Below are 143,405 nucleotides of genomic sequence, written 5' to 3'. Positions count from 1 at the left end.
GTGCAGCAAAAAAACCCAAAACAAAACAGAAATGGCTTGGAGTTCAGAGGGTTAATTTGGATTAAATTTTGCAACTATGGTGCGGTATTTGGATACAACTGCATCTCTGCCTGGCTCCTTCTTGATAGCAATGGTAGCTCAGGATGGTGAAGGACAAAATTTTACAGCCATCCACCTCACCAAACTGATGGAAGAAATGTAATTTCTCTGGAGTTAAAGAATAATGTCCACCCAAGGTCAGCAAAAAATAAGATTTTCACAGGGTGTTAAGTTACTCTTTAAAAAAGGTCAAACCAACATCTTTTTAAATTTGAATTTCAGGGGTAGAAATACGTCAGAAATGAATGGCTGTTTCCACATCAACAGAGAAAAATACAAACAGCGAGAAGAGGTAGGAAATATATTGGCTTTTTTAAAGATTGTATTATAAGCCTCATTGCTGAAACACAGACTTATGAATGATGCCACAGTGCATCATACCTTTCTTCTTTCTCATTCTTACTCAACTTCTCATTTACTTCTGTGAATTTCCTTCCCTCACACTTTCTCTCTAGCATTTTTTTCCGAACTTTGTTTTCTTGAATCTTGCTCACATACTTTCTCTTGATCTCCCCCCACCTATCTCGCCTCAGTCTGTAACCTCTACAGACAGCTCTCTCCCCGTCTCCCGCTTTCCACTCTCTTTCATCCCTGTAGTCACCCCAACACGAAGGTCCGGGATGGAGTGTAGGATCAATTACCCAATGGAGAAAAACATTCACCTCCACTGGAGCAGAGAGACAGCTGAGCCAAATGGAACAAATTGAATTAAGCCATAACTCCTGGCTTCAAAACCAATACCTTTCCCCGTTCCTCCGTTGATCCCTATTTTCTCCACTTTTCTTCTCCCTTTGCTGTTTCTATCTCTCCACTCCCCACCTCTCCAACCTTCCTGCTTGACTGCCTTTTCTGTGAGTTTATCTTAACACTTTTTCCCCCCTATCAGTCTCACCTTTCTGTACTCCAATCATGTCAACTCTACACAGAAACTGCTTTCTCTTCTCTATCCTCAACTTTTGAGGAAGTGAAAGCCTGAGGCCAGAGCTGTCCTTCCCTGTTGGACCTAAGAAAGTGCAGGCTCATGTTTAAGTAAAATGGTGTTAGATGAAAGCCTGCGAGACTTCTTGCACTCAAAGGTGCACTCTGAGCCTTCAAGTACAAAACCTAATCAGAACAAAGATTGAATTAAACCCAAACATAAATTGATCTCTCCCACAAGGCTAATACAACATGGTTTTAAGGTCATATTTAACATGGGCAAATGGAAAATGTAGATAAGAAATGCATACATTTTGTAAAAACAATCATAGTGAAAGACAAATAAGCCACAAGTGATACTCACACAATAGCCTTCACCTCCAGGCGCTGCTGTTGATCACGGTGATGAGAACTGTTGTCATCCACCTCCTCACTCTTACAAGGGCAGCTTCTGTAACAATAACAAGGCAGATAAACAGAACTATGAGGTCCAAAACAACCAAACAGATATTTGTCAACACAGCACATGACAACTTTGTAGTATATGAAACAGTATTCCATTTGGAGTAAGACCTTGCTCGAATTTCTGTGCCAGAGTACGGAGTTCCCATTGAAAAATAAAGCAAGAGAATGCTATTGTTAGAGTGTTATCGCTTACTTTTACTGTAAATGTTGGTACATTTCTGTCTTACCTCTCCACCTTTTGAACTGCTTGCCCTCCACTGTGGTTGCAGTAGCGATGATACCTCTTCACTTCTTCCTGCACAGTAGAAAACACCAGCATGTCAGCAAGGTTTTTCATTCTCTATGCCAAGGATGCGAGGCAGCAGGAGCAGCACTTTAATAGCATACAATAACAAATCTGCAGCATTTCGTGCATGTGTAATTGCTCCTCCACCTACGCATATTGTCTGTCTGGCAATAGCTGCATAACTGAGCCAAAACAAAGGATTTTTCTCCTTTTAACAATCAGCTCATTAACCTCAAGAGAGGTTGCATGTCTGGGTCAATTAGCATAGCGATAAATAACCATAAACACAGAGTTGGAGGGCAGAGTATTGTTTGGTACATAACAGCACGTGTGGTTTGCAGGTGCAAAGCAGCCGGATACCAGCTACAGAGCAGAGGCCCATTTTAGGCAGCTCTGGGGCCATAAAGCTGAATGGAACTGGCCAGATGAGCGAAGCTTCCAAAGCAGCAAAGCAGCCCTTCTCCATCTCTAGTGTTCACCCATCTCTGGTGAGCAGAGTGCAAGTATTTTTCTATGGTTGTGTTCACATGTTTATGTCTCCGTCTGGGGTATAAGGATACAGTCAATGCACAGATCATTACAATACAGGATCTAATAATTACAATACTCATACATTTTAGCATCTTACAGCTCATCCATTTTGTTCTGTACAGTGCACAACTTTGCTATTTTGGATCAGTCTTAACCCTCTTATCACTGGCATTTGCAGCTGCAACCAACAGCTGGTTCATGTATGAGCTTATGTTGTCTAGCTTTGGATACATGTAATCCAGACACTGCTGCTGTATTAGCTGCACTGTTCTGAACGTTCTTGCTTCTCCACTAACCATTTCCAGTGTGGATTAAGTGTTCAAGATGCCAGGCAAAATGCCAATCAGGGTTTAAACCAGGGGTGTACACGCTTTTTCAGCATGCGAGCTACTTATAAAATGACCAAGCCAAAATGATCTATAAAATTGCAAAACATGTATTTATTCATAAATATATTGAGAATTCTTTATATGAACTATCTTTGTTGGTGTACCTTGCATAACTACGTGAATCCATATTGCTCCATACAACTCTGTACATTTTTTGTCACTACCTTACTCTGATGGTTTGCACTGAATGGAATCAGCCAGGGATGCATAGTCCGGACAGTAGCTGATGACAGCCAGCCTCAAGCACACTTTCAAATGATCATCAGTCATGGCAGAATGGTACTTGGACTTAATGGTCTTCATGTGGGAAAAGGCTGATTCACATAAATAAGTGGAGCCGAATAATGCAGTCAAGGAGGTTGCACATTTCCTCATGTTCGGGTACTTTTCCTCTGTAAGTTCCAGAACTGTCCAAGAGCTCTGGACTTCAGCTCAATGTCAGTTTGTAGCGTCAAAATCTCATCCTCCACTCTAGAAGAGTTCAGGTGAAACAGCGTTGCCATTTTTGATGCGAGTGAAACAACCTCAGCATCTTCCCGAAAAGGGTAGCACACGAATGTAGCGATTGGCTCGAGTAAAGCCAAGTCTTGAAATCATTTGTCAAACTCTGACAGACAACTGTCAGTCTGTTATGTGTAGCGTACACCTTCAAGCTGCACACATGACTTCCCTTGCGCCTCCAGCTCTGTCGGGGTTCTGGAAGTTTGTCAAATCATGGTGCTGGAGCTTTGAGCAGAGATGTCGCATTTTTCGTTTTAAAGCATTAACTGAGCTTATCATATTGATCACAGTTTTGTCTTTTCCTTCCAGCTATAGATTAAGGCCATTCAACATGTTGGTCAGATTGGTTAAAAATGCCGAGTCTAGCAGCCACTGGTCATCATTCAGTTGGTTATATTCTGCATGTTTAGCTTCACGGGAAAAAAAAACCCTTAATCTCCAGACAGAGGTCTGCAAACTTTGCAGGGATTTCTCTCTACTAAGCCATCTGACATCAGTGTGCAACAATAACTCAGAGTGGTCATTGTCAGTGTCATCCAGATGTGCCCGGAATAGATCTGGCACGAATGGAACAGGCGGTCCTCGTTGCCACATCCATTATTCCTTTCATGTTGAGCATTTTTGCGTATAACGCTTGTTGGTGTATTATTCTGTGGTAATTAAGGAAGTCTGGGAAAGCATCGCCCTCCTTGCACTTGGCAATCAACCCATTCGAGCGGCCAACCATCGCGGGGCTCCATCCGTGGTGATGGAAACCGTTTTATACACTGGGAGCCGGGTTTTCTCAATGAAGTTTTTAAAAGACTGAAATATGTCTTCTCCTCGCGTGTGTTCCTTCATGTGCAGGACTAGCTGCAAGGCCTTATAGAACATTAAGGTGAAAGTTTCATTAAAGAACTGTTACTGTTCCTTTGAGTTCTCAAAGGCTCCAACACTCGCTCGACATAACTAGTGTTGGTCATTTTCTGCTACTGCTTTTCTTTCTTTTCTTTTTTTTTTTTTTTTTTTTTACAGCAACTACCTTTTACAACCAGCCATAATATCCTGGATGTTTGGACCAGATAAAATGCACTAAAGTTACATAAGAAATACCAAGGGAGCATTATGACTGCAGCTGGTGACAGGAGAAACGCATTTCTTGTAGCCTATAGGGTACTCTATTAAATCAATAGCTGAATGCATGATTGCTTAGAAACAGGGATATTAACAGAACCTCTTCTGCTGGGTATGTAAGCAAGTTAATCGCATTATTTTCAATATCAAAATAAGGGCAATCAATAGAGTGAAAGGTGAGGTGAGGCGAGGGGAGACAGTAATAAGCTTTATGTCGCTGAAAAATGGGAGACGGATGGAAAAGAGGAAGGAAGGAGGGAGAAAAACAGCAGCAGAAAGTCTGCTTCCTTTTAATTGATGGGATATTAAAATCATAATTTCTCAGAGTCCTAGTTCTATCACAGAGATCGATGGCAGACAAAGCTGGATGTCCACACAAAAACACACATACACACAAGACACATTCATTCCCTGGACTGTCTGAAAGAGATGCTCAGGCCTTTGTGCCCTTCAGTGGTCTCCCAGCCAGATAAACACCCCCACACATAGACACACATGCGCACAATCGCACATGGTGCACTGAAAGAACAAACACACCTGCACACACACACACACACACACACACACACATCAGTCTGATCTCAGAGGATTTGATTGCAGCGAGGTGATGCGCTCAAACAACTATTGGCTGTTTAGCTGCAGCTTCCACTTGCCGATCAGCCCGAGGAAATGCCCAATCAGAAGAGCTGTAACGGTGGAGATGTTCATTAATCGTGACATCGGAAATCAATTTACATGCGCAGTGCGTGCAAGGAGTAATATGGAAGTCAACATTTACTCTTTCACCCGAGTCCCTGAGTAGAAAAAAAAGAGCCTGCTGAGAGATGTACAACTGGTGTTACAGATGTGTTCATGTGATTAGATGATTTGAAATGTTATTTTCTGCTTGTGTTATAGCTATGGGGTAAAGCAATGGAAATGGATGTGTTTTCATATAGTTATGCAGGAGAACATAGCTGAAGTGAGAGGAGGGTGACAATGTAAAAGAAGAAAAGAGAAAAAAGAGAAAGGCACTCAGGTTTGGTAAACTGACATGAAATCTAAACGACAAACTGCTACTGAATGAAACTGCAGTGAAAGAACTGTTTTATACCGATCGGTTAACAACATGTAGAGCCCTGTAGTATACATTCACACAATACCCAGGCTGCTGCTCTCACACAGCCATCAATACCTGGATAGAGAGGGTGCAGGAAAGTGGCCTATAAGGCAGAGATAAGAAACTGCAACAACAAGGACGCTGCATATGACAAACCCGGGGGTTAATTTCATATCTATAATCAAGCAGTTCATAAAAACAGATAAACTCAATTATTTCAGGTTCATACACAGATCCCATATCTAGAAATAGCTCCCATATGAGACCCATTTTAAAGGCATGTACACTAGGGTTGCACTAGTAAGTATTTTAATTAACAGTCAATCTTTTGATTCAATCCTCTTTCCTCAAATCCTCAAATTTGAGAAGCTTCAAAAAGCTAAAGCCTGGAAATTCTGCATGATATGCAATGACTGATGTTCTATCACAACTGATTGTCTATTAATTTTCTGCTGGCCAACTTGATTTAAGGAAGCTGATTAACCCCTGCACAGAACAAAAACAATACAAGTCTTCATTCAGAACTACACGTGTTGCGCCGGCGGTACTGCAGTGAAGAATGCTGAACATTCGAGAGGTTGGAAAGAGGGAAGATGAGATGTACAATGAGGGATGAAAGAGCGCATCAATAAGGGAGAAGAAGTGGGCACGAGATTTTTTTGAAAATGAGAACGAAGAAGACATGCCAAGAAGTGTGTGGAGGTGGATGGGGTGTGATGAGTAGAGATGAAGGAGGTGTGAGGGTGAGAAAATGATCATACAGACTATCAAAATGCAAAACGGAGCACTTGGGACTATTCCCCCTGCTACTATTGACCAGGGGAGGGCTGTCCCAGTTAACATATGGTGGGAAAGGGAGTGAGAGCACACATGCACACCCATTATCTGTAAGGGGGCTTCTTCCAGTGATCAAAGACTAAAGCTCACACTTAGAGACCAAACCAGTCTTCCAAGACACAGTGAAGGGATGGAAATGACTACAAATCTGGCATATGTGCATGTCTGCATTTGTTCATCCATCCATGCATCTTTGAAAATGTGTTGGAGGAGTTATGTTGCATATCAATGCAGAAAAATTATGCTTTTTATTTTTTTCCTGTGGCATTGAACCAGAGCACGAATGCACACACACAGAGGATACACATTTCTTCATCATATGACCGTGGCGTCCAAAAGACGCCTATCTGTCAGCATGCAGGCTCATCCAGCTCCTGTGCAGGTTATTACGACTCAATCGTGAGCTAGCGCAAACAGCACTGAGCACAGATCTTCCCCACCGGGAGAGAGACGATAATGCACTTCTGAAATATGACACCCTTCCCTGGCACCACACTCCCACTATGTACATCCTTCTATATATTACAGATGGCCACATCTGTGCATGTCTCAGAAGGTTTGTGCTGGCAAACTGATGCTGGCTTGTAAAGGTGATTGAGGGTTTACGTGTATGTTGGGCTCCTGTTGAGCAAAAATTCAGGTTCATTAAAAAAGGGTGCCATACTTGTGCATTATATTTTCATGTTTAGTTAAATAGTAGCAACAAGGGCTTTCATGCGTGATACTGATGGATGATTTCAAGATTCCAGTTGTATGTGTTATGTCAAATATTTCACCTGTTCTGTTTATTTCATGCTAAACCCCATTAAACGTGACCCCTTTGGCAGGATGTTTAAATAAGCTCTCTGTAAAATGGTTAACAACACAAGTCCATGGCTGTAAAATTCAGCTGTCCCATTGATTATGGGGTAATAGCTAGATGGATGAATGTGTTTCTCAGGGGGGTTCCCGCCTCAGCAATGAATCTGAATCACTCACACAAACACAGCAAGTGGAGCAGCCTCAATAACCAATAACCTGCATTTGTATCCTCACACATATTTCACACGCCAATTACTGATCAGTCCTTCACCAGGCTTCTTTGTGTCCTTCTCCGCAAATCTTACACAAAACTCTCCCTGACGTGAGTCTTCACAGAGCTAAGCCGGATCAATTTAGAAATATCATTTTGGGAAAAGTGATAATGAAATTCTGCTGTCAGGTGAGGCAGTGGCAGACAGAGTGGAACAAATCTGGAGGCAGAATGAGAAAGTTTAGGGGAACATGCAATAAACAAGAGTAAGTGTGTGACAGTGTGTGAGTGCGTGTGTGTGTGTGTGTTGCACCTTCGTAATATATTGCAGCGTAAGTCGAAAGCTGTGATGGAACAGTGCTTTCAGATCTCACAGGCTCAATATCCCCAGCTGCCGATAATGCGCAACACTACATCACTGGCATTAAATATTCAGAGGCTCAATCCGCCCAGGTGAACTTGTGCACCTACACTCACCCGAGCACACAAAGGAAACATCACGAAACCTCTGTTAAAGATGACTCAAGCAAAGCAGAATTACAATTGCGAAGCCAATTACAACAACTCCGCCACTTCCAACCAGCTGCCTGAGTTTCAAAACATATATTAAACCCTCCATACGTGACATGAGCTCTGGTGTCACCTCCACTCAGCTGAGCAGTTCAGCGATGCCATCACTGCTGAAAATGAAGTCATTTATAACGCAGGCTACAATATGTAGTATTAATGAGACCTTTTCTGCTGCTGCCATGACGAAAAATCTTTAAGTGGCCTCAAGCCAACATAAAAAAGCAATTTCCCAAACCAAATTGAATTCAGCCGATTGTGCCATTTGAATGGGTGAATAAAGGAAGCAAAAAAAAAGAAAATTCAAAGCAGTTGTGAAAAGAAGGAAAAGGAAGGGAGAGATTTACTGTAGTTTGGGAGAGATCTTTCTCTGTTCATGTTTTTGGTGTCTCTCCAGCTGTGCACCGCTGGGGAATAGATGCATGAATGTTGCTCTTTTGCAGAGGAGGATCTTTTTTAGAATATTTGCATGCCACACCGTGTTCTATTTCTCTTTTAAGTGCTGCTGAGCAGGATATGCATCAACTTACTGCTCCAAAAATACCAGAAAGTGCATTACATCATTCCCTGACCAGAAAAAAATAGAAGGTAGTCTACCATCATTCACCCACAGATAGAGGAATATATACAGTGCAGTTTGCAAAGGTGACATAAGCACAAATAGACAGTGTGTTACCTGGTTATTGATGCACAGAGCAAGGTGTTTCCTCTCCCGAGCCTGATTCCCGCTGCGCAGCCTCACCTCCTGTCCCTGGTACATGCTTCTGGAAGGACATCACTCAAGTTGAGACATAAAAACTCTCCACATAAGACAATGATGCTACATGCTGTCGGTATACGAGCAGCATGAGCTCCTGTCCGAGCTGCAGAGAGAGGCACCGTTGTGCAGGATTCTGTCACTCATCGTCGAAGCAGCCTGTTCTGGAGGATTTTTTAAAAAATACAAATAACGCATCTTGTCTTCCATTTATCAGCAGCTGCATGTGATACTAACCTGTACGTGTTGTTCCTCAGCATGACGAGCTGTCTCTCTCTCCGCAGTCAGAGATGAAGTGAACACTTTGAGTCGGGAGCAGCCGGCGAGAGACCAGACTTGGAGAATTCTCGCAGCCAATGGGACGCTGAGCGCGTTTTTTCTCCCCTCTTTTATACAGCGTCCCCCCGTGCGTGCCTTGACGGCGTCATTTAACTCGGCAATCAGCTTTAATCGCAGCGTTAATTATTCTTCGCTGTCTTCTCTCTTGGGGCAAAGGGGCAACGGCATACTACTGTATCTCTGCCTGGTTTGCCAGGGCTTTTTAAAAATGTCATCGCCACTGTGCCAGTCTGTTTGCGCATAGCCGAGATATGGCGTTTCTGGTTTACTTTTGTAAAGGTGTGGGCTAGGAACAATAGGGAAGTTGAACAAACACTTTAAGTGGTAGTTTTTACTAAAGCACACGTCTCTCACTCATTTGAGCTGCACACAGGTGAGGTGGAAAGGCTGTCAGATTGCTTTTTACAAAGGTTGGACTTGTACGCACTGGCTTTTCTGTCAACCTATTCGAGTTGACCCCTTTGAATGGAGGAACCCAAAATCTGTCCTGTGAACAGCTTCTACCAAAGAATCCTTCTGCCAGCCTCCTACAGCCTCGTGTTTCTGCTGGGTCTGGCGTTAAACGGCGCCCTGCTGTGGTGCCTGCGTTTCCGGGCGCGCCGCGCTTGCAGCACGGTGATCTACATGAGCAACCTCGCCGTGGCTGATCTGTTCTACGTCCTGGCCCTGCCTCCGCTCATCATCAGCAACGCAATGGGAGACATGTGGCCGTTCGGCAACATCATCTGCAAAACCGTCAGATTCTTCTTCCTGGGCAACCTCCACTGTAGCGTGATGTTTCTCACCTGCGTCAGCGTTCACCGGTTCCTTGGAGTGTGCCACCCCATCGTCTCCGTGCGTCTCAGGACCAAAAAACTCGCCCTCTATACGTCAGGGTCCGTTTGGATACTGGCCAATGCAGAGGTTATACCCACACTTGTGTTTACGCACACGGGTGTGATCAATAACATGACTGTGTGCTTTGAAATGACAAATCCGGGGGGGTTTAAGGCGTATTTTCCATATGGGCTGTTTTTATCACTAGCGTTTCTGATCCAATTCTTAGTCACCGTCACCTGTTACTGCGCCATGATCAGGACGCTCGGGGTCGCGAACTGCATCGCCAATGTCAGGGCGGCGCGTATGCGTAAAAGGTCTCTCCACACTCTCTTAGTCGTGTCTTTGGTGTTTGTAGTGTGTTTTGTGCCTTATCACATTGCGCGCACTGTCTACTTGTTTGTGAGAGTTTACAGGCCACTAAACTGTTCTCTGCTGAACGTTGCCATGATCTGCTACAAAGTCTGGAAACCGGTAGTCAGTTTCAACTGCTGCGCAAATCCCCTCCTCTACTTTTGCGGCTCTGGTCGGCACCGTCAGAGGCTCCGGGCCTGGCTGTGGAGGAGAAAGAGGAGAGTACATCCCAGCGTGTGTCCGGTGGATATAGACAGCACAAAGAGGTCCGCAGACTAGAGAACATCCAGCAGAGGATTCGCTTGTCTGCAGGCTACGGTGACTTTTATCACGGATCAGTGGGCCACAATGATACGGATTCCACTGACAATGTCTATAAGCTGTGTTTTATAACGGATTTTATTATATTTATATTTATATATATTATTAAATATATTAAAAAGCATGTCAACATTCAACAAGCCAGAAGACGTCACCACTCGTGCCCCCTTTTTGAACACTATAACCTGTTCTAGTAACTTATCGGTTAAGCAAAAGTGAGGAACAGATAACTGAGGAGGTTTAAGGCTTTAACTAAAAAGCAATGATGCTGAGGCAAGAGGTGGCATTAAACATTTGAGGGAAGTGGTGCCATCTGTTGTTTGCAGAGGGTTGCACCTCTAAAACAAACCCTAAAAAAAAATCATGCACCATGAAAAAGATCTGTCCAACTTTATGATGCAAATTCCTGAGGAAAAAAAAAATTCTGATGTTTTTTAGGCATCTTTCCCTGATGATTGATCCAAAAATAATCTATAATGTTAACAAGTAAACAGATACACCTATAAATACCCAGAACAGGTGAAGGTTAAAAACACCGTGAAGTGCTATAACTTTTTTTTTTTTTTTTTTTTAAAGGGTGTCCTCTTTTTTTGTTGTTGTTTTTTTTGTTTTAGTGCATTCCTGTCTGGAGCCACAAAGTTACCAAGCAGACCACTGAATGAAAGGGCATCATTTCAGAACACTCCTGTGGGAAAGTGATGACAGATGGGTAGAGTAGTGGTCTGGGAGCTGAGAGGACAAAGGCAGATTAAATAAAGAGGGGGAGAGAAAAAGAGGAAAAAAAGACCACAGTTGAAGTGGCAGCACTACAGCTGTAAAATCTTTAAATAAAACCATTTCCAGTGTCAAGATTATACAAGTTCACTGAATTAATAAATGGATTTCTGTTTGAGCCATGTCTGATCCTAAAGGTTGTGTGTGTGTGTGTGTACGTCTGTTTACCTGTGTGCCCAGTCTGGACAGGTACCGGTTGCGTAAACCAAAAGCAGACATGGGCGTCAGTCTAGCAAGCTCACCGTGTGTCATCATACTGGGCTGCCTTCTAATCCTGCAGGAAAAATAACGTGACTACCTTGAACATCTCTACAGCCAACATGAGCACAATTATGCAAATATTTTCAGTGGGATTAATGACCCAATCTGCTGCGAAAAAGCAGAGAAAATAACTTACCAGCAAAGAAATCGTCGAGAAAAGCTACTGCAGCAATAAAATGAGAATTCAAATGTTTTTTTAAAAAAAACAACAAAACAATGTTTAATTGGTTGTCATAGTTCTTGGTATCAAAAGTGACTTGGTTCTACAAAAAGACTTCTAAGTGACTTTTGTTCATGTCTGCTGTCAGCTGTACAATCATATCATTTTGTACAGAGATCAATAACATTTCATAGTTGAACACAACTATTTATAGTGAAACAAAGACCACACTGCTGTCCAATACCTCAAAGTGCAAATGACTGACAGGTGAGTAGAGCAGCACGCTTCTAAATGTTTGACACAGTGGTCATTTTCATGTACAATTCCTACATTGTACCTTTACATACTGACCATCTTCCTACATCTGTTGAATGTTCTGTTAAGAATTTCATTGGGACTCATTTGCCCCACTGAGGTAGTGAATGTTAATCATCCACAGTCTGCAACTCAGAAATCAGCACAGCGACACAAATTTGCTTCTACATTACTGGAACAATGAGAACTAAGCAGAGTGCTTGAAACAATGAGAACTAAGCAGAGTGCTTGAGTATTTTGCTGCATCATTCGAGTAATAATTTGGCTAACAAGAAGTTAATTACCTGAGCTTGATGTATGAGCAAAATGCAATATTCAAAATATAATTCAAATGTGGAACTGATTCTTTATAAAGGTCACAATAATGAAAGAGTTCATAAAACTTGAAACTGGGAATATCATTACTCGGAAAAATGCATTCAAAAGTGCCCCTTTCTATTTTTCTTATCTTTACAGTAATGTACTATTTGATGATGCGACAGAAAGTAAACTTTTATGAACCTCGCAAATCAGCCAACAGCAGATAAAGAAATTAAGAAATAAAAGAACTGAGCAATAAAGATTGAAACAATAAAGAGCTATGTTCTTTTTGAGATTATCCATCATAAAAGGTCAATGACGCATATGATTAAAATTGAAGATGAACCCATTGTGCCTAAGGAGAGTCCAATATGGACGATTTTGGTTGGTAATTATTGTGAATGCTGAAAGATGATATGCACATAAGTGAGCTGCTGAGTGGTCTGCAATAAGGCAAATAACAGTAAGAGAATAAAATGCATTTAAAAACACCCAAAGTCACCCCAATATACCTATAAAAACTGACTTATTATAGGAATTCTATATCATGAGTTGCAATAGTATGTAATAAAATCAAGAAATATTTATCAGGAATTCTACCTTCCCACTAGACACACCTTCTGATTAATAGTTCTGACATTTAAAATGTTTGAAAACACTTTTTAAGCATCTTAACTTTCTTCTATAACTGAAGAAGAAACTTCATGCTGAAGTTAGACACACTGAGGAGTCAGGAGTTGAGTGAATATGGACAGAAATAAAGTCAGTGTGAGTGTGGTGTCCGGTGTCATTTGTCAGTGTCCTGATATGGATGCAATCAGCTGTTTACACGGAGTTGTGCAATAGCTGATGCCAGACAGTCAGTTTTTGTGTGAAGAACCACAGATGAGATCACTGGGTGGAGTCAGAACCGCAGTCCTGCCCCATGGCAGTAGATTGAAAGCTGTGGGGTGGACAGTGCAGCTTGCTGGCTCTGCAGCCCAGGACCATGTGTGTTGGCTCATCATCATCATCATCATCTGGAAAATATCATGACAGCATGGACCAGAAAACATTGGTCAGTCTAAATATAAAATCCAACAAAGTACAAATCAGATAGATTAGATAGAGTTTTTGGAGGCAGAGAGAGACAGATGTAACTTCCATTCCCACCCATTGTGACTAATATCATGCAAAGAATGAGAACAGAAAGTAGTCGTGACCACCATGACAGCTAGTGCGGTTAATTTTAATGTTGCCAGTGCAAAATAAGCCAACCACAGGCGGTGTGCTAATGACACGCAGCAGTCAAGATAGATGAATTTGTAAACCAAGGCCTAAATAAATGTTCCTAGATTGGTCAGCTAATACAGAAAACCTCTACCATGTTACAGTAAACAAGTTAAACATGTCATGTTTGTCTTTCGCTCACTATTAACGTTATATGTTGTGTAGTTAGAAAAAATAAAAATAGAAAAAGAGGTCACCACCTTTGAAAACATGGAAAACTCTGAAGTAAGACAGTGAAATACAGTGTGCATGTTTCACTCACAAAATTACAATTTCTTTTGATTTTCACCTGCTGATACTCTAAAATAGGGAAAATGTTCTATTAGTGATGTAATAAACGATTCTCAAACGTGGATGGTGAGTGCACCACTGTTTGAAGACATATTTTATTTGTAAGATATCATTTGTACCCAAAGGAGATCTTATTGATTGAAATGTCACACAGCAATTATCAATAAAATATTGTTTGAGAGCAGCTGGGAGTGGATCCTCACTCTTTTCTGCATAAAGATTTCATTCTGGTGCAGAATTTGCTACAAAGTTTTTGCATGTGCACATCTGTTTCCAATAAGATAGATATTAAAATGTTTATTTTCTGTGAACGTTTGGCTAAAAAACTGCCAACACTGACAATTAACACATTAAACCAGCAAGTTTTCTAGACCAATGACTCAAATATTTTGTTCAATTAAAGCCCAATCAACCAACACATCAGTGACAGCGTGATTTGTACCCTCTTTACACTCCCGAACAGAGTAAATTATTTTGCATTTATTTTTAAAAACTAGGAGTTGTAAATACACAGTGAATTGATTTCATTTCTCTGCGTGTGACTCATGCAGCTTCAGGGCAGAATATGATCAAAAAACAAATCCATAAAAACCTCAGCTTGAGTTACTTAATGACAAAACCACTGACATTGACCAACTATCATATTGAAAATCATGCTCAGTTTGTTAAATCTTTTATATTTGCCTCCCTGCACACTGGAGTAATTTCAACAGATTTATATTACACCAACTGCAACAGGTTCAGCTAAAGACGCATCCAGAATAAATTAGTATAAGAGCTCTTTCTAAGCTCTCAAGTCTTCCTATCGGCATTACGTCTGTGCCACTTGATTATGTGTGTGACTTGCTCAATATGTTTCTGAGATGCTCATCTAATTATTGGGTAAGTGGGTGGAAAAGCAGTGATGGAGGGTCAAAGCTACTCACTCTGCAGCCGAAGTGGCTTCTTTCTGGAGTTTGGCTCTGGCTGACGCTGACCGGTTCAAATCTCCTCCTGGAGCGAGAGAGCAAGATGGAGAAGATTAGGAAGTGAGTGAGTCTGGTGCTGAAGAGTGGCAGAGTAAAGCCAAGAGATGGCACATGAGAAAAGGAAGATGAGCAGGGCTGGATTGGGGAGGGGGGGCAATGAAGAGAGAGTGAAAGTGGAGACGAGAGAGAATTCAAAGCTCCATTCTTCTGTTACCTCTGAGATAATCCACAAAGTACAGCATCACCACTGCCATCAGAGCAACTGCAAGAAAACAGAGCGAAAACCAATGTGAAAAATCTCTGACAGCATCACTCAAAAGTGTCTAGCAGGACTTTAAAAGACTAGACTTCCATAAACACACATAAAAAGACTAGAAATACTGACGGCAAATGCAGGCGCAAAAAAACACTTCCAACACCAGGTATCCTCTGGTGTCTAGGAGGGCTCCAGCTGCAATGGCAATAACAGCGAGTCCCAGGTTTTGGATCGACTGCATGCTGGTGGACAAAGGCAGAAAATACACAACAGTGTCAATAAAAAAAGAACAGCTATAATTATCTGCTGGTGGATTGTCTAATAGAGCAGAATATGCACAATGTGAGACATAATAACATAGATGAGGGTACATACAAGCCATAGGCCGTCCCCAGTTGATGCTCAGGCACCACAAAGGCCACCATGGGCCACAGTGCACAGGCCAGTAAGGAGTATGAGACACCAAGCAGCGACTGGAAGACAAAGGAAGGACATACATGCTCCAAAATTGCTTATATGTTCCTTTGATTTCCACAAAATCTCTTGGTAAGATGTAGCAAAAACACAATTTACATATTGTATGATTATATACACAAGAATATACAGTCTGTATAACAGTATATCAGTATCAGGACAGTTTTTGGGTTGTTAGACCACTATCAGTCAAATCTAGGATAAACACAGTCCTGAAGAAGCAGATAAAATTCAACAGTATTTATAATTTTACCAAACTACTCGAGATCCGATGCCAAGTTTTCAAGAGCTTTAAACAAAACTCTGTATTCTACTGCATATTCAGTTCCAGCTGCTATCCAGCCATCCATGTGACTTAGCCACACATAGCTTTCTTTGTTAAAAAGAGAAACACAATCAATGTTTTAATTTCTGCCTACGCAAACTTCTATTATTCCTTCTAACAAAGGCTTCAGATTACAACACGGTGGCTGCACAGCAAATCGATGGGTGTGCAAGTACAAGTAGGACAGAAATGTAAGTAACTTTAAATTTACTTTGTGTTTTGGAAACTTCTGCAACCACTGGGACTCTACCTAGCATGCACACTCCTAAGATAACACACCTAGATTAATGATTGGTAGACACCTTTTGCTAACACTGAGATTCATTCGTCCTACGACTGTTGAGAAGTGTATCGTGCAATAGGTTGCCGGGGGCATTACCATGGCGATCCATGGGTTCCAGAAAGTGAAGGCCAGCATCATGTGGGCACAGAGTGTTGCAACCACAGCAATTATTACCCAAATTACATTCCTCCCAGTCTTATCAACTATAAAGCCCAGGACTGGAGATGCAGGGGCGGAGATGATGTACACAATGCTGGGGAATACAAAGAATGACATGAGAGGTCTATGCTTAAGAGATAGGTGATGAATATAAATCTTTTAAGAATCAAAATCCACAAAACAATGCTGACAAAAATATAAATACTATATATGTTACTGTATAAAAATGAAAATCTGACTGTCATTCTGCAGTTTGAGCTAATAAATGACAATAATCTTACTAGAAAAACTGGAGAAATCTGATTATATGCAAGGTGAAAATGAGACGTTTTTGTGTTTTACTATGTCCTGCAAAAAAGTACAAGATACATGAAACACAGCAGACTATAATGATGTTAGAGCCTTCAGGCAGCTTGGTGTCAGTGGCCTGTTACACCTGACCTGAGTTACCTGTTGACAGCTCTGGCTTCCGCTGGGGAGAAGTTGAATTTTTCAATGAAGAACACCCTGCAAATAAAAAAAAACAAAACAAAAAAACACACAAGATACTGAGCTCACAGCACTGCTTGGCCTTTGTGCTGATGCCGATATGACGACAAATGGAGGAGAAGTTCCATCTACTCCTGCAGCGGGTATCTCAATCTTCTTTACATTGTTTTCTGTCCCCACTTTGCGCAGCAGCTATCTGCTCTGTAAGCACTGACCCTCAGTGGAAAACCAACGTCAGTTGCTAAGTGATTTGAAAGTGCCTTTCAGTGAAGAGAATTCAGATTGAGATAACTGCAACTGGTTTCTTTCACTGCAAAGCCATTTTTTCCATTTCTGACTCCCTCTGCCTCCCTTTGGTGGTTTGATCACAACACAGCATGGCTAGGATGCTCATCCTCAGATACAGGCATTGTACTAATTTAATGGAGGTTCTCTATTTAATTCATACCACACAATTTGACTACAATGGCATCTTGTTTAGGATGCAACCTCTTTTCTTCCCTCACCCAAGGTTAAGTGACAATTGAAATATTGTTATTGGGCTCAAAACCTGGCCTCGCCTTAGCAGAGGAATAAGCTCCATTTTTGCTTCAATAAGAAAAATCTACCAAAAAATAGAGCATTGATATTCCTAACAAAGTAAAGAAGCACATCCATCCATCCATCCATCCATCCTCCATACACCACTTAATCCTCTGTCGGGTCATGAAAGGACTGGAGTTTATCCCAGCTGACTTAAGGTGATGGCAAGGTTCACCCTGGACAGGTCACCAGTCTATCACAGGGCTACACAAAGAGACAAACAAGCACACACATTTATGGACAATTTAGAATCACCAGTTAACATCAGCATGTCTTTGGACTCTGGGAGGAAGCTGGAGAACCCTTTGAAAACCCACACTGCATTTGCAAACAGCATAAAGAAGTATAGTTAAATATTTGGATGATGTTCATCAAGAACGCACTCATACTCTGCCAATACCCGACATGGGCCATCAACAAAGGAAAACAACAAGCTAAAAACAAAGTAAAGAAACTAAAGGAAACACAAACAAAACGCACACAACAACCAGGCAATAAAAACAAAGACATAAACACCATCCCATATATCCATGGGATAACAGAACCCATACAAGCGCATAATGAAGAAACACAACATCAATACAGCAGTAAAACCACATACAAAACTCCAGCAGGTATTAGTCCATCCCAAAGACAAAATAGAACCGGACAATAAATGCAACATCATATATGAGATTCCGTGCAAATCTTGCGAGAAAACATACATTGGAGAAACAGGCAGATCATTCAACACAAGACGAAAAGAACAAAAGACAGAATGCGAAAACGAAACAACTGGACGACTCACAAGAACACAAAAAGAAAAAGCCGAACAAGAAAACAAAAAATCAGCCATCATGGATCATTGCAAAAGAAACAATCATATCATGGACTGGGACAGGGGGAGGATTGTAACATCGGAGACCAACAAGCATAAACGATGGATCAAGGAGACCATCGAGGTCAGGAAGCAGGCGAGCTGCTCCATGAACCGGGACGAGGAGCTACACCCTCTAATACCTGGGACTCCATCCTCCAGAGACCACCGGACGGCGGGGGGCGTGGCCTATCTGACAGATTCTTTTTTTTTTTTTGTCTGCATTTGTTCTCATTGTTTAACTCCACAAAAGGGGAGTCAACATTGTATGAGATCGATGCATATTTTAGTCTTGCAGCCAAATATTTTAATATTTAGTGCATGTGTGTGACCATCACCGGCCCTCCCCGAAAGCTAAGCAGATATTCTTTATTAGAATTCCCTATTATAAGCCAGGGAGGGCAGTGCTACACCTCAGTGATGTGCAGGGAAACAAAGACTGGACAGGACGAACAGGACAAACAGGATGAACAGGGATAGAAATTAACAGGCGGTGCTATTGCAATTAAAGATTGTAAGGTGGTGTGTTATTCCCAACTACTAACTATCCATCAATGAATAAAAAAATAAATAAAAATTTGAAAAAAAGAAAAGAAAACCAAACCAGCACAAAAGAAAAAGAAAATCAATAAATAAATAATTAAACAAACGGTACTGAGCACCATAATTGTGGATGTCTTGATAGTATAGAATAGAATAGAATAGAATAGGCCAGAAGAGGATACTAGTGCAAGAGAGAATGAGTTTAGGGTAGAGAGACTGGAGAGATTCTCAGCACATTCTGGTGGGTCCCATCATTCACTGAAATGGGACTCGACAGTAGCTGGCGAGACCTGGTCAAACATGCAAGTGTGAAGGACCCCGAAGCCCAGAACAGAAATCACGGCAAGGCAGGGCCAAGCCAACAGGGCACCCCTCCCCCCGGGCCGTAGGAGCCACAGGGCGGCACCCCCAGAGAGCCACCGGGGCCACTGTGAACGACGTGAACCCGGAGAACAAGAGGGAGCAGCTACCAACACCCCCAGCGCGCCAAGACCGACCCAGGCGGCCCGGGGCACGAGGACCCACCCGCCACCCAAACCCCAACCCCGCCCACCCCAGTCCCCACCAAACCCCCCACCCCACTACCCAACCACCCCCCCCCTCCCCCCCCCCGAGGGGGCCAACGGCCCCACGCAGCCAGGAAGCCAGACACAGGGGCCGAGCGGCCCACCGAAGGGGCGGCAACCAGCCCATCACAAGGCAGGCCGCCACCGGGAGCCGGTCAGAGGAAATCGGAGCCGGGACCCGATGCGAGTCCAGAGGGTAGAAATGGACAGTGTGGTGGGGCCCGGCGACGCCAACAAGGAGGCACCCCGCATACCCCCCGCACCAGGCCCCAGGTGAGCGCAGTACACCCAGGGCCCCCACTCCCCGCAATGCGCCCTGACAACCCACCAGGACAGAGCCACCACATGCCACCAGCCCACAGTACAGCCACAGCGCCCACCAGGACGGCCAATCCAGCCCCCGCAGCCCACCAAGAGCCATCGCACCAGCCTGGACCCGTCGGGCATGCAGGAGAACCCCCCCCGACCACAGCCCCCAGGTCCCGGGGACCCCCCAGCCACAGCAACACGGATGATGGTCCACCCCCGCCACCCCATAGCCATAAGGGGGCCGGGTCCCACCAGCGAGGCCATATTAGTGAAATCTCCCCCATTACTCACTATTAACATGTCTCCCGATCCCAGACTGGAGACATTATCCCTGCACCGTGATATTGTAACCCTGAGTGTCATGTGGTGCATTAAAAGTGGGGAGGCTGGGCGAGGCGTCCAGGGGGCAGGCCAGAGGACCACAGAGGATGGCTACTCTGCAGCCTACCCTGGCCCAAGTTCCCCGAGCCGTCCCAGACCTACCCCCAAGCTGTGAGTGTGTGTAGTGCATTAAAAACAAATTAGAGAGCAGGGGAGGCAAGCAAGAGGGTGATGGGGAAGAGACAAGGCCGTAGAGCCCTGCCATCCGCCCCACCACAGAGCCCATCATTCCTGCCCCCACCTGCTCTCAGGGCCCTAACTGTCATGTCCCTATATGTGCCTAAGAGTAACTATATACAGTGACGTGCGAAGTATGTGAAGTGCACAGTAAGAGGCAGTCTGGTGTGGATCCGGCCCATGAGGACAGAGCAGCGGGGGAGACAGGTAGTAAGACCACCGGTACTGATGCAGAGGGCCCCCAGAGCCCAGAGGCAAGAGGCCGAGGTGGGCCCACCCGAACCCGACCGGCCCAGCCAGCACCAAAACCCCCAGTAGTCGCAGCGCTAGACCAGCGCCCCGGCAGACGCCGTAGCCCCACCACGGGCCAGCCGCATGCAGCACCCTGCCCTGGAGGGAGGACCAGGCCGCATCACCAGGGAGCGAGGGCCATGAGCCCCCACGCCCACCCCGGAGCCGGCACGTCCAGGATGCAGGGTGCCCACCCCGCAGCACCACCGAGACCCCACCCACCCCACCACTCCCCAGGACAGCACCGGGCCCGGACAGAAGCCCCCAGCCAGCAGAAACTAATCTCCAGTGGCGGCACACAGGCAAGTACCAAGGCCTGTGCCCGGATGAGCCAGAGCCACCCCCCCAGAGAGACCACCCGGCCCCCATGCCAGACCCCCAGGCAGCGAGGGCCCCCAGCCCCCCCAGGGGAGGGAGAGGGACGAGGACGAGCGGCCAGGCAGGAGAGGAGGGAGGAGGAGGGGAGCAGAGCAGGAAGGGACAGGGGAGCGACCGGAGGGCCGACCCACCCCAAACCCCAGGGCCAGCCAGGGCGCCCCAGAAGAGACCAGCCGCCGCCACCCCCAAGGCCCCGGGAGAGCGCACAGACCCAGCAGACCCAGGGCTCAAAGGGAGAGACACCGGGGACACCCACCCCCAGGCAGAGGGGCCCGAGCCACGCCGGCCCCGCAGAGCCAGAGAGCAACCCCAAGAGCAATAGGGAAAGGACACCACCAGTGCATGCACACAGCCTTGAAGTCCATGGTGCCATCCTACTTAAAAAGGTAGAGGGTTAATAAACTGAAATAAAGCAGAGAATAGTCAGACCATACACACAGACAGAATAATAATTACAATTTTATGAGGGAAATGGCATACGCCCACATTCTTTACCTGTAGGTACTGAAGAAAATTTCCATTTCTTATTTCAAATGTTTGGAATAAGTTTATATGTGTCCTAAATGTGTTGTCATCCAGAAGGTGATGGAGGTGAGTGACTCCTCTCTCTGCCCATGTGCTGAAATAAAGAGCTATTTTGTATCTGACAGATTCTGACAGATCTGTCAGACCGGTCACATGATAAAAAGGACACGTCAGCACACGTCAGATGACGCTCTGAAGAAGACTGCAGTTGCAGTTGAAACATGTCAGCTAAGGTAAAACCATCTTATCTTTGATTTGTCGGTGTAAAAGAAATAACGTTATCCTATGATAAGTATAGTTAAAATAAATAAAATCTATAAATTAATATAATGCATTTGAATGGCCTAGTGATGCATGTCGGGCTTCCTGTACTTTATGAGAAACACAGGAGCACAGACGGGACAATGCTTTACTGCTGAGCGATATATAGACATGTGAAAACCACTGGAGAGAGAGCAGGGACGTATTACTCACTGTCCCAGTCCAATAAAGGGGAAAACTGCGACGTAGTAGCAAACACAGATGATGAAGATGAGCCACAGGGGGAAGGGGAAATCTTTCACATCTGTCAGCTTGATCACCTCGCCTAAAATGCAGAATTAAAACACACACAGGGCTGGTTTAATCCCACCGTTCGCTTTCAATAACTCTACAAGAAGAACAATGACTTCTCTGTATAAGAATAAAAAATATATACAACATTGAACTTCACTGTCCCTGTCATCAGAAAACCTAGTATTATAACCTCATGACTGTATTCCTCTGACAAAAAGTCAAGTTGTAGTTTATAACCATATCTGTCTAGACTCCTGATATAGTCAGTGAACAAACAGAATCAAATCTATGTATATGTATTTATATGCATAGATAATAACATGGCTAATTCTGTCAGAACATAAAGTTGTAGGCATGACAGGAGAATGCTTCAAATATGGAAGTTGCTGCAAAAAAAGCTACAAATTCTAAAATAAGGATATTCAATACATTTTCAGTCCAGCAGTAATGAAGATCTGTATAATTAGCTTCAAGGTGGACACTCAATATGCCCACCTTATAAATTATTGTTTTTTTTTTTGTTATTATACATATAAGTGTTAGAAATTCAATGTTGGGCCAAATGTGACATCTGATCACAATCTGTGGCTTTGAGTAATGTCCAGAAAAGTGTTTTACAGAACACTATGATGCCATAATGAAGGCGACCAATTTGGACATTAAATACCATCAATTTATCATTATTTGATTTGTGTAAAATTTTATCACATTTAGGTTAAGAATTCTCAAGTTATAGGCAGAAATATGCTTTGTGAGATCCTCAATTTCTGCTCATTTCATCCTTTAGTCTAAGTGAACATTTGTTCCAGATGTAATGGAAATCGCTCCAAGTGTTCCTGAGAAATCTCATTCACAAGACCACCCAAAAACATAATACTTCTGGCACACGTCTGTCACCGGTGCGACAGAAAAGTACACAACAGACAAAGGGGGGAAGCCGAGGTGAAATGTCAATTTTAGATAACAACACAAACAAAACATGGCCTTAAACTCTCTCCTGATTGTGGAGTTCCTTCTAGGAGTTATTGACGGATGTGGGTTAAAGAGGAAGACACAAGATAAAAAAGACACTATCTTAGAATACATTACCTGTGTTTCCTTGTTCCTTTTGAAGGATCCTCTCGGCTCTTTTGTCAAGGAAGGCCAACACCAAGGCGCACGATAGTGAAAACAGGCAGGTTACTGCAGCTGAAGAGAGAAAAAGCACAAAATAAGTTGCCTAAACCGGGGTGACTGATGACTGCTGGCTGATTGTACTGTTATTATGTCAAAAGGTCAGATTAAAGTTTAACCAACAGTGGGAACAGTCTGTACAAGACAACTGCAAGGTGAGCAAAACTGGAATCGCTTTTACATCAGTAAGAAGTAGCTGCTGAAATTACAAGAAGTGACACTTCTGACTCTAGTGAGTCATCTGAGGCAGCCAGGAGCACTTTTAGTTCTCTATACCACTTCTCTTTCCCTCTGCTTCTGCCCGCTGTGTTATCTGAGATCATTAGTTACAGAGAAAGGATCTGGTATCGCCCACGCTGACTTAGATAGAGCAAATGTAACCAAATCTCAATATTTAACACTTGGAAGTCTATTCTGCTCGACTGAAGCAAGAAATTTAATCACACGTGTATAATATTTACCGATCATGAGTGATGCACCGAGCGTAGTGTGCCCAGGAGAACCAACAAGGTCTTCAACTTTCCCGTACACCCAGCCCATGATGTTCATGTTCACTGTGCTGCCCTTGAGACGAGCAGAGAGGAAGGAGAATGGACTTCACAGTATCGATAACACGTATGTTGTATAGTCCAAGAAAACAACAACATTTCATTTCAAGGCATGTTTAAGTACATGCTCTCCGGGCAGTGTCCTTACCAGTCGAGCCATGCTCAGCTGAAGGCCAAACACCAGGTTTAGCTCCTTGCCTTTGAACCAGCTGACTGCATACGTGTTCTGGGCCACAGCCAAGGACTCTCCGCCAATACTAGACAAGAAAAGAAAACAAGGAAAAGGTGCATGTCGTGACTGAACAACACCAACCTGAATCTCAGACTTTAAAGTCCTTGTGCGGTTAAAAGCCTGTGAAATAAAGACACGCTGGGCTCAGTTTTGGAGATTTGAGAGGTGAATATTATAGAATTTCTTGTTGAAAGCAAAAAGGTACAATATGTGTTGCTGTGTGCGTATTATTATTAGTTCTATTTTCACATTGTACCTTTCTAATACTATCTATCTATCTATCTATCTCATATATAATACTGTGTATTGGCTAGGGGTTGTTTAAGGTTAGGGAGGTAATATTTGCCACTTGTATGTCTAAAGTAAAATGAAAGAATCTAATTTTTTACCCAAACACAAAACGTCCAACTTCCATCAGCCAGAAGCGATTCAGCAAAGCTCCTGAGGCAAATATAACCTGTGCAGAGGTGGAAAAGTAAAAAAAAACAAAGTCAGTTTTGGTATATCACATTCTCTTTCTCATATCTAGATTTTCAAATTAACCCACCTGTCCAACGCAAACAAAGAGAGAAAAGATAATAGTCCCCAGCCTGGAAAGAAAAAAGATTGTAAAATGACCCAGATGATGTCACCAAAAACAACACAACTCTTTCACTTTCATTTTTGGTGAAAATATGTAACAAAACACACACACGGAATGCAAAATTACAGTGAACCAGTGGTCTTTCTACCTGACGCCAAAGACCCTGTCGAGCAGAAATCCTCCAAAGAAGCAGAGAACCACATTTGGCCAAGAGTACCAGGCATACAGCTGCATGAATGTGGCAGTGTTCAGCTTCATATCCTGGGAGGACAGACATCAGAGTCCTGTTTAACTATCTTCAATATGCTTCTGAAACAGAGTCTTAACCAAGAGGTGAATCTGATTATTCTGGCTGTACTTCATGTTGATTTTGCTCTTCAGAGTCAGATTATTGTCTTTACACAATGTATAATGAAATTGCACTTGACTTCTCTCCTTACATACACATGACACACATAAATATATATGAAAACAAGGAGAATCTATAAAATATGATAGAAAAAACTACATATAGACATAGAGGATGTGTATAAGATACACACATGAAGTTTGGTGTCTCAGCCCTAAATTAATCTATGAGAATCATTGCTTTTGTGGTACAATGACCTGGTGTGTGAGTTTGCATTTCTAGAGACTGAATCACCTGGATGACTTGAGTTTGAAGTGCAGCTGGATTGTCATAACAGAAGTAGCTTCCTGGAACAAAGGACCAACATTAGAACACACTACAGGAATAATAATAATGATAATAACAATAACAGCAACAATAACAACACCACATTCTTCCAACCTGACATCACCGCAAGCTTTCTTTGTACACAAAATGATTTATTTCGTTTAAGTTAGTCCAAAATCTCCACAAAAAAAAAACCGTCAGGACGCCTTGAAAACTGCTCACCGAAGCCCAGGAAGCACATGAAGACCAGGACGACCACCCGGTGCAGCAGGTGACTGGGGTCGCAGATGGGCAGCATCGGTCTGCCGGGTCCTCTGGGGGTCTGCCGGTCCTCGTCCTCATCTTCCAGCAGGTTCTGCCGCTCTTCCAAGTCCGCCATATTCGTTTATTTGGGAGCCGCTCAGTGTAAAAGTTGGCCAGACAGGAAGAAGACGGATCATATGACCCGGCAGGCGGATCACGTGGCAGCTGCGTGGGCGCGTTCCTGCCGAGAAGTTGAGGCAGTGGCGGGAGCGCGCACATCGTCATCCGCAAGTATGACATATATAACTAAATTAATAAATAATAAATAAAAATGTTTTAAAATGCCTATCTTTTAATGTGGATATCATGTCTCCAAATAGATGAATTAATTTATTGATTGGCTGATATTCTAAACCCAAATGAGAGCAATTCTGATGTCCTAAAATGATTATGCAAATATATAAAAGTCGAATCAACCTTTAACATACATATTATGTAAGGACAAAACTGACCCATCAAGAATATGAAAAAGCAGCTAGGACTTTTAAAGTTAAAAAATTTGTAGAATCTTCAAAAATCCTGAAGAATTTTTCATCTTTGAGGAGTTTTTTTTCCCACTTCCATATTCATAAATGGGATCTCGAAGGATGTTTTAATCATGCAAGTGGGTACATTAGCCCATATTTCAAAGTTTCAAATGCGATAGTAGATTCCATAATAATTCATTTAGAATTGCTTTTAAAATGAAAGAAAAACACAGTTTTCCACCTTCAAGTTGTGAGTAATGGCCACACTACCTTCACAGAGTCATAGAGTAGGCTCTGCAATCGTCATCTAATGAATTTAAATAGCAGAAATTACTTTAAGGTGATTTTGGCCTTAGCCCTGAAATATTTTTTTGACTTCTTGGATGGAGAAAACAAATATCTATATCAAAAATAATGTAGGACTAATGTGTCAGATTTATTAGCATCTAGCACTGAGGCTGCAGATCGTGACCCTCACTTCATCCTCCCCTTCCAAGTGTATAGGTAAACCTCTACAGTAGTGGTGTGCGATACTGCCAGATTTGGTATCGATCCGATACCAAGTAAATAGAGGGCCACTGTCGCTGATACTGATATTGATATCGACACTCCAGACTAACTTTTTCAGTAGTTGGTACGTTTAGAACAAAGGTTAGGTGCTGTATATGGTCGTCCATATCTGGAATGAAGATGGGGCTGCAAATGCTTACAGTCTCAGGATCAGACTAATTCCTGGGTAGGTTTTCTGTGGGTCAGATGAGGAAGAATCTGGGTTGCCGATGAAATCACAATATGAGGGATAGCCTCCTTAAACAGTGCTCATTTTTTATTGTCATTGATAATAAAGCGTGACAGACATTGTCAGTTCGTCACGCCCACCTGGTCCCACCTGGTTACAGGTGAAACATTTCACGTGCTGAACATTTGCTTATCGACAGACACTACATTTACCGATGTTCCCTAAATGCCTCACAATGCAGACTGATGCTGCTCAGACGACGTTAGTCTTTGTAATACAGGAGATAAGCTTTAACTAAAGTATTGATCTTATTTCACTGGTATCGTTCAATATATTATATTATAGTATATTAGTGTTTTTTGGATCGAACCACCCACCTCTACAGCCTATAGACCATTTCCCTCTGCAGGACCCTGGCAGGCCAGTCTAGGGCTTCCTGAGCTTTTGTGCGTGTTACAACCACAAGAACTCTAGTTCGGCTGTTTTCAGTGGAGAAGAAAGTGCTGACTTGAGTCTAGGTACTTGTGAGCAGCCTTGATGTGTCTCGACACTGATTGGTTGAACTCAGGGAAATGCCTAATGATTAACTTGTCTATTTTGAGCCACTGTGCAATGTGGTGCTGCAGTATGACGGTCTCCAAGGCAAAGGACCCACTCCTTCTGTAGATATAAATAACTCATTTACAAAAACACAGCGACTTGTACTTTCAGGTGATTATACACAACTAAAAACAAAGTTGGTGTCAAAAAAAAAGACGTGAAGAAGATTAACAGAAAGCTGTAAAGATATTTTCTTTTGTTCTTCAGTAAAACCATGAAGCTGAATATTGGACTGGATATGTCAGGTGGCCTGAAAGATGATTTCCATAAGGTGGTGATAATTTCCGTAGTGTTTCTGAATGAGTAAGAAGGCATTTTTTTCCAGCATTAGAGCTTTATTGGCCCCATGCCGTCTGACCATTTATTGTTTGTCTCATTTCCAGTTTTAACTTCTGATCACTGTTGCTTATTATGTTAAACTCAACTTCAAATTCTTGGCATGGGTCACTGCGCAGTCTTCTTTAAATTATTCTCAATGCTGGGAACACACATCAGCATTTATGAGGCAGCACAAAATCCACAGCAGACCTTTTTATTTTTGTCTGGAATCTGATTCATGAATATTAATTTAGGCACCAGTTTCCATCCGACTATGTTACACAACAATAAGCACATGACAAAGTAAGTCATGACTGTGTGTCACTGTTTATCTCAAACCAAATGACTTCCGTCTGCGGATGTTCAGTCCATGTACCGTTTACCATAATGCAAATGTTTGAACAGCCACACTCAGGTGTATTCTGCTACAACATCAGATTGCTTTAAACACACAATAAAACACAATTACAACATTCTGATCAGTGAGCCTGAACTATTGTACCATGCAGCGGTGGGCCGTCAGGGCCTGCAAGGCCTTCTCTGCTGGCCTAAAAAACATTTTGTCCATGAATACTTGCTAAATAATACAAGAAAAATGTCTGGCATGCAGCCTTCTCCAGCTTAACACAGAGCACGGAACACTTTCCGATCTGTCTCGGCTGAAAACAGAAGTGACTGTAATGTATACCATAGATGATTTTACAGGAAAATCTCCCACTGATCTCCTTGACTTCCTCCTTTGTGTGTTTGGCGGAGACCATCCCCGTGTCCACTCCTTCTGTCCAGCGGACATTTTCAGCCCTGAAGTGAATTAAAACTTATGCCAGAAATACCACAGGGTAGGCTCGACTTGCAGCATTAGCTTCGATGGCGATAGAAAAGGATTTCTGGATGGAACTGAAGCGCACAGATAATCTGTATGACAGAAGAGTTGAACTCTTTTTGAGTAAAGAAAGGAGGATGGATTTTGTGTACAAATAATCAAAATTTTTGGTGAATAAAATGTTGCTATTTTCCTACATAGTATCGCAGTTTTATGAGGTTATTATTGATGTTTTTTATGTGTGTCGCAGCTGTAGTTGCATTAGAAGGAGACTTGTGCACCCTGGGTCTGTTTCTTCAGTAAAGGCATTTATTATGGCTACACGAGTTATCTATCCGCGATTCAATGGCTCTTTATACTGCATTTCTGCATAATAAGATGGTTTTTATAGCCATAACATAGTTAGTGTGGGGTGGATTGATTCTGACAGAGCATTATTGAAGGCCTAGGTGTGAAATGCACTGCCGCCACTGGTAACATGGAACATTTGAGAGCTGATCCCTCTAATGAACACCACTGTGCAAAATGCCAGCGTGTGTTTGGGCGTGGGTCTTGTGCTGTTTAGTTCCTGTTTTATTTTGACATTTCCTGCCCTCGTGTGTCTCTTGTTTTATTTACTTCCTGCCTCTGTCTAGGGCCTTCCCTTTTGGTTCGCTTGATTGGTTTTACCTGTGGCTTGTCACCCAATTAGTTTCCTGTGTATACATGGTCCTGTGTTTCCCTTTGTTCTCCTTTTGTCACCCTGATGAATACCACCTGTTTAGTCTCCTGTTCAATATCCTGTTTTCCAACCTGTTCCAGCCTGACTCCCTGTGTATGCTCCATATGCTCCTCATGTTTACCAGGTTTGTGACTTAGATTTTTGGTTCTGTCACCAGTTTTGCGTTTTTGGATCAGTTACTTTTTAAAGGTTCACATGGACTTTATAGTTTGAGGTTTTCCTGAACCCTCAGCCACTTTCTGTTTGTTCCCCTGCCTTTGTGACCCTGCTAAGTCTGTTTATATTAAAGTTTATTTTGTACTTTTGCCTGCCAGTGTTTTGTGTCTGTATTTGGATTCTTCCTGACTGTATATTATATTACAAAAATAATCAGAAATTGGCTCAGATGTATGTAGAAGGTGGTCAGAAACAGCAGCTATCAACCAGCGCAGCATGACAGATTTTAACTTCTGGTGTAGTCAGATTACTTCTTAGTTTGTAAGCTCTTAAGGTCAGTAGGCATTGCATTTTTGTGAATATTTATTTGCCACCTTATGGAAGTTATTTTGCCCTCTAGTGGCCAAGATGGATTATTGCAGATTTTAAGGAGACGTCGTTAGTATGGGATTAGTTTTGTGTCTTAAAAACAAAATCTCATGAATCAAACAAAAAGGGTAAATTGAAAGCTAAAAGAAATGAGCTTGTAGTGAGAACTTCAATAAAATTATGAAAGAGTGCTACATTTGATTACATAAATACATTTCACCTTCCTTCACTCTTCATTTCTGTCTTACAGTCACTGCTTCCAGTTTCACTTCTTAATTCACCTGTTTTATTTTAGGTCTTAGTTTTTCAGTTAGACTTCTGATACCGAAAAACAGTACATGTCTATTTCTGAAATAAAAGTTGCACTTCTGATCCATTGACTTGTCAATTCAAAATGTTGGCTGATCAAAATACAGTGCTGTATAATCTGCCCACATGACAGCATTTTGTGAGTATTGAAAAATGAAGTATCAAAATTGGAAAAAATAACTGAAGGTCAATCAGTGATTGAGTCAAAGGTAGCACAATATAATTTTATAGGAAATTTATTGTAAATTATAAAATTCGCTTTGTTACCTTTAAAGTGAGTCCAAAGTATTGTGACACAATTTTAATCTCATAAGTCTGGCTTTTCATTTTATGTCACCCACATGGATGAGACAATCAAGGTTACCTTTGTTCTTGCATGTTACTGAAATCAAGCTCTATTTGTGTGTTACACCATACAGGCTGCACTTATGTACTTTTTTACTTGAGGTATTTATAATGTTTCCCTCTTATTATTCACAGATACTGATATGGTGGAGTTGCCAGGAAAGTTGGTCATCTGCCTTTGGGAGCAACTTGGAGGTCAAATCTATTGCCTCTGCTATTGATGAACAACCGGCTCTAACACCGGAGTCAAAACCACCCACTGAAGTCCGTCTTGAGGATAGAATGAAGTAAGTCATTTCAGTTTTATCCTATTTTCATTCAGGGAAAGTTTCAACAGTTGAACAATGTGTCAGAATGACTTCTCTGACTCACAGCTTAAGTCTAAAGCTCTAATAAGCTGCCATCTCTCTGGGGCATCTTGACATGAAAACCTTTTTAAACCAGCTGATTGGTATCTCTGATGTGCAGACATGACAGGTTTCTCTTACATTAAAGCTGCACCGCCATGCAACCAGTTATGGGAAACTGTCAATCCCATGCCTCTACCTAGTCCCTATTATTTGTCTCTTTTTGTCCCCAACTTGTGTCTGTGCAGACGGCTTGGCTACACTATCTTCAGGGTTTATTTAATTTCCATGAATGTCATTTAGAATTTCTCATAATTCACTACTGCAGGGTCATCTGTCAGAGGATTTAATCTGAGGGTGACGAACGGTCCTTCTCCCGGCTGCAGTCAGCACTCTGACCGCACTGTAGCTCATTAATTTCCTGCCCAAATATCAGCCTCTGTCATAAGCGACAGAGGGTGGGATGAGGAAAGATCATACTTCATTATTACATTAATCAAACCCACATGCAGACATGATTATAAATCAGGTGGGTGGTGACGTTAATCCTGCAGAACCAGTTTGTGAATGTCCTGAAACCCATCTTGGGGGTGTTGCAGTGTTTGGAAAAAAGTCAATTTATTCCAGTTCTGTGTTTTTTCTCTTCTCTTGTTCGGTTCAAAAATTAACCAGATGCTGCTGCAGTATTGTTAAAGGCTACATATCTGTGCTGTGGATGTCTACAAAGCTTGCAGCCTTGCAGAGATTTATCAGACATCTAATCTCCAGCAGAGCAGTCTAGTGAAAAAGTTCCTGCTGGTCTCGTTGCTCAACAAGTACCAAGAGTACCTCAGATACTGATCACATTTAGGGTTAAAGAAAATAGAAGTAAAGATAATCATCTGTAGTTGAGGTGAACAAGTTAATGTGATGTTTTTAAAGGCAAACTGAAGACTACCCTTTTAGTCAAGCTTTTGTTTAGATAAATTTCCTTTATTACTGCTCTTTTAACTAATTTTATTGATTTCTCTATTCATTCACATCTTTTTATATTTTAGTCTAGAGTATTCAGTGTACAGTTTTTTACTTCATTTTTAAATTTCCTAATTCCGTTTTGATCATTTTTGATTTCTATCTCTGTTTTAATAGTAGGTATTTTGTTTCATTCTTATTTACTTATTTATCTTACTGTATTTCATTTCATCTGGTGTTTCCTTATTGCTGGGTGTCATATATATAGGATAGCGTTTCCCCATTTGTGCTGTTGTATTGCATTTTTACTTCTGTTATTTGTAAAACACTTTGTGTTGCATTTTAGTTGTATGAAAAATGCTACATAAATGATTATAGAAATGTCTGAAGTTTAAAGTGGCGAATATGAAACATGTACAGTAATACAGCATCTGCACAGATATGAACATTAAGTAATAGTAGTAGAGGTGTGAAGAGAAGGTCAGTAAGCATGTTTTTGATTAGCATGTCACTATCAATGTCTGCTTCATTACCTGGTTTCCAGTTTTTCACATAAAATACAGACTGTTGTTATAGTGACACCTTTTGTCAAATACACCACATGTGACAGAGTCGTAGTTCAGGTCAAACTTGTCTCCAAGACCTTCTACTCTTCCGCTCTGTAACATACCACTAAGAGATACTGTCATGTCGTATCACCATCACACTGCTTTCAGGACATTTTTTCGTGGTTACACAACAGGTCAGTGAAACCACAGCTCTCACAGGTTGTCTGCCAACAGAAATATGCCACCAAACCTCACAGATTGCTTTAGAAAATTTTAATCATCTCTAATCTTGTGTAATCAGTGCTCACCAAAGGAAAAGCAACCACAAAAAGCAAACATGAAAAAAAAAAATCTTCTTATTTGGATTATATACTTTGTAGTAATGTGAGTATGATGCTAGCTATGAATCTTTTCATCACCACAGCATCACTTTTTCAGGTGGTTTTTATCCTTAATATGCCACTTTGCTACCTATGTTACACTAAACCTCAGCTCTGCATACAAACAGTGATTACTCCTTTTTTGATTTGATGAAATCAGTCTAATTTTGAACCTAATCAACGTGTAAATAAACTCTGTCATGTGGGCTTTATAGTACTGTGTATTAAAATTTGCATTAAGCACAAAAATAAACACTATTCACTTGTAGTAAGAAAATATAAAATTTATTAATGTTATTATTGATATACATATTTGTAGAAGAGGCTGCTCTCTTAGTCTTTTGTTCCCAATTCGCTTTCAGTCCCTGTACACTTGGTGGCAATCACTTGAAAAATTGTGCTGTCAAGTTGTTTACCATTTAGCCAACGTTTTGCGAAGGGAAAGTGCAGTTTGAGCGAGATTAGATAGAAGGAAGCAGAAAATGACAGCAGGCACAACAAAGGAAGTGTGTTGGATGACTTGGCAAATACAGAAGTGCTTGGTTAGTACTGTATCAAACACAGTGTTAACTGATGACATGAAACTTTATGACCACTCCCAGAAATGTTAGACTTTTTACTCTTGCACAACAATTATAACTATTTACAAGAAAAACATCTCATCTTACCCCGAGCTATAACGGTTATTAATTGTGCTCCATTGTGTATTGTTCGCTGTGCTGCAGCATGCCATTATATGAGAGTCTGTTACTGTGGTTTATTTGTGACATCTCCAGTTGAGTTGACGTTGCTGTGGCAGACTCCATGGTACCTTTGTGAAGCGGCTTCCAGCAGAGTGCGGCCGTCAGTTTCTTTCTGAACACCTTGCACAGGAACACGTAGATGAGCGGGTCCAGGCACACATTAGTGGTCGACAGCCACAGGGTGGTTTCCTTGGCAATGTAGAGTGCGTTCTGTGCCTGGCAATGACTGGCCATGCTGCGGGTCTGGGTCAGGGTGTAGGGGACGCGTGCGAAGTGAAAGGGGGCGAAGCAGATGAAAAACACCCCCACCACCACGAAGACCTTTGCCTTGGTTCTGCGACTGGCTGCCTGAGATCTGCTCTTTGAGGCTTTGTATGACTCGTAGACCTTCTTGCTGATGAATGTGTAGCAAACCACCATGAGGGCAAGCGTACCCCAGAAAACCACCTGGAGGAACATATTGCAAGCACATAAAGCAAGACAGGGACTTCTCATGGCTTTTCTCACAGCTTGTGATGTTGAGGAATTGAAAGGTCAACTGGTGTGTTAACATTTTAAAAACTACATTGCGAATATTGCACTGTATTTAAATTCACTGATTTTACAATGCTGACGATGGCAAATTAAAGGAAAAAACACACTGACCGTCCCAATAAGGTTCCATGCACAGTGGAGCTGATTCTCAAAGTCTCAACAGCTTTATCGGAGCATCGTTTTTCCAAAATATTTTCCCTCATTTGGTGTTTTGAAGATGTTGGTTGACAGCGCTGTCTAACACATTGGTCTAGCATTTCTCACAGATGTTCAATTGGGTTGTGACTTGTCATATGATTTTATTTCTAGTTTAAGCGTTCTTGTGCCCAATGGATGGGGGTACTGTCATCCTAGAAAAGACTACTCGAAATGTTTCTTCATAAGATAAAGATGATCACTTGAAACAGCATTTATCTTGATTTGTCTAAGCAAAATGTCGTCCACAGCATAACAAAGCCACATCTCCTCACTGTAAAAGTCAAAATTTAATCTTTTTTTCCTTTAATTTCTCACCCATTTGCATTTTAAAGGTAGAACATTTTGTAAGATGCATTTATTTGGTTTCTTTTGGAGAGTTACATGAGAAGATTGAAACCAGTCATCTGTACACTAAATAAGAAACCACTATTGGTATTACCACCATATAAACCACTATATAATAGTGGTTTAAAACAGAATTGAAACAGCTGACTCTGACTTCATACTGAATAAACAGATGTGCTTGGAAATAATCTTTCCATTTGACTCATCTGAAATATATTTTTTCACCAAAAAAGCAAAAAATTACCCAAAATGTCAAGCTAGTCCTTTAATGAGTAGTTACCTGACAGAAGTAGTTGAACCCTTCATGCCACAGCAGGCCAGCTTTGCTCTTCATGGAGGTGCACTTCAGTCTGCCTACAGGGACATGTGGCATCTGGTCACTGAGAATTACGTTGGGCAGCGCTAAACATAACATGACCACCCAAACTGCAGCACTCAGCAGCTGACCAACACGGACCCGCTGCAGGATACACTTCCCAAAGGGCTTCACGATCTTCAGGTAGCGGTCCAAACTAATGAGGCCCAGCAGGAGGATGCTGATGTACATGGTGATGTAGAAGAGAACCGCGGAGTATCTGCAGTGGAAAGCACGAAGACGCCAGGAACCGATGCCGGCGTCGCTTAAGACTCTCAGAGGGATGGTCAGGGTCATCAGCAAGTCGGCCACCACCTGGTAGGGAAGGATCAAAAGTTTCTTTTTTTGTGTGTGTATTTGTAATGACAGTGACACTTATGAAGCAAAGGACTTACCACATTTTTGAGAAAGACCACAAATGTTGAGGTGCTGGGGATATTGAAGAAGATCCATGCAGCCAGGGAGTTCAGTATTAGGGCAACTATAAAGAGGATGCTGTACAGACAGGGGAAAACCACAGCTGTTACACTGGTATCCCGAACACACTTGATGGAGGTGTTGGAGAAGGTGTTGTTCATCTTCAGATCTTCAGCGGACCCTTCATGGATGAGAGAAAGAGGAGACGTAAGAAGGACATCAAATAGAGATACTGCAAAAAAAGGAACACAGTCTGTTTCCAGAACCTGAACAAATGCAACAAATATAGCATTTTTTCTGCTCTAATTATTTTCTAGAGAACTTAGAGAACACTATAGCTGAGTTACTTTATTCATTCATGCAACTGCTGTTAAGAATTAAGTCTGTTCTGTCTTAAATCAGCAAGTAAAGGCCACTTTCTGCCACTGTCAGTAGCATATAAATACTAAAGACAGTGTAACCACACAGTCAGATATAAAAATAGTCTTAATATTCAGTTTTAGATGTGGCGATTTGCTAATTCTGTGTGTAAACCTAAACTTAGAATGCCACTGGGGCTGAAAGCAGGTGCTGGAGCAACCAAAGTATATATTTCTCTCAATCTTTTGTCTGTTTTAGTGCCCATACTAATGTTAATTAGATTGTTCCCAACTGTTGTTACACAAAACCTCTCTTTTTGCCCAGTTTCTGCTGGTGTTTTTATCTAAAAGATGTAGTTATAGAGCCATTAATTGAGACTTACCTTGTTTTGTGTCTCTATCGTCTGCGACTGTGGGGCATGGGGGAGAACAATGAGCAAAGCAAATGAAAAAAACCACAATATTTCACAAAAAGGAAGACGTGAAAGCCCAATTCCTCTTTCTCCTTCTACCCCACAGGCAGAAAATGAAATGAAAGAAAATCCAAAATTGAAAACCTCTTGGTGTTACTAAAGTTTTTTTAAATTAGTCAAGAAATACTAGTGCTGACCTGAGGTTTGAGTCTCTCCCCTCTCTCTCCTTCTCACTCTCTCTCTCTTTAAGTGTGTGTGTGTGTGTGTGTGTGTGTGTGTGTGTTTGATGCTCTTACAATGGGTGGTCTCTGGAGCTACTGTGTGGCTGTCTTGTCACAATCCCAATGAGTTTGCCAGTCTTCCTCCGGGTGAAAGACCCTTTCCTTCCTTGCTTCCTGTTCCAATTGTCTGCTGAGAGGCTTGTTCTGCTCCGTGCCAGTCCCTCTGCCTCCGCTGGCTTGCGTCAGTCTTAGTAGCTGTTGACAAGCGAACACCAAAGCCATGGGCTCATTTTTTGACCCACATTGAGAGACCTCCTGCAGCCTACCGCTCCTCCCTCCTGCCGCATATTTACCCCACATCTAGCTGTCTTATCTTTTCTCATCAGTCTCGGCCCCTACCACAGGGACATACAAAGTTTCAGTGTTCAAGAATGTCATGTATACTGCGCTGTGGTTTTCAAAGTTCCCCTTTATAAATGCACGATATTCCGTGACAAGAGAAGCACTTTATGTGACAGTATTTTGTGCAAAATGTTATTTTATGTGATGTATTTCTATATATTATATTTAAAATCCTGTCCAGTCTGTCAACTCTGTGTGTTTTTACAATAGCATGTATACTCTCTAACTGCTGCCACAAGCAACAAAGAATTTATTTCATTCCCCTCACATCTGATCAAGTGTTGTTTTTCTACAGTCGTATTCCCTTTTGAGCTTTCTGGATACAAATAGTGCATTCTGAGAGCAACTTGACTTCCTGTGTGATTTCGTTTGGATTTGAACCAGGAATTAGGACGTATAGGAAGGAAGTTGCATGTGTTTACTACATGAACGTTGTTCTTTCGTGAGAATGCATTTCATTGCAAATGACATGGAGATTTGTGGTTTCCAGAGAGAAAGAGACAGAAAGGTTTAGGTAACCACAACCTCATTTTTAATTTGAAATACATCACGACCACATTAACCAGTGATCAAGTTGACAAAAACAAATCATGAAATGCACAGTTAGCTCAGCTGGACTATACAAGCAGTGTTTACAGAAAATGTGTTGACTAAAAGTTGTTTTTGTGTAACACTGCAGAATAGTGGCTCTTTTTTATTATTATTTACAGTTCGTCGGAGTCTTGATAGACGGAAGATATATGTGCAGTACAAGTAGTCTGGTCTTGTTGCATGCATCCTTTATTGTTTGCAGTAAACCCTCCATGGCAAGCAGTGGTAAGCATGCTGCAAACTGATGAAACTGGCACACAGACGCACATCACATCTGCAGAGCTTCATAAAGACATGACCTATTTTTACAGTGACCACAAACATAAAAGACTTCATTGTGAAATGCATGTATAACGAAGCATGGAAGTCTTCATTTCACCTATGATTTTGAGCTTTCAGAGCTACTTTGACATAAAAAAAACAACAGCAGAAAAAAACAGTCTTTCCTCGTACTGTTTATTTCCTACATCCTAACTGTATTTCCTCTTAGTGGTTTCCGAGCTATTTAAAGCCACACTTTGACAAGACACACAGAACAATTTCAGTATCTGTTTGAAAAGTAAATGCATTAAAAAGTGAAATGTTCATGTGACATGCAGTTTACAAAATCTGCAGTAACATCTGAGCTCACACTGTGGCATAACATTCTAATGACTTCTATCAGAATCTGCGCTGTGGTGCAGTGCTTTCTGTATTGCCTGCTAAAGCTGATTTAAATGAGACTGAAAAGTTTTCCGTCATGGAAAGCAGTTTCTCCTTGAACTCTCGACACAGAAAGACGTAGAGAAGTGGGTTCATGCAGATGTTTGTGGTAGCAAGCCAGAGGCTGAGGTCCTTGGCAAATTTGCTTATTACATAAGAGCAGTTGGTATGTGAGGAAAAGTTAACTTGTAGAAAAGTGTATGGGATCCTGACAATGTGGTATGGCCCAAAGGACACAAAAAACACAATGACAACCAGAAAAACACGTAGTTTGATTTTCTGCTTTCCCTGGTTGTTGTTGCTGCCAGAGTTTCTAAAAGACTGGATAACTTTGTTTGCGATGCAAATGTAGCAGACTACAATGACCACAGTGACAAACCAGAAGAAAACATTGACAAAAATCACTGCGTTTTCATGGAATTCAAGTCCTGCTGGTGCTTTCAGCTGCATGCAACTGTCGATCTTTGTCATATTTGTCATTGATTTGTGACTTAAAATGATATTTGGTAAAGCTGTACCTCCAAACTGAATTACCCACACTGCACCTGATATCAGTTTGCCTAAGGTTAGATTCTGACCTAACTTGCTGCGGGGCATCACGATCTTGAAGAAACGGTCGACACCGATGATGCCCAACAAAGAGATGCATGTGTACAGTGTGCTGTAGAAAAAGACACTGAAGTAACGACATGAAAGTACGTATAATTGGTTTGAAGCATCCAGCAAGTCACTTGCAGCTTTGACTGGGATGAGCAAGGTCATGATCAGGTCAGCAACTACCAGATTTTTTAGATACACCACAAAGGTGGACGTGGATTTAAGGTACAGGGACACCCAGGCAGCAACACCGTTCAGCAACAAAGCAACAGGGAACATCAAAAAGTAAAGAACTTGGACAGGGACTACGGTGTAAACAAAAGCACAAGGTGCATCATTGTGAGATGTTTGATTCAATGGTGTCGCTGCACCTGCAGAAAAGAGAAACGGATTTTACAACTCACGGTTTGGCTGTTTTCAAGATAATTTCTACTTAGACCTTACAGTAAAGTATATATTTGAAACAAATTGTCTCACTGAATATGTGCAGTGTCGGCTGAATAATTAAGTTGAGTTCACTCACTCTGGCTGCCTTCAAAGAGTGGATCCAACCATTTAACCATTATTCTTCTTGTTTCTGGGCCCAAGCTGCAGTGAAGTAAAGTAAGCAGTGTGCCGTTTATTATGCTGTTGGCTGCATAGTAGTTTAAATACATTTATTATCAGTAATTTATTATAGTTTTTCCATTACATGCTAACTTCCAGTGTCTGATTCAGTGCTTTATACACCTGAGACTTTCTAATTTTCTAGTCCTCACCAAAAAGTAAATAAAAACATTTGAATGCAAATTCATAATTAATAAGGGGAGATTATAGGCTTCCTTGTCTTTGCTGGGCAGCTAATTTTTCTTAGAGTTTACAAAGTAAAGTGGATGAAGAAGCAAGTAATGCACCTCATTCCACACATGGAAAGCTTCCACTGGCTGTTAGCAAAAAGAAATAAAGACATTTTAACTGTTTGTCATTTCATAAACTTGATAAAACACAGAGCTCACAAAAATCTCACTTCTAATAATGATTTCTTTTAAATGTTTCTCCATTGTGTAAAGAGTCCAGATTTAGTATAGTTTCAAATGAAAAACAAAACCTATGCAACATTATTAGACACATATTGATTCTGACCCATCAGATTATTACAGTTCTTCTTTCAGTGTGCAACATCTTAACTTAAATATTCAGAATTGTTGTGACACTGTTTAAAACTACTTTCCTTTTTTGTATCATAGTCCAGTGCAAAGGTGTTTTAAAAGGACTCATCAGAAGAAGGCAAGCAGTTAGTTGATTGGCTGTCTCTGTCATTTATCTATTACGGCACAAACACTGTATTGTGAAGTAATAATGAGAAATAAAAATATAGTATGATAATAACTTACAGTTGTTGACTTGTTTCGCTCCTCTCAAACGCAAAGTTATCAAATGGATCCGTGTGACTGTTATGGACATTTGTAGGTGCTTAAGAAACACTGTTGATTTCCCTAGCAAACAAATTAATGTTTCAGCTGCAATAAGAAATGCAATTTACCAGAGCATATGCAAAAATAGGAAAAACTTACTGGCCTTTACCAAAAGCAAAACAGACGTCACACATCCGCTCAGATTGGCCGGAGTGAAGGTTTGGATTAAGGGTACTTGATACTTTCCTTGTCCTTTCAATGAACTCCAGACGTCACTATTTCTGCCTCCACTTTAAAATCATCAAAATAAGCATTTATGGTTGTTTACAGACAAGAATACTCGACCCCAGCTCTTCGGCATCTTTTTGGCTTATCATCCAAGAGTTTTTAGCTCAACAAATGTGCCCAATATTGATGTGCCATTAGCTTTGAGCATCATTTAGAAGACTAAATATATAGCATTTACCCATTTCCACTCTTCATTAATGTGATGTTTATTGCTGACAGAGTAGATTAAGTTTCCTTTGAGAAATATTGTAATTCAAAAGCTAAACAGGCAAGCAGTTCTCTCTGTTTTTGTTCTATTTATTTGCTGTCATATGTGACCGATTCATTGCACCAGCTTTTGTATGAAATTAAGTTTAGAATTCTACAGCATGTGGTGCAGTAGAATCATCTGACCAAAGTATCGGTGCTATCGGTTAACAACAACTAGAGAGACCTGCAGCCCTCACTGGGCCTTATTGTCTCCCAAAACAAAGGAAGTGCAATAGCTGCCAAGAAAATTTACTGTTTATTGACTAGAATATTGCAGTGAGTAACAATGCTGGCGTGCTGGTATTTACTTCTTATTTTACTGTTTGGCACAGAGGAGGACGCTCTGCCACACACAGATAGTTTAGAGAGTGATTGAAGATAATGAAATCATTTAATGGGGCCATGAAAAACTCAATATACACTCAAATTAAAGAAATACAATTTTGGCAACTGAGCACTTTTGCGAGGAAAGTTATTACATTTGAATACAGGATTCATGAGAAATGTTGTTACTATTTATTTAAGCACTGTTAATACTAAACAAAAGCATTGTAGGATGCATTCATACTTTAAATTTCTATATTAGAGAGAAATCTATAAACTGAATCCCTGTTTCCTATGTTTTTTTATAGTTTAAAATCAATTTAAAAAGTGATTTGGTAACTTTATCCCCCCTATATTTTATTATTGTATTAATTTTATTATCCCAACTTAGAAAAACAACACAATAGATGGCTTAAAAATTTTATTTATTAACATAGGTCTCAAAATAACAGCCATGTGTGGGATTATAACAGTGTTGACTTATGTAAAGAGATTTTATATAAATACAGTACAGAAGCATACAGTACACAGTGTTAATGCATAGAGACAGTGTTTTCAAGCATAACTACATGAACTGACATGAATTTGTGCATTGAAATAGTTGAACCCACTCTAATTAGAACAGAGCGATGATTTTGCATGTTGCACTTTCACAAGGAAATAACATGTATAAAGTTGCTCATTCATCTTATATTGTGGACCTTGAAGCTGAATAGAGGCTAATCCTCCTTTGGTCACTAGAGGGCGGTACAACACTAAATTTAAATATCAACTGTTCATCTGCTGAGGTGTTCCTGCTTCTTAAAATTATTTCTGTATTTCCCCAAAATGAAGCACCCAACACCTCAAGGACATCTGATCTATCACATACTTTAAGGTTTTTATTCTGACAACTCTAAATTGACTATTTTCCCACTGTGAAATCTAATCTCTTTCGTCAGAATAGAAGTGAACACAGATACCCTTAGCTTTCATCATGTCAACCAGTTTGTCTCTGTACTCCCTGCACAGGTAGATGTAGAGCAGAGGGTCGAGGCAGGCGTTAGTTGCAGCCACCCAACGGGCAACTTTATGCACAATCACTACCCACATTTCTCTGCAGCCATCAGTGTCAACGTTTTTCACATGTGAGACAGAAATACGTACCAAGTGCAGAGGCACAAAACACACACAAAAGACAAGAAGAATCAGGAAGACTCGCAGTTTGGTTTTCTTCTTTCCTTTAGCGTTGTTGCTCCCAGAGTTTCTGAAGGACTTCAGGACTTTGGCGGTGATGCAGATGTAGCAAAACACAATCAGTACGCTGGCAAGCCAGAAAAGAGTCTCCATAAATACAACCACATATTTGTGAAGACTGACACCGGCTGGGCTTTTCATGGACATACAGAAATCTGCAGTTAGATTATCAGGAGGAGGTTCCTGATCAGTTAGAATCATAGTTGGGATTGCTGTACCTCCAAATATCACAACCCAAACCAAGCTGGACATGACTATGCTGAACATCACATTTTGCCCCAATGCTTTTCCACATGGTCTCACGATTTTGAAGAAGCGGTCCAGGCTGATGACACCCATTAATAAAATGCTTGTGTACATACAGCAGTAGAAAACAACATCGATGTACCGGCAGGCCAGAGCCCTTAATTCAACTGTTGCTTGGGGAAGCATGCTAGCTGCTAATGGAGGGAGTGCCAGTGTCATGAGGAGGTCAGCAGCCACCAGGCTTTTAAGATAGACTATGAAGGTGGAGGTGGAGCGCAGATGAAAAGACACCCACACTGCCACCCCATTGAGCAGTAATGCAGCGGGGAACAAGAGGAAGAAGAGGGATGAAACAACCTCATTTATGATCACAAGGCTGGGAGATGCACATTCAGTGGAGAGGGATGATGCGTTGTTGGACATTTTCAGGCTCTAGAAAAACAAAAAGAATCAAGGCGATTTTAGCTGGGTTGTTTTTGATGGGGGGAATTCCATTCTCTTCAGCTAACAAAGCAGAAACTGGTAGAGAAAGCAAAATAGGTTCTGTAACATGTGCATCAGTCATGTTTGTTTATCCTGCTTCAGTGAAAATTTGCTAAAAAATAAATAAAATTGGCGCCATATAATAATAATTTGATTGTTGCAACATGTTGTGATGTGTCAAGTCAACATGCAAAATATTAGGGCTTTGACAAATTGGAAATCAGCTAGAATGGGCTTCTGCTGGGGACTTGTTTGACACTGAAACTTACTTATGCCCTATTTTTTTCCAGCTTGCCCAGCTGGACCTGATTTGCATTTGTCATTACTTTAGATGACATTTGTTACTATGATTTGTTTGTGAATGCTCAACCACAGCATTTGAATGTATCCTGAGTGTTGAACCCGATACTTCCACTTTTGTCACTCAGTGATGGAAATTATGCAATCGTTGGTTTTGTTTTGACCTTACTGAACACACAAACATTTTGCCAATACAGACGCATTGAAATACTACTTAGAATCTGACAAATATCACCAGCATCTTGAAGTGCAAATCATTTTGCACAATTTTATCTCAGTGGCATGTCTGTCTATATTCATCTGCTTTATAATTGTTTAAGTGAAATAGTTAAGTGTTTTCCTTGAACTTAGATAATCAGTATATTCACTATCAATGATAAATGTCTCAGAAATGTTATTGTCCATGTCATCACAGACATCTAGACTGATATTGTCAATATGTAAAAGGAGACTGTGCTGTGACAGTAAAGCCAAGTACGTAAATTAAATTCTCCTAAGTAATGCACTTTTATTTTAGCACGAAATTAAATCAGATTGTGAGTTTTCATATCCTAAAATCCCATCCCTAATTCAATGTAAATGGTTACAATACCTCTTCCCCTCAACAGATGGATCACTTTGTGTGTTTTTGACCATTATAATGACCAGACCTGATTCTTGCTTTTAACCACAAACATGCACAGAAAACGTTAACCAGATTTGAGCCATGCTGATGTGTTTTTGACATATAACAGATTCAGTGCAATTACAGTCTATATACTTTTTCTTCAAAGCAAGTAAAATTTGTTTGACTGCTTCAATGAGTGTTTTGTTTTTAGTTATTAAAAAAATAAATAAATGTTTAGTCACTCACCGGTGGGAATGGTTATTGTCTCAGTGCCACGCTGTGCAACCAGGGAGATGAACACCTTAAAAAGATAAATCACGAGTGTTTGTCAGCCTCTCTGTTACAGGGATGCAAATTGTTGCTGCTGTGTGTTCGTTACCTTTTGGGTAGGAGGTAGATTCAAATGACATGCGTTGTGGGAAGCTTTGGGTTTTCAGGTGACAGTGAAACAATTTCTGCCTTTGACCAGCAAACAAAAGTTTCTTTATTTCTACAGTTCACTTTTAGGGCATAATGCATTTCTTATCTACCAAATGTGCTGAAAGATTTTAAGAGATGCATCATTAATGTTTTGAAATGTGATAAATGTGGTTACATTACCAGCAAGAAATAATTGAATTCAGAGGACTGAGCTGTATATTGCGGCTGAGACAGCCATACAGAATTTAATATTTGGTCATGTGAGAGGTCAGTGCACACCTCGGGGCCAAAAAAGCAATAAAACTGCCATTACAGTTGTACTTCCTTTATTGCAGTTTCATTTTAAATTTCTCTAAAACTTATAGGATCAAGTCTTTTGGCTTTGCAGTTGATTTTGCAAGCACTAAGCACATTTGGAAATCTCCAGTTCTGTAGTTACTGACATTGACTACTTTCTAATTCTGTTCAGCCAGAGTTTTTAATTCTGTATCCATTGACTTAATAGGTTAGCATTACTGTTAATGCAACAAGAAAAAAAAAACAAATGAAAACAGGCATTAGTGTATATTTTGTCATATTAACTGGCTGTATAGTCTGTTTGATGTATCGCATGTACTTTCAGGAAATCACAGGAGAATATGCATGAAGCTTGTTTGACATGACTATATATCTATGTGTGAGGTTCATTATACAGATAGATTATTTTAAAGTAGTACTGTGGATGTCCTTAAAATGGGATTTATTTTCAGATTGCTTCACATTTCAAAATTAGTGAGTATAAAAATGTAGAAGAGAAACTTAATGTTGTTATGAACTTCAACAGAGAACAGGAAGAAGAACCAAGAAAGTTTCCCAGTGGGTACACAAGTACGAAAACATCAGCAAAACAGTGTGTGCACTTCTCTTCATTACACCGTTTTCCATAGACAATATAAAAAAAAAACTGTAAGGTACAATGGCAAATCTGTGTGTTTTTAAAATGCTTGTATTATTGTAATTATATTTGTGATTATATGGGTTCTGGCATATATGTTTCATTTTTAGCAATCCCACTGAACATTATGGGAAATTACAGGAAATTGATCACTGTGTGTGTTGCCAGGTAACTGGCATTCACAAAAAGCCATGTCTTCTGAGAACAGAAAGTGCACACTCAGATACCACATTTCAAAAGTCTTTCTCATGTCCAGTGGTTTTATGTGCAGGCAGAGGAGTTTCTCAGAGCGGTGCTGCCTGAGTCTGTATCTGAGCCTTTCCCTGTTATCCAGCTGCAGGTACCAGGAGGAAGCTTCAGGGTCTTGAACAGAGTGTTCCTGAAGGACTTGCAGAGGAAGAAGTAGATGAGAGGGTCCAGAACTGAATTCAGGGATGAGAGGAAAAGTGTGCTTTCCTTCAACTGAAAGAAGAAGAGCTTGAGTTTACAATCAAAGAGAACTCCTCGAGTCTGACTCATCGTGTATGGCACTCGGGCAAAGTGAAATGGCACAAAGCACACAAAGAAGACAGCCAGAACCAGGAACACATTTGCATTCATTTGTCTTTTGGCCTGCTGGGGCTTCCGAGTTGTTCCCCCACTTGGTGCTTGAGATGTATTCCCTCCAGTGCTGTGAGACTTGGTGCGGGAGTAGGATTTGTACAGCTCTTTGGTGATTAGAGTGTAGCAAACTATCACAGTCACCAGGTTGCCCCAGAAAATCACTTGACAGACATGATTTACCACCTCATGCCAGTAAAGCCCAGCCTCTGTCTTCAGGTCGCTGCACTTGAAATAGGGAGAAGTTGGGGTTTTGCGTGTTAGGATCACATTGGGCAGACAGAGAATCAGCAGAAAGGTCCAGATGGTTCCTGAAAGGATTTTCCGACGGGTCAACCGGGCAGAGTTGGTTCCCCGAAATGGCTTCAGGGTCTTTCTGCAGCGGTCGATGCTGATAAGGCCAAAAAAGAGGATGCTGATGTACATGGTGAGGTAAAAAAGCACTGAGGAAACTCGACACACGAATATCCGCAGGCTGGTGGACGCCATGTTGGAGTCTGACAATACCTACAAAGACACAGCGATTAGCTCAACACTCATTTCACATTCAAACCACATATTTTATTTATAAGGTACGCATTTCTAATACTCTTTATAAAGGGCTTATAAAGTGTCACTATGGAGTTGTGAAAAATCTTCTGAGAGGTTTCTTTTTCACTATTTATTAGTGTAAGTATTAATTTCCGACTAGACATCACATTAATAAACTGCAATGATGATTTGGAGATGGCTCATTAGAAACTGAAATAGTTGTGATCTTTTAATAATTACATTACTAACGTGCTGCAAAATTGATGTTTATAACCTGAAATTAATGTTGTTTACATTTTAATAACTTCAATATAAAAGACTCACCAGCAAGAGAGATTTTTCACAACATAAACGCCAACAAAATAAGAAAATAATGTTATTGTTAATAGCCTACAGCTACACAATAAAATATTAGTTACTTATTAGTCATCAGTTACAATTCACAAATTATTTCAATTTGAACCCGTAAGAGTTGCAAACCTTGAAAGGGAACGTGAAGGTCATGATGACATCTGCAACCACAATATTCTTCAGGTATATAATGAAGTGAGACCGCGAGGGGATGCGAAAGAACACCCACACAGCCACGCCGTTCAGAGACATCCCCACCAGGAAAAGAAAGGAGTAGAGGACAGGAAAAACCACCGTCTTCAAAACATTGTCTCTGGAGCAAGTGATGTTGGTGTGGCTGTAATTGGCAAGGACCAAAGGGAAAGTTGAGTTTCTCTCCATTTGTTGTCTAAAAAAATCAAGAGAAAGTTGTTCTCAGTTTGATGTTTCATGTAGCATAGAAAAGCACTGAACAGGATTCCTCAATGCTGCATTTGTTGATGCTTTTTAAATATCATTATTGTCTCTAGCAAACTCTGCAACAGGCCTGAAATGAAAAAAAAAATGTCATTGCTCAGTCTCTGAGTACATTGTCAATTTTATTTTGATTTATTGCAATACGTTTAAGGTTTAGTAGCTGACCTGATAATTTTGCTGATGTGTGTCAGTGGATCCCCGTCAAAGTCCCAGTGCAGTTCTCTGAGTTTAATGATCCTTCTGTCTTCAGTCTTCGCTATAAATGCTATCTAAAACTAACTGTCTGATCAAGTCACTTTCAGTCAGAACGCATGTGGGCTGGTTGATGTGTAAGCCACAGGAAGACTTTCTTGTTGTCTTCTCCTTTCTCGTTTCCTGTCATGAGGACAGGCTTCAGAGGATAGCTGTAGATCTATTTTTATACTTCCAAAGACCATTTCACTTCAGTTTATCTGTCCCCAAAGGACAATCATTTGCAACAGGCAGCCACTGAGCTAAACACAAAATACAATTAGTGAAACAGCATGTAAAAGGCACAAAATTACAGCACATGTCAAACAAAACATCTAAAGATCATCAAGCTGTTGTTGCACATTTTTAATGTGAACTCACTAATACCGTTAAATGATTTAGATTAAGTTGCAAGATGCTTTCAATACATGAACGCTCGTTGCTCTTTCAGAATATGATATGTGCTAATGTGTTTCCTCTTTCTTACTTTTTCCACTTCTGGTATAAATGATTGTGTAATTCCCACTGCTTCTTCTCTATGTGTGGTTTCATGCACTGTTGCTGCTATTTTTTTCATCAGTGTACTATTAACACTTGCTATAAATATGTACAGAAATGCCCTACATGAATGGAATTATTTGGTCAACTGTAAAGCTTCCTCTTTTTTGGAAAATCCATTGCAATCACTTAATAAAACGGAAGTGACTGAATTGGACTAGTTAAACCTGCTTTTTTCTGTGATATAATGTGTCTAAGTATTTCAAAACAGAGCTGAACGATAAACAGTATTATGCAGGGCCAAAATGAGAAGTCATATTATTTGTCATCAAATACATCCGCCTCTCCTTTCTTTAGAGTGTCATAGAACAGCAGCCTTTTAGAACATGCACTGGGCTAAAGGCAATAAAGTACTATGAATACAGTGCCTATGAAAAGCGTTCAGCCCACTGGAAGTCTTCCCCTTTTATTGCTTCTCAATATGAAATCATAGTCAATCTAATATGACATTTTCATGAGGAATTAACAAAAAAGACTCTTTCGTGTCAAAGCAAAAAAAAAGATTTCTACAAAGTACTTATTAATAGAAAGTGGGTCTCAAGTGATTGTAGAATAAAGACACCTGTATTTGCAACCTTAAGTCACTGCTGAGTCAGCACTTCTGGCTCTAACTACACTATAAAGACAACAGAAAACCAAACAACTCTGTGAAAAGGTCATCGAAAAGCACAAGCTGCGAAATGGAATACAAGAAAATGTCAGAGTAACTGAATATTCCCTGGCAATACATTTAAATCCACCATCAAGAAGTGGCAGAAATATGGCACTTGTGTAGAGCAGATTGTCCTCAAAAATGGAGTGATCGTGCAAGACAGAGACTATTGAGGGAGGCCACCAAGACAATTATGACTCCTCTGAAGGAGTTGCAAGCTTTAGCAGCTGAGATGGGAAAAGACTGCTAACAACTGTTGCCCACATACTTTACTAGTCAAAGCTAGAAAGGACAGTGGCAAAGACACTGCACAAAATCACAAACACACAATCTCCTCCAGAAAGCATGGTGGTGGCAGCATCATGACCACAAAATGACCCAAAGCATTCCCCCGAAGCTACACATAAACAGTTTAAAGAAAATAAGGTGAATGTTCTGGAGCGACCTTAACAATTTGTGGCTGGATTTGAAAGGACTGTTTACTCGTCCTCTCCATGCAACCTAACAGAACTTGTGCAGCTTTGCAAAGAAGAATGGGTTAAAATTGTAGTGTCTCAATGTGCTAGACTCATTGAGGCCTATCCACACAAGCTTAATGCTGTAGCATTATATATTTTCAATTAATTGACATTATGTTGCAGAAATCTGTTTTCACTTTGACAGGAAAGTTGTGGGTTTTTTGCAAATTCTCGTCAAAGTCAATAATGAAGAGCAAAAAAAAAAAAAAAAAAAAGGGTGAAATTTCCCTGGGGAGTGAATACTTTTTCTAGGCATTGTATATTCATAGTCAAGTACAACAGGTAAAGCATTTAACACTTTAACACCCATTCCACTGAGACAGGTATAACTGCTGATAATGCATTTGCAAATAATGTTAATATGGTGGCACAATTAGACTTTTATTACAATCTAATTGCAGTCTCCTTAAAAACAAACTGCTTGGACACATATGGCAGCAATACTGTATCTACTGTTCCATGGTGAAGAAATATCAAGCTGTTTTTTGGCAGACGCTTCACTGATATAAAACTTTCCCATTGCTCATAGTTCCATTCAGAATTTGAACTCAGTGCCTTCCCAGGTGATTTTTTTTTTGCAACATCTTACCATGGGGTAGGTAAGCCACGTTCCATGATGTGAAATAGATGTTTCCATTTCAATGTTTTCTCCCTCCAGCCTCAGTCTTCTGGAGACAAAGCATGAAGAAACTTCCCATCTGTTATAATGTAGGAATTTGACCCAAATTTCTTCAAGAAAATATAATGATAACTGACAAGAAACACAACAAAACTGATGTTAAAATAAACAACTGTTGTTACTTTCAGTATCTGGCATGAAGACATAAAGACTCACAATGGAGAATGACTGTATGAAACTGATATTCCAGTTTGGAGTCTGAAATGTGTCACAGGAACAATAATGGCCATTTGTACTGATTAAAGCATTTCATTAATACATAAAGTTAGAACTCTACAATATGGTCTATGAAATTATGTAAAATACAAATATATATACCAGATAAAAGGAAATTATATTGTTAAGACCCTCCAGAGTGACTTATAAGTTACAATACAACATTGTGTTGTGACTGTACTGTGCTGGTTATCAACAGCTACACAACACAAAGTCCCATTGTTGAACACTACTTCACCTTTCATAGTTTTGTGTTTTTGTACTTAAAGCTGGTGTGTGATGTAAAGTTTGTGGATGATTTTTGTTTTTATTCATGTCTAAAGGAATTTAGGACCAACTCCTGCACACGTTGGTATTTGCATCTCTGCGCATCACATGACCCCAGTGGCCTTCTGCCCTTCAGTCTGTTGAGTGCCATCAGTTAGCATGGCAATGCTGCAACTTCCTATGTCTGGGGCAAGACTGGCACTATCAGCAGTATTCACTTCCTAGTAGATGCTTTTTCTAAATCACTGTCTGTGTGCATTTTGCGGTCTTGTGGTTGTTGTTAGTTGTGCAGCTCAGTCTGAAATCTGTCAAACTTAAACTGCTGTACGTGAGGTCAGTTTCCCAACCCTGCATATTTATATCCAGTCTTGTTTCCTACAGCTGTGATTTTTCAACACATCTGGGTTTGATCAGGAGTGAATCAAGCATGCATTCTCCTGGAGAGCACTCAGCACACCACACATGCTGCTTTTCAGTTTAGCACTAGTCAGTCTGGGTGTCTGTTTGGTCACTTTTTTCTGCTTGGAGTTACAGGTCTGACACAAGTTGGTCAAAAGATCATTCTCTTTTTTTAATGACAGTACACTATAGATTTGATGGTTTTTTTTAAAAATTTTGTTTTATTTAAGTAATCAGGTTTTGAAATCAGACTTCCAAATTTCAATTTCAAATTTCCATAAATCATTTACACAAAAGTATAGTTAAATAGTATGTGAATGCACTTTTCATGCTGCTTTTCATGCCAACGCAGGCAAAGTTGCATTATATTCACACACCATAATCCTTGTCAGTTCCCTCCCAGACATGCAGGAAGACGGGAAAGAAGAGAGTAAATAAAAAAAGAGCGTAACACAAGACTCCACTGAATTTCCATTTAAACCTCTCTGAGCCTCCTCAACGCCCCTCACCTCCTCCCTGCAGACACATGCTTTCCCCTCAATGCTTTTCTCACCTCTCATGTCACCCCTTGACCTCTAAACCACCAGTCACTGCTCTCATTTTCTGCCAGACCACAACTCCACTTAAACACAGCTACTGTCTTGCTGGCACAGTCAAGAAAATCACTTTTTTTTTCACCCTGTGATGATAATGAAGCTGGAGAGTGGATGGAAAAAAAAACTCCTCACCGTGGGGCAGCTCTGCTATGAGGCAAAACAGTCCACCTTTACATGGCCTCTGGGGGAGCAGTGGGGTTGGGGAAAAGGTGATGGAAGGAAACCCTGGTGTTTGAAGGAAAACATAAAGCTAGTAACAGACACAGCTGTAACAGCTGTGGTTTGAAGAGGCTGGTTGATGCATGAGCTGAGTGAGGCTGAGCTGTGACCTCTGATCTTCACTAATGTTTGATCATCTTGTCATCGTAACACATTAAAAGATGCAAGAAAAGGAGCTTCTTAGCACAGAGAGTGAAAGAAAAAATACCCAGGGTGGTCTCTGCCTGTGGTTTGTTTGTGGCTGTCTTTGACTTTATGTATGCATGTTTTTGTGTATACATTTCCTTCAGCAGGCTTTCAAATTCAGTTCTCCTCCTGCAGTAGAAATGTGTGGGCCGCACTTTGTTTTGACAGTGTAGGGTTTCTTTAGCTACTGCTGCTGCTGGTGTGCTGCTCAGTGTAGGTTGCAGTGGGTCTGCTTTCCATATGGTTATCCACGCTGACAAATGTAAAGCAGCTTATATCGAGGTGAGGGGGGCGGTTGGTATAGCAAAAGAATACTGCGAGCTACAGTGTTTCCAACTTTTATTGAGGATGAAACCACATTTGCTGTCATGCACTGTTAGGCTACAAAGCATCATTGCATGAATAAAAAACTTTCCTGAAAGGGTCTAGTTATCACCGCTACAGCATCTAGTGTTATTTCTTTGGTAGCTTTGGGATTGTTCAACATTCTAACTGCTGACTGAAGTGCATTCTTTCATTTTTCACGAGCCCCATGTGTCCAGCATGGGTGTTGACCGTCTGCATCAAAATGGGATTCACACACACACACACACACACACACACACACACACACACACACACACACACGTCTACAGGTTCATCAATGGGTCCAGCTGGCTCCTGGGCTTCAGTTTCTACTGGCGAATGATGTCGGTAATTCCATCCTGAGCTCCAGTTTGTTGCTCACATAAATGTTTTCCTAGCAACTGCTTTTGTTTGGGTTTTTGCTACAAATCAGTACTCATGTCTTGGATCTGGCATTTGCATCAGTGAATGACCTACAAAACATTACCTGGCTTACATGGCTGATCTTTCCACAATTTACTGGAAGTTTTTCCACTTTGTGACAGATGAAAAATGTTGACTGATGCACTGAGATAAGTGTTACTGCAAACCTATTGTAATTTTGACAGGATTTAAATACATACATAATAGTACTGTGTCATGATTGTCATTGCTGCCTGTGTAGTTTTACAATAAATACAGTATGTTGACAGCTGTGCTTAATAGGATATATCGACATACATCTTTAACCTCCTGCATTACAGTCATGATGACAATGTGAATTCTGGATCTTACCGTGCAAAGCCTAGAAGTCGATGTAACCTAAAATGATAAAAATGTGCAGCTTGGAACATCATTTATAAATCCCTGCAACACACATAACCTTTGTAGGACATCTAGAATTATGAAAATGTATGCTTTATAATTGCTTGAATTGTTGACCTTAATAGAATTTACTTAAAAAGTAATCATTACTGAGTAGTGCGTTTATGTCAGCAGTATCCAGAAAACAAATACAACTCCCAAGTATCAGCACAGTCACTGTGTTAATGCCCCTTACATTGTGCTTATACAGGCATGTGTATGAGGAAGGGCAGGTGAAAATGAGTTAAACACTCGTGTGGATATTTATGTCACAATGAGCATCAATTGTGCAGCAGCTTCACTTCAAGTCCAAGATTTATTGCACACATTAATTAATTCCAACCACTGATAGGACTGCAAATGTGGAAAACTGCATTGAAACCAAACTGGGAACACATACACTACCTTCATCTTTTTATCTGTCAACAGTGGCATTTCTCTCTGGGAGTCTCATCCAAGGTGTTGATGTTTGTCTGGTAATCCCTCGATCCACTGCCTGAGAAGACAGGATGAAGAGATGTGGCATGAGAATTGGAAAAAAAGAGGGACAACAGCTCTCTTTGAGAAGCTGGCCAGTCTGGGATACCAGGCATATTTGACAGGGTGTCTCTGTGTGCTCAACGGAGACCTGTGTGCACACAGGAGGCAGCAGATAGGCCAAGGTACAGGCTAGAAAGGTCTGGTTCATCTATTAACCACAGTGGTGGGGAATACATGTGCAAAAAGGTCAACGTCATGTGCAAACAACAAGAGGATTAGATGGGTCATTCCAGTTTCCCCTGGATCATCTCCGATTTGCTTGAAATGTTCATAGCATAAAATATGGATACTTCTAAAGGTATTTGTGACCTTTTAGCTTGCTATGTCTATGAGTTTCAGAATTTTTTTTTTTTTAAGAAAAGGCCGGTTGACCCACTTTCACCACATTTTTTTTTCATGCATTAAAATCTGAGGCTGAAATTTGAAAAACAATATCTCAGGAACTGTTAAAAATAAAAACCTGAATTTTTCAGAGTTCTGTCACATCATGTCATAGATTCAGAATCTGCAATTTTGGACAAGAAGATAAAATAACCTCTGATTATGGGTGAGTTGACATATGACAAAAAAAATGAAGCCATCCTGCAAAGTCCCATCTTTGATCACAGATTTACGAAAATAAGTCACCAAATGAAATTTTATGCACCATATGTCACTGCATTTCACAATAATACAAAACAAAACATTAAAAAAAAAAATGCAAAAAACCCCACAAAAATGGGGAAAATATTAATATGAGCATATTTTAAAACATCTGACCCCACTTTGTAGGTATAAGCTTTGGTTTGGAAGAGACTTGTGTAGTTTTGTGTCATGTCTTTGGGGGTGCACTTTAATGGTGAATTTATTCACATGATCATTGCGGAAACAGGTTGATCTGATCATAATGCATTCTCTTGTTTTGTGTTATGTTGGGAATAACCTTCGCCTTCAAGGCCGATGTCACAATCAAGACTGTATGCAGAAAATTAATGTGAGTGCATGTATATTTGTAGGAACTGCTTAACAGTTTACCTGCAAGCATCTCTTCCAGTAAGTAGTAGACCAATGCATTGAAGTGAATATGAGATGTCCAGTGATGGAAAACAATGTTATATGCTTGTACTTAAAAATAATTTTCATACTTAACAAGATCATTTTGAAACTGTAGAACTCTATTCCACTTGGATTCGGTTGTCTAGGATATTTTTGTCTGTGATACAACTTGTCATTGCTACTAAATCAGTTATTAAAATTCAACAAACATAACTTTTACATTTTTTATGATATATTCATGATCATGATGTGAAGTATTCCATATTAAGAAGTATTCTATATGTTTTATTTTGTATTATTGTGACATGCAACTACACGTGATTCAAAAAATATCACTCGTTGACCTTTTTTTGTGTGACTATGTCATCTAATATGGGACTTTCCATGACAGCTTCAACTTTTTTTCTTCATATTTCAATCTGCCCATAATCAGACACTTGAAATTCTCATTCAATGGCATGCTGAACTTGTATCTTTAATAGTTCCCGAGATATTGGCATCCAAACATAGCCTCATATTTCAAGGTGCAAAAACACAGAAAGTGGGTTGATGGGCAATAATAATAATTTTTAAAAAATTATCTCAGGGGCTATTTGGTATATTTGTCTGAAATTTTGCAGCTACCATATCCATAGTTTGATTTTTTAAAAAAAATTTTTTTCAAGCAATTCAGAAATGGTTAAGGAGAAGGCCCCAGAAACTGACACAAAAACACGAACTGACATTTCAAGGCTGACACAAAACTAAATACAAGGTTAGACTGACACACCAAGTGTTCCATCATGCTATTTTAAACAAAACCATTAAACCAACAAATTTGCCGTCTGCTTTGGACACTGGATATCCTGCAACATGTCATAAAATGCTTTAGGGAATGTCTGGAGTAACTTTTATGATCCAAGAAGCAAACATGACTTCAGTAGCAGCTGCTGAACTCAGATCTGTTATAGGTTTGTTTTCCCTGTGATGTCATTGTGCTATCTGAGGTTGCTAGGTGCAATTTATGTAATGCAGACAATCCCCAGCATGTGATCTAAATGATGTCATGTAAAACAGTGTAAAACGAAACCTGGGAAACATGTTGAACAGGATAACACCATTTGTGTCTGGCTGCTTTAGTTTCTTGGACACTGGAGGAGTTTTTCTCAATGATTTTCATATTTAAATCTCATGTGTATTTTGTCAGCCCCCTATTCAGTGTTGCAGTAAAAACAGAGTTTGATCATTAGAGATGTTGATGCCATCTATTGGTTGCCTGTCAGGATAACACAAATACGGTACATGGCTCTATCCTGTGTAAATTTATACATCTAGGTAAATAAACAAATTAAAAAGTAAAATGATGAAAAAATTCTAAGTACTCTCTGCAAATAATTAATATATGCTGTGGTTAAATAAGAGCTGTGATTTGGATGTACTTTCCTATAGAATTACTGGTAATAGTAAATGAATCTATATTAGCAACATGTGTAACTGTACCTAATTTGCAGGATTGATAATGAGAATGGCAATCACAGCTTACATATTTATATCAGTCACAAAGAATTCAGGTCAAGAAAAAGTGCCTGCCCTAGGGAGCATGAATATGTGTCCTAATAAACTGCAGAAGGCATTTGTATGGAGCTGTCCAAAGCTACAACTACTTCTGCTGTCTTGTTTTTATTTATAGCTGTTTAGTGTTTCCTCAGCTGTGTCCCAGCTCATCCAGATCACATCTAAATTACACAGACTTCACTGCAGAGTGGTAAATTAAACTTCATTGCCAGAAACATGGAGGAAATGCTGACTGTCGATGAGTTTGAGTCAAAGGAATGCAATTTGCGAACACACGACTCTCTTTCATACCAGTCCTCCTGCATGGGCCTTTGTTTTCTTTTACTGGAAATTACTAGATTTTAAAGGAACACAGGGCACCAGTCAAACAGGAGGGATACAGTAGTGTGATTTTTCTTCTTATCCCAGGAATAATGTTCAAATGTCAAATAAATCAGTCATAAAATAATATATGTTGGGAATGTCACAACTTATTTGCTGCTAAATGTATCACAATGACCACAGGATGATTAAAATAGGTTATACACTTGCGCATTTTTGTAATTAAAGCACCTAGTCTGGTGATATCCACTCAGTTTCTTTAACCTTCAGGTCTCATGGCATCCCTTCCCTACATTAAAAGTTTCTTGGAACAGATAAACCTGTCAAGCACAAACATCAACCCTCCGCTGTAAAGCAGCAGTGCCACACTGTTGATGCAGCCTAATTGGGTGAGCTGGCTTGTTTAAAAGTTTCCCCTCTTTGGGACTCAATAATTTCAAAGCGCTTTGATGTTTTTAGTTTGGTGTTTGTGCGAGTGAAGTGAAAATGATTAGGTATACAGCGCCCAGCTCCACCGGTTCACCTGGTTATTCACTGGGGACCAAAGGAGCACATCTGCACCCAATCACATCAGAGAACCCCCACTGAAGTACTTCCAGTGCCCTCAGGACAGAGACTGAAGGATATACTCCCATTAAAATTTGAATACCATTATGATATACATAAACTCTGTGTACCATGCCAGACATTTTTTATTTGTTAGAACCCTCTTGCATTTAATGTTTGCCATATTTACTTTCTGCAACCTTTGGCAAATTTCTGGCTAAAGTTAGTAGATTTATGATGGTACTTTCTCCCTCATACCTGACTCATATACCTTACTTGTAGCGCTTGAAGGCTCATTCTTGCTCTTAAAACTTACAGGAAGAGAAAGACCTTGACAATTAGGGCTTTCGTCATAAATACATGACAATTGATACTTTATTTTCCAACACTTACATATCAAATATTAGCTCAAGGTAACCTGAATGATCATCAGATAGAGTCCTGGGAAGTTATAGCTGAAGGAAGCTGGACCCATCGTGACAGCATGACAGATCCTACCTTGAAGAGAGGTGCAAAGATGGATTGATCATACTTGTGGCTTGAAGGTAGAGGTGTGGATTCTGCACTGGTGGTGTGAAATTCCAGACCAGATACTAACAGATCTACAGTATGAGCAAGTGTGTGTGTGTCCGCACAAGGTTGTGTGTGTGTGTGTGTAATGGAAAGACCCACTTTAATATTTTGAAAAGGTTTTCCCACCCATAGGCAAGAGATCCACTTTATTCTACAAAAGAACTTTAGTTGTTGCCAAGTTTGCAGCTTCAAAGAAATAAGGCAGACTCTCTGAGCTAACAGAGGAGTACTGTCTGAGTCTGCTGTTGGTCAGCTCCCAGCAGTCCTCTCCTGAGAGCTCAATTTCCATGTTCAGGCTGCTAGCATTCTAGTTTAAGTATGGAATTCATCCCACAGACCAAAAGTATGTCTCACCCTTCCCTAGTATCCCTCGTCTATTCGCTCTGTAAACTTTCCTCTTCCTTTCCACTTTTTCTCGCCCCCTTTTAACTGTCGGCTGTCATTTCAGGTATTCCCCATATGAAAACATAGCCTACTGTGTTCTGTAAGTTTGATTCAAAACCCTTCTGATGTCAAAACAAGAGAAGCACAGGTGTAACTTCTAACATTAATGCCCCATTTCATTTCCCTGTAGTGTTCATAATGGTTCTCTGTTGTGGCTTCCTGAGGCTTAAAACTGGGCTTATGTTATTAGTTACATGTATTTTTTCCTACTATGATAAGGTAACATATCCACTGTCAAAAATGTATATTGGATGGTAATTTAAAGTTTATATTGTATGAACAAAGAGAATGATTAGCAATACATTAAGAGTAGACCATATGTGCCTATCATTTCCTCCTTTACAATCTAAATGAACAGGTTTTTGGCTTCTCACAGGCAGCAGAAACAAGACAAAGCACTGGCATCTAATCTAACATAGATGTCAAAAGTATTAAGTTAGTCCCACTTTTTACATCTAGCAGATGATTGATGACAAATCCACTTCATTTCCATATAAGTGCCGCTTCTCACCAACTCCTGAAATTAACATTTGGCTTTTTAGCTGCAAACGGTGTCACTGTGTTCAGTTGGAACTTTATCCTTTAGTGCTGAACACATAGTTGAGGGTTGATTTTAGGAGCTTTTTTATATGAAGACAGAGAGGTGAGAGTGAACTAGATTTTAATAAAGTTTCAGGCTTGTGAACCATAACTATTCTGCTGTAGAGGTCAGCAGAGAGGGAACTGCAGAATAAAGGGATAATTATTAATATGTCTGTCACTACCAGCAACCCTTTTTATATTCTGGCCAAAGAAGTTATGTGATAAAATGTTGACTATGAAAACATGGATTAGATGATGTAAAAATGTGTCAAGATCTGGTTTCTTCATCAGCAGCGCTTGAAAAGGAAGCGGCTGCTAAAAGCTCACAAAAGGTTAGAGCGAGAAGAAAAAAAAACTGTGGTTGACTGTCAGACAGAGACGGACACGTACACTGCAGGTAGACTTGAGTATGTAACCCCGAATCATATGTTCAAGACTTATCACTGACTTCCTAACTGATAAGATTTGGTTTTGGGGGTGGAAATGGTCACCCTTTCTGCCACCAAGCTAATAATTACTGGTGGATGTAAAGAAAAATAGACAAAGAATGAGCTGGTGGTGTGTTATTAAGTATATTTATTATGATTTGAAAAAAAAAAACTGTGGTAAATAGTTGTGACAAAAAATCCACAACCTTCTGACAGGGAGTACAACTTGACTTGTGTACATTGTGAGGCCTTTGCGGAAGGTGGACTGTTGGTAATGAGGGTAATTTTCTCAGCAAGAAGTCTGCACAGATTTGTGCTGTTTATCCACAACCTTCGAGGTGGCCATTCTTCAACCTACCTCATCTAGTGCAAAAACAAGATGTGTTTATTCATCTTGTGACACGGTAGTGGTCGTGCAACTCCTCACGCTGACATGTTTCGCTTCAACAGCTGCAACAAGAAATTGGGGTCAGAGGTGCAGTATATTTGACCTGCTGAAGGCAAAATTTACACAATACAAAAACCAGACACTGCTTCTTTCAGTAGCTTCTTGTAAAGCTGCGTTTGTAATGGTACGTGTTGGATTCCACTTCTTTTCCCTTTAAACATTCAAGAGGAAAGGAGTAAATGGGAAAATCACATGTGTAAAATCCTCATAAATATCCAAGTCAGTCTAAGGTAAACTCCATCATTCCCCAAACATGAACCGCAAAACCAGAACTGAACAAATAAACTCTTCACCATCCACAGAGGACACACGGGAAAGATGGACTGTCTTTCACATTGTAGTAGCATACATTAAGAATACATGGTGCCTTTTAACTACTTTGATTTGTGTTTGTCGCCTCGCTCACATATGAAAGCACTTTCCTCTCAAATCATGGAGAAAGTAGCCTGCATACCAAAGTTTATGGCAGACAATTCCCTCCTTCCCTGTATCTGTCTGGGTCATATCACACAGCTCTGGAATGGCTCTAAAAGTGGAAAAAATTTGTTTTTTCTAAGATCTCAAAATTTGATTTGTTAACACATATGCACATAAACACTAACTACCGACCTCTTTCTTGAATCTCAATTGAAATCCAGTGCCTTAATGTGTCCTTCCTGCTCCAGCACCATGAAGAGACTGCAGAGAAAATTCTGATATCTTTTTATCATCAGAAATCTTTATGGCACAGCCAATACCTACACACAGAGTACAGTTTCTTGCATGTTCTGCAGTGGATAAAAACTTTGACATTAACTCACAATTCTTGTTTTCTTGCTTGTTTTTTCTGAATGTGTAAAAACACACCTCAGTACAAGTCACGGCATTATTTATGAGGTCTTGTATAAAGGAAGTTTTTTTTCGTCTATTTTAAATGTGTATCATTACAGGCAATTTACAACTGGTCCAATTAACTTAGAAATTGTTTCCAGTTGTTGCTCTTCAGCCATAGGGTATATGTCTGAAAGCAAAATGGCTTGTAACGTCTATAGGACAAATAAAGACTGTTAATCTGCTGACAGTCACCAAATAAACGAGGTTAGAAAGCAAACATGGCAGACTGTCTCACTCGATCTCTGTTTCACTAGTGCATCTCGCGTGGAAACGGAAATGTAAACTCTTATTAATGACATACAGGCTCTATTTTCCCCTATTTTGTCGTTACCTTCTACCTCACCTTTCAGTTCACGCTGCAGTAGGGCAGTGAATTTAGTACGTAATAACAATAAAAGAAGAAAAAAATCAAAGTGTCCCCTGTGGGTCTTGCACACTGCGGAGCTGGGTGACGAACTACTGTATTTTCACAGCTGGAAAGTTAAAACTGTGTGTGTCTAGAAGATTTCTACCACAGCCCGAGCCATAACTTCCTTCTAGGGTGAGGTACACTGGATTATCCCGTTGACCTTTATTAAAACATTTTATTACCCCACCAACTTCAACGAATTCTGCCTACCTGTGAAATTCTGTATTTTATAAACATAACACAGGTCACATTTAAAGATTTTTATGTGTCAATCAGTATAATAAAAATATAAAATAATGAGCCATGTTTAAATTTTTATTTCATTTTTATCCCATACTTTAATAAAGTAGATACTACAAATAGATATAATATACTGTATTATTACAGATTAGCATAATGTATAACATTACTGTAAATTCTTGTGTACAACACAATAGATTATTAGTGAATATTTGTATATTTTTTTATTGCGCTGCAAATAGACATGAATGAATCTGCTTTAAACTGTCATCAAAATCATTTTAAAAGTATAAGAAAGAAATGTGTGAAAAGTGATTCTGGTATGAAAGCACTGTCCTTTTCATGCAGATATGTGTCCAGTGTAAAACAACCCTCATATATATTTTGAACAAACCTACCTTTGTCCACTGTCAAAATCAATAAATTGACCTTGAAAGATCATTCATAATGCACTTTACCTGTTGTCTTTTTCATTTGCTGTCAAGGGACAAAGCAACGTGTCACAACAGCAACAACCTCTGGCGAATGTCTGAACGGCATTAAAGCCCTCTGAGGGGTCTTTGCACTGTAATAGTATCTTTGCCTGTGATACTACGCCCAATGCCTGGTGAGAGAAATCACTTTAGGCTTGGCTTTTCGCTCCCATGAGACCCACCTCAAATGAGAACCACCTATGAATTTCCAGACCCCCAGTCCCAAAGTTACAATAACAACTCTGTAGCCCCAGACTGGGTTTTCCAGTTTAAAAAAAATATTTTTTTTTCCCCTTTAAAATGTCTGTGTCCATTTTCTTCTTGTGCTCAGTTTATTTTCGGAATTCACTTCTGTGGCTTCTTTTTAATAACATTCTACCAGCTGTGATCCTCACAAATCCACACGAGAAGACAAGTACTGTACATTGCAGACACATGGTATGGCAACTGTCTGTTAATGTTGACATTTGGATATACTGTCCTTACTCAGTTATGTTTCTGTTCACTGTACAAGTACATATGTGACCTTTGAGTCTGTACCTAGGTGGTTTTTGGCCAGGCATTTGTATGTTCCAGAATCTGAGGGTTTGGGTCTCTGAATGATGAGTGTGCCCTGGGGGTGGAGCAGCTCGCTACCTGTACGCCGTCCCTGTTGTGCTGCTGACAGAACTGAATGATCGGGAAGCTCCCAAATGATGTCTGGCTTGGGGATCCCAGTGGCAGCACAGTTGAGTTGAAAAGATGTCCCAGTCACTGCCCTCACACTGGGTGGTGGTCCTGTTGTGATCCTTGGAGGGTAAGCAATAATAACAACAGGAACAGTGAGTCCCGCCTCTCCAGCATCGTTGCGAGCCCTGCAGATGTAGTTTCCTTGGTCATGGAGAGTAGTGTCCTGAACAATTAGAGTACCATTTTCTAGCAATTTGTAGCGGCCAAGGACTTGAGGTCGAGTAAGAGTGTGACCACCAGGAATGGTCCAGTAGATTCTGGGTCTGGGACTCCCATCAGATAGACAGTGAAGCAAGAGGGGTTCCCCAGACACACTGCGTATGATGCCCCTTGGCCTTGTTAGAATGTATGGCTTCTGCCCAATATCCAAAATGATTAGCTTCTCTATGTAGCCCATGAAATTCTTGGCACCACAGCGATACTTTCCAGCATCTTCTTTGCGAGGGTTGTAGATGACTAAAGTTCCATCATTGCCTAGGTGGTGGCGAGTGCCACGGTGTGACCCACCAGTAAACCGTGTTCCATTAGGTAAAGTCCAAATGATCTCTGGCGTTGGGTGCCCATCAGCAGAACAATTCAGAACTGTGGTTTTGCCAAACCGAGCAACAACACGTTCATTGAAGGGGTTCTTGAAGATTGGCCTTTTTAGCAAACTGGTGACCTCCAGCTGCACCACCATTACGGCCTCTCCTCCATCGTTTCTTGCCATGCAAATGAACTCTGCTGTATCAGTAGGTCGCACGTTCCGAATCTCTAGCGTCCCGTTATGGTGGACATTTATCCTGCTGCCAAAGTATGGTGCTTTCAGAAAGATGTTATCAGGCATAATCCAAGTGATAGTAGGAGTGGGCTCACCCTCAGCTTTACAGTCTATAAGTTTCCTGGAGAACTTACTGGCTACATCTTTGATTACAGTCCTGTTCTGCCGGTAGCCATTGATCACTGGTGGATTCCCATCTATGTCAAGCTTGTAAATTTCTCTGTTTTCTCCACCAGGGTTGCGAGCCACACAAACATACTCCCCTGCATCAACTAGCTTCACATCCCTGATATCCAGAGAACCATTGACATGCATTAAGTAGCGTTCATTTGATGCTGCTATTACATCATTGGTGGGAAGCATCCACAGGATCTTAGGTTTGGGCTCCCCATGTGCTTCGCAGTCAAACCGGATGTTCCCTCCCGGCTTCACCCTGGCGTAGGTCTGGCTGGGTGGATGTATCCTGGGTGCCGCTGTCACCACAGTGATATGTACATGCATTTCATCCTTTCCCACCTGGTTCTCAGCATAGCAGGTGTAGTCCCCTTCCTCTGACATGCCCACCTGAGGAAGCACAACACTTATGTTAAACTTTCAAATATATTTTTATATGTATGATGCAGAATTATGGTTAATACAATAGAATACCTGATTCAGATAAAGGGTTCCATTGTCAAAGAGAGTATAGCGACGTGTTCGTCCTCCTCCACTCCTCCCAGTAGCGTCAGACTGCAGAGCGCTGTTGACCACTGTACCGTCAGGTAGACCCCAGGAGATCTCTGGCTTTGGAGCTCCTGAGGCTTTACAGTCCACCTTCAAGTCGTTGCCATACGGTACCTGCTTCTTACTGTAGAACTTAGTCTCTATCTTGGCTGGCTTCATTGATATACTGACCCTCATGAGCTGGAGATCATCACCAATCTTGCTTCGTGCCACACAGAGATAGTCTCCAGCATCTTTATCAGTCAAAGTGTTAACGATAAGAGTGCCATTTTCCAGGACCTGAATTCTGCTGCCCATCCTGGAAAGATAAATGACAGGAAATTAATGACTTCTCATATAAGACAGATCAAATATTGTGACCGTACTGTACTTCGCAAAACCAATATTTCAACAGTTCTCCAAATAATTCCTGGGCAATGCTTTTCAACAGCAAAACATATAAGTTTGTATTTTCTCATCATAGGAAAGTGAATGACTTACATCAAACAAACATGTACAACACTGCTCTAGGGAAAATGATATTTTATGAACTGATAGTTGACAGAGACAAGGCCTTGGCAATGAAATGAACCCCGGCAATGCACGGCCATGTGTTCCTTGAATATAACCATCATGTTTCTTTCCTCTATCATTTTTTCCCTGATGTGAAATGTATAGAAGCTGGTCATACAAATTGTTTATACAGAGAACTATTGTTGGCACCTTTCAATAATCGGGAGCCAATATTCTGACAGTGCTCTCATTAGTGGTGGTTTGATTACAGCATGACCTATACAGCTTGTTATGTATATGTTTTTTCCTTCGTTGCAGATATCTCCAGTGTCAGTTGTTGTTTTATTCTTTTTTTTTTATTATACTCAATAGAAAAAAAAATAAGAGTATTTGCAGAGCTGGAGCTAAAGTTCATATATATATATATATATATATATATATATATATATATATATATATATATATATATATATATATATATATATATATATATATATATATTTTTTTTTTTTTTTTTTTTTTTATTTTTTTTTTTTAAATAATGCTTGTGGCATGTGCAATTATGATTTTCGCTTCAAATTTAAATAGAATGCCCTCAAATCTCCTCATGTCCAAAAAAGCAACCTTTCTTGGCTTTTTTCTTTATAAAGTTGTTCACTGTTGTACAATCATTGTATCGCCAGTTTTTCCATTTCAATTCTAATTTGACTGTTTAATTATGCCTTGAATAAATATGCTCAAGCTCCATAATGTATTCTGTCATATTCAGAGAGTATAATTACCCTATTAATTCAATCACACCATTAATCTCTATTTTAGAGAGACAATATAAAAAGTCAGCGCAGGAAAGCAAAACAAACAAAAAATAACACGCAAAAAACCTGAGACCAAAATGTTAAAAATGAAAACAAAAATATTTTACTAATATAAATACATTCAAATCCTGAGATTTTAGCATTACAGTACATCAATAAGCTTTCTTGGACAGTTGAGCTATTCGATATCTATTGTTCAAGCTTGCCAGTTTCCGTTTAGTGCTGAAAATCCCTGATCTTTGGTGCTTACTGCATGAATGGAAAGTGAATAACTAGATTCCCCTTTGAAAATCATAAATTCAGTTGTGCTTTTGGAAGGTCAGCACAGCCTTTAAACTGTCAAGAAATGCTTTACTTGTTTGTTTTTTTCCAGAATGCTGCATACAATATTTGTTTTACCTTTAACTTGTATTTTTCGATCACATGCTTTTACTTATTTCACTGATCAAGGTGTTTTTACCTGTGCCAATGGTCAACTACAGCTTTAGAAGGCAGCCTCCACATGATCCTAGGTTTAGGGTCTCCCGTTGCAGCACAGTTTAGCCTCAGCTGATCCCCAAAGGACAGCTCGGTTAAGCGCTGGGATGTTTCTACTATCTGAGGTGCAGACTTTTGAGTCTCCACTGTCAGAGTCACCACCCTGCGCTCTGAGCCAGTAGAGCTGGTAGCAATACATTCATATTTTCCACTCTGTGCCGGAGTTACATCCCGAATGCGAAGCGTCCCATTCTCGTACATTAATATCCTTGTGTCACTGGCAGGCTTGTCAGATCGTACCACTGACCCATCATGGAGGACCCAGTGAATAGTAGGCTGGGGGGTGCCATAACCAGTGCAGGGCAGCCACAAGGTTTGGCTCCGGCTGGCTTTGAGCTGCTTCCGTTTCTCCTCGATGATGCCTGGTGGAGCTGCAACCACCTGCAGTCGGACTGTAGCAGTATCAGCTCCAGCTGGATTACTGGCAATGCATTTGTAATGACCTCTGTCATAAACAGACACATCCTCAATAACCAGAGTGCCCTCAGCAGACACTGATACCCTTCCCTTCTCTGTGTTTTGACCCCTGACTTGGGTCCGGTTGGCCAAGATCCAAGATATCGTGGGTATGGGTCGGCCCTCTGTCTTACATTTCATCTCCACTTTGTTTCCTGTATGAGATTTTATCTCACGCATTTTAGGCTCCAGAATGCGTGATGGATAGGCCACCACAGAGAGGGTGACAAGAAGTTTATCTGATCCATGATCATTCTCAGCGAGACAGAGGTACTGGCCACGGTCCTTAATATTAGCATTCTGGACAGACAGCGTCCCATTGCCCAACACCTCAAACTTGCCCATTCTTCCTTTAATGGTAATAGTGTTGCCTGAGGGATTGAAACACAAAGAAACGCTCAGCTTAAAATGTCTAAAACCAACATGTTACTTACACAAATACAGACTTAAAACAACTTTATAATTAACAGTGGTGTTACTTTCCCACCATCTATAGTTACATTATTGTCTTGTCATTAATATTTCTGAAGTGTAAAATAAAAAAATCAACACTGTGCTCTGTTTTTACCCTACTCCGACACATTTTCTAGATATTTTGCTTTCCTTTATGGTAACAATTAATGTAATGTATTAATGTTGTACCTGTGCTTGAAGAGAAGCGCTTCCAAGTTATCACTGGCTGCGGGTTTCCGACAGCCTCACATGGCAGGAAAGCATCTGAGTTGGACAAAACTGTAAAGCTGGCTGCATTTCCCCCCAGTATCTTAGGTTTGTTTGTCATGGCCTTTGTAGTGGGTTCAAAGCCAGCAGTATTGGTAATTGTACTTTCATAGCCTGTGACCTGATTGTAAACAGTAGAAATTGCATTATGTATGTCCTTGTTGTGTGGAGCGGGGGTGCTGGGATGATAACCCCGCTCAGCCGTAAGAATAGTCATTGTGTCAAAGATATGGCCTTTATCTGCACTGCCTCTGGCAACACTACTGCTTGGCACAGTAGGCCTGATTCTCCCTAATGGTGGCCTGTGATTGGTGTCTCCATTGTTCCTCTGTGTTGGTGGTCTGATGTTGCTGTGGACTCTGGTCTGAACTGTTGTGTATGCCCCTTTTGTAGAAACTGGCATCAATGTTGTGGTCGGGTTATATGTGGTTGAAATAATCAAAGGTGTCTTGCTGGTAGCATAAGTTGATGAACTACTAGATGTCCCGTCAAATTCCTCGTATAATTCACTCTCCTCCTTTGACATTTCATCAACAGAAACAGCTACTGCAGTTCTGTCTTCTTTCCTAGACGGTGTGTACAGGGGGTTGTAGAGAGAAACAGCATGTTCAAGTTTTGTGGTTGCCTCCATTGTAGTTTCCACAGTTGTTAACTCTGTAGTTGAAGCCTCAGTCGTAGTAGTGATTACAGGTTTTCTGAAGGGTCTCCTGCCTCGAAAAGGTCTCCTTCTTCGCCCTTGCCACCTCCTTGTCCCACCAGGCCGCTGTCTGATAACAAGCAAACTATCAGGTAGTCCCCCTGACCCAGATGATAAGGCTTCATCAGGATTTTCAGCTGAATATGGTTTGACAGTTGGTGGGGAGGGCAGAGTCTGTAATTCTGGTGGTGTTTCAGCAGTGGTGGAAGAGCTGGAGTAATCAGATGCACTTGTAGTTGTTATATGGTGAAAGCTGGGTCTCACTGTTGTGAACTCAAAATCTGCAGAGGATGAATCTCCATAGTCATCATCTAATGAGCTCTCTCTGCTGTGTGTGGGTCTGGATGGTGACAGAGTCTCAGGTTCAGCCAAAGAATTTGCTATGGTGGTGGGCACAGAAGCAGGGGTTGTGGTTAGGATCACTGTTGTCATTTCAGCTGTAGTTGATGTTTTTAGGGTGGAGAAAGGTCTTCTTAGTCTGCCCAGGATCCTTTCCCTTTCTCTGCTTCCAAACAGCCTGTTCCACGGAATTCGTCCACGAATAACCTTAGAAGGGGTTGTAGTAGGTGTTGTAGTGGAGATTGATGGGGGTTTTTTGGGGATCAAAAATGGATCAGTTGTAGGATCAAACTCAGGAGCATCAGCAGACGTTACGTACTCAGTGTAAACCTCTGACCTGGACTCAGTATGGGTGCCTGGAGCATTTGAGGTAATGTAATTGTTTGTGGTAGAAGCTGTAGTTTTTTGCGTAGAAGCAGGTCTATTTGTTTTGTGTAAAGATGGACTGGAAGACGCTGTTGGTGTGACCACCTGGAGGTCAGCAATCACGGTCTTTTTTCTGTCTTCATCAGTGTTACAGTCTGAGAAAAAAAAAAAAGAGAGCATACCCAAAGACTCATATGTTGATAGCCAGAGTATTCATACATTGAAGCACAAATGTAAAAATAGCTCTTTAAGATTTAAGAACAAGATTTCTTACCTGTAGTCAATTCAATTCTATATGGCACAGTGGCATTCCCTTCTTTCTTCACAGTGGGCTTTTTAAGTTTATTGATGAAGGACTGTATGTCAGTGATTCTGTTGGGTTTAATGATCCTCCTGTGGCCTGGAATAATCCTCCTGCCAGCCCCTCCTCTGTTGTTCTTCCGTGGGATGATATGGATCTGATGCTGGGAGACGATGGTGGATCCTGCTGGCAGGCGTGGGGATTTTATAGTCTGGGTTGTGTGAAACGTGATCTCATCTTGCTGTCTCTCTGTGGTGGTGACTGCTGTGAATGTGGTTTGACTTTCAGGGTCTGTGTGTACAAACACCTCCACGGGACCTGCACCATCCCTCATTGGAGTAACATTAGGGTCTGTAGTGAATGAAAGTGCCGCCCCTGTGGATGTCTCTGGCTCTCCAGGTGGTTCTCCTGAAAACTGGAGTTGGGTTTCTTGTGAAGTGTCTGTCACAGTAAGTTGAAGCGTGACTGGTTGGACATTTGAGGGAGGTTTGCTTGTTCTTTCCAGGGCATAAATCTCTGTTGTTTCAACAAAATTTGGAACGTGTGTGAATGCGGACCTAATTGGTGTAGCGTCTGACTGCATATATGACTCTGGTATGTGTAAGTTTTCATGTTCTGCTACACTATTAAAATCAATATGATTACTGAATGTATTTTCCATGTCAACACTCTCATCTGTCTGTGTAGTTGCTGTTGTTTCAGTTTGCCCCTCTTTGCCATATATTCTGTTTGGATTCTCTGTAGTTGGTTTGACTATCCTTGGGACAGCAATGAGATGGTCTTCATTATGAATCTCGCCAGAGCCAATGTCATCATCACCAGAAAAAACAGTGTGTGAGTCTTCATATTTTCCCCTCTCATCCTCTGTCCCAGTCTTTCTTGATCCATGTTGAGCCTTTTTCATAAGTTCAGCAAATTTCTGAGGGTCTACTTTCCTGGAAGCTTTATCAAAGATCCTACTACTCCAGATGTGTCTGTTGCGGACTGGCCCCCTCCTTCTCTGTCCCAGTCTAGCTCCAGAGCCTCCTCTGCCCTGTGATCTGTGTCTGGGGTAAGGTCGATCTGAGGTGATGGTCCTGGATTCCTGACTGTTTCTGTCAGCTTGATTGGGGGGTGGGATCTCATTGAGGTTGACTGTGTTTCCTGTCAAATTAGAATCCATCTTGACCTCCATTGCCATCCCTGATCCCTCACTGTCCAAAGCTGTTAAAGCAGGCTCAGGCCGTCCTTCAGTCACTGTCACTTGAGACACAAGCAGGTCAAATCCCAGGTGATTTGCAACCAAACATCTATAAAATCCCCGATCCCTTTCTGTGAGACCCTGAATCAGCAGCGTTCCATTCTTGTACACCTTTCTGTTATTTTGGGACTTGTACAGTACTGAGTGGTCAGGGAGAACCCATGATACCAAGGCCTCAGGACTCCCTGAGGAACTACAATCTAAAACTAGCTTTTCACCCAGTGGCCTTGAGAGCTGGACCCCATTGACCTCAGCCTCTTCCACATCGTGGGACAGAACTGTCACTCGAAAAACCAGGATATCTGCATCCAGGTAGTTTGTGGCAATGCACCAGTAGAGGCCTGTGTCGGAAGTATCGGCACCGCGAACAGTGAGCTTCCCTTCAGCAGTGATTATGATCCTCCTGTCGTCACTGGAAAATGGAGCTCTGACTTTACTTCCATCTGGTAAAATCCACTCCAACAAAGGCTTTGGTTCACCCCGGATTTGACATGTTAACTGTGCCACACCACCTATGTTAAAAAGCAGAGTAAATATCATATTACAGTGACTATTGTACATAAAAATTCTACAACAATACATAAAAATGCTCCCTTTGGCAACTGAAATGCGCAGTTTATTTAAACACATCAGTTAAGAGATAATTATAAATGGATGTAGACTAAAGTGAAGGTGACTTTAACCAGTGTATTAAGAATCACAGTCTTAACTCTTACCTGTGAGTACAGTGTACTCAGTCTTGGTGTGATTATCCCGCTTTATCATTGTCCACGAGTAGCGGTCCTTTTTAGGTGATCTGTCGTCCACACGTAGGTTGACCTCAGACTGATACTTAATGTGAAGAGTTGAGAAGGTGGTAGTAGCGCGGTCAAGCTGGAAGCTGACCTCTCCCTGCATTAACCATGGAGGGGAGGCTTTAATGTCAGCTTCAATGTTTGTATCAAATCCTTCCTCTTTGTCCTTTGTTTTTATCTGACTATACCTGTATACCATTTCTGGGCTTCTGCCCAGCATTAAACCTCGCTCTAGCCTCATAGGAGAGTCACTGTAGGAGGCCAATATCTGCCAGAGCTGCTGGATGTGTTCATAGTTAATGTTACACACCAAATAAGTAGTTATGTCAGTGGTAAGCACAGTCACATTGTTTCCCTCCTCCACCTCCACAGTTTGCCTCAGGTTCTTGAAAGCTGTGGGCCTTTGGACGGTGCAGGACAGGCTGGCATCATTGTGAAACTGATCGGTCAGGTTCATTTGTATGGAGCCTAATGGGGCGATGAAGTCCTTGGGGGAAACTGGAGTGAAATCTCCCTGATCTAAGCTGATGTTTTTCTGCTTTAGATATGGTTGGATCCAGGGTTTGGTACAAGTAAGAGAATCACCATGGAGAAGGGACAGAGGTCTGTTGTGGTAAGGGGCTGGATTTTCACAAACAGGACACAGCTGGCCCCTCGGATATCTCCTGTCTCGCTTGCATTTCAGCACACCTGGAAACAATTAATAAGTCGTGTAGTATTGAGTTGGTTGTATGGAAGAAAAAAACATTTACAGTTTCCACATTACAGACTGGCCAAACCAAAACTTTAAAACATGTGAACCAAAAAGATCACGATCTCCATGCAGAATTGTAATATATGAGTTGACATTTGTATCAGCCAAGTCATGAAAAAAAAGTATAACTTTTGTTTTTCTGGCTCTTTTGTGTTTTCTGTAGCTCTGGAGATGATCTGTGCCTCCAGTGATGGCTCTGCAAAGATTTATATATTTCCCTAGGATAAGTCTTTCTTGGGATAAAATTCCATGCACTATTACTTTTTAGGAGAAAAGGAACATACCACTTTAAAAATATGAGTAGCATAACCAATTGAAGTATTGATATAGCAAACAACTTTAGCAGATGAGTGGCTAGCAAAGATTCTGAGCATGTGTTTTTTTTTAGCAGTATTTCACGTAAACTTATTGAAAAAGGGGGATTCTCTTAGTTTGTAGACACATTCATCTCAAAATTCTTTGAGAATGTTCCAAAGCACACATGCAAGTCTCACCTGTGTTTGTCTGCGCCCACACTGAGAACCACGTCATATGGCAGTCACATGTCCAGGGGTTGCCATGGAGGAAGAGGTTCTCTAACTGACTGCAGCCTGAGAAAATGTCTGCTGGCAGACTTGTCAGGAGGTTTTCTGACAGGTGGATGCTTCTTATAGAGGATACCTTGAAAACCTGGCTGTGTCTCAGCGTGATGAATGTGTCTGGGTGGAGTTGCTGGAGGTGGTTACCCTCCAGATGGACCAACTGTAAGTTGGTCAGGCCGTAGAAAGCCTCTGGACTAATAAACTCAATGTGGTTGTGGTCTATGTGGAGTCTCAGCAGACTGTTCAGGCCTTTGAATGTCTCTTTGTTGATTTCCTTTACTTTGTTGAATGACATCTTCAAGACCTGTGAGAACACAAATGAGAGGTTGGAGATGTTTGTCAAAAAATAATGACTTAAAAAAAGGACTGTGCTGGAGAGAAGTTGAAGCAACTTTTTTTTTCAAGTTGTACCATGAGATGCTGATATACTGGATTGCGCAGCACTGTTTATAACAAAAACAAGTAGAAAAGCATTCAGAGGGCACAGTATTCCAAAAAGGCTGCTCATTCCTTGTATCATATCTGAGGGATAAGTCCCAGTAAGTCCACAGCGGTTGATTTGTAGTCGGTTCGCAATCATGTGATCGTCAGTTGGCAGCTGACGTAGTGTTCACTTGTTGTCATAGTTACAGTGACGCTGTGCTGTTATCAATGACACAAAAATCTTTAAAAAATGTGTGAATCCAGACTATAAGCCGCATCACTACCAAATCTAATCAAGTAATGTTGCTAACAGACAGACAAACCAACGGCAATTGTCACATAACTCCGCCTCTTTGGCGGAGTATATAGTTACAAAATCATCAAACATATGCGGTAGTTTATCAGAGCTAAAACAGAAATATAAAGAAAATCATTTTAAAATTACTTAGTTGATAATGTTGTGTTGGGACTCAATCTTGAGGACCCATTTTCAATTGGTTTCCATACTTCTCTCCTATTTCTTCTGTGTATGCACAACCTAGAGTTCAGCCTGAAGTTCCTGAATTTTTGTCATGTGACTGTCAGCCACATCTCAGTCATTAATGGCTTCAGGTTTGCTTTGAAGATTGCCAATTTTTTCGTGTTTTACAAAATATAATTAGTTCCAACATTGTATTTTGCTCTAGTAAACAGTGTAACTTTGGTGATAACTTGTCTTTCATACCCACTAGTAGGTTTCAGAAGAATAATAACTAGCTTTAAAAGATGACTGTGAAATATTCTGTGAATTTATTGGGGTGAACAAAATAACTATCCATAGCAGGTATTGTTTCAAAAGCTCTACATCTTATAATTATGATAACCGTGGCTTTTCTCTGGTAGTACTGTTGTCTTTTTCCTCTTTGTATTGTTTTATGTTTTCTGACTGAATTTTGACACCAAACAAGAACTGTAATTGAATCAATTTTAGATTTCTATCCCTTGTAAACAACTGACATCACAAAAAAACTGTTTATGTAGAGATTATGTCATTTATTAATAATTGTGTTACATTTTCTACAAAAACTGAACTAAACAACGTGATGTCAGCAGACGTGTCATACATCAATGTGTTTTTTGATAGTCCAGTACAGTAAACAGAAGTAATTTGTTCACAAAAGACAGACACATGATTTTACCTGTAGTGACTTGAGGTCTTGAAAGGCTCTGTCTTCAATACTGTGTATAGTGTTGCTATGAAGCATCAACAGCTCCAAGTTCTCGAGCCCTGAAAGATCATTTTCTCTCAAGACGGTGATACTGTTGTACCTACAGGTGAGAAATGAAAAAGCTTTGACTGAATGTTCAAATGCACCACACAAATGTTAATGAATAATTAAAATAGCCTCATAGAATGTCCTGCCTAACTACAGAGATGTTTTCAAATACGCGTCTAGATAAGAATTCTGCTCAGGCTGAAGATGGGAGGGCTAAGCTGCAGTATTTATCTCACTGAAGCACAGTTTGTAGGCATCCATACAATCTGGCTCAGAATGGGCCTTTGGGGGGTGATTATGTATGACAGTAAGCATGATCGATCCACATACAGTAAAGGCAGTGAGTCAAATGTAAAATCCCTTGGTGGGTTGCCAAAACTCAGGCAAATAAGTGAAAACACCTGTGTAGGGGAAATGTAGGTAAGTACTGGGTATCAGTGTTGGGGCTTAATACTCGTGACTCATTGTGGCTCATGTTAGTATTTTACTTTTATTATCAGTACCTTTGAGATCTTTGAAATCTTAATAATTTTCTTGTGACTTACAATAATAATATAATTTACTATCTCAAACATTATATTAATTAAAAATGCAATACAGTTTTGTTTATCTAAAAATCTCCTTCTTCACCATACACTTATAGCAGATATGTCATTTAACATGCACAACATTTAGCTATAAGTAAGGAAATACTACAGGTAACAAGAGACAGGATTGTGCATAAGATGGTCATGTGGTCTTGCTGGTGTGATTATATCAAAAATTTGTTACTCATTATTGTCATTGAAAAAAAAGAATCCTTATGTGCGTCTGTTTTTAATGGCACACATTTTGACATGTCATAAAAATTTTATTGTACCATATTATCCTAAAAGGGCACTTCATAGTCACAGTGTACACGTATTTGTGGTTCCTAAAGCAGATTTGGAGAAGAGGCTGTGAAACCAGCTCCCTGTTTGGGAGGCAGACACCGTTTTTGCTTTAAAGATTAGGAGTACAACTTTTATTTTTTATAAAGCTTGTAGTTAGGGCAGCCTCAAGTGACCCTGAACGGCCTCTAAGTGATGCTGCTATATGGCCACGTTGCTGGGAGACTTCCCAAGATGCACTGAGCACCTCTCCTCTTCTCTTTCCCTATTCATATATTTATAGACAACCATTGCACGTCACTAATTTTGTGGCGCTTTACCCCTTATTTATAGTTTGTTTGGTCCTCTCTGCAGGTATCTCTTTCACCTGTCTGATCTGCTCACCATCCTCCCCAGTGTTTATCTGTTTTCTGGCTCCTGAATTTTTCTCTCTGCTCTTCACTCCTTTAACCTGTTTTTTTCCTTGCCTTGAGATGACATATGTTGTGAATTATAAATAAAACTGAACTGAGCAGAATTGAGCTGAAAAAGCACAAGTGTTGCGAATTACATTTGTAATGGCTCAGTTCAGTGTGTCCCCCTAAGCTATGCAACTGAGCCAGCATGCACAACAACATGCCCTTGGAAATGACACTCCTGGAGGGAATTAGTATGATAGCCATAATTAATAGTAAATTACACCTGTGTTAATCCTGCCAAGCCAAGTCAAAATGTCTCCAATGAAAATGTAGCTACTATTCTGCTACTATTCTGGCCTGATCATACTTTGAAAGGGGTTTAATCAGACAGTAATTGAAAACACCCGTGGGTGAGAGATGTGAATTATTTTACTGACAAAAGGTTTTAGAGTCAAGTGAAAACGTTATTCGAAAATAGCTGCTATGTAAGGCAACGACACCTCTGTTACCACCAACAGGCAAGGAATAGGTAAGGCAACTTAAGAAAACAATTACAGCTCCACAAGGTGTCAGAATGTATTGTTTTTGCACAAATCTCCTTGATTCTGTATTTCTGAGAGGCTAGTAGAGAAGCCAGCTGGCGGTTGGAGGACTGGACATGAGTTTTACATCTTACTTTACAATGGTAAGCTGAATTAGTGATGATTTTAGGTGTAAACATTTTTAGAAACTGATAATTTAAACAGGGGCTGCACAGTGGTGTAGTGGTTAGCACTTTCGCCTTGCAGCAAGAAGATCCCTGGTTCGCGTCCTGGCTTTCCCGGGATCATTCTGCATGGAGTTTGCATGTTCTCCCTGTGCATGCGTGGGTTTTCTCCGGGTACTCCGGCTTCCTCCCACAGTCCAAAAATATGCTGAGGTTAATTGATCATTCTAAATTGCCCGTAGGTGTGATTGTGAGAGTGATTGTTTGTCTCTGTATGTAGCCCTGTGACAGACTGGTGACCTGTCTAGGGTGTCCCCTGCCTTCACCTGAGTCAGCTGGGATAGACTCCAGCTTTGTAATGTTAATGCTACTCGTGCTTATAAAGTCTGTGGTTCAAATCAGTCACTTAGTCTTTCCCCTAGTGTACGTGCAGTTCTCCAACCTGCTCTGACAGAAAGAGGGAACACTTACCCGAGGTTAATTCTTTCCACAGCTGGCTGGATGTGGTCAGGTATTGCGGTCAGGTATCTGAAGGTGCAGTGCACTTCGGTGGGAACGTAGCAGACGCAGGATTTGGGGCAGTCGGCGCTGGACGGCACCACAGCGGCCAGAAACAACAGAACCTCCAGCAACCACCTCCACAGGTATGCAGCGCTGCAGGCACACATCATGCACCGGGGTGTGGGGCTTCAGCTGCACGGAGAAAGGGTGCTACCCTTGAACCATGAAACACACCTGGGGAGAGAGGGATTGCAAGCTGAAGCATAAATAGATAGCTTACATTTGCATGTCGTTCTCCTAATTATTTTACGTATATATTCATTATGTGGAATGGGGGAAATTCTCGTGCAGGACTCATGCAGTTATGCGAATAATTAAAAGTCAATTAGAAGGTGTAAAATGCATGCAAACTTATGCAAACATAACAAATGTAAACAGAAATAGACATTTTAACCCAGCTAGAAAAATGTGCATAAGCCCACCCCTCACCTTGCTGCACACAAGAATGCAAAAATCCCGATGAAAGCGTTTTATAGTCCACATCCAATGTCAGTAGTTCTCCTGTTTGACTCCTCAAATGAGCGCTTCTTTGAGAGTCTGCAGCAGGCAGAGCGCACACTTAAAGGTCTCCTCCGCCCCCTCTAATCTGCTGTAATGCAAAACCAGAGCAACTGCAACTATGAAATACTCAGGGAGGTGGTTTGCTTGAAGTACCACTCATCTAATCGACCGTTAAAGGCCAACAAAAGCACAAAAAACTTGATTTACTGGGGATAAAAGTGGAATTGTTAACTGCTGCCAAGACAATAATATTTGACTGATGTGATTAGGTTTAAGAAGTAGGTCATAAAACTGTTTTGCATGGAAGCTTTCAGGAAGAGCTTGAATTCTTCCCTGATAACTTTTTAGATAGATCCTAAACAATATCCTGATTTTCACTTGAGCTCTGCTTCTTTTTTTTTTAAACAGTACAAAATAGTTTATGATTAAATTTGGACATAGCAAGACAATTGCCCCAAGCTTGTCTACACCACAGACTCTTTGTGAAAGTCTCAGAGTCAGCTGAAAACATCATTCATTTATAATGCTCAAGAACAAATGTGTTATAGATTATCTCAATAGCCAATTTACTTTCTTCTTTTCCATGAAATGGGTCATTTCAGTCATTTGTTTTTGTGTATATTTTCTGTGTTTTTCTTATGAAAAATTCCCCCCCAAAAAACAACCACCATTCCAAGCAGATGGGGGTGAGTTTCTCTTCTGTCTTTTCCCCCCCAAAATCTAACTCTTTCAACTGGTTTGTTAAAGTCTCTCTGTGGTGTAGACGTTTCCTTTACAATCTGCCTTGCACGGTAACTATGAGATGTGTTCCAAAATATAACACTGTAGTATTATATTCAATATTTATTTTAGTTAAATTGCACAAATAATGATGCAGTCACTGCTGGAAATCTTAACCACCAACTTTTAAGGCGAGCTCTTTTGTTTCTGCGTCATGAAGAACTCAAATTTAAGACATTTTCTCAGTGTTTTTAGTGAGTATAACTTTAAATCCGATTTGTATCTTCTACTGCTCAGATAATATTATATCTATTACTAGGTGGCTGAATTTGTGAAACTGACCTTCAACTTAAAGAATGCATGTCTTATTTATGGGTGACTCATTGTGACTGTCACCGTCAAGATTTCGGAGTCATTTACTTGAAAACAGCGTTCATAGTGACCATCAAACCACAACTCTTTAAATCGAACCATGTGTTTTTGCCTTCCAAATGCTATGTTCCTGCTCACAAAGCTGCTGGTTTCCCACATCCACACTGTTAAACAACAACAATCATGCACATACTTTGGACACTCATGCAAGCTCACAGAGACGAACACATACAAATGCTATCGAACATATGTTGTTGTCACATTTGCGGATGGAAATAGTTTTCATTGTGCACTGCATTTCTAACGTAGAGGTTAGTTAATGACTACACTGTAAAGCGTCAAGTCTTTAGGAGTTATTGGAATCAGATAATGTTGTAAGAAGTTTTTTTTTTTATTGAATGAACCCTTTGAACCTCAAGCATTTTTGTGCTCCTGTGACATTTTTACTCACTGTTAAGTCAATTTTTACTGCATTGTAAAAGTCCTGCACCTCTATGGAAACAGCACAGTCATGGCTAGTAATAGAGAGAAGTGAAAAATGTCTTTTGTGCAGTGTGACCCTGGTTTAATGCCATATATATATATATAAAAAATGTAAAAATGCAGGAAAATTGGAAGGTGAATTTCTTTGATTACTTATTTTACTAAATAAATACATGACTGTTGGTCACAAGTGATTCAGTAATGGCAGAATCTGGTTACAGCAAATAGTTCATAATTATTTTCTCTAAATTAGACATTTAGAATAAAGTGATTTTGATGAAAAATCTCTATTTTAAGATTTGATTTGGTTAAACCTCCCCAGTGGACCAGCACGTCAGAGATGAGTAGTTCACACGTTACAAAAGTAATTTGGAAAAAAAAATTCTTTTTCAGTTTCTTATCATAGTAAATCTTAAAATTGTGGACATATTTTTTAAGAGAACATAGCTTTCAAACCTGCCAGCAAGTTTTGAGATTCAGAAGGTTAAAGTTAATGTCTGTTTTGTAAATGTTAGGTTACTTCAACTTTAAAATCCTACCACTTTAGGACTATTTTAATTTATTTTGAGTTAAAATGATGAGTTGAAGTAGTTCCCCTATATTTCCCCTACAAAAGGTCAGTAGTGATTTGTCATCATCACAAAGTTCATAGCACCACTTAATAGCTACTCAGTATGGAATACCACTTTTCTCCTTAGGACATAAAAATAGAAAGTAATGGTCATATAATACTGAAATAATGAGGGAAATCTTGAAGACTGCTTATGAAAAAATCAACAAAGGAATAATGATGACTAATTAATGAGTGGTAGAGGATGCATTGCTTGTTTGTGGTGCTTAACAGCTGGTTCAACTTATCAGGAGTCACTTATGTAAACTACTTACCAGCGTGGCCCCGTTTCTCTTCTTTAGATGCTTATTAACTAATTATCACTAATTCACTGTATTTGGGCTGTACTGTATAACTTTTAGTAAATATCAAACAGAAGAGGTAGAGAGGAGGATGCTTGCATTATTGGATCAGTGATTTGCATGGAATTAGGGTTTATGGGGATCCTTTTCATCAGTTATTTCAGGTCACAGGCAAGGCTGGCATGTTCCATGGCTTGTGTCATCGATGTTGTTTACTTGCACATCTGGACAACACACCAACCCATGGAGCCAGCAACACTTCTCTTCTCTTCTCTTCTCTTCTCTTCTCTTCTCTTCTCTTCTCTTCTCTTCTCTTCTCTTCTCTTCTCTTCTCTTCTCTTCTCTTCTCTTCTCTTCTCTTCTCTTCTCTTCTCTTCTCTTCTCTTCTCTTCTCTTCTCTTCTCTCAGTGCAAACAAAATCTGATTTATTTGTCTGTCAGACTCAAGTGGTATTATTGATTTGGTCATCGCTGTAAAGAAAGAGTAATCCTACGGTCGCTGTGTGGATAAGACATTCCCATAAGTGTGTCTATATTTATACTTGATTTACCAGCTGTGGGGAAGTCGGACTATGATTTCTGTATTGTCAGAAGCCTCTATCAGGCCTGCATACCCCCACACTTCTAATTTACTTACCAACTCCTATAACAATTGGAGTTACTGAGGGTCTATTCTCATCTCTCACAAGTAATCTGACACAAACAGGACTTAATTCAATTATGCAGGATTTCATGCCCACCCCAGTCAAAGTGGGTTTAATCTGCTAACAGAGCTGAATATTTCATCTCGACAGGCACATGGGGTTAATTATGTCTTGATCCAAGTCATCATTATAACTGAGGAGTTAAGCCTCTTCTTAGAGATGGAAATTTGCCGTGATAAGAAGCTTAGGGGACTGAGGAGAGGAGACGATGGGGAGAGCATAGCTTGCAATAGGTTTTATGAGTGTGTGTTTGCATGTGGAGAGCTATCAGTGATTTTTTTTTTGTGATGTTGATGATCGCAGACTTGAGTCTGGTCCATCCCTTTTCTGGCCAAGGAAACTGTTCCCCCTTTGCTTTAATTTAGTCCAGATGATGAACCACTACAATACCAGTTGTATTACTGTTCAAGCTATGGTACTTAAAACATGTTGGGGTAAAAATAGAATTCCTCCTGTGTTTTAAAATGACTTTCATTCTGCATAATGTTTTCTAACTTGGGGAAATTACCTATGTTTGCATACACATGGCAGTGGTAAATGCTACTGCTATGATACTGCACTCTTCTTGCAATATTCTTCTTTCAATATTCAGTGTGAGAGTGTGGAGCAACAGGTCAGCTGTTAAAAGTCTCATCTAGTTGGTAGGCTCTGAGGAATCTGTAGACACATACAGCATTGGCCTCAGCTCCTTACACTCACTGCCTGGTTATGACTGGGGGCTTCCTCTGTGGGAAGCGAATGACAGAAATAGTGCAGTTTGGAAAAAATATCGCCTTACATGAACTGCTCTCTATGCATTTGACATGCTCGTCATTATAAAAATGAAGCCTAATAAATTGTATTCTTGTATTTAATAGATTTGCATCTATTAATTATTCTATTTAAAAACCTCTGCATTTGCATTTGTATTGTAAAGACCTGATTTTTACAATACGAATCAGGTCTTTACAATGCAAATGCATATGCAGAGGTATTATAAAGACCTGATTGTTGTGCATGTGAGCTGGTACATAATATTACATCACTTTGATGTGGTAAAGTAGTGCATCTATATTCTGTCGGGAATTTATGTGTCTAAACATCTGTTTGGAGGTGTGCTCACTCCAGCAATATGTTTTATAGAGCAATAAACAAACACCCCGTATTTCTTTAACAGTTTAGATAAAGATGCACAAGCATCAAAGTGACTTTGTATATACAGTACATAAGGGGAGGCATAAATATTAATTGTTGTGTAAGTCCACATGTGCAGAAAGGAATGGCAAAATACAGGCCGAACAGACGTGAGGGTAGAAAGACAGTTTTTTCTTCTTTATTTTGAAGCTTGATGAAGGAAAGAATGGTTGGAAGAATCAGTTTTGGCTGTTTGTATTCTAAACCATTCAGTTGACCATTCCAGACCAGTGTGGGCTGGGAGGTAGCCATCTGCCTTCTCATCTAAATGTATTTAGATGCCGTCTACAAATTACAGCATGAATTAGGAAAATAAGAAAAACGGTTTGTGATGGATCTGAGTTTGTTTTGGTAGCGTCCTTTGTATGGATTTGATTTCCAGTGAGTTTGGATCCTGCAGTCCTAACCTGACTGTGACAGCCTTGGTCACATATTGGATGTCTATTCTGTTTCTCTGACTCCCTCACGCACTATGCTCAGTCTCTTCATTCTTTTCGCTGTATCCCAAACTAATATATGGAACGTTCCTGTTCATGGTTTTCGCTGTATATAATCAATATCCTCATTGTCCTGAGGGATGGTATGAAGTTCTAATGAGTCCTCATTACGATGTGATTTTACATCTAAAATACTTTACGTTTATGTTTGCAATGAAATTACATATGATATGCAGTGTATGTAGTGCCTACGCATGCTGTGTGAGCTGTAACGCAGTCTGTTTCCTGGAATTTACTTCTGTGGTCTCATTCCTGCACACGGCCTGACTCAGGTTGCATAGGTTTTTAACAATACTGACAGAAAGGAGCGCAGTTCTCTTGACATGTCTGAAATGTCTGTAACATTAGTCACACATGTTAACAGCTGTCTGCTGTGAGTCTGATGTGACCTTTGGCGTTTTAGGGTCATCACATAGCAGCTCAGAATATTTCTGGCTGAGTCAGAGAACCGAAAGATGTTGGGGGCTCATTTTGGATTTGCAAAACCCCATTTACAACGCTATTAATCCAATTCATATGGGCGATTCATATGGACAGAGATGATGAGATGAAGGTGTTTTGCCACATTAAACAATGTCATTGGAATTTAGTTCCTGGAACTGCTTAAGATCAGCCGATTTATGAAAGTTACTGCAACAAAAGCATTTCTTACAAAAACAGGATTATTCTTTATTTTTACTATCATGAGTCCAGTATTTGTGATTGTATCCAGTCAGATAATGAAAAATCAAATTTCTTGTCTTCTACTATTTGCAATCTTCATTTACTTGTCAGATGATCATCAAGGAATCATCAACCTCCTGGTTATTTGTGAGGATCTTTAACTCCTCTGTAGTGTGTAGGGCACTGACCCTTTGTTGGAGCGCTCAACCCTTTGTTTTTCATTGGCTTCAGAAGCTATGATCAGAACCACGTGTTGATTTCTTGTGGATATTCCTGTTGGTGTATAAAAGGTTATATTTATGCCTCATTTATTTTGTTTGAATAACTTCCACTACAAATTGAAATACGTACTAGTTGCTCCTAACAGTTCAGTGTAAGTATTTTTTCAAAGATTGAAAGTGCAACGTTTTCTTGTTTCAATGCTTTTTGCAAGCTGGGTTGCTATAAAGATTTTGCTCAAGTATTAGCAACAGCGTGGGCTGGTAGGGGAAATCAAATGTATACTGTATAGCATTTTCCTCAAAATGGCACAAGTAGCATCATGAAAATGGTTAAAGGATATATAATTCAAGTAATAGCCTACACTTATTGGAATCTTTCTGGTTGTCAAAATCTAGAGTATGCTCTAGTTCTGTGTTTTAGATTGTAACAGTAGGACTTAATTTGTGTTTACCTTAGAGTCAAAGATTATGCCTTGAGTAAACTGCATTCAATTTTCAGTTGACATTTTTCAACTTCTTGCCACCCTGAATACCAAGAACATGAATGTGTTTGTGTATGAACATGCTGTGACACACCTGGAGCTTTAAGAAACATTACCTCTGCTGACGTTCATTGTCTGTCTGAGCTACCATTTTTAAGGGTTTTAGCCTCTGAATTGAACGTAGCATTGGACTGTCAAATAGATTCCAGTGTTTGAGAAAGTTCCTTGCTCTATTTGTCATATTTGGTAAGTACAACATGATTTTCCAAAAACATCACTGCATGATTTGTTCATAAGTGTATTTTTTATCATAGACTGACAAATAAAGAATTTATGGAAGTGGGCCATTGAAGTGCAGTATATCACACACTTTATAGACACACTTTTACAGCCTTTGTGTCATTGACATTTCTGCTCAGCAGTAGTTAAATTTTGGAATTTTGGTGATATTTTTAGCCAGGAATGTCATTGAGGCCCCGACAATACTCTTATCTGTTTGGCCTTGACCCTGTTATTGCTGATTTATGAACTTGTCACTGACTGTTGTCTTTATCATTAAGCATGTAAATCACAGTGATGGTGAAAATCGCTTGGGTCGTGGCAGGATGCTTATGATGGGAAGCAAAAGCTGGAGATTCTTTACGGGCTGCCTGATAAGTTTATGATGGCTCGCTGCTTTCCACCTCTGAGATCAGCAGGATCTTCTTATTGTAATGACTACACTGTGGGTGTTTGAGGGTTAGTGAGTTTTGAGTATTTTAGTCTTCATGGCTAAGACAAAATGAAACCAGATGGATCTGGGCCTTTTGAGTAAGAATGCAGCTTTTAAGAAACCAGCTTGACAATGCCAAAAGTAATTTATTTCTGCTCAGTTCCCTCTCCTCTCATGTTCGATATGACTTGGCTTCAGTTGTCATTGTCTTTTTCTTATTTGTTCTCCAGACTTCAGTAGGTTCATGCTGCACAATAGGAGGGAGAATTAGGAAGAGTGAACTACTGAACTCTGTTTGCCATGTTGTGGAAATGTTTATCTGTCCAGATATATGTTACGTCTGCTTTTTCTATATGCATATATTGATTCAAATAAACATTTCTGTGAAACTAAGAGGGGATAGAGTTGTGAAAAAGAACTACCCTTTAAAAATGTAGATAAGGCTATTGAGCAATATATCGTATTTTCAGTCAGCACTCATGGAATGAAGGCTGTTGGATTTTGATGGTTATTTGAAAATGTACCGATCTGAAATAAGTTTTACAGATGTTGGTATTGTTAGCTCAGATGGCTGTTTTTAATTAGTTCCAGCTTTATCAATCAATATTTCGTCACCTTTGGCTAGTCAACAACCATTTGTGCCCCATGGTAATGTTTATCCCTACTGATGTCAGACTAGCAGCTATTCTGTATTTTCTCAGGAATTTGCTCTAAATAGCCCTTAACACAGAAAGGTGTAAACAGCATTTTTCCTGGTATGTGATGCTGAACTATCAGTTTGCCTTGCACGCAATGTCTGCGTATAATCTTACAAACTGTAATAACCTTATTGGTTGTATTTGGCTGTATAAGCTGTTTTATATTGTATCTCATGCCATAGTTACCAGTGATTGATAATAATTGTTATTGCTATTAATCTTCTAATTTAGACAAGATTGCACAACTCCACAGAAAGCATAAATACAGTGTGCTTAGTGACTAAAACACAAATTATTTCTCTACGTGGTTGCTGAAAGTGATGCTTTTCTGCTCTACAGTGAGTTCTCTGTAGTCTCTGATGTGCCTGTAGAGTTGACTACAATTGACAATATTATAATTACGTATTAAGATACAGAGAGTCTTTTGGTGGCTAAAACAAAAACTGTGAACTACTAATCTACAGGCAATGCAGACGTAGTATGATTTAGATGTTTTTTTTGTAGTCTGTCAAGTGGAAAGGTGTTCGGTGAAGAGCTGGGTTTTTAGTCTTTTCTCATGCATCCCTAAACCATAATGATACTGCCTCTACCGTGTTTGACAGTAGGTACTGTACATGTTGGAGATAATGCTTTGCTTGGCCTTCGGCGTACCCTCACATGGTCTCTCTTGAGAATGAGACCCAGTGTCTCAATGAGATTACCTGTATAAATAAAGATTAAATAAAAATAAATTAAAAAGAATAGCAGGAGGAAGATAAAGCTAGAAACTGGCCTCATCTGACCACAGAATCTTCTTACAATTCGTGATTGTCCAGTTCTTGTGTGCCTGACGTGTGCAATGACGCCAGGCTACCCGCTGTCTCTTTTTGATCAGAGGCTTCTTGACAGTCTTGTAGGACATTAAGCAATGATCTAAAAGTCGGCCATGTACAGTGCTGATGGAACACTGGACACCAGTTTGTTTTGAGAACTGCTGCTGAAGTTCCTGTGGTGTCATTTGGCGATTTTCCCTGCACATGCAGATCTGGATGCGGTCATTTCTTGCTGAAGAAACACTTGGACACCCAGATCTCGGTTTGTCTTCTAAGCTGTTGGTTTGTCTGTATTTCTGCAGAGTGAATCCAACTGCTGAAGGACTGCATCTGCACTTCCTGGCTATCTGGTAGCAGCTGCACCCTTCCTGGCTGAGAATCTGTATCTTCAGGCGTGTTTCCTATGTTAGGTTCCTTGTTCTAGCCATTTTTGTCTCTGAAGAACTTTCAAATGTGCTGACTTTATGTAGACATGAAGCACAGCAACAAAACTGTCTTTTAATAAAAAGCATGACTTTCATTAGTGGATCACTGGTATCAAAATGACCCAATACTCAAAATGTCTGATGTATTTTTATGAAATCAATCAATATGAAGTTTTTAATGGCTTTTTAAGGATTTGTTTAGTATTTTGGCTGTGACTGTACTAGAAGAAATTTCACTTGAAGACCTAAGAGTGATTCTTAATGCAATATTTCACAAATGCATGGGGTGTCCGAAACTTTTTTCTACCACTCTATATACTATGTGTGTATGTCTTTGTCCCCTGTGTCTCCTCCTGTCACACATCCTTTTTCAAGGATCCTTGCTATACTTTCACCTGGAACTTCGGATTCAGCATCTAATAGTCAATAAGTTTTTTTTTTCCTGCTGCAGTGAAAACAAATCAGATCAACTACTCTGTCACTGCTGCTATATTTCCCATTCACTTTACCTTTGTTTGTGCTGAGATATTTCGTTTGCCAAAATGTTCCATCACTCTCGTTTTGATGTTGCTGCTGAAGGCCTGTGCAAAAGATCTGTTGTGTTTGTGTTTGTGCTGTGTGTATGTGGCCAGTGGTGGATGTGCAGTATACACAAGTGTGTTAGTGCGTGTGAATGTGTCTGACCTCATGCTGGTATGTATAAACATGCCAGAAATACACATTGTCATTTGAGAGAGTAGTAAACTCACGTGTTTACTGCTTTGTTTATCCCTCTGATTGCAGTGATCGGGTTACTGTGACAACCATATTCAAAGGGGCCACAAACATTTTTCTACTGCACCTCCTGCTCTCTGGAGCAGACTGAACAGCCTCCAACAACCTGGCATTCAAGACTAATTCCTGGTCACTCTAATAAGTATGACCAAAATGCTTTTTAAACAGACAAGCAGTGATAGAAATTATAAACTTGTTGACAAATACATAACAGATTTGTTGAAACAAATCAAATTTGGCTATAAAATTATATTGTCATGACAAGTAAACAATTCTGTCCTGTTACACTGTTCACCAGTATTATCTACAGTATTTTCATGATCCTTAAGTGACAAAATCAATGAACTGCACTAATATTAAGAAATAATGTAAATAAATAACATAAAAAAATTAATTCACAGTAATTGTTTCTACCTTTTTTATATGAAGTTATTTTTGAGTTTAATCTTCAGGCTACAGAAGAAGAGATTCAGATTACTTTATTGTCATTCGGGCAAATTAAATCACAGATGCACTGCATAACGAAATGACGATGCAGGGTCAGCGATTAAAAAAAAAAAACTAAAAAAAACCCCCACACAATTAAAAAAATACCTGAGATAAGCTAAAATATGTTATAAATGCTGGTGCGGTAGTACAGTGAATGAAAATAAATACGTGGTAACAGAGAATAGGTTGTCCACCTCTCTGAAGTCATTCTAAGGGGAAAACAAGGTCACATATTTGGAAAGCGCAAACAATACACAGGACAGATTATGTCACAAGCTTGTCTAAGGTGGTGGTGCTCATTAGCTGCCTCTTTTTATCAGCACTGAGTGATTCAGATCTATAGAAACACCAAGACCACCACTGTTCGCTCAGCAGCTTCCTGTTTAGCTGCTGGTCTTCCAGTGATTTCAGGGTCTCACTGATGGAACATGAAAAAAGCTTGAAACATATGTTTCTGATCTAATACCCCTGAACACAGACTGGGTGACCTAGGACTGCGAAAATGAAAGTGTCCCCCGCTACCTTTTTTTATCCCACTATATTTCCATGCCTAGTGGTCCTTTGGGCTCTAATGGCCCCAATGAAAACAGTGCATTCCATTAGGGCCATTAGAGAATATCAAGGTCCTGCTGTTAGTCTTATATATCCCCTCTCTCTGTTTATCAAGATTCTCTTTGATCTGCACATACAGAAAAACACCACACTGAACACACATGTGAGTTAATTCAATCAAAGAGAATGTCATTAATGGAAAACAGATTTCACTTCCATAAAATTAGGATTGTGATGAAAATGTGCAAGCATTTCACAAACGTGTCTAAGACCATTTAAAACTTAAAAAACATACCCACATAGGTGCAACAGGCTGAACACGATGAGGAATAATTTTATTGCTATAATTTTTAATTTCTAATGGAATAATAAAATACATGTGCACTACATGACCAGCATAAATTGTACACTTTACTGGCAGAAGTACCATGACTGATCTCTGTAGTGTGACTCATAGCACTGAACATAGAATGGAGTCCAGGAATTAATTTTTTGCACTACATCTGCAAACATGATGTCTATAAAACGATGCTGCGAGTGAAAAGGGATCCCTCTTGCACAAAAGGCTGATAGGAGTGTATTTTGTTGAGTGGCATTGTAAGAATTTGAAGGTGAGACTGCCTAAAATTTGTATTTGTATTTATTCTTTGTTTGTCTTTGCATATTCTTTCCTGTGTTTTTGTTTTTGTCTTTTTTGATTGACTACACCATCTGTGCCATTTCCCTTTTCCTCACTCACTCTTATTCATCCAATGCCACAGCATAATACGGTACACTGTATACTAGTTAGAGTACATGTTTGGTAGTCAATATTTTAGAAGAAATAGATGCACCATATTGTTTACTCACTGCATGTGCACAAAGCATATGTCAGAAAATAATTAAAAGGTGTAAGTTGAGTATGTCATTGATAGTTTGAACTGTGATCGTATCACCTTTTATTTTCTTATTTAGATTGTTTGTTGTCTGTAGAATAGTTACTTGCACATCTGTTCCTCATCAGCTCTTGGCTTCTGAGTGACTAATTTTGCATCTTTTATGCAGGTGGCTTGAGCCCAATCATTGCATTTTTGCCCTTACTGTTCCTATGCAGGCTTATATCCTTTGCCAGTATCATGTTTGCCTACCTTACTCTACCCGAATAACATACCTGTCCTGTCTCCAGTGTCAAAATTTAGATTTCAGGCAATCATGTATGCCTAGGCTGCATATGGAGATAATGGTTTCCTGATTGTATGAAATTGCACTACTGCAATCAAATATACAGGCTCATCAGAAATAGGTAAAGAAACAATTTCACAGGTTAAGTCATGAAAAGCAATGCAGAATGACACATGTAGACAAAATATATCAGGTTTAATAGATATGACTTGTTGGCAAAGTAAGAACAATTTACTCAGTTATCTTGCTCTATGTCACAATGGCAATGTTGTCACATTAAGCCATGTATGATCAGGATTTTTGCCAGAATTGCATGGCAGCTCTTGTGGATATGGTGTGCACATCAAAAAGAATCCAGCCTTTTCCTCCAGGACTCTTTGCTCTTGTGTCTCATGTTGAGGAAGTTGAAATATTTTTGTAGAAAATTCTACAATAAGATGATTTTTGATTTGTGTTTTTCCAGTGACTCATGTCTTGATTGACCTAGATAGAACTCCCATCCTTTTAAATATTTGCCTAAATGATATTGCCAGTTGTAGCCATAAAACCAAAATAAGTTAATTTAGTGCACTGGCAACAGATCCAGCACAAAATATGATTAATAAACTTGTACAAATAGCAATACTATATCAATAAGGACTGCAAGATTAGAGTGTTTTTTAAAAAAACATTTTAAGGCTTCTACAAAATAAAACCGTAATGTTAATTTAGTGCCAAAGTCCTTGCCAAATTCCCAAAGTGCAGTGTTAAAAATATTGCCTGTGTGTAGGGGACCTGTAAATTAAATCATCCTTCCACTGTTAATGGAATTATTTCACGTTGTCTAAAATGATGCCAAAAGGACATCACAATCAAACATGTGGCTCAGTGATCACATCCAAACCCAGTAAGTCTTCCAGTTTCTCGGTGTCCTCAGTGCTGGCCAAGTTTTCTGTTGCAGGAACAAATGTGAGTGCTACACACATCCATAAATCTCTAAATTTAAAAGGCACAGAAGTCTAAAGCAGGAAAAGATGAGTCAACCTGTTATCCTCTGTGACCTTACGACTAGTGTCTTTCAAGATTTTTAGTTGATGCGTTGATATGAGTAACAGTGCTGCATTGTGCAGTTCAGGAAATGACAGCAATGAAAAGCAAAGGCAGGCTTCCACGTTTCCACCGGCATATGAAAAGGACCAAACATCCACTTTGTTGCTCTATTTTCAGTTTGGGAGCCATTTATAATGTTTGAAACTGATGATATTATACCACACTGCACATGCTAAAGCTTTATGTAGCAAATTAAAGAGAAACAGACAAGATGAGACAAATAACCTGTTCAAGCTGTAGAGCAGCAGCTGCTCTTAATCAGAGCAATGTTGATGGTAGAAAAATAAATCCTATTATGCTAATGTTATTGCATCCTTAGCAAAATGTAGAAAATGATTCATAACATTTTAGAAATTTGTTCTTATAGAAACCTCATGTCACTTTTTTGTCTGGAAGTGATTCGTATTACAATCCGATGAGTAAAGGATAGAGACTGGAAATGATGAAAAGTGTGTCATGACATCGAATAAGTTCTGTTTTTCTTTCCATATATCTTGAAGAGAGGGATAGTAATATTTTTCAGGGGAGGAACCCCCTACACCCCTCTGATTCACCTTGTCAGTTAAGGCTTGGTAGAGCTAGTTCACTCAGATATCTCTTGTCAGAGTTAGGAGTTTCACAGTACTAATCCAAGATGGAAATCCTGAATTTCCTAAAAATATATTGCAGTATTTATACAGCACTGTGATTATACTCCACAGCATTTTGTTGATTACTAAAAGAAAATAAAAAATAACCGGACAATAACAGCACAATTACCAAACTAAGGAAGCGACAGCGCCGTTACTGACTACAGTTGTGTTTACACATGTAGGTGTGTCTGATCAGATTAGTCCCAGCTCTCCTGTATCATGACTGTTTTTTCCATTTGCTCCACGCAGACACAGAGCCAGGCTGTAAAGTCCATCTATCGGAAGGGAGCATTTGAAGGTGAAAATTTCAAGTGGGAAAACTGTGTTTCAGATTTCACATGATATGTTATAGTCATTAATGGCGACTGACCTGAGTATAACTACATCTTTCTACCATCCTTCTCTTCCTGCTTCCGCTTTCTCACATGAACACTCAGACACACAATGCAACATGTGACAACAGAACATACAATAATAACATGGTCAGTATGATTACAGTAAGCTCGATTGACCATGCCTATCAAAGACTGTCATCATGGTACAGTTTCCCAACAATCAGATCTGTTTTACTGCACATTTTTGAAACCTTTTGTTTGCCTATGTGGATGTGTAATACATTTAGTGCGATAGCAGCATGTTGACGGTGGGGTTAGCAGAGGCTAGCAACAGTGATTCAGGCTGATTTTTCACATCTACAGCCATTCACATATAGGGGTCAGTGAAGCAACAAGTCATGCAGCATTTCATCTGTGAGAAATCATTGAAACAGAGAAGCTAGAGAGCAGAGGTCTGGATGAGGAGGGGTGATGAGGGAGGAGGTGCACATCTGCAGAGTTACTGATGCAGTTCACATAGCATTAAGATGGATGATTAGATCCATGAATAACACATGAGGATACTCCTTTGGATATTTCATTAATCTTTCTGGATGTGAAGGAAATTTCATTCTCCTTTGTAAAATATGTCGTATTCAAAGTCTTGCACTGACTGAACGTAGTACTACTGTAAACATCCATCCGTTGCCATTCCTTGTCCAGAATTCTAGGGTGTGAATAAAGGGCTTGTATTTGATACTACCTATAAACGGTGCTGATCCTAATGGATGTGGGATTTTTTTTTTCCCGAACAATGTTTAAATTAATAATTCACTATTAATCACATTCAAACTGTCAGTGAAACTAAAATTATTGTAGAAACTCACAGAATTTTGAAATTACTATAAAAGATAAGGACGGGAAATCATATTACATACAGTTTTGGGTTTTTTGTTTTTTTGTTTGGATAATAATTAATACATTTGTCATTTAGCCTAAAATGTCCATAGAAATTATATAAAGAGATGCTATAAGACTTGCTCAACCACTGGATGGCCTTGTTCATCCAGCATATATCTATGTGGAGGTCTGTACGGATGACTGGAAGAGCAACTGTGCATGAACCTGCTGAGACAACTTACCCAGCCTGCAGCCTGATGACTGGGTATGTAGTCTCTGAACACATATTATGTAAACAAGCATAGTTACATGTTAAATAATGTCCTCTGTGCACTTAGAGCAACAACACTGAACATGATCCACGCTAGGAGTGTTGGTAAAAAGCCAAATAGTTCTCTCTCTTCTGACCCATTGAACAGAACAAAGGAAAGACATTAAAAACTTGAACATATATTGTCCCTGATGATGATTTTGTGCTTCGCACGGTTCATGTAGCTCCATTGGTTCAAACATTGCTTCACCATTCTGAACCTATCATGACCCACTGAACCCACTGTGGAATTTGGAAAACTTAACCAACTGGATCATGATTACTGTTGTTAGTTCCTAAATAATTTACATTTTGAAGATACAGGGTTTTGTTTTGACCACCGGGACATGCTATGAAGTAGATGTACTTAAGTTTTGCAGTGGTTGATTTAGGACAGAGCACCATCTGCTGGAGAAAGAAGTTCAATGACTGAAGATAGACTGATTAAATTCACTTGCATTTGAAATCATTACTGCGTTATAATTGAAGTTAGAAGTAATGCAACAGGCCCTAACAAGTTTTCCGATAAAAGTAATCTTGCTGAAAAAGGTTTTTAGCCAATGGATTTACTTTAATGCATCTTGATGTTTGTCTAAGATTGTATAAAGTGTTGGATTTTCAGTTGTTTCATGAGATCAGGTATCACCATTCTTAGTCTTTACAGTTTTAGACAAAACTGCAAAAAGAACATAGAAGAGTCAATCAATTGTAAAATGAGTGTAGATGCTGTTCAGGTACAATTGCAACAAATGTGAGCCCTTGTTTTCTGAATTAATCGGTCATAAAATGTGATTTGATCTTCATGTGATTAACATGTACAGACAAACACAATGTGCTTAATCTAATAGCGCAAACAATTTAATGACTTTATCGAGCACACCCATCAAACCTTCCCAGTGCTCTTGCACTTCATAGCTGATCGAACCTTCTTTGACAGCAATAATCTCAATTAAGTGCTTCCAGCTGTGGGTCAGATATGCACAGCGTTCAGGAGGAATTTTGGACCATTCTTCTCTACAGATCAGAGCTTCAGCTCAGCCAGAGGGTGTCTGTAATGACTCTCTTGGGTTATGTTCTGGGTTCAGACTGGGCCACCTCAAAAAACAGATTTACTTCAGTGCTTAATGTCATTGTCCTGCTGCATCATCCAAGTTAAGCTTTACTATTCTACAGCCACCTCGGCATTATTCTGTGTACCTTGATTAATTTCCGAACTACATTTCTCGTCAATGATGGTATGCTGTCTAGGCCCAAAAATAGCCCCAAATCATGATACTCCTTCCTCTGAACCCCAAGTTTACGATGGTGTTCAGGATTTTCGACAGTGCCATATCAATTGCTGTATGTTCTTTTCAAACAGTTCATAATCCTCATTGGGCTGGAGCCTATCCCAGCTGACAGGGCGAAAGCAGAGGACACAGGGCTACATATACAGACAATCACTCTCACAGTCACACCTATGGACAATTTAGAGTTACCAATTAACCAATTAAGTTCCCAGTTAAGGGATGTTAACAAATTGTAAATGATTCCTTTAAGTCTTCATCTGTTACTCTGATGTTTTTTACCCGTCCCTGACCATTCCAACATCTTAACTGAAGCTCTACCTCTAAATGGAGCAACAACATTTGTTAATGTTTTCATTTGTGGATAGTTTGACTAACTTGGGGCTGATGAACGTACTAATAATTTGTAATCCTGTTCAGCTTTATGCAAATCAATAATTGTTGATCATATTTCAATATGATATTCATTGTGTCTAGTGAATCAATCTTATTGACTTCTGTGAACCTCAGATTTTTTTTGTTCACTTTCTAATTTTTAAATTTATCCTGATATTTCACAACCAGCAAGTGAGTTAAGTTTTTACTCATCCAGTGACATGTTGTAATGTGCCCTTGATGGATTGGCACAACCTTTGTGCAGTCATTCATGGTGCTCAGTTCAGCAAACTGATTTTAGTGATTCTCTCAGCTTAACTTTATTGCTTCAAGTGAGATGTTTCTGCAGCTCCTGGAGAGCTGGTCATGAATTTTAGTACATGAATGTCTGACTTATGAGGAATTGTGATTACTAAATAAGCTGCATAATGACCAATTACCTACAAACAGTGACACTCCCATCATCCTCTGCTGTACTTGGTGTTTAGTCTCAATAACAAAGTGTTCGCAGCCTAATGGGCTCAGCCGATGTGACACACATGGTAAACAAAACCTGCTACACATCCACATGTTCACACCGATGTTGTGAGCATGTTAGTATGCTGACTTAAGCAGTGCTTAAGTACAGCATGACTGAGTGGCTGGTGGCTATAGACTCTTATTTGATTATGTCAATGCATGTAAACATTCCAAAATCTTTTGTTTGTCACAGTTTAAGGCACAGTCAAATAAAGCAGCATAAATTATTAAAAACAGATAACAATTGAGATAAGCTTATTTTATCAGCTATTTTTATGTGTTTGTCTATTCAGTATGTAATTAAATGTAAATAGCCTTTGGTATCCTTGTGTCTGGTGATAACATGGAAGAAATTCACGTGGAAATGGGGTGAGAGGCCAACATTCCTTATGACAGAAGTGTTGCATAGGCAAGTACTGATAAAGAGCTTATCCACTGCTGTTTCTTACACCCAGTCCCATGATCATGAGGCACAGTGTGGAAATAATAAACCTCAAGATTCCTTCTGCTCCTTTGGTTTACAGTCGCATTGGAAAGGTCTAGTGGTCAGAGGCCAGAGAAAAGTAACGTTGCACATTTCTAGAGAATACCTAAGTATTGAGTTTATGTTCACAAACTATATGAAAGTAGAAAGTGGCTGATTGCCTATTAAGACATCTGCCAATGATTTGATGTGATAGAGTATTTGCTACAAAACATAACAAAACATTGCTATAAAATATATCAGTTGTTCTCTAAACAGAAAGGTTTTCTTTATTTTTTTTGTAATGTATTAACAATTTACTTGAACCTGTCTAGTGACAGTGCTGGTGGCTGCATGACATGTTGGCACTTGAGTGGACAAACTGGTGGTTTTCTAGCTCTATAGCTCTTGATACTAATGATATTGTGCATTTGTTCTTACAGAATAAACTAGTCATTTATAAGGATTCACAAATTAGGTCTCAAATTTAAGTTGAAAAGTTCCATTTAAAAGAAGACTGCCTTTTTTTCTGAAACAAATGGGCCTTGTAGTTCGAATTAAGTATGAGGACAACGTTTTTGGGATTGACCCAAATTAAACTGCATTCCTTGTATTCATTGTAATGAAATAATATTGCAGCTTTTTGGCTTTGTTAGTATTTGTGTTTTTTTAAACAGCAGTAGAGGTCTGCTTCTCAGTGGGATACATCCTTTTTTGATTTTGATGTTTTCACTGGCTTTGTTAACAATAAAAAAACATTTCGAGTAGTACCATGTAAGGAATTCGTAATTAAATCTTAGTTCGTTTTCTGCTTCCAGACAACATACTGAGGATTAGTACCAAAACAAACTCTGTTTTGGCAAAACGTAGTTTGGAATTGAAGCTAACATTTTGTACTCTCTTTAATCTGAAATAGCAGCAATAGCTTGGCTCCTCACAACCTTTGACAGAGCGTGTTCATGTGGCCACTGTTGCCTTCTTCACCTGGATCAGTTGCTGATTACGTTTCTCAGTTGGATCAGGTGAATTATAGAAACATACCTTTCACAGACTGCTCATCTTTCAGACTTGAACATACTGAAACTATGTAACAGTCCTGCGGGGATGAACAAGTTTTCACACTTGCAAATCCCATTTGGTTTGTACAGTATTTGGCGCTGTGTATTCACTGTAGTGGGGATTTTATCTCAAAGAAGGAAACAGTCGTTATAGTTGATTAAGTAGTTTCGTCTTTGTCAAGGCATGCAAAAAACAACTGCAAATATGAGTCATACTTTCTGTTGACTCCTGCTCTGATAAATATTTTACTTATTACTTGTAGCCATGGTAGAGATTGTTTTCTTATGAAGGAGGACGGTATTCTATCAAGGTAAAACTCTAATATATAATATGGAAATTTCAATTTCAACATGAAGGTTAATGTGTAATTAAAAGCTATTCAGGGCATCATTCATGGAGGTATCCTCACTTTGATGTTAGTGCCTAAAATTGAACAGACAAGTGATAATAGTAAAAAACAAACAAACAAGCACATGCATGAGGAGAATGGAGTAAGCTGAGATGCATCGTTGCACAGAATTTTTGTTGGACAACTGACAGAAGGGTGGATCAAAAACACAAGGCATCCTACTAGGCTCATAATTACAAATGGACAGGTTGTGGCTCTGTTTCTGGCCTACAGCTTAAAATCAAAGCCAACTGGTTAACCCTGTTCAGCCACACAGGATTACTATGCAAAACGTGTCAAGTACATGTAGTACATGCAGTACGTGTCAAGTTACAGTTTTTCTCAATTTATAAGACACTAAATTACAGTCACTGCACACAGCCACCAACTGAGTGCACACAGTTCTCAAAAACAGGATTCTGGTGTCAAAACCTTGAACACTATTCACATGGTTTGCACACAGTTTCCAAAACTCTTGCACTCTTTTTGCAAAAGACTAAAAAAGTTTTTTGCTCACTTGGACACACTTTAAACTCATAGCACACATTTTTCAAAAAGTGAACACTAGGAAGCAGAATTGGTCACTATTAAGACACAACAGGTCAAAACTGAAAACACTTTTGCCAATGAACTGCACACTATAAAACCTGCTGGGAAACAGAATTAGCTGTTCAGAATGTAATCTGTTGTTAAGGTCAGTAGATGGTAAGGATGGTGCATAAAGTAAATGGTTTCAGGCTTACTGTGGTTTACTTTACATGGTATGTAAATGTTGTTTGTCACTTCAGTGACATGTCTATACTGTAACAATACAAGCAGTCAGAAATGTTCTGAGAATACTGTAAAACTAATGTATAATTCTGCTTCACAAGTGCTGGTAAAATTACAGAAAGTGTACATGACTGACTTTTTCTCTGTTTTGTGTGCGTTTGTTCCAGAGTTTTTCAGTTGGATTCTAATGATACACATGAATACATCTGGGACAATGTTAGTTTTCATAGAGAACTATTGATTCGGGAATGGTTCCATATGAACCCTCAAGTTATTGTGGTTTTTCTGCCACCATATTCTCCCTTTCTGAATCCTATAGAAGCATTCTTCTCTGCATGGAGGTGGAAGGTCTATGAGCAGCAGCCATACTTTGGGAAAATCTCTTCAATCAGTGGTCTTGGCATGTGGTGATGTTTCTGTTGATGCATGTCAGGGCTGGATCAGACACACTAGATCTTTCTTTCCAGAGAAAACATAGCTTGTGATGTTGATGAGGTCCTGAGGTCTGACCAGGCTGAAAGAATTGATGCAGACGTGGTGTAAATATCTTCAGACTGTACTGTGTACAATACAGTGCTGTATTTTTGGTCTAACATTATTTTATTTTATAATGTACAGTCAGGCACTGCAATGGCCTCTGATTCATTTATAGGATGCATTTGTGTTTAAGTTGTCATTTTTGAGGATTGTATAATTTTTTTACACTTCATGTGAAAACAGTGAGAGAAGAGTGTTTTGTATTTAGAGGTGCAGTGTCCTACTTTTGCTTCGTGTGTCTTAATTTTGAAAACAAATTTTGACAGTAAAGTACACTTTGACACAAGTGTGCAGTGCTTTGCTAATTGTGTCCTAATAAAGAAAATAGGGTGCAGTGTTTTGGGAAATGTGTGCTATTTTTCAGGAACAGTGTCTTATCAATAGAGAAAAACTGTAATAGGTAGAATACTTTCTGCTTAGCTGAATAGAGGACATGGGAAAGAAACAGGTTTTAATCCACCCTCTATTGTAGATTGCATAATCTGGCAAACGCACTGTACCAGATAATCAGGAATAATGCCCAGACGTGATGTATCTGATTTCACTGTCTTTCTTGCAGAGACAGAGACAGTTTGTTATTATGTGTTGGTGGGTACAATCAGATACAATAGCAACCAATAGCTAACACTACATACTAGTAAATTATTATACATAAATAACATTAGTGTACTGTTTAATGCAATGTTAAGCTGACAGAGCTTGGTATTTTGATCATTTGACACTAATTTGTTTAGGAACCTCTGAAGTCCTTATATCTGCTTTTTTCATTCTGTAATTGAGGATTCCATCTGTTTTACTATGTTCAGGGCTTTCTCAACTTTGATTTAATTTAACCAAAATTTCTTTCAGTTTTTTAAGTGATCTTTTCCATTTTTAGAGATTTAACTTGATATCAATAGATATACAAAATGTTTGGCATCTGTTACATACCTGGCTCAGGAGGCAGCAACATGAGAGCAGGAAACAAACACAATAGAAAACAGAAGCTTTACATTCATTAATACAGTGACATAAAAAGAACAATAGTGTGGTGTGGGAGAGCCCTGTTCCTGCACAGTCTGTTGGCTGACGGAGAGAGTTCGAGGAATGACTTTTTTTAAAGCCTTGTCAGGTGCTGCTGATTTCTGGGGAACAGTTTATTGTAAGTCAGACTTCCTGGAACAGCCAGAGGAGGCAGGTACCCAGAGTAGGGATGTAACAGTATCTGACTTTGTACTGGCTCAGTTCTTAATTCATTTTTTGCACCTTTTTCAGCAGTTGTTCTGCCACTGTAACAATTACATTGAGAGCCTGCTTAGTGTTGTTAGTAGAATTAGCATGCTGGTTTAGATGTATTCCATTTAACCACAATTCAAGTCCAGCAGTGGGTTTTTGGTGCATGTCTTTCACTTGTTCTTTGTAGTCTCTGCCATTGTAGGGACATACCGAAAGAGACATGAATATAGCTTTAAACATAGAGGGGACAAAAAAAAAACCCCAAAACTTTTCATTGCAATTGCATGTATATTTTACATTATGTTCCTGTTATATGAGCACGAGCATGTCGCACGTTAAATATGAAGATAGTCTTGCCTCATCCATACATGGGGCAAAGCCTACAGCAAGTTTATTTACGTTGCTACATTTGCAGATTTCATAGCAGTACATATCATTTGAAATAGTATTTTTAAGACCTATTTTTTCCTATTTAATCTTTAGCATCTACACATGTGGACAAAATTGTTGGTACCCCTCGGTTAACAAAAGAAAAACCCACAATGGTCACAGAAAAAATTTGAATCTGACAAAAGTAGTAATAAATAAAAATTGTATGAAAATTAACCAATGAAAATCAATTTTGTCCACGTGTGTACATACCTGCTGCTCACCTTTCGATTGTCTCCAACTCAACAGCTTAGGTCTAAGGAAATTGTTATCAACAATTTCTGAATATGCACTGTGTGTGTGTGAGGTCAACGTCTAAAAAACAATATTGACTCAGCCTGAAGGACAATAAGCTGTCGATTGAGATTTTGATTCTTTTGTGTGAAATATATTGGTGGGAGTCATTCAATGTCTTGACATCTTGACTTTCAAAACAGTCTAATTTTAAAAAATTAATTGATATTGTTTAATGATTCAAAAACATGCAAGACACTAACTCCATTTTTTGCCTTTGCATTTACTTTTTTTTTGAAGAAATAACATGATAAAAAAGATTATAAACTATAATATCCATTCATGAGATAAATCTGTACCAGCAAGCCTGTTTTTAACATAAATTAAAAAAAAAAAACTACATGAGTGAAGATTCAAGTTTTCTGTAAAAAAACAACTTTTGAATATTGTGAAAACTGGTAGGGAGTGAATTTTGCATTATGTTTCAGGCTGGCTGTTTGCATTTATGTATTTCCGTATGTGTTTTTTTGCTGCTTAGGATGGAATACGCTCATGAATTTAGTTATGTCTGACATTAATTGGCTGAAGTTAGCAAAGCCCCCAAATCTATTTCTTGATCATGATATCAAAAAATGTTCTTTCCACTCATCTCAGCCTGAACTCAGAATTGAGTGCTTTAAGATGCCTCCTGTCATGCAGCCCAGCTGCTTTGCCTCAGCAGGGGCTCTGCAAATTAAAAACTTAAAAAGTTTGCCGCTCATGCTCAACATTGGCAGGGAGGTCTGGATTGAGTTCCTTAATTATAACAATTTGATGCGCCTCTGTAGATGTGTTAATCTCAAGAATGTGCATGCATGAAGGAATGAAATGTGGCCTGTCTGTGCACACACAGTCATAGGTATGTATGTATGTGGGCTGACATGAGTTTACACAGGCAAGCACACACTTTAACGCATGAACACTTCACACACTTCAGTACTCAAACTCCTTGTTTGACTCTTTCAGACATTTTCACATCAGCTTGAGATTCCCCCATACACAGCAGGATGTTGGCCAGCCACGTGGCACGGCACAGCACAGCACAGCATGGCTCTCCGTAGATGAAGACCACATCCCCACCCACTCATCCTCTGACACCCGTCCTCCCCACTGACAAGACGCGAAGAGTGAAGAGAGCTCCATGAAAGATTTACTAGCGAGCTGAGGTGGTCTCCCTTAGAAGCTGAGTGGAGGCCGGTGGTTGGAGGCGAAAAGGAGGGAGGGAATTCCAGGGAGAATCCCTGAGTGTCTGAAGTGTGATTTTGTATTCATAGAAGAGATTTAGTATTCCACTGCTCAGCAGTGAGCAGTCTCACAGAGGCTTTCACCCTCTGTCACGCCCTGAATCCTGCAGATTGCATCTCAATAGAGTTTGATGGCTGATGGAAGGAGACACTTGCCTGCTCCTAAACACCAGGCAATTACAAATTCCAACTTGACTGAGAGAAAGTTTGAAAAGATCATATCACAGAAGTTAACACAAAGTCACGTGGAGGCATGCGTCTGAGGTTTTGGAGATGATGCCTGCTGAGAAATCTTACTAGTACACAACATGCAGTTTAAACTGACTCACTTTCAAACCAGTGACTGTGAAATAACTCTGAAAGAGCGTTCACCTTAGATAGTGCTGGGTTGTTCTTCCCTCCACAGACATTAAATGGCTTAAGTTCTCTGTGGACATTTTATCCCTCCTTCTTCTTTAAAGTGTTTTCTTGAGTGCAGCCTCCTACTTTGTTCTTTGTTCTTTTTGACTGTATGAAATTGCCCTGAGGGAAAGTACCAAAGTACTTTCCCTCAGGTATCAAGTAGCCTGTACCAAAGTAAATCTTTGTGAATACATTGTCATCAACTTGTCACATGAGAATACACCACGTGTTTGATATTTTTCCTTAAGAAGCTTCCCCTTTTGCAAACTCTGACATGGATGTGGTTTGTCCATAAGCACTGACCTAATCTTCCCCTGTGACACCTAAAAAAACTACTTGAAATATGAGATTCATACTAGTGAAGACCTGTTTAAATGTTCCCCAAACAAATGTCATTTACATCATTGTAAGATTCCACAAAACCTTAGTTATTGATCTTGCAACCCCTGCTGTCTGACGACATAAAGGGGAACTAATATCCCGGGCTTACAACTTCTTTGACAGTCATGCACCACTAAATCAGTTGCTCCTGCAGCATTTCAAAACCTTAGTACATCCGAGTCACATTGCCTGTGACAGTCAGTCCTGCCAAGAAAGGAGACATCTGATCTGCCTCTGTCGCCATTAATATAATTAGCTTAAGCTGCCTTGCAACCACAGCTAGGCCCATTTAGCTCCACTACAGTGTTACCACAAAGGTATGAGTCACAGGGATACTGAGAGTTTATCGCGCTATAAATCAACTTGGATAACTTAAACCCAAGAATGACAGGAGTAACTGCGGGTCAGCACCACTGACAGCTGAGTGTTGTGCCTCGGTTGCAACAATCTGGAGCGACTTCACTAATTAAAGGCGCAACGCCGCTCACTTTTCAATGCAATTTGGGCTGAAACTCTGGGGGGGGGGAAACCCGCCTGTCCAGTTGAGCGCATGTTGTGTGTAAGCTGTGATATTCGTGCATCAGCTGCACACGTTTTGCGAGCTGCACACGATTAGGAGGCACCTGAGGAATTCGCGTTGGGACGGTGCAGCCTCGTGAGCACCCAGCGTGCGCGCTCCTGTCTCCGTATCACTGACACTTCAATTAATTCTGCTGCTCCACGAGACAGACATGCATTACGGGGCGCGCACGAACGGCGAAGAAAAGCTCCGAATATGCAAACCGACAACAATCAAATGACACCACCCACGTGCCGTGATATTTAGCTCGTCCGGATCTGAAACGGAGTGAGTTTTATTTGTTTATTGTCGCGCACCGGAGCGACTTGTTAACTCGCGCAACTACCAGCCCCGTTTGTGTTCGCACCGGCCGGGGACGCACGCTGTAAAATGAGGCTGGGAAGCATCATTTTAACCGTCGCCCTCTGCTCTTTCACCGCATATTACATTTACGAGCCCATTCCTGAGGAGATAGATGAGAGATGGAAACTCATGCTGACCAACTCTTTCTTCAGAAGCCTCAGCCACCTGGTAAGGAAAAAAAAACAAAAACAAAACTATATTCCTATCATTTGTTGTCACATTTTACATCTGCTGATACTGATTGTCACGCCATGTAATTTAAGCTACTTCGCATTGTAAGTGTATGCACACACAATTTTTATATCAATTTGTATAGTTTTTTAAATGTAGTCGTATATTAATAAACAAAATGTGCAGAAATAAATAGCTTTTGTATGTTGTCTCAGAGTAGCTTAAACGTTTCTTGTTTTTTGCTGATGTAGATATACATACCGGTTACGCCAGATTATGTCAGATGCTAATCCATGTGTTGTATAGTCCTGCTCACCTCATCTAATAATAGACGCTATTAAGGAAACAGTTTATGAGCGTTAGACTAATGTGGTTTAGTATAGCTCACTGTACAACTAGTGTGACTGTTTATGAGTTGAAAACACGATTTAAACACACAGCTGTCATATAACATGATGAGCAATTGTAGTTGTAACATAATGAGCAGTGGTTTTATTTTGCAACACCTTTCTTATTCCATTCAACACTTTAAAGGATGTTGCTGCACATGCACTGGGTATATCAAGAAATATTTCAGACTGTGGAGAAAACTGCAAGTGTAGGCTACTGCTTCGAACACAGCAGAATGTTCTATGTAATGTAAGGAGAGTAGTATAAAGTTTAAAACAGCAATTCTTTGTAGATTCGATATTGTTTCAGCATGAAAATTGATAATTTCAAAAGCCGATCTTGTTGCTCATTCTTATTCTCATCAAATGTATCGTGTATTGAAACATTTTATTTGAACATGTATTGTTCAGTTATCTTAGCTAAACACAAATTCTGAATGTTTTTTATGGGATGTCCTCTAGCTATGCTGTTTGGCTTTTCTTTATTATTATCCCAATAAATTATCAGTTTTAAAATGCGCCAGTGTTTATCTTTCAGGCTGATTTGAGTGTCTGATGGTGCATAGAACAGGGACTGAGGACTCTGATGAATTTGTTGTGGGCACAGTAGAAGAGCATCAGCTGATAAACCTCATGCCAGCTGCTGACTGTTTGCCTCAGCAGTTATAAAGAAGTTCCACTTCACTTATGCTTTTATGGCCAATCATTTTGTTGTAACTACACAAAACAAACACTTTTGGAGGGCTCTTGACATTTAACAACATTCCAACTGTTACTTTCCCTCTGTTCCTGTCTGTCAAGGCCACATAGTTTTGCATTTTAGACCTTTCTCTTTTGAATTTCAAGGGGTTGTTTACAGAAGATAATCTGGCTTGCAGCATCTTTATTATATGTAGAAGAAAAAAAACTGATGGCTCAGGTTTAACAAATAATGGCAAATTCTGCAATGTGTTTGTCTCTGTGGCTTATCTCGTGTCTGTTTCTATTTCCAGGCAGATTTTAGTGAATTACTTGGACTAAAGGACTACATGGGAGTAATGTACTTCATTACTCTGGCAGAGAAGGTGGTACCTGTGTCTGATGAGCATGTCAAGGTGACAGAAGAAAAGTTTGATGGAGTAGAGGTGTTGCTGTACCAGCCAAAGCACCGGGGTGGTGACACTGAACTCAGGAGAGCTGTCATATACCTCCATGGTGGAGGCTGGTGTCTGGGGAGTTCCCGTAAGTTCATGGCTGTCTTCTCCTTCAGCACACATTTAGGAACATTTAGGAAGATGAGTAATTGGGTAATACATATGCTTGTCATACATCAAACAGCAAGCCAACTATTACTCTCCAAAATAATTAGAAAATTCACTGTTTGGTTGATATGACAAATTACTTCACAGCTTTATATCCACTTCCAATGACAGCTATTATGACAGGATCATGAATAATGAACAAACTCACACAAACACACGGCATTCACAGATTCCTGGGGAAATAGCACACCGTCTGCTGGAGCCATGGGTACCTCAGAGGGTGGTAACCCTTTGCTAATCCAAAACATAAAGACATGACATGCAGTTTGACACATCTCATGCTGGTTGTGCAATCTGTTGGTTGTCACAATCACATTAACCTGGATCTTCCCCCCAAAGTACTGCCAGGCTATATGGTGGATTTGTCTTTCATACCTTAGTGTTACTGTCATGTAAGTTGTTGTGTAAGGTCAGGAAGAGATGCATCAATTATTGACATGCCTTGTTTTGCTTTAGAATCTCTTTTCTGAGCTGTGTTCATCTTTTCTGATCTATACAGGGATGGGCCCATATGATCTTCTGGCCAGAAACATTGTCACTGAGCTAGGTGCAGTGGTACTTTCTGTTGAGTAAGTATTTCGTATTTTATAAGTCCTTGTATGCAGCTACTCTAATACATTGCACAAACTGCTGTGTAAAAATGATAAGTTGCCCATAAAGAAAAGGACAAAGGTATTGTAGGAGCACAGTATATATCACAATCTTTATTTAACCACAAATTTCTTCTTTTCATTGTGTTATTGATAGTTAAATCCCTCTGTTTCCCCCCTCTGTCTCTCTATCTCTCACACACAATTTTCTTTTGTCAAATGTGCCTGTCCTCCATCATTAGTCACAGACTAGATTGAAGTGATGATGCAGTAGAGTGAAACTAACAAGTTTTCATTTGGGCCTTTTCCTGTCACAACTACACTCACTGTTGTTCTTTGGCACGTCCGGCTCTAACGGTCTCTGTAAAGTACTGTAACTTTCTTTTGCCAATACTGTCCCTGTCCTCTAATTTACTACTCACATTTTCATCTTTTCACTCTTCAGATGAAAGATCTTGTACATGGACATTAAGTTATGTTTTCTTTGTGTTGTGTTTTGTTGTGCTTGTTGACATACAGTATTTGCATCCGTATATCGGTTTTTGCTGCAGGCAGCCGTGTCTTATCTCCCTAATTTGAATTCCTGCAAGCATTCTGTACGGGGTTCAATGAGGAATTTCAGCATGTCACAGTCTGAGGGTCAGCCTTGTGTGGCATTTGGGTTTCAGATTGTAGAGATGACACCAACAGGGCATTGGTCAGCACAAGACAAAGTTTTGAAATCTAGGTGAATTTATGGATTAATAGTGTAACAGCAATTTGCAAGAGCTGTTGCAACATTTAAAGTCAGGAAGATTTGATGATATACTTCTGGGAATTTCCATTTATCTGTGTAGTTTGATTGCAGTTTTACAAAACAAGATCATTTAAAGAATGTGTCCTGACATCACCATATTTATTAGATTTTTTACTTGGGGCAGAAGCTATACTTGTTCAGAGATCAGTCTTTACTGAATAGAAAATAAGATTTGCCATTTGGATAAACTGTTATTCACACAAATTGGATCTCAGTTAATGTGTATTTGAATAACCATAATAATGTGAGCATTTTTTCTTTAATGCTAGGCTGAACTGCGTAGGTAGTATTAACCACTGGCCAGTAAAATTAAAAAGTCATCTTCTTTGTACTGTTTGTGGTTGTCTTGCTCACAAACCTGTACTTTTGCTTTGTTATCTATTATCCCACTGAAAATGTTATCTATATTTTCTCTGGTTTGATATGTCTGTGCACATGACATTCAAAGATCATGTTTATTTATCCTTCAGCTTTAATCTGCAGCATCCTGATTTTTCAGGTACCGCCTTGCGCCTCCTCACCACTTCCCCATCCCTTATGAGGACGTTTACCGTGTGGTCAAACACTTCCTCCAGAAGCAGGTGTTGGCCCAGTACTCTGTGGACCCAGGACGCATTGCTGTGGCTGGGGATAGTGCTGGGGGGAACCTAGCAGCTGCAGTCTCCCAGCAGGTACTGAATCTTTTTTGTTTTTATGATGTTAGGTCTATTTTTAACATATGAGGACATTTTGAGTAGGTGACATGAAACAAGATTAAGGAGCCAATATTTGATAAATAGCAGTGCCTGTGAATTTCCCTGGTGAGGAATCAATAAAGTGTATCTTATCTTATCATACTGTGAACCATCAGAACACCTGTTCTGTGCTGGGTCTGGAGTGATCAACAGTGATCTACTTTTTTAGATCCTAACTGTTCGTGCAGGCAGTTACAGTAATTTTAAGTCCGTTTTTCTGGTTCAAACTTGTGTGTGATACTGTAGGTAGAATAGCCAAAGGAGAAATTCTCAGGCCTTTCACATTACAAGTGGCCAGTAGTAACAATCTCCTTTCATAGGATTGTGTGTATCCTTAGAACATGCACTTTAGGGATATACACTATAACTGAAGCTCTGAGTGGTTTACAGGCCTGAGCTTGGTAATAAAGACTTGATGATGATTCACCCCAAATAGGTGGAACTGTCATGACTTTGGCCTGATCTGAGCAAGAATAATCATCCTTAAAGTATTCATGTTGTTGAAATCTGAGGTAAAATATGTTCTTCCTCACCAGCATGATGGAGGATTTTAGCAATGTTACCAATTGCATTGGAATGAACGTTTATTCTACATAAAGAAGAAGAAAGCAGAAATGCTATGAAAACCCACAGCATTAAAAGAAACTATGACATCATGTCAAGCTGACATACACTTCTATACTTATTTATAGTATATGGGTGGAAACACAACAGTTAAGCTGCTATTCATATCAGTGCAAAGGGAGCTACCAATTTGAAAACACAGTAGGTGAAAAAGGGGAAATACAAAGTAGGAAAAAATAAGATGAGGTCAGATACATTTGCTATTACTGTAGGTAGTTGTCAGATTACTGGAAAACAAAACTAAAAATATTTGTATTGCCATTCAAGGGACTTATATTTCATTTCACATGAGAAACATGAAAGATCATGTAAAAGAAGAAAAAACTCAACTTTCAGCAGGGTGATGGGCAACAGGTACATGAACAGATAAATGGAAAACTCAGGGAGTAAGCCTTAGCAAAGTGAAGAGCTCAAGATAATCTCTTTGGAACTTAATTTTGCAATAGTGGTCTAGATTTTGGTTGTGGGTAAATTCTCAGATACTATCCCCCACCTTTAGTACAGTTTACACACAGTACAAACATGGACAAGTCTGTGTTTTACTGAATGCAAATGGTAAAATTAAAAACACTACTTGCAGGGTCCAAAAATGCATGCATCTTAATTATTTTGGATCCATACTGATGCATGCATCCATACACTGACCCAGGACGAGCTAGGGAAGCTAGCATAGTAAAGTCAGAAGTCTTGCAAATCTTCTAGTGCTTCTTTCTCGCAACTGTAATATCAACCTATAGTGCCTAGAATGACTTTACAGGACCCTGCATCATTTTTCTTCTCATCATATTCAGCCTATTGCTGCTGGCATGGAAGTCTAATGCCAGCTATAGTGAGGATGAAGTCCTCATTTTAGAGGAAAATCTACAATAACTGAGCAGACAAGGAACTTGGAGAAAGGTTCCCAAGAACACCTGAAATGCAAGAATTCACGTGTTATAGTGAAAACAGATATTTCAATTAATTAAGGATATAAATTGCAAAATTTGCAATTTTATAAGTAACCCCCCACCCTCCTCTTTAAAGTGACTCATCTAATTCAACACAGGTGTAGCCAGTTGGTGCTAGAAGTCACAATTAGTAAAATGAAGACCATCTGAGTGCAGGGACTGTTTCTCACATGATTATAGTATAAAGACACCTGCAGGATTAAAAGGCCTAGTCACTGGTGAATCAGTGGTCCTGGCAGTAACTGCACCTCAAAGACAAAAGAACATTCTAAGCAAGGCCATACAAAGGTTATTGAAAAGCGTCAGTCAGGGGATGGATATTAAAAAAAAAAGTCCCTGCATATCCCTTGAAGTATAGTCAAATCCATTATTTACAAATGGAGGGAATTTGACACGTGTAAATCTGCTTAGAACAGGCTGTCCTCAACAACTGAGTGACAGTGCAAGAATAGTGTGTGCTGGCCAGCAAGACACCTATGACTCCTTTGAAGCAGTTACAAGGTAGTAGTCAACCACCATACTTTGTTGCGGGAACACTGTGTCTACCAGCCAAATCAAATTGACCATGATTTAATCTTGAAAAGCAATACAGGAGAAACCTTCCAAGGCAGATGAATACTCTTTATATGCACTATACTTGTAGGAATTGTCTGGATATACATCTAACATATTTATGCACTAGAAAGAGGTGTCACACTTCTCATAAAGCAAAAGAACTCAGGAAAAGGTTTCATTTAACCTTGGTGATAGTATAAACAACTACATCTGGGAAATAAACAAGGAAGCAGAACACCAAACGATGCATTAAGATGCTGGCCAGCAATATACGTCCCTGAAAGAGGAAGCTGGTTTTGTGACAGTGCTACGGTAGTATGTATAGCTTTTTCTGTCGCTCTCTAAAAGAAGAAGTTTCCAACAAGAATCTGCTACCTAGGGTGTGGATATCCATGCTTTGGCCTCTCTCTTCTGTGAGCCTGTGTGACCTATGGTTATCCGTAATACTCTTCTCATCTATCATGGTTACATCAATCTAATGGCTCAATGTAAAGCGTAGCATCCCTACCAACAGATGCATTGCCTATATGGCCATTAACATCACTAATAAACAACCTCTGGTATTGCACCAGCAGGGGAAGCTGTTCCCTCAGTGTGCTTTGTTTCCAGGTTAATATAATTCTGGAGTCAAAAATCATGTCCCTGGGCATCCTATTGGTAGATTTTTTGGCAACAATACTGATTTCACAAGTAAGACATCAAGTTGGTCGAGAGGGGTCTGCATATTTCCAGCCAGAAACCCAATGCGTTGCAGCTGCAGTGACCCCATGACAGCCAACACCGTCTCTTTCTGCAAAATATTTGTTGTAGGCTTTTTCCTCTCTTTTATCAGATTTCCTACAGCGTCAGCCAAAGCAGCTCTTAGATAGGCAGATAACCGTTTGTCAGTGCAAAGATAACTTTCCTGCAGCTTTTAGTGCAGGCAAGCATATTACATTTTGCAACGTCCCCTTTTAGTATTGGAGTGTCAGTTTGCAGATGGACAGGTTCAATTGTTGCGAGATTAATTTTTTAATTTAGTTTGAAGCTGCATCTTACCTTGTACAGGTAACAGTGTTATTTGTTTTTTTTTCTTTTTACCTCATTAAGTAGCTTTTGTGTATATGTTTGACAAATAATTAAAAAAATATGCTTAAGATGTTGGGGACAGCCATACTGCTGTACTAATCACGCTGCTGTATCCATGAGTTAAGTCTGTGATAGACCTTTTTACAGACATAGAAACACAGTTGCTGTGCATCACTATAATTACTTATAATAATTGTACTCCAGAGGTTTCACTGACTTATTGAAGAGACTGACAAGTAGGGAGTGCTGAGTGATGCAACTGTTCCTGTAACCAACCATGACAGGTACATTTGATCAGATGATGCTGTCTGTTTCTAAAACTTCATATATCATCTGATTGAGAAATACCCCGACATGACAATTTTCTTTAAATAGATACCAATCTCTCCCTGTTTGTCTTTACAGCTGCAAAAAGAGCCTGGACAGCAGGTTAAGTTTAAGGCCCAAGCACTCCTCTACCCCGTGCTGCAGGCTCTGGACCTTTACACACCGTCCTATCAGCAGAATCAGGACATGCCCATCCTGCCCCGCACTCTTATGGTGCGTTTCTGGAGTGAGTACTTCACTAGCAACAAGACCCTCTTCAGAGCTATGATGGCCAACACCCACAACAACCCTGAGTCTTCCAGCCTGCTGAAATTTGTCAACTGGAGCAATTTCCTACCAGAAACATATCATAGGAAATACAACTACAGTGCTCCTGCTGTGCTGCAGGGAGTCGGAGGGGAGGCACTTGAGATGGATGGACCGTCTCGATCTTTTGCTGACCCGAGGGCATCGCCCCTGCTGGTTCCAGACTCGGCCTTACGCTCTCTGCCCAAGGCCTACATTCTGACATGTGAGTATGATGTTCTCCGAGATGATGGGATCATGTATGTCACACGGCTCCGTGCTGCTGGCGTTGAGGTGACGCATGAACACTACGACGCCGGATTTCACGGAGCGCTGATGTTCACTGTGTGGCCAACTGACTTCCTGATTGCACATCACATGACAGACAACTATATAAAATGGCTCAAAGAAAATTTGTAAAAACTGTTGACTGTCAGTAGTTTTCCAGATCATTTTCACACCATACGGCAGTTTTTGGTTGGATGCAAGTATCTTTTTCCCATCTGACTGATTGAGCTTTTTGTGGTGTTTTTCTTTGATCATGCCATTTTTGGGTAAATATATAGAGAAAAATATAGTTTCATCTTTTTTTCCACTCATGCATTTTACCACATTAGATATAAGTAGAAAGCAGGATTTTGAAAGAGTAGTTGAGTTCTTCAATTTAAGTTGGTTTGAGTAGAAAACCACTCATATGACACCATCATACAATACAATAGTAGTACAGTAGTATAGTGTTTAATTCAGCAAACACAATACTAGTGTAAAAGTCAAACTGTGGTTATCACAAAAGTTGTATAATTGATTGTTTTTCAGCTGGATAGCTGGCCTGGTATGATGCTCATTATTGTTTCCCACCACAGGACTTGTTATCTGATCTTATGTCCATTACATCAATATCAGTACTATTAGTTTGTAAAGCATACCATTGAAAAATAAAACACTGAACTATCCCATCAGGGGTTGAAAGAATCCAGTGTAAGTCTTGGCAAAGCAGGGAAGGATTTTCACAACAGGCTAGTTGGCCAAAGTTAACATTTATAAGTGAGGGCAGCTCATACAGAAACTTAAGATTGTTTTGCTGTTTTTGCAGAACCAGAACTTTTGTGTCATGGTGTTTGACCCAACGTCAAACAATGTAAAGTAGTATTCTGTTGAATACAGCAACTGATTTTTCATAAGGGAACAACTTTAGTTTTATGTCCCATATAAATGTGACACAGTAATCGTAGATCATTTAAACAGCAGAATGAATGGCATCTTCCTTACAATAAAAGAAATCATCTCTACTCTTTATTTGCTCTGCACAAGAAATGTTAGTCCTTATAGCTTTGTAATCGCTCCACATTTGAGCTACAAACAATCAAATTGATAATCCACATTCCATGCAGAATGTTGGTATGCTATAACCATGCTGTAACAAACAAACATATCTTTACCCAGATTTAGTGGTTATGCTCAGCTGAGTGTGAAGTAGCACCATGGTAAAGAGAGGTATCCTTTTCACGAGGGAAATTTTGGAAACATTTTTTGGAGCCTTAATCTTTAGAGCATCACAAGTCTCAGATTTCCTATGTTAACATTTATAGGGGTGTGCGTAAGTGTGTCATCATCCCCTTTCTGTTTTCAGGCATCATTTATTATTGTGTGTTAATGTGAGTAAACAGCTTTACATGTGGCAACACAAAAACTGCTCTCAAATGGGAACAAAAATAATGGTCATTGTATTTTAAATGAGACTTTTACCATGTTAACAATAATAGACAAGTACCGCTTCCATTAGAGACCTGCCTTTGTGAAAAAGATGTACAGTAGGCAATGACATAAAGTCTGGCACTGTTAGAGAGCGTTACCAGTGCAAGACCCAGTGCCAGTTTAATAGGAAAATATTTAATATGGAACATTGTGTAGACAAGAGAGTATAGGGCTGGCATTGTGTTACTGTATGCGTATCTCTTGTTTGTGTGTTTATGACTCTGTCTCTAACTCAGTGAACCTTTGGTCCCTGATTCTGATGTTGCATTTCCTCCCTGAGGCCCAACAATCATGTGATGTGGCTTTAAAGCACTGACTTTTCACTGCTGTGTATCTTCTTTATGTTTTTGTCTGACAGTGACATCACCTTGTGACTTTTCTGAACATGGGACAGCTATCTAAAAGAAAACAAGCTCTTGATTAAGAAAGCTTTACTGTTGAAGAAGAGCTACTGATGATATTGAACTGCTAATTTTTTTTAAACCAGTTTCTCATTATTACAAAGACAGCTTGCCATCACATTAAGTTAAACTTTTTAAACAAGATTTACAGACAACTCTGATTCTTCTGCTGAAACACTTCTACATTCTTAATTGTAAATGTGACTATTTCTATTTTGGGCTTGGTTTCCTTCTTGGGAAACGTGTGATATGTATCATTTTTAATTTTAATGTTATCTGACAATAAAATGACTGGATTGTTCACTACCACTGATTATTTATATTTTGTATGAAGAGACGTACTGGAATGATGAGCAGAAGTTTTCTGTTTTCATACATAATAGTACAGCACACTATACATAAAGAGTGATATTCTACACAGACCGATTCAGACTCACCCTATTCACTTTGCGTCCTTGTTAGATTTGTTGAGGATTAATACAGCTGAGGGAGAGTACAGTTGATGTGCAAACATAATGCAAACTGTGTTCACAAATTTTCCTTTAAATCTACCACTAAACACACCTACACACTTCTACCCAAGAGGTTGGGGAAAAAAAACATTATTTTTTTTTTTGTATAGCGAGAGGATGATACACGAGTGAATAAACCATTTATACAAAAGGATGATTCAAACAGAGCAACCTTGTTCATCAGGACACATTAAATAAAACACCTCACGCCTCCAGAGTGTAGAGTGGAATATTTATGTGCTCCGCTATGCTGGTCGTATTGTTCTCTATCCTGGCCTTGTATGCATGCACATACTGTACATGTATATGCACTTATTCATCCCTCTGTGGATGAAAAATATATCCTATAAATGGTGGGCCTGTTCCGAAATTCCTTCTCTGCAATGGCTGGCTAATAACAGTAACGTGACATGGATTATAGAAAATGATTCTTTGAATCTGTTAAATGTCGTAGTTTTGTACGGATTATACCTACAAACAGTATAGACTGTGCATAAATACTCTGTTCATGCACAGGAATGTGAGTAAGCGTCGGTAAGAACACACACAATGCTCATACAAATATGTACTTAGCGTAAACGTGATTTTCTCACTACTACTACTACAGTGCTTAAGAATTTAAAGCTAAAGTCAATGAAGCTGGATTTATTCATATCTATGTTAACTGTCAGACTTTTGTGGCTAACTTTTTACTTCAGAAACGATACATATATCACAGCAATCATCCTAAAACCTGTATAAAGATGAGGTGTCCTGCAATGCCCTTCTGCCTCAGTGACCTCGGTGCAATATTCCCAAAGCATTATTAAATTAGGATATCACCTTATATGTACTATAGAGTTTCATATTTTGTGTTTACACTCTAATCTCTTTCTCTTGTTGGCTCTGTTTCAGTACCACTCGTTTGGTTTTTTATTATGTAATTTGAAATACACACACAGAACTTGACTTAGTATTTCATCTTTGCTTCTTTTCTTTGCTTATTCTAGGAGAGATTCTGATCCAAATCAAACAGTGGATCACGTGTGCTGTGATTCATAATGATGAAAAAAGACCCTGTCTCTTGTATTAAAGTCACAAGAAGTAAAAAGTGTTTACTAGGGATACAGAGACTTGGTAATCAACAAATGTCACTGTTATAGCTTTTCCCCAATATTAGCTAAGGTTGTTTAACTCGTTCAGTTCAGAACTTTTTTAAACTTTGGTGCTATGTAGCGAACCAGCACATATTTTTAGCAGTAGTGGATCCACTATAAACAATAATGTCTAAGATTGTCTAGTATTAATAATACTAGACAATCTTAAATACATTTTCAATTGTGAAAATATTATTTAAATAGTAGTAATTAAAGCAAAAAAATATAGCAAAGCATATATATAAAGATGGAGCTGACTCACGTGTGGATATATCATGCTCATGTATGCTTTTGTACATATACAAGAATCTAGTTTTAAATGTTAGGCTGGTTCTCATTGTAGCTCTGTCTTTCTGACTAGCTTTCTGAGATTAGAAAGTAGGAGTTCTCTGAATTGGTCACCCATGAGGAAGTAGAAGACAGGGTTGATGACACTGTGCAAGAAGGCCAATGGTCTGGTCACAATGTACATGCTCTCTATGTACATCTTTGTACATGGCTGCAGCCCTGCCCAGGGTTGCAGAGATGCTATCCTGACATTTCTCAGGACATGGTAGGGGGTGTAGAGAACCAGAAACATGACTGCAGCTGACACAACAACCCTGAGAGGCCGTTTGTACAATGTTCTCCTGCGCTGTAGAGCCCTTTCCTGGACATGCAGCATATGTGCAATTTGGCGGGAAAAAACACAAAGTCCAATCAGAGGGAGAATGTAGCCAGTCACGGTTAGCCCCAAGCTGTAGCCCAAAACATTGACATTTCCTTCTAAGCTGGAAAAATCCTGGCAGCGGGTATTATTTTGTCTCTGTAGGTCCTGGATCATCAGTCCTATCATTGGAGCGACTTGCACATTGACAGCTAGCCAGCTCATCCCCGTCACGATCATTGCTACCCGCGGCCTCAGGAGGTAGTGATTCCTTGTTGGGTGTTTTATGAGCAGGAAGCGGTCCATGCTGAGCCAAACCATGAAGAGGATGGAAGAGTAAAGGTTGACGTGCAGGACATAGCGATTGATAATGCAAGCGTACGAACTGGTTTCTGATTGGTTATTTGAATAGAGGTAGGAGAGGCGTGGCAGTGTGCAGAGGAAAATAAGATCAGAGACTGCCAGGTTGAAGAGGTAAATATTGCAGCTCTGCCACTCCGGCAAACAAAATACGTAACCAAGTACAACCAAAAGGTTGCCAAGGAAACCAAGACTGAATTCAATTCCATAAAGTGGTGACAGGTAATATCTCTCCAGCACGGCACCTACGTCTGTACAGTTGGGACCCTAGCAAAAACAGGAAAAATGAAGCAAGACAAAACAGAGGAACAGAGGAGAGAGGGGAAGGGAGGAAAAGCAATGATTAACACATTAAAATGATAAACTTTAAAGACAGTTTTCAGGAACAGATTCAGAAGTTCAGCACTAACCACATTTAGCACAACATACATATTTTAAGTGTAAAAATAAGACTTACCATGTTGTATTTGTCGGTGTATTTGCTGGTAGCGTGAGCAGGGAGTACGTCCAAGAGCAGGTACAGCCCCTATCTGTCCACTGGAAACTGTAAATACAGTCAGGTGAGGGTACTGGTGCCTATAATATCATTGCGATTTGCATTTACGAAGCAGAAAGAGGTTACAAAGTAAACAAAACCCAGCAGACTTACTGTAATATCTTACACAATGACAGACCAGCTCTCATACCACAGTGATAACACTAGTTCACATTTATAGTCAGTAAATGCCATTTAAACATGGGTTCAACATCCTCTTAAAATCTAAAAATGAATCTTATGTTTTAGCTAGTTCAGACTGGTACAGCTGGTATAATAGCTGTGGTGCAATTTTGGTATAAAAAGGCTTTATTAGGGTGTGTTTTTTTTACTTTTTACTTTTAAGCAATCAGGGAAGCATACTGGCTTAAACACACATCTTTGTCTTTACTGCAGACTGATTATACTTAAGATACTTGATTTCAAACCCTTTTGTGTTGCTTAAGGTATGCCTTACTACAATTAACAGTATGCAGTTTTTATGTAAAAGCAGCAACAATTAAAGTTAAAATGTAAAATGGTTTGACAATTATTTGAATAACTAATTTAAAAAAAAAAAAACTTTCTCAAAAGTACTTACAGTGTTCTAAAAGAGCTGCAAAATACTGCTGATCTTGGTTTGGTTGTTGCAAGTACAACAGGCAAAAATTAAAGAGCAAGCTTCCTGAAAGCAATGTAGAAATGTGGAAAATTCTCAGTGTAGAGCAATGAAATGTCCCTTTGCAGTTAACTTGAGTCTGTCTACTTCTCTAAAATTTGAGTGTTTATATAGTCTCCCAAATGTTGTCCCTATTTGGGCATTCTCTGTAAGATGACAGCCAAATGAGTTGCAAACTTTTCTGTCACGTCCATCACTTTTTTTCTCTGTTACATTAATTCATTCCCCTTTTTCATAGACAGTGGTTTTTGACACAATTCACACGTCATTTATTTTTGTAAACAGAATTATTTCCTCTTTCAATTTTACATTTATTGTCTTGAAATGAAATGACTGAAAAGTTTCAACACTTTATCTTCACGATGATTCACAATTGGTGAGTTAAACCGAAATTATGTATACGTAAACTTGTGACCCATCAAAAACTGTGGCCCATCATAACAGAATTTCCAGAACTTGGCTTGTTTGTTTTCACAGTGGAGACTCACCGTGAACCTAAATCATGCCACAAATCAAGTGTCTTAGAGAGTGGTATCTGACTGAATCCAAGGCAGTCATGTAGCCATAGGACTTACAAGAAATAAGGGTCCTTTTCTCTGATTAAACAGTGTCATTCTTTCTGTGGCACTTAGAGTATCAGCTGCGTTATTTTAGGCAACAAACTAAGAAGCACATTGTTATTTAGCATCCAGAAGGTCTGTGATATCTTTCAAATTTGCAAACCAGTCTAAATTAAGGTAAATCCCTTACACACTAGCTAGATATTTCAGTATTTTTTCAAGAGTGTTTGAATTTTTTCCTTAAATTATTTGGACTATATATAATAATCTCCTGTTCAGTGCTGAGTAGACAATCTATTTTACACTCTTATTATTAAGCCATCTTCAACAATCGTGAAGTGAAAAGCGGATAAAATATAAATGGGATTGTATTTTTCTTTGAGTTAAATTTATGATCTCAGATAATTTCTTTTGCTTTATACTAACGAGCAACTTACAACAACAAATGCAACTTAATGTTTAACCTTAAATGGGAATATCTTGCTCAGTCATTATGACTGAGAATTAATTACATTATGGGTTAAGAGGAAGTGATTTTACCCCAAGGGCTGACACAAAGAGTTCACATTTTTACATGTTTTGAACTGTCCTCAGCGACACAAAGAACAAGTTCTGCAGTAGCATCAGATCAGTCTGAGATTACAGTAAGAGCAACTGCCTAAACCCACAGAAACACTGTGCAAAGACTGTCAACAACTTACCTACCAAGTGCCTTGACAAACTGTGTCAGAGTGTATCTAGGAGAATTGGCGCTGTTTTAACAGTTTTTCACACCACTTAGTGATTCTTGTTTTAATGCACCTTGTATGACTGATAAATGCAAGTGTTGGTATAATATTTAAAAAGTATCCTCAGTTTGGGCTTGGTGTTTAGTACTGTTGCCTTTCAGCTACAAGATCCCTGGTTCCAACCCTGGGCCTGGGATCTTTCCATGTGGAGTTTGCATGTTCTCCTTGTGCATGTGTAGGTTTTCTGCAGGTTCTCCAACTTCCTCCCACAGTCCAAAACATGCTGAGATTAATTCGTAACTCTAAATTGTCAGTAGGTGTGAATGTGAGTGTGCTTGTTTGTCTCCATGTTTCGCCTTGTGACCTGTCCAGGGTGTCCCCTGCCTTCGCCCTCAGTCAGCTGGGTTAGACTCCAGCCCCTCATGATCCTATTGACTATTAAACAGTGTATAGATAATGGATGGACTGATGGATCCTCAGTTTGCTTTTAGTTCCTGAAACTTTCTTTTAGCTAGTGATTATTCTACAGTTTTTATACCTTCCCACTTGTGACAGCAGTTTTCAGGATGTACATCTCTTCCATTCTTGTAAACACAATATATTAAGAATGCCTGATGTGAATTTTTTTACGTTTGGCACAAATGTTCACTTAGAATCAAGAGTAAATTGACTGGAATTTGGTGGTCAATGATCACACAGTAATTATATTAAAATTCACACAAATTGCATTTTATATCCAAAAGGTCAAAGGTCAACCTCCCTGTGACAATGTACAAGTAATCAAAAGCAATATGCTAGACATTGTTCAACACTACAAATTAGGAACAGAAGCTGCGATTTTGACTGTGTTACATGTTTGGTCTGAATTGCTGACTCTAAGCCATATTTGATGCATTGCCTCTTCCCATGGCTGCAACTTTATGTTTTGTCGGAATCAACTTTTGTGGCCAAGTGTGTGAACTCTTACAAGGAATTTGATAAAGTCGTCAATTAATGTATTACATAAATCTGGACAGACATGGATGTAACCTGAAACTTGACTGGTTAGCAGAGGCATGCAAATGTAAGATGTATTTTTTAAGAAAATTTTGATGAAGGGCTTAGGTTAAGCTAGGTTTTAACTAGTTCATTGAATCTGTTGATGTACTAATAGTGCATGTGGATTTAGCTTTCTTATCTAATCATAAGCTTGCATGCAAGGCAAAGTCTAAATCCCTGTGGCTGTGGTACATAAGGTCATTAATTCTAATCATTTAAAATTAAACATGGTATGTGGACACACTGATCAAAATCATGTGAGAAGCACGGCTGTTTTTAAATGTTCCTGTGTTAATATTGTCAACTATGACTACAATTCATTCAGTTTCCTTTGGAACACGATCAGGGTGTGCTATGCAGCTTGATCATAATCATGTCGGTCTGATAGGGAGAGCCAACATTATATTTTGGCAACAGAGCTTACGATGTTTGTCAGCATTTAGAAAGCGCATGATCTACTGCTGAGAGGCATGTGAGATACACTTGGGGTAGATATTTTTTTAACCTTGCTTTGCAGAGAAAGAAAATAAGCTAGGTGAAATATAACGGGTGTGTCCTTAAAAACCCCAGCCGGGGACTGACAGTATTTATTTGGTTATGTTACTGTAGGATCAAGAGCAATCTTTCAGCTTTCTTGTGCTTTTATATTGTTTAGATTTGTTCTAGCAGGGGGGCAATGAATGAAGCCTATTTTAATACTGACTTGGGATAGCTTATGTTATGCTATCTCTTAGTTTCCATCAATCACAAAAGATGTGTGACTGTATTTGAATTACAGCCTTTCTCCAGATGACACAGGAGGAATGGTCATCTAGTATCAGCCTTTGAAAACTCTTGTCTTATCAGGCACAGCTCTCCTGATACAGCATGTGTTTTATCAAACACACCAGGATTTCTGTGCTTCACAATGTATCTGTATCCTAAGACCCGCTGCAAGACTGGGTTGATTTAAGGACATAGATGTAAGGCGCTGCTTTTTGCTTTTAAATAAGTGATATGCATTTGCCTTGCTTTCAATTTCATGCTTAATTTTTCATAGGTAGTACTCTTAAAGCATTTCTTTGTTTTCTGTAGATTATTTAATAAAATTAATGTGTTGTTAAAGTTTACCGCTTCTTGTCTATCTCACTTTGTTCATAACAAAGTTCAGCATTTTTGCCTGTCTGAAAAAGAGAAGATACCTTTGTGACTCAGATAATGATAACAGAATAACCTAACTGTGTGTCTTGTGATCTATTAATAGGTTTAATCTAATTCTACTGAAGTGTTTTATTTTTTGTCGTTTTATATAGAACAACAGTGCTCTCTGGTGGCAGACCAAAGCAAACGCTGGGATCAGAGTCTTCACTGCAGCAACGTGTACTGCTGAAAGGTTGTTGACATTTCACACAAGAAAAGTCTAATTGCTGCCTTTGTGTGTCCATTCAGTCCTCACAGAGAGCACATGGGGAGGAGTCTGGAGATTTTCCTGGTTTTAAGACTGTAGGCACATGGACAGTATTTTGCACTTTTAACCTTGTTTGGTCTCCATTTATAATTCTCTGTTACCCCACAGCAGTAAAACATATTCCAGTTGCCCAGGATGTGCTAAAAAACGCTAGTAATTGCATTATTTAAATTATTTGCCTGTATTTTGCAGTACAGAATGTTTAACTTTTGGAGTTATGAACACATATTTACATATATGATGGCAGCCTTGACTTTCCAGTGACTCCCATAAGTCTTAATTTTCTATGACAAAATCATTGAAACATGTGCATCTTTGTCGCAAAAGCAATCATTCATTTTGCTTCTTGCAAATATTTATTATAAGTCTTCTGGAAAAAAATCTGCCAGGTCCAAAATATACATAGAGCAACTTAAATAATCAGTTTTAGTGATGTAGACAGTTGAGCTAATAAAATTTTCTTCATGGCATGGCCTCGTAGCTTATCATTAGAAATTATGATTGACTACAGCTGTTGACTCCACTGAGCTAATTCAAAATATGGCCTATGTGATACATTCATCAGACTCAGCCACAAACATTATGCAAACAGTTGTTTGTAAGTATGAAGTGCATAACGTAGTTGTATGCCTGCCATGCTCAGGAAGAAAACACAAGCTTACCTGCTGTTACCTGCTGCTGAAGAACAGTTGGTCAGGATGGCCAGTAATTACCCAGGAATCACCAAAAAGCAGGTCTGTAATGAATTAAAAGCTGCTGGGACACAAGTGTCCACAGTCAAGTGTGTTTTACATCACCATGAGCTGAGACGCTGCTGTGCAAGAAAGAAGCCCTTCCTCAAGAAGCAGCACCTTAGGGCTCAACTTACGTTTGCTGCTAATCACATGGACAAACTACAAGCATGTGGTTACATGAAACAAAAGTGGAGCTATTTGGTCACATTGACCGGAAATATGTTTGGAGGAGAGAAAGTGAGGCCTTTAACCTCAAGAACACCAAACCTACCACTGAGCAAGGTGGTGGTAGCATTATGCTTTGGCTGTTCTGCTGCCAGAAAAACTGGTGCTTTACACAAAGTAAATAGAAGAAGGAAGCAGGAGGATCACCATCACATTATTCAGGAAAACTTAAAATCGTCAGCCAGAAGAAGCAGTTGTGTGTTCCAAAACGACAATGAAACCAAACACACATCAAAAGTGGTAAAGAAATGGCTAAAGCATACTAGTATTAATGTTCTAGTCTAGCCGTCTCAGAGTCCTGACTTAAATCCCTTAAAGAACCTGTGGACTGTGGTGAATAAGCAAGTCTGAATTCAGAAAGTCAATAAATTTAGTTGAACTGCACCAGCTCTGTCAAGAGGAGTGTAAATACAACCAGAAACTTCACAAACACTTGTGTACAACTTCCAACAGCAGCTAACTTAGGTGAAAATGGCCAGTGGACATTTAACTAAATATTGCTGTATGTCTATTTTTGACCCAGAAAATTTTGTCAGAAGACCTGTAATACATCTATGAAATACTCAAAATGCATGATTGTTTTTTGTGATGATGCATATGTTTTAATGATTTTATCATAGAGTAGTAAGAGTTATGGGAGTCATTTGAAACACATGACTGCCATGACACAGATGGTCATTACAAGCGTATGTAAATTTTTGTTCATGACTGTACATAGTGAGAGATCAGAGTAAGACATAATAGGGAAAAAAAAAAACAATCAAGAAGAAGAAAGTCATTTCAGTAGTCTTTTTAGTCCTAAGGTAAATAGAACCAAAAATAAATAAACCAACAACAACAACAAACCGCAGGAAACAACACTTTAAATGTACGTTTTTTAAAAAAAAACATACACTAAACTTTTGCAACCTGTTTGAGTGTGTTTGTGGAGAAGTGAGAGGGCGGTATGTGCTTACAAGAAACCACAAGACAAACTATGCACATTACAATACATTTTTAGTGAGACCAACCAGAAAACACACTGTGCGTCAATGGGAATTTGTAAATGAACCATCATCTCTGTGCGTTTCATGAACCAGCCCAAATACACATCATGTGATGCAAATGTATTCCAGCAGAGAGCAGCATTCGCCCAAAACCTAGACGTCTGTTTAAAACTCCACAAGTGTTCGTGTTAGTGAATATCATGTAGCAAAAAAATTAATAAAATAAATTAACTAATTTAAAAAAAAAAAAAAACACATATTAAATTAAGATAGAATGAACTGAAATGAACTTTGAGAATAGTAAGTCAATCAAACGGATAAATGTGGGTCAGTACATGAGACCAAATCCTAATTGTTGCAGTTTAAATGGAAACAAAGCTTTGAAATAGAATCAGAATGAGAAACAGTGACCATAGAGACAAAAGAGAAATAGATAACAGAGGGTGTGATTAGTGAATAGTTAGTAAAGGGTAGATCCCTGCCAATCACAGTGCTCTCATTACATGCGCACAAAACAAGTGGATGGCCTGAAGGAATCAAAAATCATTACCGTTGGTAAAATGAGGATAAATGTTTTGACCTCACAACAGTATATCAGTATTCTTTTGAGTAGACTGTCATGTTAACGCATCAGTGAGGTCTAAGTGTGTGTGTGCTGGCTTCATGCTGGCCAATTGTGAATGAGTGTTCCCATTAGCCCATGAAGCTTACACTGCTGTCCTAGTTCTGGAAGGTGACACACTTAGAGCTTTATCACTACAACTCTGCACTAATTATCAGCGTGGTTCACATTTGACAGGAAGTTAATTGGATCACGATCTGATGTAGCGTGCGCACTTTGTGTTGAGTGTTTTAGTGTGTATGAATTAGCAGATGGAAGCACGAAAAGAGAGAGAGATTGCATCCTTTGACTGCACAATGCAAAGATTGTTAAGAAGCATCCAGAAGCTGCAGTATTAAATCATGTACTTCTCTGCAGTCTGTGCTCTCTGCATGACCCATCTCCTCGACTCTCTCCAGTTCTTAGTTTTGTCTTTTTAGATTTTTCCTCCCCGTGGTCTCTTATCTTCCTCTATCATCACTTCAAACTTTCAGCCTTGTTGCTTTTATTTTCTTCTAAACCTCAAATTCCAATATTTTCTCATTGGCTTGAGTGGTGTTTTAATAATTCGTCCATTGCCTCACCTCTTCTTGTCCCTCTCGTCGAGGTCGCAGCCAGGCTGGTTATGAAAACTGGTTTTCAAATGTTCTTAAAGGCTCCCAGACAGCCCTTGTTTGCATGTCTCAAATGTGCATGGTCATTCTGTCACAGTGAAACATGATTGTTAGCTGTAAAAATATACAGCGAGAAAATATACAGCTTTATTTTTTCTTTTTGGGCCAATTTAGTTTCACTTCAGTGAAAGACCCAGTTAAGCTCATACTGTTTTATCTGTATCAGAGACACTGTCAAATTAGGTGCCTTTTCCTCTTACCCCTGACTGTTGAAGAAAGAAAGTAAAATTCAACCAGAATGAAAGAAGTAAGTCAAACTTTGGTGTCGGGTAGCCGTTTTTTTAACATATTCATTTGGAGTTTTGTACTACAAGTTGTCCTTCAAACATATTATGAATAATAGTGTTTTAGAGTATTTGTACCTTTAATTATTACTCAGAATAATTTATTTTTGCATAATCTGTTTGCTTACAGTAGATCGTGCTGACAAAGCATATCAGAACTGCAGATCAGTGCATTTTAGCATCTTAAAAGCCTTTCAGTCTACCTGGCCCTGATGAAAGCTGACAAGTTGATCAGTCAGCTGGACAGGTAATGCATCCACGGTATAGCAAAACACACACAATGTAATTAAACAGCCAGAACCACCTATGTTTTTCTATGTTGAGTCTTACTATGGGTGATCTGGGACCTGCAGCCCCCTCAGCGTGAACCTCGTGCCTTCTGCATATCTTTTTGTATTCTTTGCGCTACTGTGGATCTATTTCATTTTCAGTCACGGCAGCTCTAGAGGCTTGTTTTACACACGCTGGTGGTGTATGCTGTGTCAGGCTTTCTCAGTGTTACTGATATGATTGCCTCTGCTCTCTACTGGGACATATAAATTCAAAACCACCGTCAGGTCAGCTAACTGTCAGCTAATCGCCACGCTATTCACTGGACACGTTGCAGAGCTAAGACTTCCTGGCCTCAGTGGGTGTTAATATCTAACCCTGCCATGTTTTCACTTCAGCCCCTGATAGCCACCTCTCAGGGTCAGTCAAGCACAACTAATGTCAAACTGGGACTATATCTGAACACTTTACAATCGTGTGTTTAGCTCTCCGCTTTAATGCTGCCCTGCAGTGTTTTTGTTACAATGCAGATTTTCAGATAATACAGCGTTAGTGTATGAACACTTTTCTCATACAGTGAACTGTCAGAAATGTAATGTGCAGCTGTGTGCTTTCTATTTTACAAAACGGTAGCTTGAGTGAACCTTTGCAGAATTTTCACAAGCAACAAAATTCGTTTCCTGTATGAAACTGGCAGTTGTGTGACACACAGGGGTGCACTCAGAACCGCAACATCTGTCTATGATTTGCCTGCTCATGTTCTGCGTAGAGGTGAGCTGCTATCATTCATTGGGCAGGTGGTGGTTGTATGTTTTCTCTGCTGAAGCTGATTTCATAGCACATGCACACACACATGCTCGTACACCACACGTACCTCAGGGCCTTTTCAAAGTCTTCTCTTGTTTCATTACTGGCATCACCAGGTTTTACGGATGTGAACATTACCACACAGCACAGAAAATAATGGCCCTCCTGTTCTGTGTCTCAACTTGGTGACATCATACCGTTGCTGATGGGGAACCTGGGAGCTGTGAAGCAGGTTATATTATGTAAAACACATTGTAATGGCTTAGCAGAGCTAGTGGAGACAGTGAGTATCTTGTAAACCTCTGTGGTGATTGTAAAACAATGTACACAGCTGTAAACAGCAAGTGGCAAAGTACCCATCATATATCTCAGAAGTACTCCAACAGCACATCAGCTCTCTTGTCACTTCATTGCTGTAGGTCTGAATCTGCAGCTCTGTCAGCTGACAGTCAAGTGTGGGCTGACAACAGAAAACTTCCCTTCGCAAGACTGACATCAGCTGCTCTAACTCCCTCAGTTTCGTCTCTGTTTTTTTTTCCCCTTCCTGTTGGCGTTTTTCTTCCTCGTTCCTCTTCAGCCTTATAATTCTCTTAACTTTTACTCCTCTTCTTGCTCCCTTACTCCACACTATAATATCAGTCACAAAGAAACACAGCTACGGAGGCTGTTTTTGTCAGTAACAGCGTTTGGACCAATGGCTTGTCATATCAGCAGCCTCCTAATTGGTGTCACAGTGTCAGGGGACTGGGAAATCTCATAGTTCTACAGAGGGCGTAACTGAAATCTGTCTCCACATTCGAGAAAAGAGTGTTTGCAACAGACGCTCAGAGGGAAAACAATGCAGTGAGTGGTGACATAAATTGGTTGTAGTTCACTGTAAATTTAGCAAGATGAAAAGTAACATGATGAACTCAGATTTGACACAAAAGTAGAGTTTACTGAGTTAATAAAAAAATAATCCCCGACAGCTTCAAATGTGAATGTTTCTCTATAACAGGTCGCTGCTTGAATGATCTCTGTAGGGTCTTTGACTTCCCGGTTTGTATGTGTTGGCACCAAATGACAGGGCTCACTTTGCCAGCCATTGTCAAAGTGGTCAACAGTTCCCCTAAATAGCACACCCACAGGAATTTGTCTCAGTCTGCTTGGCTTTGAGAAAATAAAGACAGGAAATAAGGAGAGATCATGTTTGGAGGTGCTCACGGGGCTAAAGAAGTCGAACTGCTAAGGTTGTAAATGTTTGCACTGTGGTCAGGAAGCGTTATCCTGTTTGTTTTCTTCTATGGAGAGATCTGTAACAGGAATACTATGAGAAATATGTAATGCATGCATGTTTGTACATGTTTGTTTATGTTTGTGCATGTGGTCTTCACATCTGTCCAAGCACCAGACCCAGTGCTTTCATCCTCTACATGATTCTGTTCCTTGTTCTTTTCTCTGTCTCTGCTTTCCCTCTTCTTCCTTGCTGGTCAGTCACCCTGCTTTCCTTCTTCTCCTGTCACACCCCAGGTGGCGATTATGAGTGGCATGATACCAATGTCTCAACTTCGTGCTCTGCTGCGCCCAGACAAGGCCTAAAATGTCAGCTATAGAACAAGGGAAGCAGCCTCTCCCATCTCCCATTTCCACTGCTGCTCCCTCGCTCATCACCTTTCTCAGCAGGTAGACGGGGTGAAGGTCGTGCCCTGTGACATCACAGTTCTCTGCATGTCTCATGGCAGCTCAGATTTCAGCACCAAGGATTAGATTAGGCTCATATTGGCTGGCTGACTCACTGTCCTTGAGTTATGTTGCACTGTGAAGGGGAGTGCATGGGTATGTGGTCAAGGAGGGATGGATCTAAATTGGATTTTTGCTCAGATGGAGATAAATCTAAAATGAACCCACACAGACTCTCTGCTTTCTCTGTGCTGCAGTTCCTCATTTGCTTTGTAATTCAAAGCACAGCCTTTTCTTTTCACAAAGGTCTAAACTAAAAATACTTCTGCATTTTAGCCATGCTAACATCTCACCTCTATGGATTACAATGCCAGTTAGTCTGATGCACCGCATTGATCCAGACTGAGATATTTTAGCAACCTTTAGGTGGATTGTCACAAACATTATTAGTCATCAAAGGATGAATCCTAATCAATTGGATAATTATGTACTTTTTATTCTGGTGCCACCAGATTGTTGTGAGGTTCGGAGTGGAATATGTCAATATTGATAAATGGTTTGCCATGTAACATATTCACATCAGCAGTGATGCCAGCATTTTATAGCCCATCGTGGTGAAGAGATTTACCAACCAAAATACGCTTCAACGTCCAACTTATGGTTATGGGCTATGAGTGGTGAACAAAGGAATGTTATTCCAGATACAAGTGGGACAAAATGGTTTTCCTCTCTAAGGCAACTGGGTTCATCCTTGGGAATAGGGTGAGGAGCTCAGACATCTGGAAGGAGATGCCTGATTAGGATGCCTCCTTGTGGCCTTTCCTTGGAGATTTTCTGTGCACGCCCTACCGGGAATAGACCTCGGGGTAGATCTAGACCTTGCTGAAGGAGTTACACATCTCAACTGACTCGGGCCCCAGAATTCGCCTGGAAAGGCTGAAAAACATTGCTCGAGAGAAGGATCTCTACAATGCAGAAGAAAACGTATGGATGAACCTTCATGCCAAGTTTTATTACTAAGGCCGCCTCACACTGGCACCATTATTAGTTTAAAATTCTGATTTATTCCACACTAATTAATGACCAAATACATTAAATGACAATACCGTCAACTTCAGCACTTCATTGCTGGCAAATGTTAGCAATGATCTTAGTTTAGCATGTTAAACTAAGATTGTGAACATGGCAAATGTTATCATTATCTGTTTAACATCTGCATGTTTGCAATGTCCTTGTGATCATGTTGTTATGGCAATATTAAAAACTGGAGCTGCTACTGCAGCTGTACAGTCACTTAAGTTTTAATGTTTAGTTTTATGATTTAATGTTGTCTTTGTTGCCTCTAGTACAGTACAGTAGTTCATGTACCACTTACTCCTCCTGCTCTCACTCCCTCACTTGCAACTGCTTCTCTCATGTCTGCTGTCACATTAGCTATTTGTTCTGTCAACACCCTGATGCCACTACTACATTACAACTCCTTTCTGACTTCTTGAATTAACTTGGGTGACCTTTATCACATACCTGGGCATGGAAAAGCCCATGTTTCCTGAGGCGTGTTTTTCTCTAAAACGTTAAACCTTTAAATATCAACTGAGTTGCTGTGAACTGATCTTTATTTGCTTTTGAAACAGTGGTTGGGAAATAAAGAAAGAATTCTTATCAGACCTCTTTATTCTCTCTGTGTGTAATCTAGATACTTCTGTTCTATTATTCTTTTTGGATCCTGCCTTATTATCACAGTGATATTGGCCCTTTATATTCCACATGAAAAAAGTATATCATGTATATGGTCTTTCACTTTGCCTCTGAATAATGGGGCTTGCATACATATATATATATACACACACGCACACATGGTTCGGATGAATGGGTGTAGAAATTTCCTCTGAAACCACACTGATGTGTGAAACAGATGTGCTGCTGATAGGCAACATGAAACAAAGAGGATGGAAATCTTAGAAATGGTGCAGAAGGACAGGAGTGTTTTTTGATCTAATTCTAAAGAAAGCTTCCCAGATTTGATTAACCTGAAAGTGGATTCTCATGGAGAATGTAAAACTCTCCTCAGCAGACAACACCACTGAGGTTTCTCTATATGAAACCCATTCTTTTATTTATTCCCATCCCCTCGTTTTCTTTATTTTGTCCTCACTTTTTTTTTTTTTTTGCCATCGCTGCTTTGGCAGCGCTCCAACACATAAGCCTTTTCATTGCCCTGCTGACTCTACAAACAGCTTTACAGCATTCCTGAGCTAGTACCATGCCTCCTCCTCACCTCTGTGTACACACAACACCTTGCCCTTCAAAATCTCTGATACCCTTTACAAAGACCTCCTTGGAACATCCTCACCCTTGTGTTGCTTTACTCCTATTCTGTATTTAACCACAACCCCACAGATTGCATCCTCACCCTTCCCTGCTCTAGTTATATTTCTTGATCTGTTCTGTGTAAACACCGTGTTCACACACAAGTGTGCACATGGTCAGCCACATTCCGTGTTTATACGAGCGGGGATAGAGGCATGCCGGCGGTTTAAGCACTGTAAACATGTCTTAAACGGATGTCTGCTGCACACTGTGGGTGATGTCATCCCGTGTGCTGCGTGAGCCAAGTTCAACATTCTACACATGCGAGCGGCCAAACGGGTCGTCGCACACAGGAAAACATATGACCAAAAAAAGACAATCCAGCATTGGCTCTTGCATCAGTAGGCTGGAGCAAACATCATTTAGCTAAGAACTGTGACTAGCAGAGCAAAGAATTGAGTTAGCCCAGACAGTCAGCTTTCATCTAGACTCATTAGGTTACAGCTCATTCTTAGGCCTGACACACAACTGTCTGTTTTTTTTCATCTTCGTTTCCTTTTTATTCCTTTGTAGTTTCTTTCTTCCCTCCCTGTCTACAACATTTTCTCCGCCTTCCTCTTGCACATACAGAAAAAAGAAAGAAAAAGCAAAAACAATATTGACTCTACATAGTAGAATGATTACTTATAGGCTGATACTGTGGCAGACTGCAGCCAGTCTTCAGTGACTCACTATGAGGAATGGGTAATAGCTGAGAGATGAAGCTGGAGTCAAGATGCAGAGTGCTTGGCAGGCTAGCTTACAGGGGCTGGGATGGAGGAAGACATGTCCTCCGCTGGTTGGCTTACTGCTGCTCTGCCTTAGAAGGCTGTGTTTGGGAGCACAGTTTGTTGGAATTGTGACACTAATGGACTATTCAGAGATGCCTGTGCATATACCCTTATGTGTCTTACCCTGACTGCCTGTCTTTTCTTTGTCTTTAGATACAGACAAGGCCATGTGTAAGTAAAAGCACACACAAACACATGTACATGCATTGCTTTTGCATAACCAAACAACAAATGCATGTCTGCCCTGTGTGTGCTGGAGATGAATAATTCACGAACGATGCAGCAAACACCAAGCACCCCAGGATGCTGCTGTGAATTCCAATCTGACGTATTATGTTAGAAATGTTTCACATTGTTTACTTTGTTCTGTCATGCAGATATACAATTTGTACACAAAAGTAGTACACAGTGAATGATGGAAATATGTAATGTAGTTACAGTGTGTTACTGCCAGAGGAATGTCATTAGTTTTGAGTATTTGGTCAGAAAAGCTTTGGAAAAATCAAAACTTTGTCCCAGTGAGAGTTAGAAGTCAACACTTTAGTGTTTGGAAACATTACCGAAGTGATTACAATTCAAGGGGGGTATATGAAAGTCTGTGCAAAACTTCATCATCCAATAGTGGTAGAAGCCAGTGGCGGTTCTACACAGGGGCCTACAGTGGCTAGTGCTAACTGAGTAATAAACCAGTCACTTCATAATGATGATATGCACTACCATTGAAACTGAAACTCATGTGGCTCTATGGGGATTAATTAGAGTGATGCACCCACACTGTAGCATGCGGTGCTGTCTGCCTCGTGGACGGATGCGCTGCCGGCCTTTGCAGGGATTTGGGTTTGGTACAAGTTTTGGAGAAAGAAGGAGCCAGTTTTCTTGTTGCACGAGACACAAATAAGGTAAGCAAAGTGATTTTACCTCATACAGTGATGTGTTGCAAACATGACCGTGTTCCTGTTGTTCCCCACTCCGACAACGAAATCAAGTTTGTAAATAGCTGGTCTCGCTATGTTGACAATTGCTAAGCAAACTCATCAAAAGCAAATACTGATCAAATATCCTGATGGTGTGATGATGTTAACAATGTTGGTTGTTGCATTGTGAATAAAGTAATGAACACTATCCACCTGCTAAGACTGAATGGTTGATGTTACTTGTTAAATGAGATGTATGCATGCCTCTACGGTTTCCCTCTTATTGTAGGCTAGTCGACACGAGGCGAGAAAGGGACATTGCATCCTTTTTTGCCCCAAATACAAAAGTGAAAGCAGCAAGGTCACGTCAAGGTGTGGAGAGAGCTGAGGAGCAGGAAGAGGGAGAGCCAGAGGAGTTGGAGCAGGAGGATTGTCACAGAGAGGGACGTTCCAGAGGATGAGAATGAGGAAAACATACAGGGACAGAGAGAGGAACAACCAGAAGGACAGCAAGGGGATCAATGTGGATCAGGTACTGCACCATCAGGTTTGTAATGTAGAAAGTGTGTCTATACTTGCAATTTGCAAATCAGTGTCCTTACAATTTATACTACTGTGTCCATAAAATGTTGCTTTCTGCTGTAAATTAAAATACATGCATATGGTACACGATGCATTCAGTTGTAAACTATGTTTATTCTGCATCTTTCCACAGATATTAGGAAGTCCAGGAATGATGTACAACTCCTAAGTATAGAATCTACAAGGGCCAAGGCCTTGGATCTTAATGTACAGTATTTGAGGATCAGTTTGCCAGACAGCACAACCGTATCCTGTTGCTGTAGTGCTAGGATTTTGAATGACAGGAAACCAAACCACTTTTGTAACGTGACTGATTTCAAATGTTGCTTTTGTTAAACATTTCAACAGCTGCCATGATAACCTCATTGTTTCAGTTGATGCATTTTTTGTGGAAAACATAAATAACTGTTTATTGGATTTTAATATAAAATAAAATAAAAGTTTTTGGTGCTTGGATATCATTGTTGTCATTTATTAATGTGCCTCTGTGATTAAACACTGACCCCACCTTGGCTTCCCCGGTAAACTTTGGCTTGAACCGCCACTGATAGCAGCATTAATTTGAATACACAAGTAACAGTGAATGTCTGTGCAAAAATTTATATCAATCCACCCTGTAGTTTTTGAGATAGTATTAGTCACAAACAAAGCGGTGGACTGACTGAAGACTGACAGTATTATCCCTAGAAACACTTCTCTCGTGGCAAAACAGTAAGAGTTGGCCAATATTTTTTTTCAGGGCTAATTTCGATACCAATTTGTAATCAAGGACAGTTTTTCCTGATATTTGCAACAGAAATACATTTCCAGTAGGACTGAAAATCTTGTTGTCAACATTTACAATAATTAACTCCAAAACAAAAGTTTGTTGAAATGTGCTCCATTCCAGTTCATTAGTGGAAGCAGTAAATAAACAACCAGATGGTTGTGGTTGTATTTGAAGCTGATTGTGATTTTAATGAATAGGTTTTTGTGATAACAAAAATAAACACAGACCACGCAAAAGGAAGAATTGTGGTTGGTGGATGCTCCATCAGAACATATATACACATGTAAACAAAAGAAGACTTCTTACGAGAAGTTGTAAACTTAAGAGTTTATCATTTAAATCTTGTCTTCCGTGCACTCACTGCCCGAACAGAAGCTGCAGACTGAAGCAGCACCACTCAACCTGGCGCCTAACGTTTAAATAAACTCCAAATGAGCAAAATGTGCTTGTCACCAAAACCCTTAACCTGGCCGAGCCTCTGGTGACAGCGTGAGTGTCTCTTACATGTACAAACAACTCTCAGGTCTGTAATGAACAAGGTTCAAGAAGCACAAACAAAGAGACGCTGGGGCGAGCTGCTTACACCAAATTACAGCTGCCCCGAGTGACACTTTGGCTGAGCTTTAAAACGGGTGCTGTGGTGCAACTTGATTGGAGAGCAGAGCTGGGCTGCTGGTCCAATCAGTGAGGGTTAGAAGCAGGCACCAGTTCAAGACAGGGGCTTCACATGCTAATTCACGTACAAAGCCAGGGAAGTGGTTAATCACGCAGAAAAGGGGAAAAGAGCGTATATTCCCAGGGTTGTAACTAAATGCTGTTATTTACTTATGTTCTACACCTGTTTAATTAAAAGAGAACCTATGAGAACCTACAGTCTTTAACCTTCAGTGTCGATAGGCTGTTTGTCAAGATGAAAAACCACTCAGACAATGCTCAGGACAAGATGTTGCTTGAGACCGCAGAATGCTGATTCCAGATATAAAGAAACAGCTGCATCACAGCCAAAGAAGCACAACTGAAATTAATTCATTTTTTGGAAATCGGTTTAAAAATTAAACAATGTTTGGAACATTGCTGTGTATCAAAACCAACCAAACCAGTAATCAGTCGATCCCTGCAAAAGATTACCCGCAAAAGTGGTTTAGTGTAATCAAACTGCCACCAGCATTCTCTCATGTTTTCTGTAAAAGTTTTCAGGATCTTTTTTTCTTCCCTACATATCTCTCCCTGTTGCAGACTTACACACCTCTAACTGATAAAATATGCTAATCAGTGTTTTGGGCTTTGCTTGTTCTGGAGATAGTCTTCATCACTCTGTCTTTTCCTGTCTTTCTCAGTCCTCCAAACTCAACCCAAACCCAGTGTTTTAACAATGATACTGAAAACATATGATATGCCTCTCTACTCTTAATTTAATCTTTGTTTTAGTTTATTTAAATCAATAATGAGCTGAGTAACATGCATGGATTTCCCGAGGCAGTCTGGGTAGTGTAGTCCCCCAGAGTGTCTGTCTCACGGTAGGTCTGAGCTCTGCACTCCCTGTCAGGGTACTAAGGGGATTGGATATGCTCCGCTAATGCTATTAGTGCTGCAGCTGGGGATTACTGTCTCCAAAGGAAAAGGGGAAAAGGGTGTGAAAAGTGAAAAATCATTGCGTCAGGGAATATGTGTGTGTCAGAGATTTGCATGTTTGTAAATGTATTTGATAGAAAAAGAGAGAGATAAAAAAAAACATATTTATACAAACTATTGCACGCCAACAAAAATACTAAGTCATTGGCTCTAATGCAAAGTGTTGTGTGAGCTGTTTTTTAATTTAATTTGCCTGTTACAGTTCTCCGGGGATTTGAGTTAATTAGTCTATTAAGTTGGCCAGCACCTCTTAGAAACAGACTTATTTTTAGCTAAAGGATAGATAGATATTGTGATTATTATTTTTACAAAGAAGGCCAAAGATTAAAGCTCACACAGAAGCAGGGGGGCGGATTCAACTGACTGGCTTGCATGAGAAAAGCCTGTTAATGTAATTGTGTCAGATGTTGACAAAGAAAACTTGTTACTGGGAAGTCTCAACACATATGGCAAGCTTCATATTTCCACCTTTGTTAGACATTGCATGTATTTATTATGTATTTATTATATGTGCATGAGGAGATGTTTATATAAGGCAGCAGACATACTCTACGGAGTGTACATTGCATGAAAATATTCCACTGTTACTGTGGGACTGCGTTTCAGAAGGTCAGCATACAGGAATGATAAAATGGTGTTCTTCTCAGAAGGCCGAGCTGAAGGCAACTGTATATCTCCACGGACAAAGAACACATGGAAGACAAGGAGATGATTACAGTATATGTGGTGCACAGAGAAGACATGATCTGCTTTGCTCACTAGGATTTCCCCACAGCTCTAAACCAGCTGCTGGAGAAGAGTGCGCCTTCGGGGAAAGATATTCTGACTTTGAATTATAAAATACGAAATGAATAAGTGATCTAAATCATTAAATACAATGCATTCACATGTGGTGAATAACATAACTTTATGAATATGTACAGTGTGTGCTGAAGGCTCAAATTCATCACAGGCAATATTTTTTATGAGGCATTTGTTTGTCCAGTCAAACTGAAAATCCTTCATATTACCTGAGGGGCTGCTGCAGGTGATTTTTTTTTAGGTTTCCCAACTGCAGCAAATGCCACAGTTTGCAAAATTTCTGAAGCCAGTTGTTGACATGAGCATGCACATTTGGAATCTGTTTCAAAATGTTAATATAATCTGGACTTCTAACTCAACCCTATTAGCACAGAATAATCAGCGATCCAGTCATGTTGCATAATGATCTGTGATAGTTTTGGTCATGCATCTCTAATTCAGATATTAATCTTCGCATAAACAAAGCGCAGTTTAGTTTTCCTTATGCATTTGTAAGCTACCATAACTGCCAATTAGTTTCAGAAAGCATGTTTGTCTCAGACCAAAGCGTTTCTAAGTATTTCTCAACTACCATAAAACCAGTGGTTCTGTTTTTCCTCTGTTATCCTTCACCCCTGTCTCACTGTCTTAGCATCTGTTCTCTTTCTTCAACACACTCTTCAATATTCATTATCTCCTCCTATCCTTCCCCCGCCGTCTCACACATTTACACATCTTCTGCTAGTTGCGTTGAGTCTAGAGATTGCCCTTATGAATATTTACCAAGTAACCAACAGCAAGTTACCAAGGGCAATCTGCTGAGATTTGTTCACTCCCACCATGTTTCATGTGTATGCATGCATACTTTTATGGGCTTCAGACTGTGTGTGTGTGTGTGTGTGTGTGTGTGTGTATGTGTGTGTGTGTGTGTGTGTATGTGTGTGTGGGTGTGTGTTTTATTTTTCAATATTCCATCTCTCCTCTAGGCAGCCTCAGGTATTTAGTTCAAACCCCAGAGTGACCTATGTTATGTGAAATGTCAAGACCTCTCCCACGTACAGAGCCTTACCCACTGTACTTCACATGCAAAGCGCTGGAGCACTGCCACATTATTATGTATTTTGAGGTAAAATGAGTCAGTTGTTCCTCATTTCCACATTCAATATACAGTACAAGCTCTTTTCACTGCATTGTTGTCGGGTAACTGACTGTACCATCAAATCTCAGTGTGTGCATTGGACTCTGTTTTAGCTGTAATCACACCGTATACTTTGCATTCTGCATCGCCAGCCAGATGCTGCAACAAACAGTGAAGGTTGCAGCTCCATTGCACCATTCTGTTTGAGTGGCACTGACAAGTCGTTTTCTTCTATTGAGCACTTTCAACAATTTACATTATTGTCCCAAGGATGGAGTGGCATTCATCTGTGGGAAACAGTGAGGAGCAGCAGTGCTGAGCCGCATGTCAAGCTGTCAGCCAAAGGGGGATCAAACTTGGTAAGCAGATTTTATCGAGTCGCTTTTAACTGGAACAAATGGGAGTTATATGTTTACTGAATGCTTATCTTTCCGCACTGTTAGCTTACTGTTATTCTTGCAGTAACAGTGCTATTTGATTGTCCCTGTGGTCATTTATGTTGGAAAAGGCCCTCTACTTGCCTCATAGCAGTGAGATTAACTGCCCACTGAGGGCAGGACAGCACAGTCACTGGTCATTCAACAAAGTGCTAGCATTTCATAAAGAAAAAAATACTGAAAACATTTATATTATTGTACTGAACACTCTTAGTTTTGGAGGAGTGCACTTTCAATTATTGATGACACACGCTGTTGCATTCCAATTTATCGTCTTACCCTGTAGTTCGGTCTATACGTTTTCCCTGTGGTTGTGATAGAACTGCACTATGTGTCTTGAGACTGTGGAAACTTTTAAATTGTGTCTCGAGTTCTCTCATCCCAATAACATTCTTCCAAAATCATGCCCACGATCCGCAGATCCTCGCATATACATCTTGCCCTCTTATCAGTGATGGCCTTTTTAAGATTTTATAGCAAAGGTGCTTAGAATGAGTGTGGCAGAAAGTAGACTGTCTGACAAGGTTGTGGAGTTGACAATGCCTTAGTTGCTTCTGGTACCTCTGCTCAATGCAGTGGTAAAGTAAGAAAGCTGATACTTTGACCATCAGTGGTCAGGAAACACAAAATGCTTCCCTGCACCACTTTTCAGATGCTCCTTTTTTGTGATTATGGCTTTGCTCACATCTGTCTTCCTCCATCAATATTTGTCACTGAATTCACTGATAGGTCAATATTGTATTGTTTGGGTTAAACTGGGTGCAAATTTGAAAGTTGAACAAGTTGTGTATGTTTAAATATTTTTTTCCTACATTCAAATTCGAGTTCAAGTTTTACAGAAAAAGTTCTGTCCATCCATTCATTACTCCACCAAGGAGTCAGAGCCCTGGCGGAGTTCTGTGATGATTGTCGTTGGTTTGTCTGTCTGTTTGTCTGTTAGCAACGTTACTCAAAAACAGACTAATGGATTTGGATAAAAATTTCAGGGAAGATCAGAAATGACACAAGGACCAATTGATTAGATTTCGGCAGTGATGCAGCTTATAGTCTGGATCCACGGATTTGTTAAAGATTTCTGTATCATTGAGATAGCAGCACGGCGTCACTGTAACCATGACAAGAAGTGAACACTACGTCAGCTGCCTGCTGATGATCACATGATTGTGATCCTACTACAAATCGGCCGTTGCAGACCTATTGGGACTTATTCGTTCGATATGATACAAGGAACAATTCATTAAATTGTAGAGGTGTTTCCGAGTCCCATCAATTCCTGCCGCCCGCTGTATGTTTAGGTCACATATGCAGCAAACCCCAGCCAGCCATCAGCCTTATTTTGACCACAAATTCACCTTTCTGTCCTTCACTCCTTTCTTCAGGAAACACCGTCAGAGCTTGTCTCCATTCCAGCTGCTTCTAAGTTTAGACATCATTTGCTAGACAGCAACAGCGTGGAACCATTTTCTTTCATCTCTATGTGAATTTTTGGACTTTTCGGCAGCGTCTTCATCATGTCAAGAAACCGCTTCTTAGATAAACACTTCCTGTGCTGCTGGAATGATGACAAAATAAAAGCCTGCAACATTAAAAACACGCCTTCAAAATAAAAACATGGAGGGAACGGTTATTTTAACACTAGCAAAACAAAGGCTTGCCAAAAGTGATGAACTGATCAACAGACCTTTATAAGAGTAATTTACACACAATTCAGTAATTATACATAACATGCACATGCATAACACATGCCTGTGCTCAGCGCAAGTACATTTTTTATTAAAAATTTCATTCATCGGAAATGATACGTCAACTGAGCAGCCGTGACGGAGTACTGCGCTGTCTGAGTGCTTTTCTAGTTTCTTTATGCTTCTCTGGAGTCGGATCCCAGTGGCATTAGGCAAGTCATTCCAGACATCCTTTATCAAAGGAGTTTCTCGTGGTGGACACCTTAGATGAGAAAAATTGTCTATCCGGTGAGTTCTGGGTCTGCCCTGGCCATAACATGCTCAGAAAAGCTACAAAGGAGGGCACTACAGGAGGGATCCCAATAAGATGGCCAAACCACCTCAGCTGGCTCCAACAAAAGAGCAGTGACTCTACTCCGAGCTCCCTCCGAATCTGTAAGGTTGAGCCCAGTCACCCTACGGAGAAAATCAATTTCTGTCACTTGTATTCGCAATCTTATTCTTTCAGTCAACACCGAGAGCTCAGGACCATAGGTGATAGTTGAAACAAAGACCGATAGGTAAATTAAGACCTTCACCTTGTGCCTTCAGCCACAGCTTTTCCTTCACCACGACAGTCTGCTGCACCAGTCTGTCTGTCCAGCTCATGCTTCATCTTCCAGTCATTCATTGTACACCCCGAGACACACCAGCGGTTATTGCCTCTGTTGCCGAACTCTTGAGAGTTGCTGAATTTTGCTTCAGTAACTTCCCTTGTCTTTGCAGAAGCGGTTCTTGACATTTTGTTGGTGTTGTGTGGTGGAAGTTACTCAGCCTCAAACGTCAACAACTTTTAATTTAAAGGTGACAACAGCATTTTAGCATTCTCTTTTTCTCTTTTCATTCCTAGCCTCAGTCGGGAACACACCAGTGAATAGTGTTTGTGCAGGTCTCTCTATAAATTATTATTTCTTTCTTTACAGATTTAGTTCTATTACATGTTTAGTTAATGTTGTTCCACTGGCAACGCAAAAAGAGGTGATGTAATTTTGTTCAGCGGGAAGCGTGATAATTGTGAAGGAATATTAAAAAGAATTCAGCGCTGTAATGCTTGCCCATTCTCTTTGGTGTGAGTCTGTCTCTGTGGGATCACAATGATTATAACAGAGGCAGACACTGAACCCCTCATCTATCCCTGCTCCATCTCTCAGATAGAGATGAGGGAAGATGTGTTTAAAAATAAATGGGTAAATATTATTTTGCTGTCAGATGCATCATTTGAAAAGCCTGTTCAACCTGCCATCAGCAACTGAAACTCAAGCTTTTTAATACTGCTGTGTTTTGTTTACAGATTACACCCCGTATCCCACCATTTAAAATGAGGTTTGAAACACAGTGCTGTTTAGATGTGTAGCGTAAAATATTTGTGATCTCATTCTGTGCTCGCATCAAAAACAAGAACCTTCAGAAATACTTTTACCTCAAGCAACTGGAGATAATAGGCAATAGTTAAAATGAACCTTTGAGGCCTTTCAGGAGGTCTGTCTGCATTTGTAAGCTCATGAACAGGATACTGATGATATCTGCTGCATGGAAGGTTGTCTCTGTTTTAAAATTCTTTTCACTTTGCATGCTATGTGATAAAGTGCCCTAAAGGTTAAACTGTATCTCATACTGCACGACTCAGATATTTTACTTGCGTATCTACCAGAACAGTCTCTACGTCTTCTGATATCTGTTAAAGGATCAAAATAAAAATGTTCTTATTATACAAGTCATGTTCACATTAACAACTTTTGTGTGGGCTTCCTCCATAACTGTGCATGTGGTGAACTTGTTCTTCTCTTTCTGGGGAAAGTAATGCTAAGGTTTATTCAAACCCATGCTGTTACCAAAGTTCAAATTTGTTGAACTTGGACCAAAGTTGTGCTGACCTTTGCAAGTCCAGTTACTCAGAGCTACTGGTTGTGCTGAGAATAAAGATGGACAATACAAAAATAAGCAGTGGTGTTGACAGTACTCAAACTAAAATGAATTGCAGAGTGACTTAACTTTAAGGTCTCTATATAGACAGAAACTGTCCATATAGCTGTGGCATCCAGACCAATGCAGATTTTACGCAGTGAGAAATTTCGATATTGATACATTAGTCGATTTTCTTTATATATGAGTACATGTTAGAGTTATATTAAAAGGGCAAAATTATGGAGTCATTGTTTATTAGTATTTCAGTAACAAAGCAGTTAGCAACATACTGTGAAGACGCTGCTTCATTCTGCACTTTTGTCTGCTCACCCGTAATGCGTACTCTGCTACATGTGCTGCAGACAAGAACATTGTACACCATGGAGTTGGAGCTGCTCTACAGGATAAACTAGATGATCGCACTATTGCTAAATTGCCTATACGTAAAGTAAAAAAAAAAAACTTTACAAATTGGCGCGTATCAGACAACGTACAGTGATTATCAGTTTATTTGTGATAGACCAATATTGCAGGTCAACTCTGCTGATTGATATCTAGAACATATTACCAATAACTAAAAACTGATGCTAAGTAGTTTCAAGAGAATCTTCACCATTAAGTTTATCCCTAGTCTCCACTCCCCATCCAAGAATCTGTCATTAACAAAAATCACATGCACAACTCAAAAGAGTTGAATATATTTCAAGAGTTACACTCTTGTAAATGTGACACATAGGTGGGCTTACTGTATGTAGGACTGCTATAAATATACAATATTAAAAAGATGCACAATGCTTACAGTACAGGTATGCTATGAAAAATTTCAGACCAGGTGAACAAAAGTCTGAGGGCAGTAATAATTACAGCAGCAGTTCCACCACCATCCTTATGCATAAACCTAATCAATGGTCATTGTGCTTAAGGGGAGCTGCAGTGTTGTTAATGAATAGTTCCAATGAGCAGTGAGCTCTGTGTGTGTGTGCGAATAGTTAGTGTTAATGTCTCTAATGAATAGATGTGGCACATGGAGCCTGTGGACACCTGCTACTGCTATCAGTCCCAGAGAGCAGGCTAATCACCCTGGCTTTCAAATCTGAACAGGTTATTCAGTGTCCCTCAAATTCAAGGACCCTTCATTACATGGAGCACATGAGTGTTCAGTGATAATGCCAGCTTGTTCAGATATATGCGTCTTCCAGAGGCAAAAAATGGAAAAGCCATGGAAAAGCCCCGTTTATTGATTTAATTACCTTTTTTTCTCACCTCAGAGCACTGAACGCCTGGAGGAGTAGCTTAAACTTCATGACAGTTTCTTTGCAGACTTAAAAAAAGTAGAGCAGCAAGTGTGAATTGGAAACGTGCTCGGGCGAACTAACCAACCCTGCCCCGTAGAAATTACATTTCTATACAAGTGAATACATTTTGAAGGAAACATAATTGCATCCATTTTCTACTGATGTAATGAAGAAACGTTGACATATGTAGAAAATTGCAAATACATTTGATAGTGAATGTGTCAGGAGTATAATCGTTAAATGGCAGTGTATTTTTTCTTGCTATATATTAATATAATAACTCTGTGCTAAGGTCATAAGGTCACTGCAGTGACTTATAGTAATTTTTATGGTTCTATTCAGGTACTCATTACTTGACTGAAAATCAAGTCAGTTTCTACTTTGTTAATATGGCCTTATGAAATTTTTATATGTGGGAAGCCACATTGTGAGCGAAACTAGCAGTCGGCGCCATGATTGTGTATGTCCACCTTGACACTTGTGCAGCTTCTCGAAAACACGGATTCGGATACCCGGGGTTTCATTCATAACAAACCTAAGTAATAAATCTTGTTAACTTGCTGCCTGCAACTTTTCTTATCATTACTCTCCTTCAGAATCAGCTTGCAGTTCGAAAAAGTACTTTGAAGTAGTGTTTTAATAGGGCTGTTGGTGAGCTGGTGGGCTGGAGCTGCAAGGTGTTTGGTGTAGAAATAGACGGGGACTCAATAGGTCTAGGAAAAGACATTCTAGGGAAAGCAACAGTGTAGAGTTACATTCAAGCCATTTTGAGGCAGGAAGGATTTCTTTTAATTGGGAAGAAAAAGTTTAAATGTGTAATTTTTTCAGGGTTAAATCGATGACCACAGAAGGACTTTAAAGTTAGTCTGATTTAATCCAGAAAAAGTCCACATTCGCTTGAGACATACTGTGTTTATTTCCATTTTACCAAAACCATTTTTTTTCCTCCTAATGTTAACCAAAGAGCTTTTGTTGACTGAAACTAAGCACAGGCAAGACTTTGCATGTAAATACTGATCTCAGTTCTTGCACTTCAACCACTGTCTGCCAAGTCTGATGCACACCATAAATCCATCTACAGACACATATCCATCTATCCATCCAAACATTATGCAAACGTAAATGGGAAAACAATTATCTGTGTTGAAATGTTTGTTGTGCGAGGAAACTGAGCAACAACTTGCTACCACCTGTTGCCTCCCACCTTGTCCATACCTTAGTCTGCTCCTTTTGTCTACCTCTGCCAAGCTCGCTGATTAAATCATCCTCACAACAATTTCAACAGTCAATGCTCAGTGAATCCCAGTTCCTACCTGTTCCCATGGCTACTGAAAAGACAGAACAGTATCAGTTTTTTTTTTTTAAATCTGCTGTTCTTTCTAGCTCCAGTGACATGGAGGTATCACTGAGCTTGATCTAAGCACATAATATACATGTCTCTGTGATAGTGAAGATTCTCGTGGGGTCAGATTGGATTTAGAGGGGAACGGGGCGCTGTGAGAATGGGAGATGGAGCCAGGGGAAGAGCGAGCGATGATCGCCGCAAGATAAAACACAGCGAGGCTAGATGTCTAAAGACGGAGTGTTGGGGGTTACCAGTGGGATGGCTGCAGGACTCAGCTGTGAGCCGGTGATTTGCCGGCCCTGAAGGACAGCCACAGCCTTCCACCCACTCTGTCGCCATGGGAGACGGTAGAGAGGAGGTCTCATCTCCTCTTCTTCCTAACCCTCATATCCTCTCCTTTACAGTACCCATACCTCTATCTCTGTTCATTTTCTATACATCCCTTTCTTGATAATCCATAGACCTGACATTATCACTCTGAATAAGCCCACAAAATAACGTTTAAAACCAACCTCCACGAAGGTGAATAGTTATAAAATCTGAGAAAAATTACCTCAGAGGGTACAGTCAGTCTTTATGTCTGTTTACTTGCATGCATATGCGTGCACGGCCCATTTATTCCATTGGTCAGTCCTGCTGTACTTCCCTTGTTTGTAATGTGTGTTATCGAAGTGCTGCAGGCCTCTGGCACTAGCGATGGAGAAAAGGAAAGAAACCACAAACAGGAACCAAAGCCTGCTTCCAGGAACCATCACAGCAACCCACACACTCAAAACACACACACATTCAAGAGGCATACACAAGCACAGAGATGCATGCACGAACACACAAACACCCAGTATCTGTGTCTGTCTCTGTTCCCTCTTATTACTCACTGCCCTCTCTTTATCTCAGAAGGCAGAAGCAACAGTTAGTGATCACGTGACCACCAGAGTCTCCCCTCATTTCTATGTCAGATGGTAAGCTCAGGTTCAAAGCAAATGTTAAAGGGAAGTAGAGGCGAACAGAACGATGGTTTGTGCAACATTTTCAAAAAAATATCTTTTTGTTCTACTCTATTTCACTATTTAAACAAAATACACAGAGAGAACTACAGGAGAGAGGGAGGCTGTTGCCATGGCAACCAAAGCCGCGGCAGTCGTCATCATGAGGCTTCTTCTGCATCGTGTGTGTGTGTGTGTGTGTGCGTGTGTGTGTGCGTGCGTGCGTGCGTGCGTGTGTGTGTGAGTTCACCCTCCTCTCTCCAGACAGGAGGCGAGGACATCCCCCTCCAACACTGTGCCAACAGAGAGAGAGAGAGAGAGAGACTGAAACCCCATAATGCACTGCACGCTGCAGGGCTGAAGTCGTGCAGATTCATCAGTTCCTGTTCGAGGGATTGTGTGTGAGAGCACACACACTCGTACACGCAGACCGAGTGCAAGAGAAATACACAGACAACCAGGCAGGTAAGACAGCTTTGCTCTGACCGTGCGGATGGATTCTGGCTTTTACAAGATGATCTGTTTCACTGTCTAGTAATATTGGGGAAAAGAGAGGGGAGAGTGGCTCTATACAGATGTGTCATTAATATTTGACATGTTACAATTCCGATAAGTTCCCTGCCTGTTGCTAGTGATTGCTGCTGTATTGCTTTCTGTCTTGAAAACATCTGAGCCTGTGATTTATTCCATAGCAACAAAATATTTAAGTGAGGGGGAATCTATATGGTTGAGATGCATGTAAAATATCTGTTAGTTTCTGTTATTGGCTTAGTTTTTTTGCATTTTCTTTAATCCATCTTGCAGATACTCTTAAACTGAATTGAATCTGCTTTTAAGTGAGGGAGTGCTGGTGAATGTTGTAACTTTTAGAATATTATAAATTGAACATTATTTATCATTTTGGACCATTTAACGTTGCTTCTGTTATAGAAAAGCAACAAATTAATAAATTTCTTTAAATTATTCGACAAAAGAATAAATTTTTAAACTGCTGTTTTAAATGCTTAAATGGAAAAATCCAGTTAATTGTGCCATTTAAATTTTTAATTCATGCCGAATGCACCCAGCCAAAAACAGTTTGAACCAATGTTGCATTACAAGTTACACATTTCGTCACTACAATCATTAAGGAGGTTTTTAAGGATTTGCAAAGCAGTAGCTGGTTGTATCACATTAGTTAGTTGTTTTTAGGTTTTCTACATGTTGTGTTAAATGACACCAATGCATTGTGACTGACGGTAAAAGCACGCCGTCTCTGTTAGGGGTCATTTTGTGGTTTAACGGCCACTGAGGCTTGCGACCATATCTGTTGCACCAGAGACACAGACTGGCTGGGAAGCGCGATTGCAGCAGCTTAGGGCAAGGACTCTTAAACTTTATTACCCCAGCACTCAAATGAGAAATTTCTGGTGTTTCCACTGGGACCTTATGGTGAAATCATGTTTCTAAACTGTTACTGTATGTGAAGACATAAAAGGAAAAAAAGGCTTAGAGTGAGAAATCGCGTAGAAATAGAATGATTTCTAAATTAAACCGACTTCCAAAAGGAGATAATTTAAATATCAATGGTAGACAGAATTCTCAACTTGTACATAAAATATAACTCTAGATAACTTTATTTCTGTTGATCCTCAT

The 143,405-nt window shown here is 39.9% G+C and overlaps 11 protein-coding genes and 1 long non-coding RNA gene across 18 annotated transcripts in view; 4 read left to right on the top strand and 8 right to left on the bottom strand.

The window, feature by feature from the left end:
* The window catches only part of schip1 (schwannomin interacting protein 1), a 221,218-nt gene extending 211,846 nt beyond the window's left edge, over positions 1-9,372 (bottom strand). Inside the window, exons 1-4 of one of the 2 annotated variants that reach the window (XM_035953303.2) lie at positions 8,812-9,372; positions 8,494-8,581; positions 1,710-1,777; positions 1,382-1,468 (exon numbers count right to left, since the gene is read on the bottom strand). In XM_035953303.2, the coding sequence (XP_035809196.2) occupies positions 1,382-1,468; positions 1,710-1,777; positions 8,494-8,581; positions 8,812-8,834 (266 nt within the window). In that variant the 5' untranslated portion in view covers positions 8,835-9,372. The remainder of the gene's footprint in view (positions 1-1,381; positions 1,469-1,709; positions 1,778-8,493; positions 8,582-8,811) is intronic. The other variant, XM_035953304.2, reaches the window with a different exon arrangement.
* Positions 9,308-10,471, top strand: LOC118471057 (P2Y purinoceptor 3-like). The gene has a single exon (XM_055012544.1). It carries the CDS (start codon positions 9,379-9,381, stop codon positions 10,360-10,362), a length of 984 nt encoding a protein of 327 aa, XP_054868519.1. The 5' UTR covers positions 9,308-9,378; the 3' UTR covers positions 10,363-10,471.
* Positions 10,472-10,920: 449 nt separating this feature from the next.
* mfsd1 (major facilitator superfamily domain containing 1) lies at positions 10,921-27,094 on the bottom strand. Of its 3 annotated transcripts, XM_023281233.3 has the most exons (18): positions 26,990-27,093; positions 25,326-25,587; positions 25,071-25,123; positions 24,576-24,688; positions 24,392-24,434; positions 24,234-24,301; positions 23,761-23,869; positions 23,526-23,628; positions 22,981-23,079; positions 21,811-21,922; positions 16,690-16,746; positions 16,177-16,333; positions 15,374-15,471; positions 15,128-15,240; positions 14,957-15,004; positions 14,701-14,767; positions 11,347-11,452; positions 10,921-11,133 (listed from the first exon to the last, which is right to left on the bottom strand). In XM_023281233.3, the coding sequence occupies exons 2-18, from the start codon at positions 25,480-25,482 to the stop codon at positions 11,074-11,076; spliced, it is 1,563 nt and encodes a 520-aa protein (XP_023137001.1). In that variant the 5' UTR covers positions 25,483-25,587; positions 26,990-27,093; the 3' UTR covers positions 10,921-11,073. The 3 variants fall into 3 exon arrangements, with proteins under 3 accessions (XP_023137001.1, XP_054868518.1, XP_023137002.1); XM_055012543.1 differs by having other exon boundaries at positions 11,017-11,452; positions 26,990-27,094; XM_023281234.3 differs by lacking the exons at positions 10,921-11,133; positions 11,347-11,452 and adding an exon at positions 11,645-13,233 and having other exon boundaries at positions 26,990-27,087.
* Positions 27,095-32,357: 5,263 nt separating this feature from the next.
* LOC111575846 (P2Y purinoceptor 13-like) lies at positions 32,358-36,441 on the bottom strand. 3 transcript variants are annotated; one of them, XM_023281212.3, is made up of 5 exons: positions 36,140-36,441; positions 35,814-35,840; positions 35,050-35,252; positions 34,580-34,969; positions 32,358-33,669 (listed from the first exon to the last, which is right to left on the bottom strand). In XM_023281212.3, the coding sequence occupies exons 3-5, from the start codon at positions 35,230-35,232 to the stop codon at positions 33,166-33,168; spliced, it is 1,077 nt and encodes a 358-aa protein (XP_023136980.2). In that variant the 5' UTR covers positions 35,233-35,252; positions 35,814-35,840; positions 36,140-36,441; the 3' UTR covers positions 32,358-33,165. The 3 variants fall into 3 exon arrangements, with proteins under 3 accessions (XP_023136980.2, XP_054868163.1, XP_023136982.2); XM_055012188.1 differs by lacking the exon at positions 36,140-36,441 and adding an exon at positions 36,041-36,093; XM_023281214.3 differs by lacking the exon at positions 35,814-35,840.
* Positions 36,442-36,981: 540 nt separating this feature from the next.
* LOC111575851 (P2Y purinoceptor 13-like) lies at positions 36,982-39,808 on the bottom strand. Its single transcript, XM_035953291.2, has 3 exons — positions 39,730-39,808; positions 38,880-38,944; positions 36,982-38,727 (listed from the first exon to the last, which is right to left on the bottom strand). Exons 2-3 carry the CDS (start codon positions 38,917-38,919, stop codon positions 37,718-37,720), a joined length of 1,050 nt encoding a protein of 349 aa, XP_035809184.1. The 5' UTR covers positions 38,920-38,944; positions 39,730-39,808; the 3' UTR covers positions 36,982-37,717.
* A 1,268-nt stretch (positions 39,809-41,076) lies between these two features.
* On the bottom strand, positions 41,077-42,520 carry LOC111575850 (P2Y purinoceptor 13-like). Its single transcript, XM_023281225.3, has one exon. The coding sequence runs from the start codon at positions 42,514-42,516 to the stop codon at positions 41,536-41,538; it is 981 nt and encodes a 326-aa protein (XP_023136993.1). The 5' UTR covers positions 42,517-42,520; the 3' UTR covers positions 41,077-41,535.
* Positions 42,521-44,212: 1,692 nt separating this feature from the next.
* Positions 44,213-47,138, bottom strand: p2ry12 (purinergic receptor P2Y12). 2 transcript variants are annotated; one of them, XM_055012187.1, is made up of 3 exons: positions 46,941-47,138; positions 46,449-46,845; positions 44,213-45,944 (listed from the first exon to the last, which is right to left on the bottom strand). In XM_055012187.1, the coding sequence occupies exons 2-3, from the start codon at positions 46,698-46,700 to the stop codon at positions 45,099-45,101; spliced, it is 1,098 nt and encodes a 365-aa protein (XP_054868162.1). In that variant the 5' UTR covers positions 46,701-46,845; positions 46,941-47,138; the 3' UTR covers positions 44,213-45,098. The 2 variants fall into 2 exon arrangements, with proteins under 2 accessions (XP_054868162.1, XP_023136979.2); XM_023281211.3 differs by having other exon boundaries at positions 46,449-46,707; positions 46,941-47,136.
* A 13,401-nt stretch (positions 47,139-60,539) lies between these two features.
* On the bottom strand, positions 60,540-76,085 carry igsf10 (immunoglobulin superfamily, member 10). The gene is made up of 10 exons (XM_035953288.2): positions 75,897-76,085; positions 75,378-75,641; positions 72,856-72,985; positions 71,168-71,558; positions 69,842-70,609; positions 67,859-69,637; positions 66,105-67,739; positions 64,930-65,833; positions 63,088-63,460; positions 60,540-63,003 (listed from the first exon to the last, which is right to left on the bottom strand). Exons 2-10 carry the CDS (start codon positions 75,575-75,577, stop codon positions 61,453-61,455), a joined length of 7,731 nt encoding a protein of 2,576 aa, XP_035809181.2. The 5' UTR covers positions 75,578-75,641; positions 75,897-76,085; the 3' UTR covers positions 60,540-61,452.
* LOC118471056 (uncharacterized) lies at positions 75,341-130,221 on the top strand. Its single transcript, XR_008602269.1, has 5 exons — positions 75,341-75,550; positions 128,423-128,440; positions 129,050-129,168; positions 129,473-129,715; positions 129,899-130,221. It is a non-coding gene; the product is annotated as an uncharacterized LOC118471056 (long non-coding RNA).
* aadac (arylacetamide deacetylase) lies at positions 100,867-111,575 on the top strand. Its single transcript, XM_023281210.3, has 5 exons — positions 100,867-101,494; positions 102,879-103,107; positions 103,687-103,756; positions 105,073-105,244; positions 108,907-111,575. The coding sequence occupies exons 1-5, from the start codon at positions 101,354-101,356 to the stop codon at positions 109,531-109,533; spliced, it is 1,239 nt and encodes a 412-aa protein (XP_023136978.1). The 5' UTR covers positions 100,867-101,353; the 3' UTR covers positions 109,534-111,575.
* On the bottom strand, positions 111,569-114,443 carry LOC111575848 (succinate receptor 1-like). Its single transcript, XM_035953292.2, has 2 exons — positions 114,381-114,443; positions 111,569-114,190 (listed from the first exon to the last, which is right to left on the bottom strand). The coding sequence occupies exons 1-2, from the start codon at positions 114,381-114,383 to the stop codon at positions 113,252-113,254; spliced, it is 942 nt and encodes a 313-aa protein (XP_035809185.1). The 5' UTR covers positions 114,384-114,443; the 3' UTR covers positions 111,569-113,251.
* Positions 130,222-142,077: 11,856 nt separating the features above from the next.
* Positions 142,078-143,405, top strand: part of LOC111575847 (muscleblind-like protein 1) — a 67,930-nt gene continuing 66,602 nt past the window's right edge. Inside the window, exon 1 of the mRNA XM_055012209.1 lies at positions 142,078-142,235. The gene's annotated coding sequence lies outside the window, so the exon portion shown is untranslated. The remainder of the gene's footprint in view (positions 142,236-143,405) is intronic.

This window comes from Amphiprion ocellaris, chromosome 7 (assembly GCF_022539595.1).
Source record: "Amphiprion ocellaris isolate individual 3 ecotype Okinawa chromosome 7, ASM2253959v1, whole genome shotgun sequence".
Taxonomy (NCBI): Eukaryota; Metazoa; Chordata; class Actinopteri; family Pomacentridae; genus Amphiprion; species Amphiprion ocellaris.
This window is presented reverse-complemented; position numbering and strand designations above follow the sequence as displayed.

Bases quoted from the DNA above. Each gene is read 5' to 3' on its own strand.
- mfsd1 (XM_055012543.1), bottom strand. From the start codon at position 25,482: ATGGCGGACTTGGAAGAGCGGCAGAACCTGCTGGAAGATGAGGACGAG. The intron at 24,689-25,070 runs GTGATTCAGTCT...CTGTCCTCCCAG, and splicing joins TTCAAACTCAAGTCATCCAG to GATATGAAGCTGAACACTGC. The intron at 15,472-16,176 runs GTAATGCCCCCG...TTTGTCTTCCAG, and splicing joins GGAACCCATGGATCGCCATG to TCGCTGCTTGGTGTCTCATA.
- LOC111575850 (XM_023281225.3), bottom strand. From the start codon at position 42,516: ATGTCCAACAACGCATCATCCCTCTCCACTGAATGTGCATCTCCCAGC.
- p2ry12 (XM_055012187.1), bottom strand. From the start codon at position 46,700: ATGGAGAGAAACTCAACTTTCCCTTTGGTCCTTGCCAATTACAGCCAC. The intron at 45,945-46,448 runs GTTTGCAACTCT...GTGTCTTTGTAG, and splicing joins CCTTCACGTTCCCTTTCAAG to GTATTGTCAGACTCCAACAT.
- aadac (XM_023281210.3), top strand. From the start codon at position 101,354: ATGAGGCTGGGAAGCATCATTTTAACCGTCGCCCTCTGCTCTTTCACC. The intron at 101,495-102,878 runs GTAAGGAAAAAA...TTCTATTTCCAG, and splicing joins TCAGAAGCCTCAGCCACCTG to GCAGATTTTAGTGAATTACT. The intron at 103,108-103,686 runs GTAAGTTCATGG...TGATCTATACAG, and splicing joins CTGGTGTCTGGGGAGTTCCC to GGATGGGCCCATATGATCTT.
- LOC118471057 (XM_055012544.1), top strand. From the start codon at position 9,379: ATGGAGGAACCCAAAATCTGTCCTGTGAACAGCTTCTACCAAAGAATC.
- LOC111575846 (XM_023281212.3), bottom strand. From the start codon at position 35,232: ATGAACAACACCTTCTCCAACACCTCCATCAAGTGTGTTCGGGATACC. The intron at 34,970-35,049 runs GTAAGTCCTTTG...CTTCCCTACCAG, and splicing joins TGGTCTTTCTCAAAAATGTG to GTGGTGGCCGACTTGCTGAT. The intron at 33,670-34,579 runs GTAACTACTCAT...ATGTTCCTCCAG, and splicing joins GGTTCAACTACTTCTGTCAG to GTGGTTTTCTGGGGTACGCT.
- igsf10 (XM_035953288.2), bottom strand. From the start codon at position 75,577: ATGATGTGTGCCTGCAGCGCTGCATACCTGTGGAGGTGGTTGCTGGAG. The intron at 70,610-71,167 runs GTGAGACTTGCA...AATTGTTTCCAG, and splicing joins GTGGGCGCAGACAAACACAG to GTGTGCTGAAATGCAAGCGA. The intron at 63,461-64,929 runs GTAAAAACACCT...TTATCTTTCCAG, and splicing joins GTAGTTGACCATTGGCACAG to GATGGGCAGCAGAATTCAGG.
- LOC111575851 (XM_035953291.2), bottom strand. From the start codon at position 38,919: ATGGTTAAATGGTTGGATCCACTCTTTGAAGGCAGCCAGA. The intron at 38,728-38,879 runs GTGAGTGAACTC...TCTTTTCTGCAG, and splicing joins ACTCTTTGAAGGCAGCCAGA to GTGCAGCGACACCATTGAAT.